Here is a 121,896-nt window from a genome sequence, read left to right on the forward strand (position 1 = left end):
ATCAAATGACTTTGGAATTCAATTCCCTCTTGAATGTTTCTCTTTTCTCATTTTCATCATCTCCCGTCTTTTTAATACTCATTGTTGAGTTCCCGTTTGCAGTGGTTGATTGAATTGAGGCTCTGGGGACTTGCGACAGTCACTTTAGACACTTAGAGTTCCAATCACGCTGTTCCATGCTCCCCCCGCCTTTAGCACCCAAAAAACCATCTCTTATGAGAGCCGAGAATATCTTTACAGCCCAGAACGCCACACTCTAAAACACAGACAGTAAAAGTCAGAATTCTCCGTGACTAATGTGTGTCCAATTAAAGTATTAAAATGCCCATTTAATGGGAGAAGGCTGATTGAAAAAATCCACGTGCTGGTGAAGTTCTGTGACTGATGTCATATGGGGTCCAAGCCTGGAAAAGACACGGAGCTCATCTGTCCAGGGGCCAAGCTGTCCAATGTCTCCAGTCCCAGGAGATACTCATAGTCCCCCTCCCACAGGGAGTGGCACCCTATGGAGGCAGACAGAGGGAGGCACTCACGTCAGCTGGTCACTTCCTGGGACTTCCCTGGTGGGCCCGTGGTTAAGAACCCACCTTCAAAGGCAGGGGACTCAGGTTCAATCCCTGGTTGAGGAGTTAACATCCCACATGCCTTGGGGTAAATAAGCCCGTGTGCCGCAATTACTGAGCCCAAGTACTCTAGAGCCTGTGCTCCACAACAAGAGAAGCCCTTGTTTGCCATATTAAAGACCCAACACATAGCCAAAAAGCCCCATAAAACACAAACAAAACAAACCACAAAAAACAAACAGGCAAACAAAACGGGCATTTCCTGTGTGCCGGGTCTTGTGCAAGGCACAACCTCATGGACTCCTGAGAACAACTCGGTGAGGTGAGAGTTATTATCACACTCTTGCAAAGGGCACTTCCTGTGGGGTCTCAAAGGTGGAGGTGGAGTTAGCTAGGAGAAGAGGAGGGCCCTGGAAAGGAATTACCCAAAGAGGAAACAGTACGTGCAAAGGCAAGAGGCAGTGTATAAAAAGAAAAGCAGTTTGGTATTGCTGAGGTTTAGAGTGCCAACAGTGAGAGGAAAAGGATGAGGCTAGAGTTGTGGGTGGGAACAGATGACAGAGTTCCATGGACCTGGCTGGATGGGCCAGGGACTGGGAGGCAGGAGCCAGAAGTTGGGAGACTCTGGAGTGGCTATCAGAGTCATCAAGGCAAGAGATGAGGGAGTTAGAGAAACTCACAGAGGCATAGATGGCAGGACTGGGTGGCTGATTGGACTGGATACTCTAGGAGGCTGAGGGGAGGAGAGGACCCAAGGATGATGTCCAGATTTCTGTCTGCAGAGCTGATGGTGGGGTTGCCTGACTCAGGGACCCAAGGCAGACGTGGGGAATAATGCAGCAATGCACTGTGGACATGCTCAGCTCTTGGCAATCAAAAGACAAGAGCCCAGGAGGAGAGGGTCTGGCCTACATGTGGCCTGGGCCCAACTTAGAGGCATAGCTATTGATTGTCAGCTTGGCAATGATCCCTTAAGCCACAGAGCAGCAGGGCTCACCTAGTTCAGTTTGATCTGCACTGTGTTTAAAATATGAGTCCATGTTTAAAAATCAAGGCATGCTCATTTAAAACACAAATATTTGTCTTTTCTTGGAAAATCAGAAGATTTGGCCACATGGGCTAGAACCCCCCGAGGGCAACCATTGCTGAGAAGTAGCTAAGAAGTTGGGCTTCCCTGGTGGCTCAGTGGTAAAGAATCTGCCTGCCAATGCAGGAGACACAGGTTTGATCCCTGGGTTGAGAAGATCTCCCTGAAGAAGGAAATGGCAACCCACTCCAGTATTCTTGCCTGGGAAATCCCATGGACAGAGAAGCATGGTGGGCTATAGTTTGTATGGTCTAAGACAGGATTTAGTGACTACACAACAACAAAGCTAAGAAGCTGGATAACTAACAGGACTTCCTTGGTGTTCCAGTGGCTAAGACTCTGCTCTCCCAATGCAGGGGGCCCGGGTTTGATCCCTGATCGGAGAACTAGATACCACATGTCACAACTAAGTGTTTGCATGCTGCAAGATCCTACATCCTGCAACTGAAATTACCCTGCATGCTGCAACAAAGATCCCATGTGCCACAACTAAAACCTGGTGCAGCCAGATGAATAAAAATAAATATTAAAAGAAAAGGAGTAGCTCAGAACTAAGTGGTTAAGACAGAATATATGCTCTTCCATTCCCCACCCTTCCCTATTGTCTCACAGAATCCGAGGCTAAGTAGTTCTGTTGTCAGTTATTGCACTTGCAATGACTACAACATCCCACACTTTTATTATAAAGGATAGTCTCAGAGAGTTGAAGTTCAGCGTTTCAAGTAAAACAGGAGCACATATATCTTTGCAGACACCAAGACAATTCCTTTGCCTTTAATATGCAGAACGAGTCTGTGTCAAAAGCCTGACCCAAGCCAGACGCTCTTCTCTCATCCACAGGTCTTGCTAGCAATCCGTGGCCTAGAGGGAAAAGAGAAGAGGGACACAGGGAGAGTAATCAGACAGGGAGGGCTACAGGGGGCATCACCAGGAAGCAGACTTTTAAGGAGAAAGTGATCGGCAATATTTAGCGCGATGGAAGTTGAGTTAGACAGGCATGACTCGTGTGTGACGAGTTTGTGCACACAAGGCCACTCGTGCATCCACATGTGAAAATGAGTACACACGCCCATGTGCACACAGGCACATGTGTACACACACATACACAAGAGCAAGCACGCAGGCCATTTACACTCCCAGTATGCCTGCCTCTGCACACACAGAGACACATGTTCAGTTAGTTGCTCAGCTGTATCTGACTCTTTGCGACCCCATGGACTGCAGCACACCAGGCTTCCCTGTCCATCACCAACACACAGAAATTACTCAAACACATGACCATCAAGTCAGTGATGCCATCCAACCATCTCATCCTCTGTTGTCCCCTTCTCCTCCCGCCTTCAATCTTTCCCAGCATCAGGGCCTTTTCAAAAGAGTCAGTTCTTTGATTCAGGTGGCCAGGGTACTGGAGTTTCAGCTTCAGCATCAGTCCTTCCAATGAATATTCAGAACTGATTTCCTTTAGGATGGACTGATTGGATCTCCTTGCAGTCTGAGGGACTCTCAAGTCTTCTCCAACACCACAGTTCAAAAGCATCAATTCTTTGGCGCTTAGCTTTCTTTATAGTCCAACTCTTACATTTATACATGACTACTGGAAAAACCATAGCTTTGATTATTTGGACCTTTGCTGGCAAAGTAATGTCTCTGTTTTTTAATATGCTCTCTAGGTTGGTCATAACTTTTCTCCCAAGGAGCAAGTGTCTTAGTTTAATGGCTGGAGTCACCTCCTGCAATGATTTTGGAGCCCCCCAAAATAAAGTCAGCCACTGTTTTCATTGTTTCCCCATGTATTTGCCATGAAGTGATGGATGATGACTGGATGTCATGATTTTTGTTTTCTGAATGTTTAAGCCAACTTTTTCACTCTCCTCTTTCATTGTCATCAAGAGGCTATTTAGTTCTTCTTTGCTTTCTGCCATAAGGTTGGTGTCATTTGCATATCTGAGGTTATTGATATTTCTCCTGGCAATCTTGATTCCAGCTTGTACTTCATCCAGCCCGGCATTTTGCATGATGTGTTCTACATATAAACAGGGTGACAACATACAGCCTTAACATACTCCTTTCCTGATTTGGAACCAATCTGTTGTTCCATGTCCAGTCCTAACTGTTGCTTCTTGACCTGCATACAGATTTCTCATGAGGCAGGTCAGGTGGTCTGGTATTTCCATCTCTTGAAGAATTTCCCACAGTTTGTTGTGATCCACACAGTCAAAGGTTTTGGCGTAGTCAATAAAGCAGAAGTAGCTGTTTTTCTGGAACTCTCTTGCTTTTTCAATGATCCAGCAGATGTTGGCAATTTGATCTCTGGTTTCTCTGCCTTTTTTAAATCCAGCTTGAACATCCGGAGGTTCTGGGTTCACGTGCTGTTGAAGCCTGGCTTGGAGAATTTTGAGCATGACTTTACTAGCATGTGAGATGAGTGCAATTGTGCGGTAGTTTGAGCATTCTTTGGCATTGCCCTTCTTTGGGATTGGAATGAAAACTGACCTTTTCCAGTCCTGTGGCCACTGCTGAGTTTTCCAAATTTGCTGGCATATTGAGTGCAATGTTTTAACAGCATCATCTTTTGGGATTTGAAATAGCTCAACTGGAATTCCAACACCCACTAGTTTTGTTCATAGTGATGCTTCCTAAGGCCCACTTGACTTTGGACTCCAGGATGTCTGACTCTAGACTGGTGATCACACCATCGTGATTATCTGGGTTGTGAAGATCTGTTTTTGTACAGTTCTTCTGTGTATTCTTGCCACCTCTTCTTAGTGTCTTCTGCTTCTGTTAGGTACATTAATTTCTGTACTTTATTATGACCATCATCGCATGAAATGTTCCCTTGGTATCTCTAATTTTCTTGAAGAGATCTCTAGTCTTTCCCATTCTGTTGTTTTCCTCTATTTCTTTGCATTGATCACTGAGGAAGGCTTTCTTATCTCTCCTTGCTATTCTTTGGAACTCTGCATTTAAATGGGTATATATTTCCTTTTCTCCTTTGCCTTTTGCTTCTCTTCTTTTCTCAGCTATTTGTAAGGCCTCCTCAAACAACCATTTTGCCTTTTTGCATTTGTTTTTCTTGGGGATGGTCTTGATCACTCCCCCCTGTACAATGTCACGAACCTCCGTCCATAGTTCTTCAGACACTCTATCAGATCTAATCCCTGGAATCTATTTGTCACTTCCACTGTATAATCATAAGGGATTTGATTTAGGTCATACCTGAATGGTCTAGTGGATTTCCCTACTTTCTTCAATTTAAGTCTGAATTTGGCAATAAGGGATTCATGATCTGAGCCACAGTCAGCTCCCGGTCTTGTTTTTGCTGACTGTATAGAGCTTCTCCATTGTTGGCTGCAAAGAATATAATCAATTTGATTTCGGTATTGACCATCTGGTGATGTCCATGTGTAGAGTCTTCTCTTGTGTTGTTGGAAGAGGTTATTTGTTATGATCAGTGCGTTCTCTTGACAAAACTCTGTTAGCCTTTGCCCTGCTTCCTTTTGTACTCCAAGGCCAAATTTGCATGTTACTCCAAGTATCTCTTGACTTCCTACTTTTGCATTCCAGTCCCCTATAATAAAAAAGACATCTTTTTTGGGTGTTAGTTCTAGAAGGTCTTGTAGGTCTTCATAGAACAGTTCAACTTCAGCTTCTTAAGCATTACTGGTTGGTGGCATAGACTTGGATTACTGTGATATTGAATGGTTTGCCTTGGAAATGAACAGAGATCATTCTGTCGTTTTTGAGATTGCATCCAAGTACTGCATTTTGGACTCTTTTGTTGACCATGATGGCTACTCCATTTCTTCTAAGGGATTCTTGCCCACAGTAGTAGATATAATGGTCGTCTGAGTTAAATTCACCCATTCCAGTCCATTTTAATTCACTGATTCCTAGAATGTCGACGTTCACTCTTGCCATCTCCTGTTTGACCACTTCCAATTTGCCTTGATTCATGGACCTAACATTCCAGGTTCCTATGCAATATTGCTCTTTACAGCCTCAGACTACTTCCATCACCAGTCACATCCACAACTGGGTGTTGTTTTCTTTTTGGCTCCATCTCTTCATTCTTTCTGGAGTTATTTCTTCACTGATATCCAGTAGCATATTGGGCACCTACCAACCTGGTGAATTCATCTTTCAGTGTCCTATCTTTTTTTTTTTTTCAGTGTCCTTTTTGCCTTTTCATGCTTTCATGGGGTTCTCAAGGCGAGAATACTGAAGTGGTTTGCCATTCCCTTCTCCAGTGGACCAAGTTTTGTCAGAACTCTCCACATGAGCCATCGTCTTGGGTGGCCCTACACGGCATGGCTCACAGTTTCATTGAGTTAGACAAGACTGCGGTCCATGTGATCAGAGTGGTTACTTTTCTGTGATTGTGGTTTTCTTTCTGTCTGCCCTCTGATGGAGAAAGATAAAAGGTTTATGGAAGCTTCCAGGTGGGAGAGACTGACTGAGGGGGAAAATGGGTCTTGTTCTGAAGGGCGGGGCTATGCTCAGTAAATCTTTAATCCAATTTTCTGTTGATGGGCGGGGCTGTGTTCCCTCCTTGTTGTTTGACCTGATGCCAAACTATGGTGGAGGTAATGAAGATAATGGCGACCTCCTTCAAAAGGTCCCATGCACACACCACTACACTCAGTGCCCCTAACCCAGCAGCAGGCCACCGCCGACCCATGCCTCTGTCAGAGACTCCTGGACACTCAATGGCAAGTCTGGGTCAGTCTCTTGTGGAGTCACTGCTCATTTCTCCTGGGTCCTGGTGTACACAAGATTTTGTTTGTGCCCTCCAAGAGTCTGTTTTCCAGTCCTGTGTAAGTTCTGGTGGCTCTATGATGGGGTTAATGGCGACCTCCTCCAAGAGGGCTTATGCCATACCCAGGTCTACTGCACCCCCCAGCCCCTGCCCCTGCAGCAGGCCACTACAGACCCGTACCTCCGCAGGAGACACTCAAACACAGTTCTGGTTCAGTCTCTGTGGGGTCTCTGGGTCCTGTTGCACACAAGGTTTATTTGAGCCCTTTGAGCGTCTCTGGTGGGTATGGGGTTTGACTCTAAATGCAATTTCACCCCCCGCTACCATCATGCTGGGGCTTATCCTTTGCCCTTGGACCTCCAAGATGGTGGAGTAAAAGGACATGCGTTCATCTTCTCCTGCGAGAACTCCAAAATTACAACTTGCTGCCGAACAACCATCAACAGGGGAATGTTGGATCCCACCAAAAAAAGATATCCCACGTCCAAGGGCAAAGAGACACATATGCACACACACAAAGAAGAATATGATGAAGAGGTGTGCACACACAAGTGGGCATGCAAACACACACATACGCCCGTGGACACACCTACTCAAGCACAAAGACATCGTGTCTGCACAGACACAGGCCCACGTACATGCCCACAGCCACCCGACTCTGGGCCCCCTCCTGGGGATCCATGCTCACACCTAATGAAGCCCTGCCAGTTCCAAACCAGCAACTCGTAACTAAATAAATATGATAAACAACTCCCCTCCAGATGGCTCTGCACGCACACCCACTCCTCCCGCTTGGAGGGATGGCACATTCTATGCCAATAAATCCTCCTGTTTGAAAACATTTGCCTTCTTAATTGGCCCGTTTATGGGTAAAATATGTTTCTGGGTAGTGCTCTGCCAGAACGGGGTGCAGAGATGCCCCACCCTGCCGGGGCTCAGCCGGGAGACAGGCCTCGGAGCTGCGGGGGCACCTCTGCCCCAGCCCAGGAGGACAAGCTTGACCCCTGCTGAGACAAGGCTGAAGGGAAAGGCTCTCCTCATGGCTTTTTTCCTCCCTGTGTCTCAAGTTTTCTTTGGTTCACATTTACTGAGCTTGCTGCAGGCAGCACTGCCATCAGAGACACCCTCTTCTCACCACTTTTGTGTCTCTGGCCAGGCGCCTGTGAGGTCTGCTGACTGTGACGACCCCCATAGTGGGGTGAAGGGTAATTCCCCCAAAGGTATCTATTCAGTTCAGTTCAGTCGCTCAGTCGTGTCCGACTCTTTGCAACCCCATGAATCGCAGCACGCCAGGCCTCCCTGTCCATCACCAACTCCCGGAGTTCACTCAAACTCATGTCCATCGAGTCGGTGATGTCATCCAGCCATCTTATTCTCTGTCGTCCCCTTCTCCTTCCGCCCCCAATCCCTCCCAGCATCAGAGTCTTTTCCAGTGAGTCAACTCGTCCCATGAGGTGGCCAAAGTATTGCAGTTTCAGCTTTAGCTTAGCTTTAGTCCTTCCACATCCAAATGCCCAGAACCTGTGAATGTGATCCTCTTTGGGCAAAGGGTCTTCGCTGGTGTAATTAAATGAAGGACCTTAAGATGATATCCTAGATTACCCAAGTGGGCCCTAAATCCAGTGTCTCATAAGAGACCACAGATGACACATGTGCATGCGGAGAGGAAGGTGATAAAGGGCTGGTCTGAGGCTCAGCAGCCCGGGTCAGAGTGGGTAGACTGTTTGATTCACTCACTGTGCGACCTTGGCCAAGTCACTCCCTATCTCTGAGACTCCATCTTCTCATCTGTGAAAAGGGGGACACAATAACAGCCACTCCTAGGGTTATTGAGAGGACTGATGGAAGTAAAAAACCCCAAAACCACTCCAATAAATAATATAAAATAAAACAAAATGAATAATGGTTGAAAATGAATGAATAATGGTTGAAAAACCTCACAAAGCCCTAAGCAGCACACTGAGTATTCAGAAAGTGCTGGCTGGTGTCAGGGTGAGCTTAGAGGCCAGTGAGAGGGAGCACATAGCCTCTGGCCGCGGAAGGTCACTTTATGGCCAGGATGACAGCATAGTGGGCCAAGGCAGGCTGGTCCCCTGACAGATGGGGCTGTGGCTGTGAGCCTGTGCTCACCATGAGCATCCTCCCCAGAGGACACCCAGTCCTCTGCTCATGACAGCCCAGCCGCTGTGCTGAGAGCTGAGAGGTGGCCAAGGAGGGTCTGCATGGCCAGGGACAGGGAGAAGGCAGGCTCCCCCCACTGACACCAGCCCGTCTTTCCTGGCAGTGTGCAGTAGGCGCTCAGAAGAGGCAGCCTCAGTGACTTCTTCTCCCGCTTCATGGGAACATCACCTAGATTTATAACCAATGTGACAGCTAAGAGTTCAGAGTCTGGCCAATATAAACAAACCTTAATGTTAACCATGAGGGGTTGGCTAAGGTTAAATGCAGGAAGAAAAGGGAAGTGATAACATTATCACCAAACCAGATCCATTGAATTATCATTGTTCTGCAGAGACTTGATCATGTAGGGTCCAAGGTCAGGGCTCTGGTCCTCCCTGCAGGCTGTTTTGATGAAGGCAAATGTTCACGGATAATTTGATGAAATTATCCTTTTCCTCAAATAATTATTCAGCTAGCAAGTACTGAACACCTACTGAGTGCAGGCACACAGGGGTGCTGAGCACAGGAATACAGTAGTCTCTGCTGTCATGGAATTTAGGGCCGGGAGAAAGAAACAGACATCCGACAAGGAAATAGAGATCCTCTAAGGTAATGAGAATGAGATGGGGCTGTGCATGGAGCTATGAGAATATGGAGCTGGGGAGTCAGGGATGGGAGAGCAAGCCAGGCAGAAGGGCCTCTCTGCAGTTAAGGATAAAAGGCAGGCAGGGGAGCTGCAACACCTGGCCTAGATATTAAGAGGTACCCCTGGCAGTTGAGTGGAGAATGGTTTATAAGGGATCAGGGAGACAGGGAAACCAGTGAGGAGGCCATGACAAGCAAAGAGAAAGGCCTGAACAGAGCCAAGGCAAGTTCATGGGTGTGCAACCACACAGGACCTTCATCCAGAAGGGCCCCCCACTTGGTTTAATACTTGTCACTGTCTTGAAATTGCTAATAATTTTTGAAAAAGGGGCCCTGTGTTTTCATGTTGCCCCAGCCCCTGCAAATTACATAGAGGGCAGACGAAAGCAGAGAAAGGATCTTTCTTAAACACTCAAAGTCATAAACATTTTTGCACCTGTGCGCTGTAATAGGGTTTGTACCATCTCTGACAGCCAACTTTGAGGAATTTTGTTGTCTTGTTGGTAGCCTGAAATTGGCCTTGGTGGGAGTACTTACACCATGGAAATCAGCAAACAGTTCAAGTCAGTCTTATTTTTTCAAAGACATTTATTCATTAGCATTTCCCAGAGTGTGTCCAAGGCCACACTTGGGTAGTGTGCTAAAAATATAGTTTCTCGGTGATGCCAGAGCCCCCTGAGGCTGCAGGGCCAGCGCAGGAAGGCTGGGACCCACCACAGTGCGTCCACAGGCTTCATAGGAGGGAAGGATAGAGAAAACCGGATTTGTGGAGTAGGAGTGTGGGGGCGTCCTTCTTGGGGTCAAAAACTGAAGTTCTGGGCTTGGGACCCAACCCCACCCTCCCACGTGGAGGCTGAGCCCACAGGGGAGACATCATCCACAAGGCTGCCCACTTTGCGGGACTCCTGGGGCGAAGACGGGACCAATACAGAGCCCTCTTAGACCACGAGGGAGCAGCGCACACCAGCCCCCTCTCCTCACCCGCCGGGACCCCGGCGCTCAGTAGATAATGACTATTATATTACGAATGTTGTGGCTATAATGGCCCCACCTCCTGGCTGGCTTCCCTCCCTTCTGTTACAGCCTCACCTCTCATCCCGACTCTGGCAGGACCCAGGACCTCCACACAGACATCAGTCTCATCCCGCCCCGAACCCCCTGTCCCCGCCCCCGCGTCTGTCTCATCAGACCCCAGAAAGCAGGCAAGTTGGGATGGCTGGGGGTGGGGATTCTAAGCCCATTCCTATCCCATCTTCACCACCCTCTCGCCCTTCCCTCCAGGAGCGCAGACCCTCCTGAAGAGCCACCCCCCGCCCCAGCCCCGAGGTGCCAGCGCAGCGCGGGGGCCTCACTTCCGGGGAAATGGCGCCACCTGCAGGCACCCGGGCGCGCTGCGGCGTCGGCTCCTCTCACCCGGGGCCTGGGCTCCCGCCCTGGTCCACAGCGTCACCCCGCCTGCTGGATGGAGCAGTGGACTGCGTTTCCCATCAAGTGTCCGGTGGAACCTACACACGCTGATGAGAAGCTTGGAAAACACCCCCTGGAGATTCTTCGTGGACATTTGCCCTAAAGTCCGACTTGAGTTAACCCTTCAGTTTCCAGAACATGAATGCTGAGGCCTGGAAAAGTCATTCTTTCTAGGCCTCAGTTTCCTCATCTGCGGCATGGGCGTAGGGCTTAGAAGAGATTATCTCAAAGGCTTGGTGGAATTCTCAAACTTTTCATGAAAAGAGAATCATTTGGAGGCATGTTTAAAATGCAAAATCCAGAATTCCAAGAAATTCTGATCCACGCAGGAGCCTGCATGTTCAGTCAGAATCAGAGATTTTGATGCAGATATTCTGCCTACCCCAGCGTGGGAAACACTGCCGAAAGAATGAGCCTCCAGGAAGCTGGAAAAGCCGGCAGCGGCCTGCCCGAGCACACCTTGGATGTGGACGCTGTGACTGTACGGAAGGCAGTGGAAGCCACGTGTGTGTGCTCGGTTGCTTCAGTGGCGTCCCAGTCTTTGCGACCCCATGGACCGTATGTGGACAGCCAGGCTCCTCTGTCCATGGAATTTTCTGGGCAAGAATACTGGAGTGGGTTGCCATTTCCCCCTCTAGGGTGTCTTCCCAACCCAGGGATCGAACCCATGTCTTCTGCATCTCCTGCCTCACAGGCAAATTCTTTACCGCTGAGTCGGCCCCGGCCCAGGCGGCGCAGACGCGACGCGAGAGACGCCGGCCCCGGCGGCGCAGACCACGCAAAGAGGTGCGGCCGTGAGGAGCTACCCCACGCCTGAGGCCAGGGCCAGCGGCCGAGAGGAGCTACCCCACGTCCAACAGGCGGTGGCTGCGCGGGCGCAGAAGGGCCGAGAGGAGCTACTCCGCGTTCAAGGTCAGGAGGGGCGGCCTTGAGGAGATACCCCTCGTCCAAGGTAAGGTACAGCGGCTGCATTTTGCTGGAGCGGCTGTGAAGAGATTTTCCAAGACCAAGGTAAGAGAAACCCAAATAAGACGGTAGGTATTGCTAGGGGGCATCAGAGGGCAGACACACTGAAATCATAATCACAGGAAACTAGCCAATCTGATCACATGGACCACAGCCGAATGTGGTCCACTGGAGAAGGGAATGGCAAACCACTTCAGTATACTTGCCTTGAGAACCCGATGAACAGTAACAAAGGGCAAAATGTTAGGATACTGAATGAGGAATTCCCCAGGTCGGTAGGTGCCCAGTATGCTACTGGAGATCAGTGGAGATATAACTATAGAAGGAATAAAGGGATGGAGCAAAAGCAAAACCAATACCCAGATGTGGATGTGACCGGTGATAGAACAAGGTCCGGTGCTGTAAAGAGCAATATTGCATAGGAACCTGGAATGTTAGGTCCATGAATCAAGGCAAATTGGAAGTGGTCAAACAGGAGATGGCAAGAGTGAACATAGACATTCTAGGAATCTGAATTAAAATGGACTGGAATGGGTGAATTTAACTCGGATGACCATTATATCTGCTACTGTGGGCAAGAATCCCTTAGAAGAAATGGAGTAGCCATCATGGTCAACAGAAGAGTCCGAAATGCAGTACTTGGATGCAATCTTAAAAATGACAGAATGATTTCTGTTCGTTTCCAAGGCAAACCATTCAATATTACAGTAATCCAGGCCTATGCCCCAACCAGTAATGCTGAAGAAGCCGAAGTTAATCGGTTCTATGAAGACCTACAAGACATTTTAGAACTAACACCCAAAAAAGATGTCCTTTTCATTATAGGGGACTGGAATGCAAAAGTAGGAAGTCAAGAAACACCTGGAGTAACTGGCAAATTTGGCCTTGGAGCACGGAATGAAGCAGGGCAAAGGCTAATAGAGTTTTGTCAAGAGAATGCACTGGTCATAGCAAACACCCTCTTCCAACAACACAAGAGAACTCTACACATGGACATCACCAGATGGTCAACACTGAAATCAGATTGATTATATTCTTTGCAACCAAAGATGGAGAAGCTGTATACAGTTAGCGAAAAGAAGACCAGGAGCTGACTGTGGCTCAGATCATGAACTCCTTATTGCGAAATTCAGACTTAAATTGAAGAAAGTAGGGAAAACCACTAGACCATTCAGATATGACCTCAATCAAATCCCTTGTGATTATACAGTGGAAGTGAGAAATAGATTTAAGGGACTAGATCTGCTAGATAGAGTGCCTGATGAACTCTGGACGGAGGTTCGTGACATTATACAGGAGACAGGGACCAAGACCATCCCCATGGAAAAGAAATGCAAAAGAGCGAAATGGCTGTCTGAGGAGGCCTTACAAATAGCTGTGAAAAGAAGAGAGGCGAAAAGCAAAGGAGAAAAGGAAAGATATAAGCATCTGAATGCAGAGTTCCAAAAAATAGCAAGGAGAGATAAGAAAGACTTCCTCAGTGATCAATGCAAAGAAATAGAGAAAAACCACAGAATAGGAAAAACAAGAGACCTCTTCAAGAAAATTAGAGATTCCAAGGGAACATTTCATGCAAAGATGGGCTCGATAAAGGACAGAAATGGTATGGACCTAACAGAAGCAGAAGATATTAAGAAGAGGTGGCAGGAATACACAGAAGAACTGTACAAAAAAGATCTTCACGACCAAGATAGTCACGATAACATGATCACTGACCTAGAGCCAGACATCCTGGAATGTGAAGTCAAGTGGGCCTTAGAAAGCATCACTACTAACAAAGCTAGTGGAGGTGATGGAATTCCAGTTGAGCTATTTCAAGTCTTGAAAGATGATGCTGTGAAAGTGCTGCACTCAATATGCCAGCAGATTTGGAAAACTCAGTGGCCACAGGACTGGAAGAGGTCAGTCTTCATTCCAATCCCAAAGAAAGGCAATGCCAAAGAATGCTCAAACTACCGCACAATTGCACTCATCTCACACGCTAGTAAAGTCATGCTCAAAATTCTCCAAGCCAGGCTTCAGCAGTATGTAAACCGTGAACTCCCAGATGTTCAAGCAGGTTTTAGAAAAGGCAGAGGCACCAGAGATCAAATTGCCAACATCCGCTGGGTCATGGAGAAAGCAAGAGAGTTTCAGAAAAACATCTATTTCTGCTTTATTGACTATGCCAAAGCCTTTGACTGTGTCGATCACAATAAACTGTGGAACATTCTGAAAGAGATGGGAATCCCAGACCACCTGACCTGCCTCTTGAGAAAGCTGTATGCAGGTCAGGAAGCAACAGTTAGAACTGGACATGGAACAACAGACTGGTTCCAAATAGGAAAAGGTGTACGTCAAGGTTGTTTATTGTCACCTTGCTTATTTAACTTAAATGCAGAGTACATCATGAGGAACGCTGGGCTGGAAGAAGCACAAGCTGGAATCAAGATTGCTGGGAGAAATATCAATAACCTCAGATATGCAGATGACACTACCCTTATGGCAGAAAGTGAAGAGGAACTCAAAAGCCTCTTGATGAAAGTGAAAGAGGAGAGTGAAAGAGGAGAGTGAAAAGGTTGGCTTGAAGCTCAACATTCAGAAAACAAAGATCATGGCATCTGGTCCCATCACTTCATGGGAAATAGATGGAAAAACAGTGGAAACAGTGTCAGACTTTATTTTTTGGGGCTCCAAAATCACTGCAGACGCTGATTGCAGCCATGAAATTAAAAGACGCTTGCTCCTTGGAAGGAAAGTTATGACCAACCTTGATAGTATATTAAAAAGCAGAGACATTACTTTGCCAACAAAAGTCCGTCTAGTCAAGGCAATGGTTTTTCCCGTGGTCATGTATGGATGTGAGAGTTGGACTGTGAAGAAAGCTGATCACCGAAGAATCGATGCTTTTGAACTGTGGTGTTGGAGAAGACTCTTGAGAGTCCCTTATACTGCAAGGAGATCCAACCAGTCCATTCTAAAGGAGATCAATCCTGGATGTTCATTGGAGGGACTGATGCTAAAGCTGAAACTGCAATACTTTGGCCACCTCATGCGACGAGTTGACTCACTGGAAAAGACTCTGATGCTGGGAAAGGTTGGGGGCGGGAGGAGAAGGGGAACGACGGAGAATGAGATGGCTGGATGGCATCACCGACTCTGTGGACATGAGTTTGAGTGTACTCCGGGAGTTGGTGATGGACAGGGAGGCCTGGCGTGCTGTGATTCATAGGGTCGCGAAGAGTCGGACACAACTGAGCGACTGAACTGAACTGAGTCACCTGGGAAGCCAAATGGAAGCCATGGGAGCTATTATAAGCCATGGGAGCTTGCTGTATTCCATGACGCAAGGCATGGAAGAGTGACAGCTTTTTAGAATGATCACACTGGCTCTGGCTACTATGAAGAGAGGGTTGATAAGGGGCCATCATGGTGGCGGCAACAACCTCAGAGAGGTAACTGCTGAAGTTGCCCAGATGAGATTCAGTGGTGTCCTGGACTAAGTGGAGGGGAGGAAAAGGGGACAGATTTCAGAGGTAAATCTTTTGCCTCCTTTCGAACACAAGAAGAATAGATTAGAATTGCTGATTATATTCTTATCCCAGCGTTTTAAAACTCCAAGGGGTTGTGTATGTATTATGTACACAGTATACCACTCCGTGTGAGTGTGTGTATATAGATGTACAGATGGTAGAGATACAGATTCAGATATCGATGTGGCATGGATTCAAAAAATTTCTCTGGATGGTGTATCAGAGACCGGATGAGTTAATTCAATACCTGGCACATGCTAAGCATTCTGTGTCCGCTCTCACGGCAGATTGTGCCTCCCAAATATGGCCCAAATGATATCACCTGTCCCCCACGCTCTTTTTTCTTTTCTTTTTAAAAAATTTTTTATTGGAATACAGTTGATTTGCAGTGTTGTGTTAGTTTCAGGTATATGGCAAAGTGAATCAGTTATACATACAGATATATCCACTCTTTTTAGGTTCTTTTTCCATATAGGTCATTATGGAGTATTGAGTAGAGTTCCCTGTGCTATACAGTAGGTCCTTGTTATCTATTTTGTATAGTAATGTGCATATGTCTACTTTATATCTATGAGTGAGTGTTAGTCGCTCAGTCATATCCAGCTCTTTGAGACTTCATGGACTGTAGCCCGCCAAGCTCCTCTGTCCATAGGATTTTCCAAGCAAGATTCCTGGAGTGGATTGCCATGTCCTCCTCCAGGGGATATTCCCGACACAGGGATCAAACCCATGTCTCCTGTGTCTCCTGCCTTGCGGGTGGATTCCTTACATGCTTAACCAATGGTGAAGCCCACTAAATGTCTATAGTAGTGTGTATATGTCAGTCCCAATCTCCCAATTTATCCTTCCCCACATCCCATGCTCTTTTAGAACTAACCCTGCCCTCATCAGGAGGTGGAGTCTAATTCCCCTCCCCTCGAACCTGGATGGATCAATCTGCAACTCATATAACAGCAGTGTGACTTCGCATGACTTCCAAGGCTAGGTCATAAAAATGATAGATACACCATCAACAATACTGGCTGGAACCATCAATTTTAGAGCCCTGACCTTGGACAACACCAAGGCCTGCATGCTGTGAGGAGGCTCGAGCCACATGGAGAAGCCACATGTTCTTGCTGAGCCCCCAGGGGAGGTCCCAACCCACAACCAGCACCCATAGCCACATTTACCATGCAACTGAAGAGGTCATGTTCCAACTGATGACATCACCAGCCTTCTAGGGCTTGGCAGGGGAGGCCCTAATTACCATGGAACAGAGATAAGTCATACCCTCTGGGTCCTTTCTGAGTTTCTGAACACAGAATCTGTGAGCACAAGGAAATAGCTGCATTTCACAACTAAGTTTCAGGGTGGTTTATTGTGAAGCAATAGGTAAGCGGAACTGCCGTAGTGTATACCATAGTGTCTTTGTCCATGCTTTCCACGAGGGAACCAAGTGCCCCCATGTAGCTGCCCAAGCAGAGGAGGGAGAGAAGGAAACAGAGGTAGTACCAGTGAGATGGTTTGGGGGGAAAATGGTCGGGCCTTTGGGTGGGAAGGGGAAACCAGCCCCAAAGGAGTCCCATCTTCAAAGCCTCTGTGGGAACCTACTTTGTAGCTCAGTGCTCTCTGGTGACCTACGTGGGAAGGAAAGCCACTCAAAAAAGAGGGGATATGTGTATTCGTATGGCTGATTCACTTTCCTGGGCAGTAGAAACTAATACAACATTGTAAAGCAACTATACGCCAATAAAAATTAATTTAAAAAAAGCCCATTGGGGAAGGAGTGAGGAGCCCAACTCCACTGTATGACTCTGACCCACAGCTCCATTCCAGGTCAGCTGGATGATTCCAGATCCTGTTGCCTGTGGCCTTTCTACTCTCAGCAGGATTTCCAAGAGAGTTGGCCTCCTCCTTGGGCCTCAGCACTTGGTCACATTCAGAGGTGGAAGCTTCTAAGGGAGACAGGAGTCTGTGAACCTAGCCCTCCCTGCCGCCACAGTAGGGCAGGGCTTGGGGCTGGATTCTTGTGGCTCTGCTGCTCACCAGCCCAGTGACCTGGGCCCCCAGTCACTTTATCCCTCTGAACCTGTTTTCTCAGCTATAAAATAGGGCAGTGAGTGGTCCACCCCTGAAACAGTTCTTGTGTGGATTAAATGAGATGAGATGAAGGCAGATTAAGCGCCTGGTCTTAGTAAATGCTCCCTTAACGTTTGCCGTTCTTTTGAGACTGTTCTTGTTGAAAACCAAAAAGGCCAGGCAAGTAACATCACTGTGAGCAAGAGTACACACCTCTGCTTTCTCCTGCTGTGACCTACATTGCCCTGTGGGAATCTGGGCCCAGGTTAGCCAGAGCCTTACAGAAATCTAGCCTGGCCTTGGTGCAGAGCCTGGGCTTGGTGCAGAGCCTGCGCTGCAGGACCGAAAGGTTTATGCGTCTCTCCCAGCTTCTCTGTTTACTGGGTAAGGTCAGAATGCAGCTTAGCAGGAAGGAGGGAAGCTCTTTCTGCAAGGTACCCAGGGCAGACAGGAAGAGATCTGTTTGGGGAGGCAGGGACTCGAGCTTGACGTACCTTGGCACCTCAGTTTCCTCACCTGTCATGCATTGAATAAATACTTATGCAAGTTCTATTGATTGTGTAATTGTCCCGCTCAGACCCACAAGCAAGCCCAAGATGGCCTCCAGGCCTTTGCACATGCTGTTGAAAGGTATCCTCCTAGTTCCATGTCTTTCACAACTTCTCCCTTGCTGAGTCCTTAGCAACCCTCAATCTTGGTTGAGAGAGCACTTCTTCCCACAAGCCCTCCTCGGTCAGATGCCTCCCTTTTTAAAAATTCTGACCACACCCCAAGGTACATGGGACCTTAGTTCCCTGACCAGGGATTGAACCCATGCCCCCTACATTGGAAGGTGGTGTCTTAACCATTGGACCGCCAAAGTCCTGTCTCCTTCTTAACTGGTTTCACTGCATTGATTACCCAGCCTGTGGTGGCAATGATGATGATAAGAAGGATGGCAATGGCCTAATTTCCTCACCAAGAGCCTTGTGAGAGCTGGCACAAAGCTGCCCAAAAAACAGATGTTGGATAAATGGCCTTCATAGGACAAGAAACTCATTAACTGCTTCTGTCGCTTATTAGCGTGGAACCAGAAGCTTCTCTATGCCATAGTTTTCACCTCTAGCAAATGGGGCTCATAATAACCTGTTTTTCCCACCTCTACCCACCTCACAGAGCTGCCAAAGCCCTGATGGGTGCTTTGCAGGCCTTGACCTCACAGCTGTGTGAGGCACCATCGTGCACTGAATAGTGTCCCCCAAACTAATGTCCACCTGGAACCCTACAATGTCACTTTGCTTGGAAATGGGGGTCATTGCAGATGTAATTAAGGATCAAGAAGAGATCACACTGAATTAGGGACCCTAACATAATGAGAGGCGTCTTTATAAGTGACAGAAAAGGACACACAGAAACAGGGGAGAAGGTCATGTGAAGATGGAGGCAGAGACCGAAGTGATGGAGCTACAAGCCAAGGAATGCTGGGAGCTCCCTGAAGATAGCACAGGCAAGGAAGGGTCCTCCCTACTAGGCCTCTGGACTGTGGCCCTGCTGATTCCTCAGTTTTGTACTTATGACCTCTTGAACTGTAAGAGAATAAATTTCTATAGTTTTAAGGTACCTGTGCACTCAATAAATATTTGTTGAGTAAGTTTTGAATGGTTAAGTCAATGTCTTTACTGTTTGTACCAGTTGAAATCTTCTGTAGCTTATAGACAAGGAATCCTGACACGGTCACTTCTCTCTCCATCCTGAGAACCTCCAGAGAGCAGGAAGGGGACTGGGCATTACTGAACACAGCATCCCACAGGCTTGGCACAAAGCCCATATCAAGTAGGAATAAGCGGCTGTTTCTCACAGGGGCCCCAGACACTGCCCAGGAATTAGCTTCAGGCCTGCCGGAGCTGGATGCTTGAGTCTGCCAGCTCCCTTCTCCTACTCCCAGGGTGAGATGCCCCTGAAGCAGCTGAGAAAAGTGTAATGTCCACTGTGCATTTCCCACACCAAATGATGCCTGCAGAACAGCAACTGCAGGCTGAGAAGGGGGAATCTGGCAGCAAATACCGCCATTAGATTCTTCTTAAGGTGGAAAGAACTTCTGAGAACACCACAGGCAACATCCACTCGAGCCATAAATCTTCAAGCCATTGTGGTGAAATCCCAATTCTAAGTGGGTGGAGGAGCAGTGAAGGGTGAGGAGCAGGGCAGGAATATCTTCGCAGTCGGGACATCTGAAATGATCTTGTCCAGCCTGGCTATTTCATAGGTGGTAAAATGACATTCAGGTCAGGCAGGTGGGCAGCTTGCCACAGGGCACCCAGTGAGCAATGGCATGTTTAATTGTGAACTCAGGTTGGGTTTTTGTATGACTTTTTAAAATTTTTTAATTGAAGTACAGTTGATTTACAATGTTGTATAAATTTCTGCTATGCAGTAAAGTGATTCATTCACACACATATACACATTTTTTAATATTTTTTTCCATTATTGTTTACCACAGGATACTGTGCTATCCAGTATATCCTATACATATATACAGCATATGCTATGCAGATATCCCTGTGCTATACGTAGGACCTTGTTTATCAGGTTCTTTTTTTTTTGACTGATTTTTGGCTGGGCTGGGTCTTCATTGCTGCATGGGCTTTTCTCTAGTTGGGGCGAGTGGGGGGCTACTCTCTAGTTGCGGTGTGCAGACTTCTCACTGCGGTGGCTTCCCTCGTTGCGGAGCGCGGGCGCTAGAGCACAGACTCGATAGTTGTGGTTGCTCCGCAGCATGTGGGATCTTCCTGGACTAAGGATCGAACCTGTGCTACCCGCACTGGCAGGTGGATTCTTTACCACTGAGCTATCAGGGAAGCCCTTCATCAGATTCTTAAGACAGTGTAAGACTACAGAAAACCAGAAACAGTGGAAGAGGCCGGGTCAAAATCACAGGACAAGTCACAGCAGACCTGAGGCTGGCATTTGTGTCCTCAATTCTCGGTTGCTGCCCTACACCTTCCACCCCACAGGAAAGGCTATTTTCTTCAATACACAGATGGGCCTCGTCAGTGGGCACACCAATGCTTCCAACAGGTAGAGGGTCTGTGATCCTGCGGGCACTGCCCATGGACGCTGACAGAGAAGAACTAGAGAAGATCCTGGAGCCCCACAAGCACCAACTACTCCTGAACTGTGCTCAGGGGTTCCGCAAACAAGGTGAGGGCTTCGGGAACCTAAACATGTTTCCAGTAAGACACACTCTGCTCTTGGTTCAAATCGTTGATACACATCATGCTTGGGTCTTCCATGTTTCCAGACTCCCCTGGACACCACACTGGCCTGGAAAGGGTCACCTCCCAAAGCCAATGATCGATTGATTAAACACAACGGCAAAGTATGAAAATTAATTGAGATATTTAATAGACAGTGCAAACCATAATTTCATCTGAATATAAATGTATGCACATGTTTCCAATGGGTTATCTATCAGTTATCACAAACAGCAACCAGGACCTTAGAGCTATGTTAGAAAAATGTATAGCTGGAGTTTAACTCAAACAACCTCACACACGCTCAAGAGAACACCATCCATTTCAAATCAGTGTCACAAACTTCAGAAAGACCAGGGGAGTGGGAGTGAGCCAGATTGGGGAACACAGGGGCCAGTACACAGGTGATAGACAGAAATACAGCTCTCGAGGTAAACCAAAATAGATGCATTATTACAGCTAAGGACAAGGAAAAGCCTATGGCTTTTAAAAAACGACTCTTCTGCCAGTACCATACACGTCTTACAAAGAGATGTGCGACAAGTCAGCTGACTTAAAAGGACAGAGGCTACATTTTCAGGTCATTTTGACTGCAAACGATCGACCCTTGCCATTGAGGTTCAGCAGTGGAGTTAGCGTAGTCCAGAAGCTCAATGTTGGATTTGCAAATACAGTTTATTTTACAGAAATTCAACATTATAAACAGCAGGCACCTCCCACCCTTCCCACCCCACCCCCTCCCCCCCTGCCTGTCTCGCTGGGTGCAGACCATGCTATGCAGAGTGAGCAGTGATGCGGCCCTACTGCTTTGGAGGGAGATTCGAGAGCGATGGAACCTGCCTGCACCACGTCTGGCCTGCCCCGCACACACACGCGCCTGCCCACCGCACAGGCCACCAGAGTCTGTCTGGGCCCAGTCCGCACTGGACCAGTTAAATGGTTCCAGCCCAGGTCTCCAATTCCTTCATGTCGTCGTCTTCCTCTTCCTTCTTCTTGGCTGTGTGAAGACAGAAAGGCTGTTTAGGAAGGCTGGTCACTGTGTTCGCCACACAGTCTGGCTGGATGCCAGGGCTGCGCTACCCCGTGTCTACAAAACAGCCCTGCCCGTGCAGCCTGCCACGTCTCCAGGCTATCAGCAGACTGCCTCTCTGTGCCTAAAAGCTGCAACGCAGAACTCCAGATAACTAGGCACAGCTTCCCCAGCACCTCCCCTCCCCAACACCAGAGCCAGACAAAACGGGGAGGATTCAACACCGAGAGTCCATCAGGATCCACGTGTGACCTCCGGCCAGAGCATCCAACGTGGGGGAGAGTGGGAAGAACCCAGAAGAGCTCTAATCTAAGCCATTCCTCTCCACCTCAAGGGCCTAAGCCACCTCTCTACCACAGGCAGTTGGCCGGACAGCTTTCAGACCCCCTTCAGTTTTCAGACCCGAACCCCACCCCAGGCCACTGACTCAACCAGAGGGGCCACTTCCCCTTGACCTATGGGAGGATGAGAGGACACAGCCTGGTCACACCCTGCTCCCTGGGTTCTCTGTGCCAAATCAAGCTGCTTCACCTTTTCTAGAAGTTCTGGGTGTAATACTTCTACCCAAAGGTGAAATAATGGGGGAGGAGGGGGTTCAAAGAAGGAAATGAAGACCTTATAGAACAAAGGTCTCTAAAAATCCCAAAGCTGTTTCCTTCCTGTGGGGGCTACCTATGAGCCCCAGCTGTGCACTACACAAGATACCAGACGGGGAGAAAGAGCTGTCCTGGACGTAAACTCTCACCTTGTTTGGTGACACAGGGAAAGCAGTTCTAGAATAGCAGTTCTCAACTGGATGAGATTTCTCCCCTCCCCCACCCCCACAGCCCCAAGACATCTTGCAAAATCCGGTGACACGTTTGGTTGTCAAAACGTGGGGAGGGGGATGCCACTGGCATCTAGAGGGCAGAGGCCACAGGTGCTGCTCACCACCCACAGGGCACAGTACAGGCCCCCTCCCAGTCACCACTAAAGAATGGTTTGGCCGTGTCAACAGCACCAAGGTTAAGAGGCGAGGAAAGAGCAGATGACACTGTCTTCAGGGCTGTCACAACAGATGCTATCTGGTTCTCAACTCTGGGTAACTCAGGACCCAAACTGAAGCCAACCAGCCACAGGATTACCTACCCCATGGGTTGTGGGTGTGTCATGACTGTGGATAAGAAGTACTCACCGGGTTTTGATGGTAGGGATATAGAGGGAACATTCGGTAGAGGGACTGTTTCTGGTCCACTGATTTCCAGCAAATTCTTGTCTAGTTCCTCCTGTTCTAGTTCTTCTAATTCTGCCATGAGCTCATCCTGGGAAAAGCAAACACAAAAATGAGAGCGACACCCCGGGGAACCCCAGCCCCTCCTGTGGTGCTTCTTACCCTACGGCTCAGGGGACACACATCCCTTCTGAGAAGGTCAGGGCAGATGGACCCCAAGGGAACACTCTATGACTCATCCTAAACACACTTCTACTGGTGAACGCAGAGCATACTCTCGAGCAATCACTGACGTCTACGTGGGGTCCCTGCACCAGGCTGGGAGCATCTTGAGAAAAGGGATCGTATGTTTTCATTTCTATCTCTATCTCAGAACTGGGTGCACTGAGTGAATGTTCAGGAATGTCTGCTGAATTGAAATGAACTTGACTAGTGGGAGCCAAGGGTAAGAGCTACAGGCTGCTTTCTCAGCTATACAGCGGCAATCAGCACAAAGAATTAGTTTCGGTGGAGAGGCCCTGAACTTCAGTGGACTCAAATCTAAGGAAGAATGAGGTACAGAGCCTGTAACTATATTCTAAAAACCTAAGAGCTTCAAGGTTCCAATTGCTACGGCAGAAATTGGTAGGTGGCCAAGTTCCAGATGAATCCTTCAGGGATCAGATGCAAATGTTCCTTCCCCGGTTTCACCTTTATCTCCCAGCAGAGCTGTCTGAGGGCGAACCCTGTAAATTCCTCAGGGCACGGTGACTTCAGTTGCCCTTGCTCTGAGCCCAGAGGCCCACCACGGAAGGGTGCAGGGTCACTGCTTGCTGAAACCAGTATTGACCTGAAGTCCGCTGAGATGTCCCGACAAAGGTCCCTTTACTCCACCTTAGCTCCCCCAAATACTGAAAGCATCCCTCAAAACCCAGAATTTGGGAGGGTGGATGCCACACCTTGTGTCTTTATTCAGGTTTCTGGTGGGAGGAGACCTGGTGATTTGCAGACCACATACTCCCTGCCGGAGAGGCCTCAACTGCACATCAGAGGCAGCCCGGGCATCAGCTGAGAAGCTGGTGTGATCGGCACGAAACCACTCACCTCGTCAAACTCTTCTCCAAACCCTACGGGTTTTGAAATAGCTGTTGAAATCTCTTCTGCAAGTTCCTGCTGGTCAGCAATGTCCTGCATTAACTCATCAACTTTATCGATGTCCCTTTAAATGAAACGAGCGTTGTGTTAGTCTATGTACAGAGGGTCTGTGAGGCAGAAACAAGGATCTGCTGCCCAGCCCCAGCCCCACAATCACTCCCTCTGAGGAATTCCTTTTTTTTTTGCTGTGCTGAGTGGCATGTGGAATCTTAGTTCCCCGACCAGGTATCGAACCCAAGCCCCCTGCCTGGGGGAAGCACGGAGTCTTAACCATTGGACCACCAGGGAAGTCTCGTGGGATTCCTTTTTTGTCTTTGTCTTCTTTCCCTTCTTTTAAACTACAGAATCTCAGAATCAAGAGGACAAAAGCATCCTCGGACGTCACCCAGTCTAACCCCCTGAGGAAATAAAGCTGGCAAAGTTAGATGCCATCATGAGAGCCTCGCATGCAAGCTGGTAAACACAATACATGAGACCGTGGGACTTGGGAACTCCTGGATCAATAGCTTTTCAAGTTCAAGGGCAACTCTGCACAGCGACAGGTGAAATCACAAATGCTACAACAGAACCATGCAACGTGACCAGCCCCTCCCATCTACACAAATCCTCTATGGCTCCTCTACAAGGCCCCAAAGGAAAAGCAAACAACGCAGATTATTTCCTATGCACTGTCACTAATGTCAATAAACTTAGTCAATATCATACATAATGTGTATTTCCAAGCACAGTATTCACTGAGAGGTGCTGCGCTGTGGAGAACATGGACGTGAAGCGGACGCGCAGCTCACTCAGGAAGCTCGGTCTGACGAACGCCCCTCAGACAGCAGCTCAGTTATCTGAAGGCTACTTTTCCCGCAATCCCACACTTCTAGGGCAGGGATCAGCAAGCTTTTCCCATAAAGGGCCAAACAGTAATAAATGTTTTAGAGAATCTGTGGGCCACACGATCTCTGTTGCAAAAATTCAAGCCTGCTGTGTGCCACAAAAGCAGCCATAGACAGAATGTATTAAGGGACACAACTGTGTTTCAATAACATTTTATTTACAGAAATTGGCAGCAGGGGACTTGCCTGGGGCCCACAGGCCACATTCTGCCAACCCCTGTTTTAGAGCACGGCTGAGGACCCAAAAGGAAGCAAAAAGGGGCTCCCAGCACTCCCAAATATATGATGCCAAGTTCAAGCACTAAAACAAATGCAGAATTCTGTTCTACTTGGGAGAAGTCCTCACTTGGGGCTTAACGTTAACCTGGTCTTTAATTACAAATGTAACAGCTCAGTTATCTGCTTTCTTTGGCCACAGAATGTGAGAAGTAGCCACATAAAGGAAGGAATAAAGAGGTCAAGAACACTTGTCAATATGAGAGCCAAAGACCAAGAGTGACAGGGAGGGAAAATTCCATCAAAAACAGACCCAGGAAGAGAAAGAGCTAAAGCTCTCAAACGTACCACACCTGTCAGGGCCCCTGACAGCTTCAGGAAAAAGTCATGGGAACTGATTCTAATCCCAGTTCTATCCAAGTTCCCCCATAAGCCAGGGCAAGTCACCTCCCTCCCTGGGACAAACTTCCCCACCTAGATGATCAGAGGCCTGGGTAAGAGAACCTTCTAAGAAGCCAAAGCTTTCCAGCTTAAAACTCTACATTCATTCCAATAACCCTGAATTACTCAGAAAACAGTTTCATTCCATGAGATCTGCTTCTGGGGGTATCACGGCACCATAACCCATTTCAGAAGAGTTCCAGAAAAGATGAAAATTAGAACAAACTTTGGTGCCTGAATGGATAAGTCAAGGGGTCTGGGACTGAGGCCTTGCTCGGCCAGCACTGGCCTTCCGCGAGTGCGCCCCCCTCCACCAGCGGGCCCCGCGTACATGTTGTCGTGGGCAGCCTTCATGGCCTTGGCGGCATAGCCCATGTTCTTGAGCACCTCGGTGTTGGTGTTGGCATTCTCCAGGGCCTCTCGCTGGAACTCGATTGTTGACAGCGTGCCATCGATCTGCGCCAGCTGCTTTTCATACCTCTTCTTGCGCTTCAGGGCCTGCAGTGCCGCTGCATGGGGGGAAGAAAACAGGGTTTGAGAGCCCGGACACACGGCAGCCCTAGAGTTCACTGAGTCGTCTTCCTAATTGGGATGGATACACTTCAGTTTCTGCTTTCACTACAACAGAGGGCTAATACTCTCTTCTCCACAAACAGCATATTCAATATTCTGAGAAAACTATACAAAATTCACATTCTTCAAAATGCAGCCAGGCACTAAGCCAAAGTCCACACTCTCTGGTAACCACAGGCATAAATCAAAGCATGGAAGGCACCCCAAACAGAAGAGTGCTTTGAAGTCAAACTGCCTTAGGTTGAAACCCCAGCTCTCAGCCTCAGTGAGCTGCTGAGCCTCCCTGATAGGTTGATGTGAATGAGATAACATATATGCAAACACTTAGCACAACATTTAACATAGTGGACACCCCCAAAACCCCTCTAATTATTATAAAGCAGCTTTAAAGTATCATTTTATGTCAATTAAATTACAAAATAATAAATAACGACTATAGCAAATACTGGATCATTTGGGGTTAAAAGGCTATCTCACACACAGCCCACAACTGTAAACTATTATAATGCTTCTGAAAAGTAACATGGCAACACATAGCAACAGCCATAATGTTGTTCCTGCCCTCTGACCCACTAATTTCCTTCTGGAAATGTATTCAACAAGAACAAAGGCCCCATGCCTAAAGACGGTAACTACAGCATTCTCTATCATAGAAAGGACTGAGCAACTGAAATAAGGACAGAATTCCCTGTCAGGGCCTCATCTAGAGTCTGACCATTGGGTCAAATCAATGCCGTAACCTCTCTTGGCCTCCCAGGGCGTTAAGGCTGTAGTGATCACCTTGTTTTAAGATCCAGTCAGGGCAAGCACTTTGATCAAGGTGAACTGGTAGCAGAGCAAGGGTCAAACCACATCTCCCTTCTCAAAGACCAGGTTTCCCTCTCCTGACTATTTTAGTTCCCCTCTTTACACTGGAAAGTATCTTCCGTTCCGTTCCGTCGCTCAGTGTCCGATTCTTTGCGACCCCGTGGACTGTAGCCTACCAGGCTTCTCCATTCACGGGATTCTCCAGGCAAGAATACTGGAGTGGGTTACCGTTTCCTTCTCCAGGGGATCTTCCCGACCCAGGGATTGAACCCGGGTCTCCCGCATTGGAGGCAGACGCTTTAACCTCTGAGCCACCAGGGAAGCCCGAAAAGTATCTTAGCTGAGCATAAAGCTCAGGAAGGAGGCTCTGCACAGACTCAAGCAGAAGGAATGACAGGGGCAGGGAAGCTGCTTGGCGCCTGCCTTGGCCTGGACAGCACTAGCCTCACATATATATGTAGACACATACACACCCGTGCACTTGTGCCCACTGGGTCCCCGAGCTCTGCACCAGAACCACCCCCTGCAGGCTGTTGGCCACAGCCAATCACCTCCCCAACAGGGCTGTGGTTTCTCCACATGTCACCTGAATTGGTTCCATACTCCTTCCACTGAAGTGCCCTATGAGCCAAGGACTGCCCCCTGGAAACCATCTGCCAAAGGAAAAGGGCCTTGGCTTACATGTAAGCAATCCTTAAGTCCACAGTTCCTCCAAAAGCAGCAGACAAAACCGCCAGGAAAATTCCACCAGCCAAAAGATAAAGCAGGCTAAAGAAACACTGCAAAAAATCCGAAGAATATGAAACGTGCCTCATTAAAAGCTGAAAAGCCATTCCACTTGTTACTTCTCTGATCCTGGTACGAATGGTCAAAATGGCCTATGATGTCAAGAAATTCAACCTGCAGTCACATCGAGGCGTCCCCAAGACCCTTTACTGAACACCTGCACCTTCTACTGGTACTAAGCCATATCTGTCAAGTCACACCTCACAACAGCAACCCTTTAAAGTAGAAATGACCACGCTTTATCAGAGGAGGAAACAGGTTCAGAGAGGTAATTCAGGTTACCAGGTGGTAGTTGGCAGAGAGCAGACTAAGCCAGGTATGGAACTCCACGGTCAGGGGCTGCCACGCTAACTGCTATGCCCCCCAGTGAACAAACCAGGCAGGACCTTGCCACGGAGGCACAGTCCAGTCTAGTAGGGAGTGTCAAGGGAACTGGAGGGTCATAGAAGAGGAAATACAAATCCAATCATGTCATTCCTTTGCTTAAGAATCCTCAACTGCTCCCTCTGCCCTCAGGATAAAGCCTCTGAGTGGTTTAACGAGGCCGGCAATGGACTTGGATTCTCGCCTTGAACCAGGTTCTGGAAGCCCCAGCCCCAAGTTCGGATCCCTTTGCCACTGACCATCGAGGTACAGGGACAATACCCTGGGAGAGTCCTGCTGTACAAGTGGTCAGAGCCTGGCGTTGTTTCCTCCTGACTCCCTGGTGCTGAAACTGACTCAGACACACCCCAATCAACAAGTGATTCTCAAACCTTCCCAGGTCCTCCTCAGCTGCCCTCACCACCTCACCACCAGCCTAGTCAGTTGAGATTCAACAGGTGTTCTGAGCATCTGCTGCGTAGTACCATCCGCCTCCTCACTTAACCCTCCCACAAAGTCCTGGGGCACAGATCAGACAGATCAGAAAGGTAGAGTGGCTCAACCAAGTCAGCTGGCTGGTATGAGAGGAGCAGAGGGCTCAACCACTGGCCTGTGTGAACCCCCAGGCCCCTGCTTCCCACACAGGCTCTGGACGATGGTAAGTGACACGGGGACAGTTCTTAAGAACAGCGAGATGACATCTGCCCTGCTTCTCAGTGTCCTGAGTATAATAGGAGCTGTGATTTTACAGTCAACTGTGTTCTGACTTTTAAAACCAAATTTATTCTTTCCCTGTTAACATCACAGCATATTTAGAACTGCTTTAGCTTTTTCTCTAATACATTTTCAATTGGCAGGGACTCCTTGTAAGCCAGTCTTCCACTTCTCTGATCTGCACCCCACTGCTAAAATCCCCCAGGCAATAAATTATCTGGAAGCAAATACCCAAACATATCAGGGGGGTAAACCAGAGACGCCCATGAATGAAATAATGTTTGTATTATGCATCTTTATAAGCCATCATCCAGCACAATACCTGGTACACAGTATCCTTAATTATATTAAACTGAATCTCCAATTTCATCTGTTTTAAGTTTTTCATATATTCTCCGCAGGGTTCCTCATGTGGGGTACGCCCATATTTTATCTCCTGTGTACCTCTGATTCAACAGAGAAAAGATAACATCTCATTGAAACAGTGTCTAAAACAGTCATCTGGCAGGACTCTTTCCCTGCATTTGTCCTGACCCATGAAACAGGAACTTTGGCAAGTGCTTGCCCTTCCCCAGAGGTGTGCCCTGAAAGGAGGAAAAGGTTCTGAGCTAGGAGCCTCTAGGGCTCCCCCTCCAACCTGGAGGGTTCACATCGTCTCTTCGCCTCTTTGCACAGAAATCTCCAGAATGGTTTCTGGCAGAGACAGGCCATGTGTTTACCCCAATCTAACTCCTGTTCTATTTCTCAACTAGTTGAGAACCCTAAAAAGAAAGGGTATGTGATTAATTTCCCCCTCCATACGTGGTTCACCAGTAACCTTGAAATGAGACCTGGGGCCAGCCTCTGGGCTGCAAGAATGGGTGTAAACATAAATATTCACAGCACTTGACCCAGCCCTCCTTCACCATCTGCCCCATGTCTAAACGCGTGGCACGGTGGTGAAGTATAACTCAGGGCAAAATAAACGAGTAACATGCCACTCTTCCTGCACACCGCTCCACTTCAAGTAAACATTCTCCATTCCAAGCTTACTGCTGACCACAAAAGTTTGCTTCTATATAGCCAAAGCCTAAAGGCTGAGACTCAATGTTTTACATATGTCTTGCCTTACTTATACTTCTCCAAATTCCTGAGTTAAAAAAACAAGTACTGAGTTCTCATTACGAGGTTTTAAAAAATGTAATCACGTGAGGTGATGCACACTAAGTGTATTTTGATAATTATGTCACAATATACACATACATTAAATCATTAGGTTGTGCACCTAAAAATAACATAACGTTATATGTCAATTATATCTCAATAAAACTGGGGTAAAAGGGGAAAAAAAGATAAAAACAAGTACGGGGAGTTAACAAGGTTAACATCCAAACCAAATATTCAAAGAAGAGGTGTCCAAATAGACCCCTTTTCTGCCAAAGAACCCCCGCCCCGTGTCATTCATAAACACGATGCTTTAACGACTGAAATATAACCCAGGCCAACAGAAGTTTAAAAGCCTGCTTTTAGCTGGAAAAAAATAGTCCTTGGAATCTCCATATTTAATTATGCCTTTGCTGGTTCCAAGAGAGTAATTACAGCAGCAATTACAGAATCTAATAACCAGCTTTATTGGCTCTGAAAGCTGAAGCAAAAACAACTCCAACCATGTTGAAATAAACATTGGTCTCCAGACAGTTGCTTCATTAGACACTCTAAAGACAGCTATTTGAAGAAAAAATACAGAAGAGATACCCAAAGAAGCAGAGATCAGTGGAAAAGACATTCACCCAGGACTAGAAACTCCTTCTGCAAGGTATCTGTTAGTGACGAGACAGAAACCATTTTCAAAGAACACATCAGTTCAATACAACTATCAGGTGGGATGCTCCTTTCTCCTTGGCAAAGGCAGACATGACTTCTCTTTGAAGAGTTGCCGAGGAGGGAAAGTTTGCCTGCCCTGATCTGGGGGCATTCAGAACAGGGGCCATTAGCCCAGGGTATCTCAACAGATGCTAAGATATCATAACTGTATATTAATGACTGAGATTAGTACACGAGATTCAGGCATTGGGGAGAAGGAGGGTACGGTGATATCCTCTCACTGAATGAATGATGACGTTTAGAGTCCTTTCAAAGACTCAAGATTCTACAACTGAATTCATGCAGCAGAAGGTCCAAGAGCTGGGAGAGGAGGAGAGGGCTGGTCCTTTCCCACTCTCAGCATGAACTACATAGAAAACACAAACACAAAACATTAGCCACACACGTAACGCTAAGTGAGAATTCTGAAGAACCCTCAGCAGCTAGGTCATGGCAGGGCTACTGGTGGGCAGGGAGCTGCTGAAGCTGCAGAAGCCCTGCTTTGCCCACCTCCAGCAATTAGTCAGATGCTCGCTCCCCGCTCTTTTTGCCCATGAGTAAACCTCACATGTTCAAGGGACCCTCAGCCAAGAGAAGCACACCCGGCCCTCAAGTCACTAGTTGCTTTGCTGGGATTGCCTGTCATCTGCCCTGTGTATGTGGGCAAGAAAAGACCCAAGTCAAACTACAAGTTCACCGATGTCAAAGAAACCATCCTCCCGGAGGGACGGCTATTTGCACGCATCCTTGCACCACATGGCACTGGGTGTCCCACCAAATCCTGACCAAGTAAGAGTTACAATCTTGGCATCAAAGGCTGAGGAGGCCTGACGGACTCTCAGAGACCCTAAAGTCTAAGCTATTTCATTAGAAACTGAGAAAAGGTGACACAGCCTGCCAGGATCCCACAGTGAGTTAGAGGAAGAATCAGGACTAGAACCCAGGTCTGTAGCCCAGGGCTCCATCCACCACCTCAACTCTGTTATCGCCAAAGTCAGTCATGATAAATAAACCAGCAGTTCACTTGCCATTAGGAAAACGGTCTCCTAATGCTCTTTCAGTCAATCTCAAACTCTGCCTTTTGCCATTAAAAGCTAATGCTAATGCATAAAAGAACCAGGAAGCTAACCAATATACTTTCCTAAGTCCCCAGATGGAAGAAAAAGAAAAATGAATGGAAAAGAGCTGTTGGTCTGCCTTGTTCCAGAGGACATTCCCTAGAACAGATGCCCACAGCTTCGGAAGGCAGGGGTGGGCTGGGCTCTCAGTTCTCTACTCTGTATAAAGGTGGCAGGAACCTACAGAAAGGGCTTCCAAACCAAAATGCACCTTTAAGCCCAGACGGCTGGTCTTGTGCTCACCGTTACTCAGTGTCCCAGGCTCACCTGCAGAAGAGAGATCCTCATCCCGCCACAGCCTTGGAACGCGGTCCCTGATGTGCTGTGTTTACCCCCTACAGCTGCAGCGTTCAGGCTGGAGGTGCAGACAGCATTTTTCAGAGCAGCCTCCTTCTCTGTGATCTATCTCCCAGTTCCCCTAATTTGCTCTCCGTGGCCTGGAGCTAATGCACTCCATTTAGTGATGGTAAAATAAGTACTTGTGTATGACCAGGAAAGCAGAGTCTGAAACCCTGCTGGCTTCATCAGCAAACAGGCAGGGAGGGAAAATGCTAGAGATAAAGAAAAAAAGCCCCTTATCTGTTAACACGGACAAAGCTCAAAGAAATAAGCTCCCACTCAATTAACAATCTAACTGAATGACAAACTGCTCCAAAATCATTTGAACAACACACAGGATGTATGTTCTGTAAAAGCAAGGTGAAGGCAAGATAAGACAAGTTCATATAAGTCCAGGAAATGCAAGGTCACATCAAATTACAATGGTCACTAAGGGAGTCCCAGTTGTCCAGCTGTGAGTTTCAGCTCCACTATCAAGTAAACCCGAAGCAAATCACTTAACCTCATGAATCCTCAGATAATAATAAACTCACCTCACAGTTACTGTGAGGATAAAAATGAGACACGTATGTGACGCTCCTAGCACTGGGCCAGACATGTGTACATGTTTAGTCCATGTTGGTCGCTGGTATTACTAACTGCAGGACTTCTCAGAGCCTATCTTAGTAGAAAAAGAATCAATACCATTATGACTCCCTGCCCTCCACCCCAAAAACAGCTTGGGAAAAAAGCAGTTTCAAGCCACCTTGATGATGTAGCCAACACAAACATCAACAACCTTGGTTGACTCGTACCAGCACCGAGGCACAGAGGAAAGAGCACGGGGCTTGGTGTCAGAACCCTGGCCATGGGTAAGTTATTTCACCTCTTTATCAAACATTGGTAAACAGGAGCCATATGGCTACCCCACGGACAAGTAAGAAAGATAAATCCCTTTGAAACTACTCGAGGGACTTCCCTGGTGGTCCAGTGGCTAAGACTCCTCGCTCCCCACACAGGGGTCTGGATTCAATCCCTGGTCAGGGAACTAGATCCCACATGCAACAACTGAGAGTTTGTGTGGTGCAAGGAAGATCGAAGATCCCCCGTGCTGCAACTAAGACCTGGTGCAAATAAATAAAGATTTAAAATAAAAAGAAAAGGAAATGCTTGACAAATGTGAGCATTCTCTCCATCTTGCCTGTTTTTCCCTCACCGGCCCCCCTCTCTCCTTGCCTGTGTCCTGAATTCTCTCTGAGAAGCTCTGTATCTTCTTGTCCTTCCCCCAGCCCAGCATGTTTCTTCGAGAAAGATTATACAGCTGTGGCCCAGTGGAGAGAGATACATAACAGCAGCTAACACTTATGAGAGGTTTCTTGGCTGCCAGGCACCATGGCTTGTGCTTTACGTGTTCACTGCCCCCCACCCCCAAAACCCTATGGTATGTGGTAGGTACAGTAGTGTCCCATCTCAGGATCAGGAAATTGAGGCTCAAAGAGTTTATCATGTGCTGGAGTCATAGTTAAGCAGAGGCAAGCATGGGATCAGTGCCAGGCAGCCTATCTGCAGAGGGCATGTTTTCACTCCACGGAGGAAACTCTACCCTGCTCCAGCTGGCCTGCTCCTGCCTGAGTCTGGGGGTCTGAGCGCCTCTGTGCCTCCTCAACCAACTGAGGCTCCAAGCCAACAGTCTGGCACCAAGGGGCAGCTCAGTCTGCCCAGAAACTCTCAACTAATTGGTAATCCATGCAAGCAGGCAGTAAAAGCCTCTGACTAAAAAAAAAAAAAAAAAATTTCTAGTGGATTTTAAATTGGCTAGATGTACACGTGATAAAACCCAACCATTTAATCGGCCCCTCTGCACTTAGGATGACAGTTCTACATAGTTAGGGAGTTTGTAGTTAAAGAATAAATGCCTTCTTTCCTTGTGTCTGCCCTATCTCTTCGCTGGACCACAAGGTTCTCAAGGGTGGAATCTGCATCTCTGAGGCCCTAACAGCACTAAGGGGAGCAGGGAGCACTCCAAAATGCCCAGTCATTTCTTCTGAGGCCAGTGGGCTGAGTCCTCTGTCTTCTCACTCTGTAATGGCCTCCAGATCTTTTCCAAGACCTAAAATGACCTTCCCTCTTTTTCTAGAAGACCCAGAGGCCACAGCTACAAGAACTTAGGAAGGCTTCTCAAATTCCTGTCACTTGCCCACTGTTTTGTCCATGTTAACTAATCCCCATTGGAATGCCTAGAACTTTAAAATCAAAGGGTGCAGGACTTGTCTGGCAGTCATTAAGACTCTGTGCTTCCACCGTAATCCCTGGTTGGGGAACTGAGATCCCACATGCCACGTGGCATGGCTGAAAACACACACACACACATACACGCAAACCCCAAAGGGCCTGGGACTTGTTTAAGGGACAGTGAGCCTAGGACCTCCCTGTGACTATATAAGGAAGTGACCAAGAACAAGAGTAAACAGCATATTATTCCAGAGTGGGCCAGTCTGAATGGCCAGGGCCATAGGAGGAAAAGGAAATGGCTAAGGGGACTCAGGCTCACCCAGGGGAATAGTGCAAAGGCCTGTGTGGCTCTGTCCTCTTGTTCCCGAAAAGGCAGATGATGGCTTCCCCTGGCTCTGCTTAAGCTGGGTTCAACTCAGGAAGGAAGAAGAGATGTTTCACTTCCCACAAACAGCAGGCATCCAGGAATTACCTCTTTGTGATAAGGGAACTCAAGGCCAGGCTGGGGCACTAGGATCCCAGGAAGAAAAGTGATCTGCCCTTGGTTACTGAGGGCCTCAGTCAGATAATCTATGTTCTGGGATTTAAGGCAAGACTCTCTGCTGTATGGCACCAGGTCACAGAACTTCCTTTAAACAACTATCAGAGGCTAAAACTGCATATACATACAGCCCACAGATTTGTCTTAGTGTGTTCTTGCCTGGAGAATCCCAGGGATGGGGGAGCCTGGTGGGCTGCCATTTATGGGGTCGCACAGAGTCGGACACGACTGAAGCGACTTAGCAGCAGCAGCAGCAGCAGTACCATGTCTTAATGTGTAAATCTGATCTGAATGCACATTTCACACAAAAATCCCGATTTCTAGCTTCCTTTTGAAAATGCAGGTTATCTGGCAACACTGAGCCCACACTGCTGTCTGGCAGCAACCAACTGGAGCCAAGTAGCAGCTGTCCTTTCAGAAGGGGCACATACTGACCTCAGAACCCACCATGGCCCACCACCTTACACCTGACCACCCCATAACATCTTAGTTCTGGAGGACAATCTGTTGCCTTCGGCCAGGTGGCACTAGGGGTAAAGAATCCACTTGCCAGTGCAGGAGATACAGGAGACGTGGATTTAATCCCCGAGTCAGGAAGATCCCCTGGAGGAGGGCAACCCACTCCAGTATTCTTGCCTGGAGAATCCCATGGACAGAGGAGGCTGGAGGGCTTCAGTTCAAGGGATCAGAGTCGGACATAACTGAGGGACTGACCATGCCAAATTTTGAAGACAGACAATGGAAATTGCAAAGGTTCAAAACCGCTCAAGGTCACGTGGTTAGAGGTAACAGGAAAGGAAGAACCCAAGCCAGGTGCTCTACCCCTGGACCATGCCCCTTCGACTTCTCCTAAGGAGACTCCTAACTAGGCAGAACTGCAACCTGGGTCCTGTGATCTAACTCTGCCAAGACCAAGTTATGTCACTTAGTAAGGACCTTCCTTTTTTAGGGCCTCAGACTCCTCATCAAGGATATGAGAAGAATGGATCGGTTCCCTCCTAAGGTCTTCCTACAGCTCTAACAATATATGAGTCTAAATAGTCCTAAGATTTCTGGTAACTGGTAGAAACAAATCCAGGTTTTTTTCTGATTGACCCTATGCAATCTTGAAAATGTCAGTCAGTTCAGTCACTCAGTCGTGTCCAACTCTATACGATCCCATGGACTGCAGCACACCAGGCTCCCCTGTCCAACATCAACTCATGAAGCTTGCTCAAACTCATGTCCATCAAGTTGGTGATGCCATCTAATCATCTCATCCTCTGTCATTCCCTTCTCCTCCTGCCTTCAATCTTTCCCAGCATCAGGGTCTTTGCAAATCAGTCAGCTCTTCGAATCAGGTGGCCAAAGTACTGGAGTTTCAGCTTCAGCATAAGTCCTTCCAATGAATATTCAGGATTAATTTCCTTCAAGAGATGGGAATACCAGACCACCTTACCTGCCTCCTGAGAAAATTGTATGCAGGTCAAGAAGCAACAGTTAGAACTGGTTGGATCTCCCTGCAGTCCCAGGGACCCTCAAGAGTCTTCTCCAACACCACAGTTCAAAAGCATCAGTTCTTTGGTGCTCAGCTTTCTTTATAGTCCAACTTTCACATCCATACATGACTACTGGAAAAACCAGAGCTTTGACTAGATGGACCTTTGTCGGCAAAGTAATGTCTATGCTTTTTCATACGCTGCTAGGTAGGTCATAGCTTTTCTTTCAAGGAGTTAAGTGTCTTTTAATTTCATGGCTGCAGTCACCATCTGCAGTGATTCTGGAGCCCAAGAAAATAAAGTCTGTCACTGTTTCCATGTTTTCCCATCTATTTGCCATGAATGATGGGACCGGTTACAATGATCTTAGTTTTTCAAATGTTGAGTTTTAAGCCAGCCTTTTCACTCTCCTTTTTCATTTTCAAGAGGCTCTAGTTCCTCTTTGCTTTCTGCCATAAGGGTGGTGTCATCTGCATATCTGAGGTTATAGATATTTCTCCCAGCAATCTTTTTTTTTTTAATCAAATCTGTTTATTTTTTAATTGAAGGATAAATGCTTTACAGAATTTTGTTGTTTTCTGTCAAACATCAACATGAATCAGCCATAGGTGTACGTATGTCCCCTCCGTCTTGAACCTCTCTCCCATCTCCCTCTCCATCACCCAGCAATCTTGATTGCAGCTTGGGATTCATCCAGCTCGTCACATTATGTACTCTGCATATAAGTTAAATAAGCAGGGATACAATATACAGCCTTGATGTACTTCCTTTCCCAATCTTGAACCAGTTTGTTGTTCTATGTCCAGTTCTAACTGTTGCTTCTTGACCTGCATACAAGTTTCTCAGGAGGCAGGTAAGGTGGTCTAGTATTTCCGTCTCTTGAAGAGTTTTCCACAGTTTGTTGTAATCCTCACAGTCTAAGGCTTTAGCATAGTCAATGAAGCAGAAATAGATGCTTTTCTGGAACTCTCTTGCTTTTTCTACGATCATATGGATGTTGGCAATTTGATCTCTGGTTCCTCTGCCTTTTCTAAATCCACCTTGTACATCTGGAAGTTCTCAGTTCATGTACTGTTGAAGCCTAGCTTAAAGAACTTTAAGCATAACCTTGCTAGCATATGAAATGAGTGCAATTATACGGTGGTTTGAACAGTCTTTTGGCACTGCCTTTCTTTGGGACTGGAAACTAAATAACTATTGCTAAATAACCCATGGGTCAAAAAAGAAATAAAACAAGAAATTACAAAGTATTTTGAACTGAATGAAAATGAAAACACAACATATCCAGATTCATGGGATGCCATGAAAGCAGTACTTAGGGGAAATTTTATAGCACTAAATGCCTATGTTAGAAAAGAAGAAAGACCTCAAATCAGCTACCTCAGCTTCAACCTTAAGAAATCAGAAACCAAAGAACAAGTGAAAATCCAAAGAAAGTAGAAAAAAGAGAATGAGAATCAAAGTGAAAATCACTAAAATAGAAGATAGATCTTATCTAGACTAGTATTTGCTGCATACTGTGCTAAGTCGCTCAGTCATGTCGGACTCTTTGCGACCCTACAGACTGTAGCCCACCAGGCTCCTCTGTCCATGGGTTTCTCCAGGCAAGAATGCTGGAGTGGGTTATCATGACCTCCTCCAGGGGATTTTCCCAACTCAGGGATCAAACCCATCTCCCTTAGGTCTCCTGCACTGGCAGGCACTACCCTGGCACCACCCTGGGAAGGGTACTGGCAGGCACTACCACTAGCACCACCCTGGGAAGACTTGGTATAGTGATTATTTATTGGGTCACCACTTATTATGGTGATTATATATACACACCAATCAGTACGCTGTACACCTAAAACTAATGCAATGTTATATGCCAATTACATCTCAATTAAAAGTTAAATAAATAAAACAGAAACACTAGATATCAATGAAAAAAACCAAACTTGGCTCTTTGAGATGAATAAAACTGAACTTCTAGCCAGACTGACTAGGGAAAAAAAAAGTTTCCAACATCAGAAGTGACAGGTGTAACAACACTATAGATTCCACAGATATTAAAAGGAAAGGAAGGGAATATGAACAAATTCATGCCAATAATTTTGACAGCTCAGAATGACAAATACCTTTTACAATCCAAATCTACGCTCCTTCTACTATGCCAGGAATTGCACTTTGTAAATGACGCTTTACTCTGAAAGCAGGGACAAAAATGATACAGCCCCAAGGCTGAGGGCGCTCACAAACCAACAGACAGATGGACAATGTGATATGATAAGAAATAAGCACTGTGGGAGCCCCACGGAGGAGAACCCAACCTTTGGAGTTATTGCATTCTAAAGAATGATAAGAGATAGCCAAGAGGGACACATCCCAGCCAGGCAAGAGGAAGGGAGGGCCGGAGAGAATGAGGGAGGAAGAGAAACGCACAAGAGAGAAACTCAAGAAGAACAGGCTTTATGTCTTATTAAGGAACTGCTGGACTTTATCCCAGAGTTAGAGGAAAGCCATTGAAAGATTCAAAGCAGACCAGGAACGTGATCAGATTTGCATTTCAGAGAGACCAGCCCTGGCTGCTGGGGGAAAAAGGACTAGCAACCCACTATAATAATGTAGAAGGTCTGGATTTCAGGGCCTGAACTAAGGCCACAGCTGAGGGACTGACTAGGAGAGGATGAACTTGAGAGATGACAGGAGGGAAGACTCCATGGGCCTCTATCACTTGTTTGAATGTACAGGGGAAGGGCTTGGAGAAGGAGTCAGGAACGACTTTCAGGCTCCTGGCAGGGGCAACCAGGCGACTCAGATACCACTTCTCAGGGAATCTAGTGACTCAGGGAAGAGAAGATGAGTCTGGAAGGGAAGGATCATTCTCAGTAAGCCTTTCGGTGGAGATATGAACTTAAATTCCAATTAGCACCTGAAATTTGAATAACGTTCTCTAAATCCTTATGATGAGAAAAAAGTTCAGGGACTCTTGGGTGGGTCAAATCTAAGTCATTTCTTACAAAATTGTAAAGAGCACAGGATTCCAAGGTAACCTGAATTGCTACCATTTGTACGTATGTGTCAGAAAAATTATAAATATAGGTATATGCTTGTAATTTGCCCAGACTATTTCTGGGCTTTTTTTTAATCAATTGCCTCATGGAGGGGCACTGCATGGCTGGGGCAGAGGATGCACTTTAAAAACTATGTACCATTTACATGACTATCTAATCAAAATAAACAAAAAGAAGTAACTTAAATAAAATGGCCAGTTTCCTCCTCACCCGCAGATGTGGAAGGCAGTCATATTTAAAATAGTAGATGCTTACTAAGAACAACTTCATGATGCCCAGCACTGCCACTGTGGTCTAGTGGAGTGAACACTCACCGTGGAGCTCCTGCCAGTATCTACCAGGTCCAGGTGGGCTTACTCAGGTGAACCAGGTTCTTGGCTGGGACAGAGGGGAAGCAGAGCCTGCCCTTGGTTTCCTTTCCCAGGCTGGAATGAAATGTTTCTTTTCCAGTTGGCTTTTCTTTCTCTGCTTCCAGCTGAACCCATGCCAACAAGAGCCCCTTCTGCTGGAGCAAGCATGATGGCACCCTGGCAACTGAGATGACAACAGAGGGCTGGGGGCTTTAGTGGGGAAGTGAGGGGGCTGTGTAGGAAGGGAGGGAAGGCCAACAGAAAACCACTTTTCAGGGTTTCTCCCAAGCAAGAGAGAACACCAAACCAGCTTTTTCTCCTTTTAGAATCAGAGGCATGTGAGAGGGTTATAAAGACAAACCACCTTTCTTACCCAAATGGCAGCAAGGGACAGAGGGCAAGGGGGGAGCCATAGGAAGCTGATGCCTTTCTGGAAAAAGACAATCTCAGGGGCACAGAACCTCAGAGTCCTGGAACCCTATGAAAATATCTCCATTTTTATGCTCACTGTAAATTTTTTTTTTTGGGGGGGGAGCTGCGTTGGGTCTTCATTGTGGCATGCAGGCTATTCCTTGTGACATGCGGGCTTTCTCGAGCTGTAGCACACAGGCTTAGTTGCCCTGAGGCCTGTGGGATCTTAGTTCTCCAAGCAGGGATCAAGCCCAAGTCCCCTGCATTGGAGGGGGATTCTCAACCTCTGAACCACCAAGGAAGTCCCTCATACTCCCTGTTATTCAACTAGAATGTGACCTCCTGGGAGGAGGGACTGTCTCACTCAGTGAGGGCTTGATGGCTGGACAAACACATTCTTGGGGAATAAATACAACCTTATTTGCACAGAGGAGGAAACTAAGGCCAAGGGATATTTAGGCACAGAGTAAGTGCTTAGTAACCCCTACTGAACCCAAGCCTGGTGCAGGGGTGGGCCAAGGACCAGAACCCAGGTCTTCAGTCCTCCACAAGTCCTACTGGGGCTTGGGAAAAAACGGATGAGGACCAGCAGTGAGCTCTACCAGGGATGGCGAAAAAAGTGCACGTGCAGTTATTTTCCTAAAGACCAACCCCCTCAAACTCCCAGCCTTTGCAAACAGACCCTGCCTCCCTGGCCATAGGTGTGGAGTAGGTTTGTGATGCAAGCTGGGCTGCAGAACAGTCCCCACCTCCAAAACAGAGATTGATCTAGTCATGAGCACATGACCCAAGCAGCCAATCAGATTCCTTCTCCAAAAATCTGCTAAGAGATTCCACAGAAGATAAACAAGGGTAGAATGCGGGTAGAGATTCTTTTACACCCAGGATCCAAAGAGATAAGCCAGAGCAGCCTTCGGCCAAGGCCCAGATTCACAGAAAATCAGTCAGTAAATCAATTATCAGCAGATGGAGACCAGCTCCATCCTGCCCTTCCTCACAGTCATGACTCAACAAGTTCCCCTTCACCAGCAACTAAAAACAGACTGGCCCATTCAAGAAATGAAGTAAAACAAAAAAAGCAAGGGGAGAAAAGCTGGAGCAGGGTTTCTCAACCTGGATTCCAGAATCTCTAACACAACATGCAAAATTTCCCATGTATATTGTATGCGCAGTTTTCTGAGGCACTTACTAGATTTTTGAAAGAACCCATGACTCCCAAAGAGTTAAATATGAGGGAGCTAGAGCAAAAAGAGACAGATATTCCCAAAGCAGAACCCCTGGTCCACCAAGTTCTGTAGGTCAACTTCCTTACGCTTTCATCTCCCAGCCCTGATGCCCCGAATTTCCTCCATGCCTTTTCCACTGCAATAGCCTCTGCAGAGATCTTATTGCCTCCATAAAGATAACAAAACTGACATTTTCTTCTAGCTCTCCTCTGCCCTCAGGAACATGTGTGTGTGTGTGACAGAGAGAGAGAGAGAGAGAGAACTAGGTTATCATAAGTTTCTGGCTTTCCTGGGACAGTCCCAGTTTATATTTGTTGTACCAGAGTAAATATTAATGGCATCCCCTTCCACTCTCGTAAGTGTTCTGTTTGGATGATATAAGGTCACCTCCTTTCCAGGATGAGAACCTCCCTCTTCTCTTTTCTTTCAATCACAGATCCTGTCCTATGGTGGGGAGAGGCATACAGTGAAGATTCTGAGGCTCTCAGGGCAAAAGGGAAGTGGAGTTGAAGTGCATCTCAGGAAGACAGGGTCAGTTCTTCCCCTGCATGCACCCTGCCAGCCACCTGGACCACAGGAATATGGCTGGAGTTTGACTGAAGACCTGTCTCCTGCCTCTTATTTCTACACTCTCTTTCCCTAACTAAGAAGCTAGTTGGTCAGCAATCCCCACCTCCTCTCCCATAGTCACTTGCCACCACTCCCAATTCTGGCCAACCTGAATCAAGGCCAGAACACAGAAGGCAACTTCAGCTTCTCCCTCCTTAGGGGCTCAGAAAGCCCCTTTGCCCACACAAAGATCATCGGCCTAAGCCGCAGCTCCTAGCTCCTCAGCACTCCGAGGGAAGGCCCTCACCCCCACCCCCGTCCCCAGCAGCTGGAGCAATGAAGACCCGAGAGCAAGAGTACTGTGTCCAGGGCAGGACCCTGTGGGATTAGGGGTTGCCATGCCGTGCCCCGCCACTGGTCCCTTCATCTCTTGTCACCAGTGGTCTTTCCAAACACAGACTTTAACGTTTCACTCCCCTGCCAAGAAAACATGATACTGACTTTCATTCTCTGCAGCCTCCCTAGGCTTCCAGTTCTCCCCAGATGCTCTTCTCATGCATCATCTGGCTATCCCCCACTGGTCTTACAGGACTGTCCAGGCAGCAGCTTCTTCTCCTTTTTTTAAAAATTAATTTATTTATTTATTTTGGGCTGCACTGGGTCTTCATTGCTCTGTGGGCTTTCCTTTGGTTGCAGTGAGCAGGAGCTACTCTCTAGTTGCGGCATGCAGGCTTCTCATTGCAGTGGCTTCTCTTGTTGCAGAGTGTGGGCTTTAGGGCGCATGGGCTCCAGTAGTTGTGGCCCCTGGGCTTTAGAGCACAGGCTCAATAGTTGTGGTACATGGGCTTAGCTGCTCTGCAGCATGTGGGATCTTCCCAGACCAGGGATCAAACCCATGTCTCCTGCATTGGCAGGTGGATTCTTTACCACTGAGCCCCCAGGGAAGCCCCCAGGCAGAAGCTTCTTTATCACCATTGCCCCTGTGCCCTAGCTCCAGCCAGGCTAGGACCCTTCCCCCGCATGCTCCTGAAAAGACTCTTGCTGAAGGCTGCTCAAAAGCCCTAACACTGTGCTATAGCTGACATGGCCCGAGACAGCCCAGTGAACCTCCTGGGCACAGTCCCTGGCATAGGTGAGGTATTCAAGCCCATGTGTCATTTGAATGAATGACAAGGAAGCAATGCCTACAGTCTGGGCAATTACTCTGCCTCCATCAGTGGTTTTCTAGGACCCCTGAGCTTAAGGAAAATGTTTTAGAAGCTTGTCAAACAACCAAACATTTTCTACCAAGCCAAGATTTGAACTGCCCAAGGACCTGCCATCATTGCTTCTCCATAAGAGTTTATTTGAATGATGTCCAGTTGCTAAAAAAAAAACTGAGAACTACCTCAAAGGACTAAGTGAAGTGAAGTGAAAGTCGCTGTCGTGTCTGACTCACTGTGACCTCATGGACTATAGAGTCCATAGAATTCTCCAGCCCAGAATACTGGAGTGGGTAACCTTTCCCTTCTCCAGGGAATCTGCCCAACCCAGGGATCAAACCCAAGTCTCCTGCATTGCAGGTGGATTCTTTACCTGTTGAGTCACAAGGGAAGCCCTAAAACCCCCAACAACAGCCTGAGATCTTGCAAACTTTGGGCGCAAGCTCTAATAAGAATTTTATCCTTGCCAGACCCCTACAGGTTTACCTACCAAGGTCAGTGAGAGAGGAAAGAAGGAATCTGTCTCTAGTTCCAACCTCCTGAGAATATAAGACAAAGAATGATAGCTTCTCTATTTCTGTTCTTTGCAAAGCTTCTGAACAGACATGCTAACAATGGCTGAGAAGGCCTCTTCCTTATCCCCAGCCCCACTCCAATACCTTTTATTATTTTGTGACTCAAGTCAAATCTCATTGCAATTAACTTCTTGGGACTAGCCAATTTCTAATGCTGGAATGAAATTTACTTTATCAACAACTGCTTGAAACAACTGGGCGACAATCAGGCCATTCTGAGATACAGGCTTCATTACTTTCTCTCTCGCTTTTTTTTTTTTTTTAAGACATATTTATTTATTTTTGGCTGGGCCTAGTCTTCATTGCTGTGCGGGCTTTTCAGAGAGTGGGGAGCTATTCTCTACTTGCAGTACTCGAGCTTTTCATTGTAGTGGCTTCTCTTGTAGAGCACAAGCTCTAGGGTTAATAGACTTCAGTAGATGCGGCCCGTGGGCTCGTAGTAGGAGTAAGGCATGGCTCTATCATTTACAGTCTGGGGACCCTGGGTGAGCCTTAATTTCCTCATTTATAAAATGGTAATAAGACAATAAAATAATCCTGGCATGAACCAACCATGCCTATCACCTGAGAGAGACTCAGCAAAAATGAACTGAATCAGAATCTGTATAAGGAAAAAAAAATCCCATTTCAGAAAGCACCATGACAGTCATCTCTAAAAGGCTCTTCCTAAGACTGATTAAGCAGGTGACCTTGGGCAAGTCACTTAACCTCTCTGAGGTTCACAGTCCGTATGTGTCAAATGAGAATAATAACATCTGCATCTCACTGGGCACCAAGGCAGCACATACAAGATACTTGTGAAGCATGATACTTTATTGTGGATGTTCAGTTTCTTCCTTCCTTTCCCCTTCAAAATGGACAGAGTGGAAACAAGAGACTCGGAAAGCTAAGTAACTTCCCCAAGACTGCAATTAGAAAGTAATGGAACCTGAGGGCTTCCTTGGTGGTCCAAGAGTTGAGTCCACCTGCCAAAGCAGGGGACACAGACTCGATCCCTGTTCCAGGAGGATCCCACATGCCACAGAGCAACTGGGCCCCTGCATCACAACTACGAGCCCACAGGCTGCATCTATTGAAGTCTATGCGCCTTAGAGCCCGTGTTCTACAACAAGAGAAGCCACCGCAATGAAAAGCCCGAGAACAGCAAGTAGAGAGTAGCCCCCACTCTCTGGAAATAGAGAAAAGCCTGCACAGCAATGAAGACCCAGCACAGCCAAAAATAAACAAATAAATGTTTTTTTTTTTAAAGAAAAGACAGTAATGAAGCCTGAATTGAAACCCAGTTTGTCTGACTCCAAAGTTCTTATTACTATCATTACTCTTTCCATTTTACAGATAAGGACACAGACACACAGAGAGCTTCTCTTAATGGCAGACATCAAATTTTAGCAACTTTCTGCTGAATGGTTAATCCTGGCCCGCCAAAATTTGAAAAGTAAAAACAGACCTGCTGCAACAAAGTAAATGTACTTAATGCCACAAATCAGTACACTTGAAAATGGTCTACATGGTAAATTTTATGTTATGTATAATTTACCACCAAAAAAAAAAATCCCAGATAGGTTCATGGGTTTGATATCTGGTCTTCTCTCTTGAACACTGTAGCTTGTAACCATACATGTGACTGAGGATAATAAAACTGGAGGATCTACTCTAAAGTGCACAGAATTAGCAGAACCTGAAGATCATCTCTATTCCCTGAAAAATATACAACAGTTCTAGATTATAGTCTGATTATTTAGAAAAGAATGTAAAGAAAGGAATGTCAAAAAGCAAGCTTCCTGTCAAGGAAAGCAATATGTACCTCAAGTGTCCCCAAGTAGTCGATCAGAAAACAGAAAGATAAGAAGGATAAACACTAAAGATTCTCCAGCCAATTAATATCCTTAATCACGACCACCATAGCCCCAAGTCCCCTTGCTGTGGGGCTCCTGGGCCCTCCCCCGAGATGACTGGCTGCCTCCCCTGCCTCTCCACTCTTACCTCCCATCTGCCTCGGCACTTTGGTTCTCTGATTCCAAATGTGGGGAACCACCCAACGCTCCTGCCACTCTGTTCACTGCATCACCGCCAACCTCTTTCAGCCAAGCTTTCTTTCAAGTCCTGCTGAACACTCACTCCTTGAGAACATCTTCATATGCCACCAGATATGAAACCTGGCTCTGGTTCCAGCTCTGGTCAAATCAAAGTTTTAGTTTCTCCATCTTTAAAATGAGAGTGCGGAAAAGACACAGATGATCTAAGTCAAAGGTTCCTAACCTTTTTGGCACCAGGAACTGGTTTCATGGAAGGCAATTTTTCCATGGACAATAGGGTGGGGTGGTTTTGGGATGATTCATGTACAGTAGGGTTTGTGCTTCGATGAGAATCTAATGCCCACGACACTGATCTGACCAGAAGCAGAGCTTAGGTGGTAATGCAAGCAATGGGCAGTGGCTGTATATACAGATGGAGCTTCGTTTGCTTGCTCTCCTCCTGCTGTGCGGCCTAGTTCCTAACAGACCTTGGACTGGTAGCAGGTCCATGGCCTGGGGACCCCTGATCCAAGTCTCTTATATTTCCAAGACACGGTAATTCATCAGAACCTGAACAAGTTTCAGCCAGACTAAGGCTTCTGCCCCTCCTTCTTCCCTAGCTACTGTTTGCACATGGAATAAGATATAGCCCCGTCACATCCAGATGTCCTAATGTGTTATCTCGTCATGATGACCGGGTCTCAGGTGCTGGTCTTCACCGCTTCAGGAACTCTTTAAAGAAAAGAATCACCTTGTGTCTACTTTGGAATGACCTTCTGCCCTCCTGTCAACCAGAGCCATACATCTTTATTAATAATTAGAACAAAAACTTGTTGCTCACACATGAAAAAAGATCAGAAAAGTCTGTTAATGTCTATGTTTCAACTATTCAACCAAAGTGGGCAGAGAAATTCAGGTCAAAATCAACATTAACTCACGGAAGACTTGTGGCCTTATGAGTCTTAAAACCGAAGAGAGAAGGGCAGTCAGCTCCTAAACAGCCTAGGGCCAAAGAAGTCAGGGGTGGGGGTGGGGGGCAGGGGTGAGGGTCCCTCTTGGCTTTGCTTTCTTCCACAGTGCTGAACTCTCCCCTGCTTCTCAGCAGAGAAGGTAAAGCTGAGCAAACCCCACAGATGGGGACTTTCAGCCGGGTCTGCACCTCTCCGAGTTCCCAGCATGACCTGAGGATGCAAACGACTGGCTGAGAAGAGACTGCAAGGCTATAATCTGGCCCCTTTCCTGTATTTCTAGATAGTAAGGGAAGGGGGTAAAAATCCGCGTCTGCAGAATACACACATCCTCTCCCCTCCCAGCAAGCGTCAGCCTCCCTCCACGCTGTCTCTCACAGCCTTTCTCTTTGTCCCTTGGATTCTATAATCCCTGATGGGTAGTGAGCCGAGACAGGACAACACTAACTGCTTTCTGTACTCCCAGCACAGAACCCTGCACTACTAGGTACTTAGGAAAACAGACGCTGAGGGAGCAACAGAAGGAAAATAGAATGGCCTCCGAGATTCCTGAAAGTAAACAAACACCATTCTCTTCTCAGGTTCCAAGAGCCTATGAAAGCAAGACTGCTGCAGTGCTGAAGTATTCAATATCTTGATCCGGGTGGTGGTTACATGGGTACATACATTTGTAAAAATTCACTAAGCAGTCCACTACAGACCTGTCACTTCACCATAAATAAATTATACCTCAATAAAAAGAAAAAAAAATCAAGAAGCACCAAAAATTGCTATTTATATGCCAACTCTTTCTTAGGTCTCTTTATAGACTTCCTAGTCCTCCAGAGTCCTGCAAAATGAGACAGAGGTAGGGATTGTTTAGACCCCTTGCACAGAAGGATCCTGAGAGGCAGGGAAAGACAGCTGGGTTACACAGAGTGTTAGGAATGTAGCAACAAGACCCTGAGGTCTGGATCCTCCAGGCAGCCCACAAAACCACCAACAGCCAGTTATAACTCAAAAGAAAACAACCCTTCAAAATAGTAGGTGTCTGCTCCACCTCGCCTGTTCACTGGCTTTCTTGCATGGCAACTTTATTTTCAAGATCATTCTGGCAGGGCTGGGAACATGCCACCACAGCATTTGTTGAGAAGCAGTGAGGCAAAACTCACTGAAACGGGGAGACAGGAGCTGTGGATTCCAGTCCCAGGTTGGCTTTCATGAGCAATGTCACTTTCAATTGGTCACCAAACTCTCTGGGCCTGGGATGCCCCTCTGTATACAAGACAGAAGAGCTCTAAGGTTGTGTGACCCTCCAGAGCTGTTTAGGAGACAGGAATGTAGTGTGGAAGTTAATAAAAGGGAGAGAACTGTTTTAATGGGCACTAGTAGAGACTTGAGGTTTTAAAGGCCTTAATTTAGAACCAGGTAAGTAAATGTCTTCCGTATTCCTAAGAGGCACAGCTGCTTGTGGAAGCAGATTTACACTAAGCACAGAACGCCTTTGCAGAGAAGACCATGGCTCTTTCCAAGACCCCCAGAATCATCTACAACTGCAATCCTCAAAAGCAGATTTAATTTAAGTGAGTCAAGTCAGGCCAGTCTTGGTAGCTGGTTCTTTTCTCCACTCCCCTCACACAGGAGACAAGTCCCCTACATTCCATGCCCTCAAAGCTGGGTCAGTGAGGAAGTCAAGTCCTACTGCAAGGGAGCACTCTCAATATGCTTAACTGGCCAGCGCCGAGTTTTTGTCCAGCCGAGCTTGAACCTGCTCAAGCCCTAGCAGAAACCTGTGGCTCTGATTTGCCAAAAAGCTGGCAGTCTAGTCAGAGGCAGGTTACTGATTCAAACAAGGAGAGATGCCCTCCGGCATCTGTGCTGTTGCCTGGACGGAGCCTCAGGGGAGCAGCTAAATGCCATTATGCAGCTCTGGCCTCTGAACCAGAGAACTGAAATGGAAAATGACCTTTTACAAAATAGTCTATAGCTTCCCCAACTTTTACAATGAGCAGGGAGGAACGCATGCTGTTAACACATGAAACAAATGCTGAGCTACTCCATCTTTTTACACAGCAAAACTGCTTGGAGCAACACCTGGTTCTCTGGAGGACTGCTGTAATATGGCACTTGTTGACTCAGAGAATGTTAGAACAGGAAGGAACCTTAGCACTCATTTAATCTGTCCTTCTTATTTTATTATTGAGAAAACAAAGGCCCAGAGTTGGGAAGGCACTCGCCCAAAGAAAGCAGCTGACAGAGTCAAAACTAGAACCAGGCTGCTTTAAGTCCTAGGGCTTGGTTCCACCATCCTGCATGGAGGCAGCACCCAGGGAACAGGAAAACTAACAGGAGTCCAGAAGCTCAGCAAACAAAAGGGGGGAAAAAAAGAGTTATTTCTCAGATTTTTATGACGAGGCGAGAAGAGTCCAGGCCGAACTTGAAGTATATGGCCTCATAAACAGAGGCCCTTGTCATCAGCCAAGGGAGTCACCAGCTCTCTTTTGGCTCAAAGATAAATATAAAGAGAAGATTAAATAATAGCAAAGATCACAACTAACTGAGTGAGCCAGCCAGGCAGCTGGGGTGAAATGCAGCAAACGACCTGATTAAATAAAGGAGGCTGGGTTGAGCTAGTTTAGGCAGGAAATATTTATGTGCCTGCTTACCTTCGGCATGTAACCTGAGATTCACTCAGAGTGGGAGAAAAAGTTGCTCTTCTGCCTCTATCCAGCTGCCCAGGGTGTGCTGGGCTTCAGAAAAAGCAGAAGGGGAAGCAGGAAGAAGTAACGGAGAAAAAGGGCTGTGAGCCATGTGTCCCCTGTTGTAAGGCCACAGCCCCTCTACCCGCCTCCTTCTCTCAAGTAATAATGGGTAGAAAGTCTACCAGTGGGAAGCCTCACCAGGTGCTGGAGAAACATGGCCGCTCAGTTCTCAGTTCAGTTGCTCAGTCGTGTCCGACTCTTTGCAAACCTGTGGACTGCTAGGCCCCACCAAACTGCTCTCCAGATAGAATGTTTCTCTCGGGTATGTGCCCCACTAAAATCAATAGCACAGATTGTCAGCTTGGCATCCAGGGCCTCCTCAGGGAAGCCACAGCTTACCTTTCCAACTCTTACTCCACCCGGGGCAACCCCCACCCCCCACCCATACCCCATAATCCTCCCACCCCTCCCATGTACACATGGCATAGGCTGATCTCAGGACCTTGGCTCCCACAATCCCCTCTGCCTGGAATGACCTAACCCCTTCCCTGTCCCAAATCCCTTCACCTGTGCCCCATTCAGCTGGGTCCTGTACAGTCCCTTCACATGGAGTCTTTCACAGAACACTCAAAATGTTGGCCAAATTGGGTGGAACTTAATCTAACCACCCTTTTCCATCATCATCTGACAGAAACAAACAGCTCCATCCTGGGATGCCAACGAGAGTGCGAGCTCCTAAACCTGGGAGTAGGGACCATTTGTGTGGCCTGGCCTCTCTGCCTCTTATCTCTGAAATAAGAGCAATAGTTCTTGTCTGAGTGCCTGAGATGAGAGGCTTTGGAAACACATTCTCAAGTACAAGGCCATTATTTTAAACTCCCCTTAGGCCCACGCCCCATTGACCAACTAATGCTAAGAACTTAAAGCTTGTTTCCAGCCAAATGCCTCTTCTTCTATCACAAACGCCCCAGTGTAGAGCTGCTGAGAGGGCTGCACTGAGGACACTGGGTAGCCTGCTCGCTTTTTATTTCCACAGAGTGTAGAGATTTCCATCTCGAGTGTGGCTATCAATTCATGGTTTCAAGAAGAGCCTGGAGTTTGAGGCCTGCTGTTCTCTCAAATCTCATAGTATAATGCGTCAACTGGTTCCCGGTCTACGGGTGTGGGCCCATGGGGTTCACAGTTACCACTCCACTGCCCTGTGAATGCATCAACCCAGCACTCTCTGCACACTGCATGATGGACGTATTGCACAATAACTAAAACAACTGCCACCTGACCACCAACTACTACTCATCTCAGACACAGTCCTAGGATACAGACACAAAACAGTCGGTATTCAGTAAATACTGGCTGAAGGGAATAACGTACCTTCTCAATTAATGGGTACGAAAAGCACAACTATTATCATACGACCGTACCAAATATTTTTTGGAACTAGATAAGGGTCCTCCAATCTGAAAAGACTAAGGGTCTCTGGGGTAATGAAAGAGTCCTGGTGGGGAAGGATTCAGGTCCAGATCCTGATACTAACTACACTCCCAGAAAGCAGAGCCAGGAGACCCTGAGCTATCTCCAAACCTTGGTTTCCTCAGCAGAACAAAAAAGATAATCTAACAGGAAAGGCAAATGAAAACTACAATGAGGTACTACCTCACACTGGTCAGAATGACCATCATTAAAAAATCTACATACACACACACAAATCTACAAATAACAAATGCTGGAGAGAATGTGGAGAAAAGGAAACCCTCCTACACTGTTGGTGGGAATGTAAATTGGTGCAGCCACTAATGCAAACAGTTCGGTTGTTTCTCAAAAAACTAAAAATAGAGGGGGCATACGATCCAGGAATCCCACTTCTGGGTATATATCCAGACAAAACTATAATCCAAAAAGATACATGCACCCCTGTGTTCACAGCAGCACTATTTACAATAGCTAAGACAAGGATGCAACCTAAAGGTCTGTCAACAGATGAATGGATAAAGAAGATGTGGTGTATATATATATATACACAACAACACGGATAGACCTAGAGATTATCATACTAAATGAAGTAGGACAAATACCACACAACATCACTTATATGTGGGATCTAAAACATGACACAAATGAACTTATCTATGAAACAAAAAAAGACTTACAGGCCTAGAGAACAGACTTATGGTTGCCAAAACAGTGCGGGGCAGGGGAGGGAAGGGAAGGACTGGGAGTTTGGAATTAGTGGATGCAAACTGTTGTATACAGGATGTATAAACAAGATCCTACTGTATAGCACAGGAAACTATATTCAGTACCCTGCGATAAGACATAATGGAAAAGAACATAAAAAAGAATGTATGTATAACTGTATCAATCACTTTTCTGTACAGCAGAAACTAATAAACACTGTAAATCAACTATCACAAACCAACTCTTTGTGACCCCATGAACTATAGCCCACCAGGCTCCTCCATCCATGGGATTTTCTAGGCAAGAATCCTGGAGTGGGTTGGCATTTCCTTCTCCAGGGGATGTTCCCGACCAGGGATTGAACCCGTGTCTCCTTCATTGTAGGCAGATTCTTTACCCACTGAGACACCTGAGAAGCCCTCCCTTCATTCAATACCCTGTGATAAAGCATAATGGAAAAGAATATGAAAAATAATGTATATAGGTATCAATCACTTTGCTGTACAGCAGAAACTAATAAATACTGTAAATCAACTATATTTCAATAAAATAAATTTAAAAATTAAAAAACACTCTAACAGGTGTTCCCAGCTCTGCTCTTTAAGATCCCTCCCCCTTAGGCCAACCTCTGAAGCTTTAGAGCTGTACCTGTGTGGCTTCAGCAGTCCTAGAATAGTGATCCTCAACTCTAGGAGCTTTTGTCTCCTAGGACATTCAGCAGTGTTTGCAGACATTTTTGGTGGCCACAATTTGGGGTGGGGGGTGTGCTATGGACATCTAGTGAGCAGAAGCCAAGGGTGCTGCTAACCAGCCTGCAAAGCACAGGACCACTCCCCATCCAGCCCAAAATGCCAACAGTGCTGAGGCAGGGAAACACTGCTCTAGAGACCACTGAGAGAAGTAGCTCACTGCTGCAGAAGAAATGGAAACCAGGCTGGGAAGTGCACAACGCTGATGCTGTAGCAGACTGGGAATGAATGAATGCAGTGAATAAAAAAAGCTTTCAAACCATTCCGGATACGTAAGAACAATCTCCTGTCCATCTTCTCTCTGGCACTAGTCCCACTGTGTTAAGATGATTCAGTCACTCTCAGAGCCTACAGCCTTGTTCCTCCTCAACCTGACCCATGCCCATTACTGACACACAGCCTTTCGGGATTGAGCATAAATGAGAGGGAATCAGGATGGCGCAGGATGTGGCAGAAAAGCATGAGACTTGGGGCCTCGTGAAGGCTAGCCTTGACTCAAGCCCTAGGGAAACCACTTAATTGCTCTGAGCTTTTAGTTTCTCTCTGCAAAATGGGTTAAAATCACTTTGTCCCATCTGACTTATAGAACTTTTTCTGGGTTTCAAAATAAGATCATGGTTGCGGAAAGGGTTTGGAAGCCACAGACCCAGCACAAATGTGAAACACTCTCTTGCAGAGTAACAGGTGCTCATACTCTAGAGGGTATATTGTAAAAATTAATTTCCAATGACAAGACTTTATCCACTGGTAAGTTATAAGCACTCAAGGTTACAGAGTCCTGGTCCTATGGAACACCAAAGACACTAGAGCCCACCATGATGCAGCCCATCTCAGGATGCCCAAGGTTCCTGGGTCAGCCCAGTGATTCAAGTAATCTGAACCTTGGCTTTCTCATCTCTAAAAGTGGGAAGGTAATACCACTTCATATACAAGGTTGTTGAAAAGGTCAAACGTGATCAAGTTTGTAGAGTCCATGCCATTTCCCAAAGATGGGGGGAATATTTTCACTTTCTGAAGATTTTTCCCTTGAAAAAATAATTTTTTGCTTCAAAAAAACTTTTTTAGAACGATGAAAATAACTTAAGGTGTTTTTATAGTGTTATTTGTCCTTTACACCTCTGAAATTACCTCTAAAATCTAAGCATAAGAAGAGTGGTCAGGGACTTCCCTGGTGGTCCAGTGGTTAAAACGCCACGCTTCCACTGCAGTGGGCATGGTCTGGATCCCTGGTTGAGAACTAAGACCCCGAATGCCGATGATGGGGTGGGATGGGGGGGGTTGTCGCAGCCGCAAGCCCTGCAGCCCTGACTCCTAAGAGCAACAAGCTGAATGCCAGGTTGATACCAACTCCCTCCTGGGACATGGCCACATAGGGCTATCAGCACCCATTACAACTCAACACCTAAATCTTTTAACTCCAGACCTCCCAAGCAATCTACAACCACTGACTGCCCTTGTGCAAGATTCTAAAAGGAGAAAATGTTCTGGAGAGGCAGAAGAAACTGATCCAGCTAACGGAAAATTAAGGAACTAGTCTCATGAACTCTGGGGACACTGAGCTAATCAAACTCCTCACCCAAATGGGAGCCTTTCAGATGGCTTCATCTGAGTGGCAACTCCTCTGCAAGCCTCTGCAGAGAACAGCAGCCGGCTACTCATGTGTCCAAGTCATGTTTGCTTTTACAACTATCAAATCTACACATATTACAGGTCTTACACAGATTACAAAGAACTTACAGTTCCTGCTTTAGCAGACAGTAAAGAAGCCATTCCTCAGGTCTATTAGTTACTATTTCCTTTTATAGGAAGTAAGAATAAGCTACACTTCAATATTCTAAAGCTAATTATTTTTATCACCCAACTAAGTTAAACATTTATCCATTCTTATGTCCCAGCCAAAGGGGCTTCTGATTCAAATAAGGTACTTTTTTCAAAGTACTACATATATTACCATAGGGCTTCCCTGATGGCTCAGTGGGTAAAGAATCCGCCTGCAATGCAGGAGTCACGGGAGATACGGGTTCAGTCCCTGGGTCAGAAAGACCTGGAGGAGGAAATGGCAACCCACTCCAGTGTTCTTGCCTGGAAAATCCCATTTTCCAGGAGGAAAATTTTCCATGAGGAGATTAGTGGGCTACAGTCCATGGGGGTCACTGAGAGCCAGACATGACTGAGCACATGACATATTATTATATATTACCATGCTCCTGGTATTCCTTTCTCAAAATTTTTCCTATTAATTCAAAGTTTCAAGCACTCATACGTTTTGAGTTCCCTACTGCTTTAACATTCTACTACTTTCCAAAATAACTATTTAATAAAACACAGATTCAAGTAACACACACAGAGCTGTTTTGACTCCCTCCACCACATATCCTGTACTGTGAAATCTAAATATGCTTCTAGAACAGATCACACTGTACCTTGATTACATCTGTTTACTTGTCTGTCACTCTGGCTAGACTGTGAGCACCTCATTGGCAATGACCTGACTCCATCTGCACTTACCCAGTAAACTAGGACAGTATCTGGCACACAGCTCAAGTTCATATATATTTATCAAATGGGTACATGAATGAAACAAAAGTTTCTAGAAACCTTCTTTCATAATGGACTATCTCAGGACTTCCCTGGCAGTCCAGTTAAGACTCCCCACTGCCAATGCAAGGGATACAGGTTTGATCCCTGGTCAGGGAACTAAGATCCACATGCTGCCATGTGGTACAATCAGTAAATAAATAAATTTAAAAAAATAAAATGGACCGTCTGAAAGGAAAAACAAAATGCAAATGTCTTACCTATGCAGAATGAAGACTGAATAAGATTTGGGATCTCAACAGCAGAGTTCCGAAACAGTGCACAACCTCTAAATTCATTTCAAAACCCCTTTCCTCAAACATACTCTCCTCAAAAAGCCAGATGAAAGCAAAAGTTCTCCCCGTTGTAACTAGAGCTGAGGTAGTGTCATATACCAAACATGAAAGGCTTACACCCAACCCCCACCTCACCCTGCCCCACCTCGCAGCTACCTACTCCTTTACAGCGCAAGTTGCTTGGTCATGTCCAACTCTTTGCGACCCCATTGACTATACAGTAAATGGAATTCTCTAGCCCAGAATACTGGAGTGGGTAGCCGTTCCCTTCTCCAGGGGATCTGCCCAACCCAGGGATCGAATCCAGGTCTCCCACATTGCAGGAGGATTCTATACCATCTGAGTCACCAGCCTAATGCAAAAGATCAACATTGCCATCCCCAATCCTAAACTGGGGTCAATCTCCCAAACTCAAATCTCCACCGAGCTACATTTAGGGTGTTCTCGTGGTGGCACCCATGGCCAATTTTGGACTTTAATTACTGCTGTCCGGGGTTTATCCCTTCACCAGGAGTTGGGCCTCCCGGGAGCAGGACTATAAGGCAAGGCTCCACATTTCAGCAGGAAACCCTGATTGGGTGAAGGCCTGAACTCCTGCTTTGGGACCATAGAGCCTCCTGGCTCTGAGCAAACTCAACTGCCCTGATCGTTCAATGGGAGAAAACTTACCTCAGCAGGTTGTGCCAAGCTTCACGCCAAGACTCCTAAGCAACCTGATGCTTGACGCTGGGGCTTCTTGTTTTGTTGTATTTTTTAGTATGTTGTTGTTGTTGTTTTATTTTTAAGGTGAAAAAGAGATGACAAAGCTTTTTGCTGGATTTTAAACCCAATCAGGAATCAGGAATCCCTGCTCAAAAACTCACTATTGCCTTAAAATCCAGAAAAGATGTCATTTTACAGAATCAAATAGGGCAAGTTTAGTGCTGGAATTCCCTGTTTCATCATCCCACCTCACTCCCTCTCACCTCGCTGAGAAACTGCTTGCATTTTTCTAGCTTTACTTTATCCAAAAACTCCTGAAAGAGACACTTTACCTAAGGATGGTTCTAAGACTCCAGTCAGAAAACTTATGTGCTACTTAGTTGTGATAACTTCTTTCTCTGAGAAAGCCACAGATCTGTCCAATGGTAGGATCCACTGGGCCAGGCTGTGTCTTTTTCACTGCCTGGAAACCCACACGGCATCTCAGATGGCTCCCAACACAGAACAGGCACTTGGAGAACATCTGTTCCTCCTGATGCACAAAACTGGTGGACCAGAACGGTATCAGTGCCAGATGAACAGAACAGGAAACAGTCATAAAGCCACTGAACCAAGAAATCAGAACTCACTGAAAAAAGATTTCTGGTGGAAAAAAAATATGACTTTAAAAAAACTCACTTCCTAGCCTACTCCAGGTGGAGTTATCTCTGCATCTGGGGTCCTTCTGGAGCTCTTCACAAGTTCACTGGGCAAAAGAAAGTTCTTTCTTTGCCCCCTGGTCCTCCAACCAGGGAGTGATGCTCACTGAGGAAGGGAAACACCTTTAACGTATCAGCAACTACTGCTAACTTATGAGCAACACCAGCCGGGGTTGCTGGCACCTGCCAGTCAGTGGGTCCTCATGACCGACAGCTTTACTGAATGCATGTCAGTTATCTAGATGGCAGGCTTCTTTCACGAAGAAGGCTGCTACCCCATCAGCAGGACATGTGTTCTAGTTCTTTTTCAAGGGAAGGAAGGCAGACTTTCACTGAAATCTCCAACCATTCTGTGGCCTCATCAGAGGACTGAAGGTAGCTGGGAGTAGGCTGAGCTGGATAAGAGGTTCAATCGTTAAGCCGCAGAATGAGTGAGCAAATTAGCCAGGTATGCAGAATTCCTGAGTGTCCAGGAAAAGAAAGAATACTGGCATGGACATGTGAAAAATGCCCAACATTCTCACGCAATCCCTACAACGTAAGGAAGAGGGAGGAGGGAAAGCTATGTAACTATAGAGAGGCGTCTCTTTAACGTGCACGCAAACCACCTGACGATCTCATAAAAGTACAGGTTCAGCTTCACTGGATGGGGCTTTAGCGTCCGCACGTCTAACAACTTCACAGTGCTCCCACAGACCACACTTCGAGTAGCAAAGTTCTGTTGTTACTGCTGTTGTTTTCAACTTTTTAAAAACTGAAGTATAGTCAATTTACAACACTGGTGGGTTGTTGTTTTTTTTTTTAATTGAAGTATAATTGACCTACAGCACTAAGTTAGTTCCAGGTGCCCACAAAGAGATTCAACATTTCTATACAGAACAAGCACCGGAAGCCGAGCTATCATCGGTCACTACACAAAGTTATTACAATATTACTGCCTATATTCCCCATGCTGTGCACATTTCCTCTGACTTTTTTTTTTATTATTGTTTTATTTGGGGCTGCGTTGGGTCTTTGTTGCTGTGCTCGGGCTTTCTCTAGTTGTGCTGTGCAGGCTTCTCATGGCGGTGGCTTCTCTTGTTGTGGAGCACGGGCTCTAGGAGTGCAGGCTTCAGCAGTTGCGGCGTGTGGGCTCAGTAGCGGTAGCACAGGTTTGGCTGTCCTGTGGCATGTGGAACGTTCCCAGGCCAGGGATCAAACCCATGTCCCCTGCATTGGCAGGTGGGTTCCTAATTCTGGACCACCAGGGACGTCTAACTCATTTATTTTTATAACTAAAAGTCTGTACCTCTTAATCTCCCTCACCTATGTCATTCACATCTCCACACTCCCAGTCCTGCCCTCCTCCAGTAACCACCTGTTTATCCTCTGCATGAGAAGCAAAGTTGTATAGTAAATATTGTATCCTGTGTTTGCAGCTGAAGAAGCTTATGGTCAGCGATAGGAGGAGACTTTTACCAGCAAGCAGAGGTGGAATGTGAATTCAGGTCACCTGATCCTAAACTTAAAGAGCTTTTTTTACCAGACCATATCACTATCCTCCTGAGCTAAACATCCAGGACCATGAAGACATATAGCTTTCCTGCATCCCTCAAGTTAGCCCTCCCGCCAGCTCTGCCATGTAACGTAGTGGGAGGAAGGAAAGCTAGAAATAGAAGCTATGGGAAAATCAAGCCAGCCAGATGCTCATGTTAAGAACTTAAATCTTTCAATCCCTCAGCTAAGGCTCCTTAAGAAGGATCAAACAAACTCTGTGTGTGTGTGTGTCTCATGCTCAGTTGTGTCCTACTCTTTGCGAACCCATGGACCAAAGCCCACCAGGCTCCTCTCTCCATGGAACTTCCCTGGCAGTTCAGGGGCTAAGATTCTGTACTCCTAACACAGGTGGCCCTGGTTCGATCCCTGGTGGGGAAACTGATCCCATATGCTGCAACTAAGAGTTCACATGCCACAACTAAAGATCCTGAATGCTGCAATGAACATGGAAGATTCCGATGCCACAACTAAGACTCAGTGCAGCCAAATAAATAAAAATAATAAATATATTATAAAAAAGAAAAAGCATACTGGAGTGGGTTCCAATTCCTTCTCCAGCGGATCTTTCTGGCCCAGGGATCAAACCAGTGTCTCTTGGGATTCTTTACCACTGTGCCACCTGGAACAAATTTTAGGGGCTCCGAGATGCTTGCTCCTTCACTAATGAAAGGCCACAGGAAAGTGTAATCATTAAAAAACAAAACAAGAAGAATTCTCAGTGATATGGAAATTATCAGGGCCATACAGCACACATAACTAAATTAATTCCTAACAAACAGCCAGTCCTGCGTCTTCCGGGCTGCAGTGCTCAGACCTCAGCTGGCATATTTATAGAGTGGTCAGCTCTGCCCACTTCACACCTTAAGAGCGGCACTGATGAACAGGAGCTCACCTAGAGGAGGGTAACAAGGAAAGAACAAAAACACCAGGCCAGGAACAGTCAATGGAACACAGAAGACCTGTCCAAGAGAGGTGCGGGTTGAGACGTAAGCCCCATTTGCCTTGATCTATTTTCCCAAAGGGGGATTAGACCTGTTTTCTGAGGCAGACTTAACCACCTGTTTTTCCAGCTGAAGCAAACAGTTCACCATTGTCTAGTGTCAGGGGTGGCATTTGCCTCTAAACCTTCTAACTCCAGATCCCATATTCTTTCCACCAGCCCAAGCTGCTTCCCTGCGGAGCCACCACCCCAGCCTGTACTGGAGGTCGGCACTACAGGAAGACGGATCTCAGTTTCAAATAAGAAAGGTGGTTTTATAGTCAGAACCGTCCAAAGGCAGACTATGCAGTAGCATGAGAGGATAGAGCACCTAATACAAATCCTGTCGGCAGAGAGGTTCAATCAGAGGTTAATCGCTCAGCAGGAACACTGCGAAGTGAATCTGGGTACTGGATGGGTGGCTGTGTGAGATGAACCTGCCAACCCTTAGAAATGAATTCATCTCTTCCTGCTGGATTTTTCTCTAACTCTTCATTTGTACATGGTTTGCCTTTTATCAATTACTTGTACGTGTGTATCATCTTCACTGAACTGTGTGCCCTTGTAGCGTCTCATCCAACGTTCTGCCTCTCAGTGTGCCTGAGACTATACCTGGGAAACCAAGGAAACGTACGTGCCTCCTCTGTGCTGGGCGCTCTGCTAGGTACTTTACATGAGTCACTTTACAGCCTCACAAGAACCCTAAGAAGTATTGCTCTCACCCTGTGTTTACGGATGGGGAAACAGACTCAGAGAGGATAACTGCCAAGGTACTGCTGGTGAGCGGCGAACTTTCACTCAGTTTGGAAATCTTCTACCTATGCCATCCTGCTGCTGCTGCTGCTCAGTCGCTTCAGTCGTGTCCGACTCTGCGCGACCCCACAAACGGCAGCCCACCAGGCTCCCCCGTCCCTGGGCTTCTCCAGGCAAGAACACTGGAGTGGGTTGCCATTTCCTTCTCCAGTGCATGAAAGGGAAAAGGGAAAGTGAAGTCGCTCAGTCGTGTCCGACTCTTAGCGACCCCATGGACTGCAGCCTACCAGGCTCCTCCATCCACGGGATTTTCCAGGCAAGAGTACTGGAGTGGGGTGCCATTGCCTTCTTCAACGCCATCATGCTACCTTCCTCCTAAAAGGAACTCAACAAATGTCTGCTGACGAGCCAGACACCTTAAAAACAGGCCAGTACTATATCCAGCTAGGTCTCTTGTTGTTTCCTGTTCCTATGCTCAAATTTTCCTTCTAATTATAACCATTCATCCTCAAAGGAGGAAAGGAAATGGCAACCCACTCCAGTATTCTTGCCTGGAAAATCTCAATCCATGGGGTTGCAGAAGAGTCAGACACGATTTGGGTGACTAAGCAACAAATCCTCAAAGTGACCAATATAAACTTGTCAATTTTTGGATATCCTTTCTCACTTTTTTTAAAGACAGTGGCAGAGCACAACTCTGGGTAAGAGGATCAAGTTTTCACAAACCTTTCCTATGCAGAGGAATCTCTCAAGGTCCCAAGAACTCCACTATCTCCTCCCAGCAGGCCCAAGCTTCATCTCAGGATTCTGGACCACTGTAAACATCAGGCCCTGGCTTTCTGCCCCAGAAGTATATGGCTCGAACACATCTTCACAGGTTCTTCTCTAGAACCTAGCTCTCTACACTCAAACCCAACTCAGAACTTCCCTGAACAAAACACTCCAGCTCAAAGGTCCTCACATTGAGCTAAACTTCCAAACAAAATCTATCTTGAATTACAAATCACACTAGAAATCCATGGCAGGCACTTTAAAAATATTTAATCTTCCCGCCCAATAGGGAAAAATATTTTTTTTTTTGTAATTTGAATCAAAGGCGCCAGCATGTTTGGAGAGCCAACGCATAAGGCCTCTCTGACACTCCATCTGTCTTAAGAAATAAACCAAAGCCAATCTGGCCAACCATCTCTTTAAACAAGAAACTTAAGCAGCACCAGGGGAAATCCCCATTGCTCAGTTCCCTGGGTGGGTTTCAGGTTTTCCATCCCTGGGATAGGCGCTCCTGCTGGCACATGTACCATTAAGACGCTGTGCTTTTCAACCTGACATCTTGAATACAGAGGACCAAAAAGCCACGATCACTATAAATTTAACTCATGAAGATGTCTTCCCACGTGATAACATTTTACAGCAACTTTATTAAACATGAGAGAGCCACCTTGGCTCCAGCAATGAACAGGACTTAATGAAGATGTATTTCCCACGAGCGTCTGGCCTATCTGCTTCCTTCAGACATTTTCAACTGAACCTAAATGAACCTATAAATGAACTGATTTGCATCCATAAATCCAAGAGAAATATACCAGTGTAGGGGGAGATATCCAACCTCCATTTCCCAATCTCATATAAGTCTCTTGTTAAACTAAAAATATGATCCTTTCAACAATCAGGTTTCATCTTTATTAAAATGGGAAAACAGAGAAATCTGAGCCACCTAGGGTAGCTTATTTCATAACTAGTTACAATGCCTTAAGAAGAAAACAATGTTTGCTACATGATCATCTTTCACTTTTCACTTTCACACATTGGAGAAGGAAATGGCAACCTACTCCAGTGTTCTTGCCTGGAGAATCCCAGGGACGGCAGAGCCTGGTCGGCTGCCGTCTATGGGGTCGCACAGAGTCGGACACGACTGAAGTGACTTAGCAGCAGCAGCAGCAGCATCTTTCTCAAGGAGAAAACCAACCAGGCACTGTTTAGAAAGATACCAAAAAAGACCTAAGCTGGGGAGATTTTTGTCAGTTCACCTACACCGCAATTCTGGTTCCCATCCAGTTCTCAGTGAAAGAACTTTTCCACTTGACAACTGAACCCAAGAAGTTTGATCAAGGGGTTGGATGGGATGGGAGATGGGAGGGAGGTTCAAGGAGAGGACATGTGTATACCTATGGCTGATTCATGTTGATGTATGGCAGAAACCAACACAACACTGTAAAGCAATTATCCTCCAATTAAAAATAATTTTTTTTAAAGTCTGATCAATAACAACTTTATCAGAAAAGGATAGTTTACTTACTCAATATTTACAATGTGCCACACTCTTTCTTATATTATCTTACCTAATCCACACCATAGTCATGTAAGATGAATACTATTTCCACTTGAGAGAAAAGGAAAAATGACAATATTTAAGTGCCGTGGATGTATCTGTTTCCTCTATAATCCCAGTACTAAGCTCCCCGTGTTGAGCATAGGACCTAGGACACAGTTTAAGAGCCTGCCACATGCCTAAGAATGAATACATAATGAAAGAAAACGAAAAGAAATTTGGAAAAAAATATGTAATCCAAACTTTGCCCTAGGCCCCTACCTAAAACCACTTATTGGAACATACTTGCCTGATGCAAATAATTGACTTGAACTGCAGAGGTTTGTTTCAAAGAACTGTTTGTCATCTTTCTAATATGTACGTCACAAAAATAACATCCACGTTTGGGTATACACTTCACAGGGCAGGGCCTAGTCCTATCTCACTCCTTTTTCCCTGATTCAGCACCACACCTTGCACAGGTGGGTGTTTAATGAGCTAAGCTATGACAAAAGGTCATGATGAGGCCTGCAGCCAGCATGGGAGTAAATAGAACACAAGATGCCCATGGCTACTGGAAGACCTGGTCTCTGAATCGAGTTACATCCTCTCTCCAGCCTCAGTTTCCTCTGAACATACCCCCAAGACTGTTTGCATTCATTTAACAAACACTTACTGAGCATAAATACTACACGCAAGCACCGTGCAAAGTCCAGTGGACACAGTAATGAACATGACTATCACGTCCTGTCTCATGGAGCTCAGTCTCAAGGAAATAGCATGAGACTCATGAGAAAAAAGGAGTTTTACAAACGTTAAAGGACTCACAGTTATGAAGTACTGCCCCTCCTCTGTGTTTCCAAACTTGATTAATGGCATCACTACCCACCCACTGTCTGAACTGTAAACTTAGGAATCACCTTCAACTCCTCCCTCTCCTTCATCGTGCCCACAGTTGTGATCAACCACCAGCCTTCTGATTCTCCTTCAGAAAAGTCTCTGATGTTTATTACTTCCTGTCAGGTCTTCCATGCTTCTCTAGGCCCTTTGTTCCCACGGGGAGTCTCCTTGTAATAATGATAATGGCCACCATTTATTGGTCACTGTATGGCAGGCATTCTACTAAGAGCTTTACGTGCATATCATAAGTTAATCCGATAAGGTAGATACGAGTACCCCTACTGATAGAGGAGGAATCTGAGGTACGGAGTGACCTGCCCAAGACACGGTTCATGACGAAGCTAGCTCAAATGCGCGGTCCATGAGATTCCACCCTGACCCTTTACTGGATTCCTGCCCCCGGTCCCTTCCTGGTCAGTGGACACTCCTTCCTTTATTGATACTGCTGCAGTGCTCTTTCAGAAATCCAAGCTGACCGATCTCTTCTGCTTTAAGAAGGCCAATGCTCCTCACCATCTCCAGGTCAAAGTCTCAAGGCTATAGGTCACTCCCTAGGGTTACCCATCTGCTCTCCTGCCCCACAGATCCCACCAAGGGATGCTCTCACTCGGGGCTCCCCAGTTCCCTTGCTGACCACTTCACATCTCCCTCCTCAGCCAAGCTGCTTTTGCCCTTTGCCCTCCAACCAAGAGTCTTCTCCTCGGCAGCCTGAGCCCCATGTACACACACACTCACATCTCAGCACTGACCGGTGTTCTTTCCTCCTTCCTTTCCCACTCTTCCTCCTCATCCTCTCTCTCACACACAAACTAAAAAAAAAAAAAACACACAACACACAACACCACACACACACTCCCAAAAGGAGGGCAGGCACAGTGTATTTTCATCTTTTCCAAGTCCCAGCACAGTTCGAGTCAATCAGTGACTAAATGAATGATAAGTTGTGGTGTTAACACCTCATAGCACTGTCCCTATAAGCAAATACAACCTTTCCCCCGGAGGACACTAAAAAGAAGGGGCGGTAGCTCCTGTCCGCTCAGGTAAACTCAAGAAAACAGACTGCTTTCCAAGATGTTCTCACAGCTAGCTGAGACTGGTAGTCTCACAGTTGGCTGGCAATCTCTCTCCAAGCCTCCTGCAAGCCAATTCAATCACCTCTAGAACTGTAGAAACAAAACTAGCTCCAGACCAAGAGACCACAGGAGACCTGCCTTCTCAGATGGGAGATGATGTAAACTGATGCCCTCCTCGGCCTGGCAAAGGGCAAAGCCCTCCCCAAATGCAGACTGGTCAAAACACCGACTCTCACTACCTCTGTCAACAACAGAGGATCCTGACTGAGGGAGAGTCATGAAAGAAAAATGCTAAAGACAGCAAAATCTAACCCTGCTTTCCATCTCCGCAACTACAACTGGAGTTCCAAGCCGCAAATGCCCAGCTGCCTCTGTCCTCACCCGTCTACCCTCTCGCATTCTCAACCCCCATTCCCATTCTCAACCCCACAGGTCTATTTTCCAAAGAGAGGCCCGATGGTGTTTTTAAAAACGATGTGAATGATTAGGACAGCCATAATTACCCTCCAGCAGTTTTCCATCCACTTGGAATAAAATCTGAATTCTTCACCAGGAAGTTCAAAGTCCACTCCACACCCACTTGCTTTATACCATTCTCCTCTTCAGTCACTATATTCCATAAACAGTCTTCTGTTTCTTAAGAGGCCAAACTCTGGGCCTTTTCCACTGCTGTCTGCTTGCCTGGAAGGCTTCTCCCCTGGACTTCTACAGAACTAGTAACTTCTCAAGATTCAGTTCAAACTTGACCTTTTCCAAGAGGACTTCCCTGACCACCTTATCTAAAGTGGCACCCCTTCCTACCCCATCACTCCCAATCCATTTTGGGTTTTTTTTTGGCACTTTCCACCACTAGACAATATTTTCTTCATCTATATTCCTGTCTTCTCCCTCATGAGGGTGGAAGCTGTGTTCTGTTCACCCTCTGAATACCATGCACATAATAAGCCCCCCAAAAGAATTTCCAGAGTATCTGTTGACTATCATCAGCAAAGGAGCATCCTCAGGATGGGTTATTCTGCTCCTCTGTGAAAATGATGAAAACATCTAATTAACCCCTACTATATGCTGGGCACTGTAAATCCACGATCTTCCTTTCAGAGGTAAATTCACTAGCTCAACGTCACACAGCTAGTGACTTGCAGATTTCTCAGTTAAATACTTGTTTGTAAAGCTCCTAAACCCCTCTCACCTTTCCCGCTTCTCAGGGGAAGGGTTGTCATGAATGGTTCACCCTCCTATTGCCATAACAACAAGAAAAACCAAATATTTCCAAATTGCTCTATAGTTATTAAAGCATTTTTACATTCACCTGACTTAAGAGGAATACAAACCACTTGCCCAGAAAGCCACACAACAGTAAGTAAAGTGCCTCAGAGTTCAACAGCCCCGCCCAGAACCACAGTAGTGAGGACTGGGGGAGGAGTCAGGGCCAATGGAGGAAAGGAATCCTTATTTCTGGTAACAGGGATAGAGAAGCGGTGAGTCACCGGGTGAAGGATTGCGCTACGTGAAACTCTGATAAAGCAACAAGAAGTGAATCACAAGAGCTGGAAGGCACTTTAGGCACACAGAGGACAAATCCTGGCTGATGGATGGGGGAAATGAGGCTCTAGAAGAAAAGTAACTTGCTCAAGTTCACTCAGCAAGTGAACAGAGCCGGAACCACGGAGTCTCCTCTCCCCCAGTTCCCTTTCCTCTCCATCTAGGCTTCTAAAGGAGAATTCTGAGTCAGGAGATGAGGAGAGGCCAGGGACAGCTCATGGACTCCACAGAGGAATCGGGAGAGGGCAGGGGTGGGACCAGGAAGGACACAAGTGTTGGGATGGAGGGCTGAAATGAGCCAAGGAGGTGACGGCAGTATCTGCGAAGGGGGACTGGGGGGTGAGGGCAGGCAAGAGGGAGGAGGAAAAGGCGGAAGAGAAATAAACAAAGTGAAGAGGAGGAAGAAGAGGAAGAAGTGCTGTGAAATTAGGGTCTGAAGGGGCCTGGCAGAGTGGGGAGAGCCTGAGACGAGATGGATGGAATGACAGTATGATGATGGAGGAGTCCAGGGCTTCGGGAGACACTGAAGGCAGTCAGACGGGGAAGGGTCCCAGACCCAGAAAGGCAAAGAAGGGAGTCTGACAAGATAAGAGTTCCAGGATCCGAGTAAACACTGGAGCAAGTCTGAAGAAGGTGGAGTCCGGCCAAGGGAGTCTGAGGGGGCCCGGCCGACTCACCGCGCTTGTTTTTAGTGCCGTGCTTCTTGGCAGCCGTCAGCTCCTGCTCAATCTTCTTCTCCAGGAATTCCTGCTTCTTACTTAGCATCTCCTCCGTGTCCCGAAGCCTCTGGATGGCCTCCTGGGGGGTCGGGCCGCCCTTGCCGGCCTTACCCCCTCCAGCCCCGAACAGCTTCCCGAACACCGACATGGTTGCTGCTAGCCGCGCCGGCCTGCGCCGTCCGCTCCGGCTCGGCTCGGCTCCGGCGACCGCTCCTTTCCCCCCGCTCCCTGCCGCCGCAGGCCTCTCCGCCACCTCCGCCCCGCAGCTGGGCCCGGCCGCGCCACCTCCCACAGGCCCCCACGCCCGGCCCGGCAGGCGTCAGGGAAACACGTCGCTGACTACAACTCCCGGTGGTCAACGCGCCGGCCGTGCTTCAGAGCTAATGGAGGGAGGCGCGCTGCATGCCGGGAGGCTATAGTCTTCCGGCTGAAGGCACTCGGCGGCGCGTCTTTTTGGTCTAGCTAGGATCAAGGGGCAGCGTGGCATGCTGGGAAATGTAGTCTCCTTGGAACTAGTTTTGTGGGGGAGGGGTAGAAAAACAGGAAGAGAAGTAAGAATATTTTATAAAACAGTAATTAACGTTATGCACTTTCTATAATCCAAGCATTGTGAAAAGTGTTTTACTTGCATTATCACATTTAATTATCACAAGCTTGTGAGAGATAATACTCTTACTATTTTCAGTTCAGTTCAGTCTCTGAGTCGTGTCTGACTCTTTGCGACCCAATGAACCGCAGCACGCCAGGCCTCCCTGTCCATCACCAACTCGCGGAGTCCACCCAAACCCATGTCCATTGTGTCGGTAATGCCATCCAACCATCTCATCCTCTGTCGTCCCCTTCTCCTCCTGCCCTCAATCTTTCCTCCTGCCCTCAATCTTTCCCTGCATCAGGGTCTTTTCAAATGAATCAGCTCTCTGCATCAGGTGGCCAAAACAAAGTATTGTTTCAGCTTCAACATCAGTCCCTCCAATGAACACCCAGGACTGATCTCCTTTAGGATAGACTTACTATTTTGTAGGTGAGTAACAAGACTCAGGTTTCCCTGGTGGCTCAGTAGTAAAGAATTCACCTGCTAAACAAGAGACACAGGCCAATCACTGGTTAGAGAAGATCCCCTGGAGAAGGAAATGGCAACCTACTCCAGCATTCTTACCTGGAGAATCCCATGGACAGAAGATTCTGGTGGGCTACGGTCCAAGGGGTTCACAAAAATTTGGGTACAACTTAGCAACTGAACAGCAACACCCAAGACTCAGAAATTGAGTGGCTGACTAGCTTAATTTACTGGCCATGTCTTCACATATTATGCTGTTCCTCTACCTGCAATGCCTTTCTATGCTTTACTCACCTAACTGATTCTTTGAAACCTAGTAGAGGCTAACAAGGCAATGGCAACCCACTCCAGTAGTCTTGCCTGGAAAATCCCATGGATGGAGGAGCCTGGTAGGCTGCGGTTCATGGGGTCGCTCACAGTCAGACGCGACTGAGCGACTTCATTTTCACTTTTCACTTTCATGTATTGGAGAAGGAAATGGCAACCCACTCCAGTATTCTTGCCTGGAGAATCCCAGGGATGGGGGAGCCTGGTGGGCTGCCGTCTATGGGGTCGCAGAGAGTCAGACACGACTGAAGTGACTTAGCAGCAGCAGCAGCAGAGGCTAACAGCAAAGCTAGACTGCAAGGGTTCAGAACCCTCGCTGAATACTTACTTGGACACATTACTTCCCTTCCTTTGTGTGCGTCCCTTTCCAAAACTGTTAACTACAGATAACAACAGGACCACCTCTGAGCTTGTGTGAGATAGGGAGTGTTAGATGCTTACTTAGCATCGGCCTAGCACAGTAGGTGCTCAGAAATGTGTATTTTATTCTAGGTCATCATTATGCACAAGAGCAATTAAACCAGGAGAAGACTCAAAACTTTCAAAAGTAGCAAAAGTATTGAAGAAGGAATTCATAGGGCTTGGACTCCATCTTAGGCCTGTTCATGCTGACCATGCTCAGCCACCTTTCCAATGGACTCTGAACTCTGTGTTTAGTGCCTATGAAAGTGACAACAGAAGGATAAGACCCCCTCCAGACAGGGGAACCTTGAAGATCATATCTAGGTTACTCATCACCTAAGAGAAAACATACACTAATCACCCCTTCTTCCAGACAGGCCGTAAATTTTTCTGTCTCTATCGGAGTGTAACCTCGGGCTTATTGATTATTGGCTAACAGTTTGACTCTCTGAGCACATGAGCACATAGCACATGAATGATGGGGTTACTGGGGTTGTGTTTTCCTTGGTTTATGTAAGTCTTAAGGAATTTGGAGTGGTGGGTTCAGACACGTACACATGGGGTATAAAAGATTTTCACAAATGTTGGTCAGGGTCCTTGGCTAAGAGGACCCTGACCTCGCGTGGCTACAACATTATTGAAGGTTGTTTTTTATTTTATTTTTTTGCCCGTTCATTACAAAGGCCAACTGGTTATGGGTTCACATATCATTGTTTTCCTTTGTCTTTTGCTGTCAAGAATCACTTCTCTGTCTATTAGCAGTGAGTCTAGTAGCCAATATTTCCCTCAAGCCCACCAATCTAATTTGCTGCTTCCAGTCTTTTGCATTAGTAAACCAGTTCTGAGTAAACCTGTTCACAATGAGAGTTGAAGTGCTTCCCTATGAAGAAAAACTTAACTTCTTTTTTTTAAAAAAAAAAATCACTTCCTGGACTCTGTTGCCTAGGAATGGAGTTCCAGATAAATGAGAGCTTAATGGAAATTCTCCTCTATTATTTCACATATATGAGTCTTGTCTCCTCCCCAGACTATTATCTACATATAGACAAAAACAAGCTTTGAATGTGGTCCTTGATGTTTTGTTGCTGTAATCTGCCACAACCCCAGCCTCCACCTATAGGTAATTATTTCCAGAGGATGAGAGAGTCCATCTCACCCAACTTTCCAGGTTGGAAACACTCTTTCAAATGTAAGTAACATGCTAGAATTGTCAAGAATTCTCAGCAACATCAATTGTGAAACATAAGCCAGACTTGAGTTTCTTTTGTAATTGAGACATTGCAGTATTTTAATGAGCTTTGCCAGTGGCTCTGCAGTAAAGAATCCGCCAGTAATGCAGGTGACTTGGGTTTGATCCCTAGGTCTGGAAGATCCCCTGTAGAAGGAAATGGCAACGCACTCGAGTATTCTTGCCTGGGAAATCCCAGGGACAGAGGAGCCTCGTGGGCTACAGTCTTTCAGGTCACAAAAGAGTCAGACACTATTGAGCGACTAAACAACAACGACAATATTTTTATCAAAATAAAAAACAGAAACAGGGAGGTTTCCATCAAGTCATCTGATGGGTAGAGCAACCCCTCCATATCTAAGCAATCAGCCTCTCCCTTCTTATCTAAGTCATGCTGCAACCAGACACACAGGTAGCAAACACTTGCTGGATTTGAGCCATGACCCAAAGAGTATATGAACGAGCAGACTCTGTAGACCTCACCACCACCAATCTCATATTGCTGTGGGGAAAACCATGGATGCTATCAGAGCCCCTCATGTCATAACTCTGGGAGCCCAGAAAAACATCTTGGGGATATGATCAGTTCAGTTCAGTCGCTCAGTCGTATCCGACTCTTCGAGACCCCATGAATCACAGCACGCCAGGCCTCCCTGTCCATCACCAACTCCCGGAGTTCACTCAAACTCATGTCCATCGAGTCGGTGATGCCATCCAGCCATCTCATTCTCTGTCGTCCCCTTCTCCTCCCGCCCCCAATCCTTCCCAGAATCAGAGTCTTTTCCAGTGAGTCAATTCGTTGCATGAGGTGGCCAAAGTATTGCAGTTTCAGCTTTAGCATCAGTCCTCCCAGTGAACACCCAGGATTGATCTCCTTTAGAATGGACTGGTTGGATCTCCTTGCAGTCCAAGGGACTCTCAAGAGTCTTCTCCAGCACCACAGTTCAAAAACATCAATTCTTTGGCAATCAGCTTTCTTCACAGTCCAACTCTCACATCCATACATGACCACGGGAAAAACCATAGCCTTGACTAGATGGACCTTGGTTGGTAAAGTAATGTCTCTGCTTTTTAATATGCTATCTAGGTTGGTCATAACTTTCCTTCCAAGGAGTAAGCGTCTTTTAATTTCATGGCTGCAATCAGCATCTGCACTGATTTTGGAGCCCCAAAAAATAAAATCTGACACTGCTTCCACTGTTTCCCCATCTATTTCCCATGAAGTGATGGGACCAGATGCCATGATCTTTGTTTTCTGAATGTTGAGCTTCAAGCCAACCTTTTCACTCTCCTCTTTCACTTTCCTCAAGAGGCTTTTGAGTTCCTCTTCACTTTCTGCCATAAGGGTGGTGTCATCTGCATATCTGAGGTTATTGATATTTCTGCCAGCAGTCTTGATTCCAGCTTGTGTTTCTTCCAGCCCAATGTTCCTCATGATGTACTCTGCAGGATATGATAGCAGAACACTTAATCTTTAATACCAACCACAATCAATTGGTGTCGGTCACTCAGGTTATTGGGTTGAGAAGAAGTCTGAGTCTGCATCAGGACATTTTGTGAAAATATGCTGAGATCAATTCATGATGTCTGCCTAGTGTGTGTGAGATGGGAGGTGGTGACATATGGACAAAGGTAGCTGCCATCATGGCTGAGGATTCAGCTGCCTTGGTAGAGATTCTCAGGGCAATACTGGGCTTCCCTAGTCTTCATTTTTTCTGGTCTCTGGTCTCTTGGGCAAATGCATAGCTTTTTCAAACTGAGGCCGACTGCTATTGATCTCAGAGGGAGAGCAGTGAGCAGTCCTGAAGAGAGATCTTAGTTCCCTGCCCAGAAATTGAACTGGGTAACCTGGATGAAAACCCAGGAAACCTATCCATTAGACCACCAGAGGCTAGAGGCTAGAAGCAAAGGGCTCTGACTCTTTACCAAGTTTGAAAGCAAGACTATTTCAAGGAGGCAAAAAACTGTGAAAATAGGAAAGTTTATTATTAGAGGCATAGCATAAAATGTGGGAGAGTGCACAGAGAAACAGTTTGTTTAAGACAGAAGCAAGGCAGAAATACATACCCAGAGAGAAAGGGTATGGGCCTCCTCTCCAAAGAGGAGGAGCGCAGTAAGTCAGAAGCTAGGCAGGTACACACACCCAGTGAGGAGTATGGGTGTCCAGAACGAGGAGCACAGTAAAAAGGTCATTTAAATCACTCATATAGGGAAGGTCCCTGGTGGTCCAGTGGCTAAGCCTCTGCTCCCAATGCAGGGAGCATAGACTGGACCCCTGATCAGGGAACTAGATCCCACATTGCCGCAACTAATAGTACGCGTGCCGCAACCAAAGAGCATGGCATGCCAAAATGAAGACCCAGCACAGCCAAATAAATAAATATTCAAGTCACTTATATAAGAGAGTGCTTCAAGGTCTTTGTTTACATTTGGCCAATTATCTTGTTTCTTTCTTCACACCTAACTGGTCGCCATACCCTCCCCAAGATGCATACGCAAATTTTCTCTAAGATGGATCCTACCTCAAAACACTTTGGGCACATGCCCACGTTTATTACGGGTGGGACTGCCTCCCTTTTCAACCCCCCAAAAGCCTTCCTGTGCATGTGCAGATGGGGAAGCCTTCTTTGACCTCAGGAGTGGGCACTCTATCTCTACTTTAGCAAAACTCAGCTTCTGACACTAGCTTTGTCCTTGGAGTGTCTGGGTGAGAACAAACTTTGAATTTAACTCTGCTTAACAAACACCAACTGTCCAGCCCAGGGGCCCACATACCTCCTACCTCAGTATTAGCTCGTTAAAACCTATGTGAAAAGAATGGGCTACCATGACTTGCAATAACTTGAATAACTTGCATATATTATGCTAACTGAAAGAAATTAGACACAAAAGCCTGTGTGATTCCATTTACACAAAGTAGAAAAACAGGCAAAGCATGCATAGTTTATGGTGAGAGAAGTCAGAATAGTAGTTACTTCTTGGGATAGTATACACCAGGCAAAATTACCATTGTGGGCATGCTGACAGGTTCTATAACAAGATCCAGTGGTGTTCACATGGGTGTTTATAAATTATAAATAAAAAATATATTTTTATACTTAAGATCAGGGTCCTTTGCATACTTTATACACTTAACTAAACATGTTACATTGCAGTTTAAAAAAATGTCCCTGGTAAAAACAACAATAGAAGCATACAAAGTTTTGATTTGTTTACCGAATATCTTGCACTCAAAAATCTCATCTTATCTCTATCCACCAAAGCCCCATGAAAGAAGCATTACTATACCATCTCCATGTTACAGTTGAGAAAACTGAGAACCACAAAAGTAGAAACTACCCAAGGTCATGTGGTTAAAGACACCCTGCCATATATTTGGTACCTGAAGTGACTTAGCAGCAGCAGCAGCAGGCATCATTCTGATGGGGGACACAGACCTTTGGTTTTGCTTCAAAACCTGCACTTGGCCTTTTCAAGATGGCCACCAGAGATAGGGCCATCCTCCTTCCATGCCTCTCTCTGGGCTCCTTTGTTGGAACCTCTGACCTACTGTGACATTGTGTGTCTGGTGCATAATCACCTGGATCTCACAGACCAGAGGGACACACATTCCCATGCCTCGTGCTGGTGACACTGTCTTCCTGAGGGCTCTGCGTTCAGCCTGGGAGCCCACCTTTTAGTCCATGTTCTGGATGCCTGTTCACAAGGGAGACCTGTGCTGGCCCTCAATGCTCCTGAAGCTCCCAAACGTCCCATGAACAGTAGCAGCTCTCGGGTCATTAATATTCACCCTGAACGACGCCCTGGCAGCCACTCTGCCAAGCAGGGTGCCCTGTGGCTCTCCTTCCCAAAGAGAATCTGTTTTAAAGTTCAAGTGTACATTCCTAAATTCAGAGTGGGAGTCAAGCGACCTCTACAGTGAGCCACCAGCATGGTTTCAGGTGGTTCAGGGGGACTAGGGCCCATGAATTGGAGAAGGAAATGGCAACCCACTCCAGTGTTCTTGCCTGGAGAATCCCAGGGACGGGGGAGCCTGGTGGGCTTCCGTCTATGGGGTCACACAGAGTCGGACACGACTGAAGTGACTTAGCAGCAGCAGCAGCAGGGCCCATGAATAACAATGTGAGGGAGTCAGATTTAGGTCAGGGTTTTGTTTTTTCTTTTTGGTAGGGGGAGGGGATCTGGAATTGCTCTTTAAAAATATCTTCAGCACAAGAAAAAAAACAATTTGTAACTACGTATGGTGACATATACTGCAGATGGTGACTACACCCATGAAATTAAAAGATTATTGCTCCTTAGAAGAAAAGCTATGACAAACCTAGACAGCGTATTAAAAAGCAGAGACATCACTTTGCCGACAAAGATCCGCCTAGTCAAAGTTATGTTTTTTCCAGTAGTCATGTATGGATGTGAGAGTTGGACCATAAAGAAGATGGAGCACCAAAGACTTGATGCCTTTGAATTGTGGTGTTGAGGAAGACTCTTGAGAGTCCCTTGGACTGCAAGGAGTTCAAACCAGTCAATCCTAAAGGAAATCAGTCCTGAATATTCATTGGAAGGACCCGTGCTGAAGCTGAAGCTCCAATACTTTGGCCACCTGCTGTGAAGAGCCAACTCATTAGAAAAGACCCTGATGCTGGGAAAGACTGAAGGCAGGATGAGAAGGAGGCGACAGAGGACGAGATGGTTGGATGGCATCACCAACCATGAACGTCAGGGAAGTCGACCCCCAAACTCCTCCTTCCCCAGTGAATATTCCACCCTTTTACTCGTAGGCCCCTCATAACCAGATTGCCAAAGAGGCCTAGGGCAGCAGTTCTTCACCTGTCTGCCCCCTCTGCCTCTGAGAGTATATCTTTGCTTAAATAAACTTTCACTTTACTTTCTTAACTTCTCTGCTTGTCTCCAAATTCTTTCCCAACAAAGTACCTCAGGCTCGCTGGAGTCACTGTGATCTGAACTCAGTGAGCCTGAGGAGACCCTTCCCCTTTCTGGGCTTCAGTTTGCTCTCTGTGATTCGACACAGTGAAGTCGGGCCTTGACCTCCTGTCTCAGCTTCTGTGACGAACCGTACGCCAGCCACCCTTGGCCAGTAGAAGGGGTCACCCCCAACCCTGATGTAGAATTGCTAGACTCCCTGACACCAACCCGCTCCAGGTCCTGAGAACCTTCAGGGCACTTGCTAGCAACCTTGGGGGCTGGGAGCATCTGCAACTGCTACTGTCACTCCCTCCTCCCCAGGGGTGATAAAATTGGTCCAACCGGTTCTCCTGGGCCAGGCAGGATACCTGCTCTGTCAACTGAGACTTCCAAGCCACCGCCTTTTCATTTGTCCCAGATATTCTCAGCTCCCTTTTAAGACAAAGGCAAGAGCCCTCATATCAGGTATTACCTCCCAGCTCTCTCAGCCTACATGGACGATTCTTACTGGGGAAACTTGGCCTCTGTGAGGTGGGAGGAGGGGATTGTGGAGGGGATCTTGTTTTCTCAGAGGATCTCAACCAATATTGATCAAGCAATTCCAGGGAGGTTCTGAGCACTGTAGATACGTTGCAGGAAAGGGGACCCCTTCCAGGGACCGAAACTAGGCTCTTGTCTAACGCTCGGAAGAGACTTGTCCGAGGAGACACATGCTGACAAAGCAAGAGACTTTATTGGGAAGGGCACCCGGGTGGAGAGCAGTAGGGTAGGGGAACCCAGGAGAAGAGCTCTGCTGCGTGGCTCGCAGTCTCGGGTTTTATGGTGATGGGATGTTTCCGGGTGGTCTTTGGCCAATCATTCTAATTCAGAGTCTTTCCTGGTGGTGCACGCATCGCTCAGCCAAGATGGATGCTAGAGAGAGGGATTCTGGGAAGTGGACGGACACCTGGTATCTCCTTTCCACCTTTCCCAAACTCTTCCGGTTGGTGGTGGCTTATTAGTTCTGTATTCCTTATCAGGATCTCCTGTCATAAAAAAACTCATGCAAATTGTTACTATGGTGCCTGGCCCGGTTGGGTGGTTTCAATCAGTGTGCTTCCCCTAACACGACCACCTCCCAGAATCCTCTCTGGCATCCATCTTGGCTGAACAAGGCATGCACCACCAGGAAGGACTCTGAGTCAGAATGATTGGCTAAGGACAACCCAGAAACTAATCCCATCACCATAAAACCCCAGACTGCGAGCCACACGGCAAAGCTGTTCTCCTGGGTTCCCTTACCCTTCCACCCGGGGGGGCCGTTTCCCAGTAAAAGCTCTTGCTTTGTCAGCACATGTGTCTCCTCGGACAATTCATTTCCGAGTGTTAGACAAGCGCCCAGTTTTGGGCCCTGGAAGGGGTCCCCCTTCCTGCAACAAAGCTAGTTTATATGAGAGAGGAACAGCTAGAGGGCAGCTGTGCTGGCGGTGGAGTGAAACAAGAGGAGTGGTAGGAGACAAGGTCTGCATCATGTAGAACCTGGAAATCTACAGGGAAAACCTGTTCATTCTGGGTGGGATTGGAAGCCATTTGAGGGTTTTCAACAGGAAAGCGCCATAATCTGATCAAGCTCTAGAAAGATCACTTGGGCTCTTGTGGTCAAAGTGGTGGGGATCGTGGTGGGGAAAGAGAGAAAGCAGATGATGCCAGAGAGAAGGCTGATGATATAGTCATCCATGCAGGAGAGGCTGGTGGCCTGGAGAGGATAGTGTGGCCGAGCTCTGATAGGAGCCTCAGAGAAGTGGTTCTAAAAATAATCATCTCATCAGAGCTGGCAAGACCTTTGGAAATCCTCTGACTAGGCAGGAGCTCTGGAGTCTATCAGTCCTGGACTGGTGGCCCAGCTCTACACATTCCAGCAGTGAGTCCTTGGGCAAGCTGCTATACCCCTCTGAGCCTTGGTTTCCCCACCTGTAAAATGGATATGACAGGAGAGTTTGCTTTCAAGGGGTGTCTTAAGGACTCCAGTAACATGTAATTAATGTACAGAGCACAGGGTGTGCTGACAGTAATCAGTCAGTAAAGCCAGGACTGAACTCCCCACGTTTATCGATAGAGAAACTGAGGGTAGCTCTGGCTTAGAGGCAGAAAACTGGAAGAAAGATTTACAGGGTTCCTCAAAGTCATATGTGTGTGTGCTTAGTCGCTTAGTCGTGTCTGCCTCTTTGCGACCCCATGGACTGTAGCCCGCCAGGCCCCTCTGTCCATGGAATTCTCCAGGCAAGAATACTGCAGTCAGTTGCCATTCCCTTCTCCAGGGGATCTTTCCAACCCAGGGATCAAACCTAGGTCTCCCGCATTGTAGGCAGATTCTTTACATCTGAGCCACCAGGGAAGTTCAAAGTCATATACCCAGAGTCTATAAATAAGATGAATGAGTAAAGGGGGCCAGGAACATGAAAAATCACATGGCCCTGCCTGGCCATCCTGCTTTTCCACTTTTGAGACACATAAAACATAAGTGCTCACCTGAAAAGGCAGGCTAGCCCAGCGCCATCTGACTGCCGCCCCCTAGTGCCAGATACCCCATTTTTCTTTTTTTTGGCTGTGCCGTGCGGCTTGAGGCATCTTAGTTCCCAACCAGGGATTGAACCCACACCCTCAGCAGTGAAAGTGTGGAGTCCTAACCAGTGGGTTTCAGGGGAATTCCCTCCCATTTTTCAAAAGAAGTCAGAAACTCGGATTTTTATGTGAAATCTCCCAACTTTACATTTTCTAATCACTTCTGGAGTACAGGAATGCAGTAAATTTTTATATATTTGTCTTGCTGTTATATAGGCATCCTTACTATTATTTTCTCCTTTCTAACCTAACACCATTTACTTTTCTTGCCTTGTTCCTTTGGCTAGGCCTCCTACATAATGTTGAAGTCATGACGGCAGGCACCATGGTCTTGTTCCTGACACAGAGGGAATGAATGCCTCTTACTTTTCATGATTGTAGGTCTCAAATTTCGAAACTTTTAAAGGCTGGCTCATTTTTTCTAAACACTGTGAAAGTCAAAGTCTATCAACCTGTAGGCTGCCAATTTGTGATCTCTGTTTTACCTCAATTTTCTGAGTTGCAACAACAATCTCATTGGATAGGTGCTATTAATATCATTCTTCCCATTTGACATATAAGAACCCCAAGGTTCAGAGAGGTGAAGCAACTTGCCAGTTACACAGCTGGGAAGAGGCAGCGCCAGGATTCAAAGCCAGATCTGCCTGATGCCACAATCTGGATTTGACAACCCTGGATTCCCAGGTTAGTTCCTCTTTCTACTACACCCTGTCCTACAGAAGCTCTGTTATCAACTTTGAGTGACCCTTGACTGTGGGCCTTCCCCTCTCTGGGCCCCAGTCTCCCATATGCCAACCTATGATGCTTTAATGCCACCCATGATGCTTTCATTATAGAGAATAGAGAATATACTCATTGTAGAGAATAACATTCCTTAAGCCAACATCCAAGCTCTCTCTGATTTGACATTGTCCCATATTTCAGTAGAGCAGAGTGGCTAAGCGTACATGGAAGCAGGTCCCCCAGCTTGAATCCCAACTCTGACTTCCTGTGTGTGTTTGGGCAAGAAGTTCTACCTCTCTGGGCCTCTGTTTCCTCATCTGAGAAATAAGGAAAGTGACAGTTCTCACCTGAGAGGGCTGAACTGATGTGACACAGAAGGGTTACAACACAGCTTCCATCACATGGAGGTTTGAAGCAATTAGTGATTATTGTGATTGACCCACTTCCCCCAAATCTGTCACCCTGGACCACACATGAGCCCCAGGCCTCAATCACTGTCACACCTCAAGGTCTTTGCTCATGCCCTGCTCTGCCTGACATGCCTTCTTCTCTCTACCCATACATCAAACACTGTCAAAGGCTACTTCCCTCTCTGAGACTTCCTGTCCCCACCAGTCCCTCCCCTGGCCCTTCTGAGGGCTGGGCCAGGTACACTTACTGCCCTTACCTCCTCTGCTGTGCAAGGCTGCTTCACTCATCCCTCCCACCTCATCACACCCTTTCCTGAGAATGTGGGGAAGTCAGCCTTGCTCTGAGCTCCAGCTGCAGGGCCAAACACAGATGTCTCAGAGATGTTCTCTTCAGGGAAACTCCGAGATCAGATTGCGCCCAACAGACCTCTCGAATCCCATCCTGTCCCATCTCGAGCCTCAGAGGCCTCTCCTGCAGCTGAGGCAATGTGACCCAGCAAGGTGGTGGTGAAGATAAATAAGAAAGCACTGGTCAAGGCCCCTTTTCTCCTCCCTACCTCCCAGGAGCCTGGTGTGCTTTCCCCCTGGACTAGCTGGAGATGGGGAAGGGAATGCTGGATGCGAGGGTATCTATGGCCATTTAGGATGGTCCTCTGGCTTTGGTTAGAGTTGCTGATCACAGAGGGTTTTAGGCTAAGATCCAGGATTCTGCATTTTCAAAAGTGAGTTATAAACCCCTTCCTCAGGGGGGTTCCATGGGTCATGATCTAAAATAACTTGTTTTGGATGCATCAAACCTCTCTGTGGCTACTGGGGCAGGACAGTTGTGAGTGAGGAGCCAAGGGACCCCTCAGCTCCCACGTGCTTTGGAGGGGGCACTGCTGCCACCAAGGGGCTAAGAAAGAAACTGCCAAAGGCAGGGCCTGAGCCATTTTTGATAAAAAAAAAAAAACTTTATTGAGCACTTGTTCAGTGCTGAGCACTGTGCCGAATTCTTTGCACACTTCATCATACTGGATCCTGATGACAGCCCTATGAGGTAGTACTGTCATAAGCCCCATTGTACAGATATGTAATGCGGGGCTCAGAGAGGTGAAGTGACTTACCCAAGGTCACACAGCAAGTAAGTGTCAGTGCTTGGATCTGAAGCCAGATCTGGCTGATAGCTCTACTCTAACCATGACACTGGAGTGCCTCCTACATGCCTACATTACAGAGTCATCTGGGGATGCTGGGAGGAACTGCATGTGAAAAAGTTCAACAGATGAGGACTCCAACCATCTCAGGCCTCAGCAGCTTAGTTAGAGGCTGCCCCTTGGCACCCTAGAGGAAGGGTGGATGGGACGGCCCTGTCTTTCCTCTTAGGCAGCCCGACCACCAGCCTGGACCAGCCAGACCCTGGGCTGCTCAGGCTCAGCTGCCTTGGATCCCAGAGTGGTGCAGGGCTTCCCAGCAGGACAAGGGACACAGCGAGGCGGCCTTGGGCCAGGGTTTACAGATGACGTCCCAGAAGGATTTTGACCAATGGCTCACTTCCACTGGGAAGGCTCTCTGGTCTGCTCCCAAGGGCTCTGGACCTAAAGATGAGCATCAGGCAGGACGCAGGAGCAAACACCATGGGCGCTTCACTCCGAGGCCTGGATGTAGACAGGCACAGCAAGCATGGCACACGAGCCCTCAGCCCCTGCCTGCAGTTCTGCCAGCGCCAGGTTGGAGCCCAGGCCCTCGGCATGCCCAGGCACTACCAGCTCAGGTTCGCCCCCCACCGTGCTCCCCACTACGATGGACAGCACGGCATCTGGCTCTGAGAAGGGCGGCTTGCCTGGGGCGGCCTCGGGCACGGGCCCGGCCCCTGTGTCCTTCAGCTCCTCCAGCCCAAGCGGGTCAGGCAGGGGGGTCACCACCTTGTGCCCACTGCCGCTGCCGCTGCGGGGGGCTGCCCGCCTCCGGGGGGGCCGCCGGGCTTGCAGGTCCTTGTCCTTTTGGGGGCCGAGGCGGCAGCGGTGGTCCTTGAGGTATTTGTGGCGGGAAAAGCCCTTGGCGCAGCCAGCGCAGCGGAACTTGTAGTTGCCTGTGTGGGCACGCTGGTGCTCGGCAAGGTGGGCGCGACGGCTGAAGGACTTGCTGCACAGGGCGCACTTGTGGAGCTTCATGCCTGAGGAGAGAGGTGAAGGCTGTGAGAGGTGCCCAGACCCTTCACCCTACACGGCTGCCTCGGCACTTGGGAGTCAAACCTGGTTTCTCAGCTTGCCCTGTGAACAGGAGTGTGACCTGGGCCTTGCTCCCACTGGTTTCATCTCCCACCTTCCCCCAGCCACTTCTCCTGTGCTAGCCTCCTGCCTCTGGGCCTCTCCATGTGCTATTTCCCTCTGCCTGGAACAGCAAGCTCAGCCCCCACACCGTGGCTAACTTTGCCAAGTCACCATCATCTCTTCCCTCTCTGGCTGGCCTGCCTCACCCTGGCCCCCTCACACTACTCCCCAGAGGGCACCCAGAGAGGTCTTGGTAAAACTCCTCCAGGACACTCCCTGCTCTAGACCCTCCAGCGCTTCCCCAAGTTTCCCACGGAGATGCGTGTAGCTGACCACCCCCTTCTCCTCTCAGCCCCTTCCCCCCGTCTCACTTGCTCTCTCAGCTCCAGGCCCCCTGCCCACCATTCCTCATCTCAAACACTCCCTAGTCTCTTCCCTGCCTCAAGGCTTCACACCTGCTGCTCCCTCACTCTGGAAAAGAGCCATTTCCTGGCTCTTTTCATCTCTCAGACTCAGTTTTTCTGTCACCTCCTCCGAGAAGTCCTCCCTGACACACACTTCTCTTTTATTCTCTGCCCTCTCACTCTGCTTATTTCCATCTTTGAACTCAGCACATTTTAGTGTAATATACTTATTTGTTTGCTGTTCACTTTTTATCTCTGCCACTAAATGCTAAGCTTCCCAGGAGAGTGGGGTGGGGCTCTGCCTGACTCCCTCCTGGCACCCCCGGTGCCTGACACGTGGTAGATTCTCAATCATCACTCACTGGGTGAATCACTGGTGCCTCCACGTCCACTGTGAAGTCAACTCCATCCCACACACAGCTGGTGTCACGGCCCCCTCAGTTTCCCTGGAATGCCGGCTCAGAGGGGGCAGAAACTTGCCTGGGGTCACCCAGCAGGACAGTGGGAATGCCAAGAATCCAACCTAGGCTCTTTGTCTCCAAGTCCTCAATCTACTCTCCCAGATTTCAAACTAGATCCTTTCTGGAAACCAGTGGCTGTTCATCAGGGGTGACTTTACTACCCAGGGATTTCTTGGCTTGTCCCCTGGAGGCAGAAATGTTGCTAAACAATCTATAGTGCCCAGGGCAGATATCCACGACAAAGAATTATCCAAAATATCAACAGTGCTGACACTGAGAAATCGTGTTCCAGACCAAATGGTACATGGATGTGGGAAGCCAGCCAAGCTACTTCAGGGAAGCAGTGATCTCGGGGGGAGTTCCGTGGAGCCCCTTGGAAACAGGAGTGACGTGAAGACCCCTACTCCACATCCCAGCTGCCCTTCTCTGCCAAGGGGACCAAGGAACCCCTCTGGCCTTATCTTGGATCCACTCAGAATTGGATCTCCCTCCCACACGACCCCATCTCTATCACAGTGGGTGCTTCTCTGATATAGACATCTCATGAGTCAGCTTCCTTCTCCAAGAGAGGCTCTGTGTACCCTGAGGACCCAAACGTAGGTGGGGCTCATGGGAGCAAGAGTCTGCTGGCTCGAAGGTGTCAGGCAGGGATACTAAGTCTCATGAGACATGCCCACTCTTTCCAGGGTCCTGCCCAGGGGGCTCGAGCTGAACCAGACTTTCCCGGCAGGTGCAGGAGCAGCTTACCGGAGTGAGAGAGGATATGAGCCTTCAGCTTGTCTGGCCGATTGAACTCCTTACTGCAGCCCGTGTGTGTCCTAGAACCCAAAACACTGGTCAGGGGAGCGCGCTAAGCCCAGGACTCTCTTGTTGGCCACTCTTTTAGCTCTCATCTACCCTGGGGGCTGGGCAGGGAAGGAGGGTGGGAAGTGAGGCAGCCAGGCAGGACCCGGGACAGGACAAAAGGTGAGTGGGCCTTACGCCCTCAGCCCCGGCCCCCTTCCACCCCACAGCTGGTAAACCTGCCCCTCCTACCCAGGGTCATCTCTACTCACGAGAAGGGGCATTTGTATTTCTTGAATGGCTCATGGATCAACATGTGTCTCTTCAGTTTGTCCTTGCGGTTGAATGCGGACTCGCACACTGAGCATTTGTAGGGCTTCTCACCTGCAAGAGGAAACCCCGTTGGGGGGACCCAGGGCGCCCTGAGAGGGAATCTGAATTTGGGGCACAGGGGTCCCCACTAGACGGCAGCAACTCCTTTAGAAAGGTGGCCTGGGGAAGACCTCTCTCTCCTTCCTCAGAACTTTGCTTTGCCAAGGAGACAAGGGGGCTGCTTCAGTTCGGAGCAGCAGGAAAGGCCTCTCGGATGAGGCAACACCTGAGGTGAGCCCTGAGGTGGTGAAGGAGTGAGCCTGGCAGACACCTGGGAGTGAGTCCAGGCAGGAGGAGAGGCAGGGCGCTGGGTGTGTCTGAGGAACAAAGTGGAAGCAGCAGGGGAGGGAACATGAGGCAGAGAAGGAAGTGGGCAAGGCAGCCAGGACTGACAGGGAGGGCCTGGAAAGCCAAGGTTTCTACTCTGAGCCGAATGAGAAGCCGCAGCGGGGCTGAGCGGAGGAGGGCCAGGATCTGACTGCGTGAGGAGAGCAGACTGAGGGCGGTGTGGGCTCAGGCAGGAAGGAGGCTGGAACGAGAAATGGGAAGTGGCCAAGTACTGGTGATGCTGAGAAAGCAGAACCGGCAGCCCTTGCCAATGGACTGGCTGTGGGCAGGAGAGGAAGAGAGTCAAGGATGAGCCTGAGGCGTGGGTGACAAGGTGGATGGTCGTGATGTTTACTGAAATGGGGTCCACCATATGGGAAGGGGGAAAGTGAAAAATGAAAGTGAACGTCGCTCAGTCGTGTCCAACTCTTTGTGACCCCATGGACTATACAGCCCATGGAATTCTCTAGGCCAGAATACTGGAGTGGGTAGCCTTTTCCCTTCTCCAGGGGATCTTCCCAACCCAGAGATTGAACCCAGGTCTCCTGCATTGCAGGTGGATTCTTTACCAGCTGAGTCACAAGGGAAGCCCAAGGGAGGCGGGGATTACATCTTATCTGATTGAATCCTTACCATAAATCATAAGGTAAGTCCTCGAGGAGAAAACTGAGGTTGATGGTGTACATTTAGTGTTTGGGGGAACTAAGATTTCATAGCTCACCAGTATGGCCCGGAGCCCACTTGAGTCACCCCAAATCGTCTGCTGCAGATTCCATGGGTGGGGCTGGTGGGGGTGGGGCATGGAGAGCAGCTCTCGTCTGACAGGGGTCAGGGGTCACAACCTGCCCTTTGGAAAAGGTCTATGATTGGGCTGTTTTATTTCCTGCCATTATTTCCTCTGTGTCCTCCTCTCTAAGATGAATAAGTACTTTTGAAAAATGCCAATTCAATGACTGAGGTAATTCTGATCATTACAATGGAACGGTCTGTAGTCTTAGGTTAAGGTGTGGGAAGGAATTCTGTATCGAGAACAGTGGGCCCAGTCCCAGGGGCTCAGAATAGGGGATGATTCCTAGAGGCAGAGCCAGGAGTACCTCCACCAGTGTCCAGAGGCTCATCTCTACTACAGTGTTGGTGGGAAGCTCTTGTTCCCTTGAGATGGCAGATGGGTGGGGGGCCAGGAAGGAGATGGGGTGGGGGATGAAGAGGAGGGGGGTGGGCAGGAGGCTGCTGAGGAAGAAGGCTGAGGAGCTGGGAAGGAAGGCCAGAGGGGGATGGAAAGGGAAACTGAGAGGGTGTCTAGGGGACGGAGTTGGGGATTGAGCAGAAGTTGCTGGGGGGCAGGTACCCACCTGAGTGGATGTGAGCATGCAGTTTGAGGTAGTGCTCCCGCCGGAAGAACTTCTTACACACCTGGCACTTGAACCTGCCCCCGCTGCCGTGGGTGGGCAGATGACGCCGCAGGTACCGTTCACAAGGAAATACCTGGCAGGACAAAGGAGTCAGCATCAGGTCTGAATCACCACCCTCACCACATTACGAGCTCAAGGGGCCCCTCATTACCAGCTCTTATGGAAACACCATTCTTTCTGTCCACTAGGGGTCAAGGCTCACAGTGCCCAGCTCAGTCATTAGAACCTCATGGCTCCCACTACTCACCCATAAGACCAGTCAAGACAAGCTGGCTCTGAGCTTCTGCCCAGGCTGTTGTTTCTACCAGAGAGACTTTCTCTCTTAGCAGGACAAACTCCTGCTCATCCTTTAAGACTCAACTCAGGTCACTGCTTCCGTCAAGCCCTCTGTGACTTCTCAATGCCACATATTTAATGCCTCGAAAGTCCACCCATACTTTTAAAGTTAGCATCTAACCTATTTGAATAACAGCCCTGTGCTCACACGAGATCTCCCAGAGGGCAGAGAGGAGCTATCATTTCCCAGCACAGGGCCTGAGTTAAAATAACTGACAAACAGGAGAATGAATGAAGAAATGAACACGTAACTGAAGAAATAAATGGAAAGGTAATAAAAAGCCAGAACACACAGAAGCCAAATTCTACTTCCTCCCCAGGCATAGGAAGGGCACTCTTTCATTTTTTCATTCATCTGATACAGATTCGTGGTCAAAGACACAGACCTAACTGTAAGGTCGGACCTCAGTGGCCACTGTTGGACTTCTCCTCCCCCTCTTCCCTTTCCCGCTGGCGGGAAAAAGTCCCACCAGACTCTGACTATTGTGCTCTATTCTCACATTCCCTCCCCCACTACTGGAGTGTCCTTGAGGTGTTGGTTCCTGGTAGAGATCAACCCTCTCCTAAGCTCCCCCTCCTAACCTCCTGTCCAGAAACAGCATTCTGCCCAGAAACAGCAAGAACTATTCCATTGCATCAGCACAACCTTGAGCAGACTGGGCAACCAACCCAGTCTTGCCTCCCAGCTAACTGACCTATGAGAGACCACCATTCCAAACCTTGCCTAAAGTTATGTAAGTTGCCTCTTGCCTTTGTTCCAACCTCGCTCTGTTAGGTCCGGGAATCCCGCCCGGGGGCGCTGTTAGGGTCCGGAGTTGCCCTTCCCTCAAAGGAACAGAGGACACTCACGATAATGCAAGACACACAGCGAGGTTTATTTCCAGCTAGCTGGGGTCCAAGTGTGTGCCCGACGCAGCGGGTTTCAACAAGGACCCCAGCTAGCTGGAAATAAACCTCGCTGTGTGTCTTGCATTATCGTGAGTGTCCTCTGTTCCTTTGAGGGAAGGGCAACTCCGGACCCTAACATTTGGGGGCTCATCCGGGATCTCAAGACCCCTCCTCAAAGAGACAGACAACCTCCGATACCGAGGTTTGCACAAAAGCCGCGGCAGGAGGTTTGGCCACCTCCTAGAGGGGAGGACTGAAACAGGTCTCTGCCCGGTCCCAATTGAGAATTCTCGTGGAAGGGAAGGAGCGGGTTACGACCCTGGAGGCTCCATTACTGGAAGTTGTGGGAGACGTCCCCAGCGAAGGAGTGCCTGAACGACGTCCACAGTGGATGCTGTTTGGAACCCTAGGTAAGAGTCCTTGTTGAAACCCGCTGCGTCAGGCAGACACTTGGACCCCAGCTAGCTGGAAATAAACCTCGCTGTGTCTCTTGCATTATCGTGAGTGTCCTCTGTTCCTTTGAGGGAAGGGCGACTCCGGACCCTAACAGCGCCTAGCCATTAAAGCCTGTTATATTATCTATTTGGCGTCTGGGTTCTTTTATTTAACATCATTGGGCCGTTTCGACCTTACACTAACTACTTACTCACTCCATTATCTCCTAGCTGGATGATCTTTCAGTGCCTTAGTTTCCCTGTCTGTAAAATAGTATGCCAGCCTCCTAGGGTTAAATGAGTCAGTTTCAGATAGAATGCTCAGAACCACATCTGGTACAGGGTTCTTGCTAATTCATGCTACCTTTTATTCGGACCACAAATTCCAAATCCCCAAATTAGCCTATAAAATTAGAAACATCTACAATGAGGCCGAAGTGAAACCAGGACTGCCTGTCCTGGGAAATCTGCCATGTAAGGTGGTTTGAAAATGAAAAGAACAAAGAAATCAGTTAGACACACCAGGGGGTGCAATCAGCAAAATCCAGACTTCAGGAAATTCCACAGGACCAAAGGCCCAGCTTCTTCAACAAACACATTAAAAGGAAAAAAAAAAAAGAGCATTGATGGGGGAATCTGTAGATTAATAGAAACTTTGGTCGGATCAGTCAATAACAATATATGGACCTGATTCAAACAAACTTTACAAAAATTATGTTTTGGGGAAAAGTGAAAAATGGAATCCTGACTGGATTTTTGATGGGTGTGAAGGGCCAGGCTTGAGTGAGAGATTCCAGATCCACTGAAAAAAAGGAACTGGTAATAACCAGGATAATAAGATGTCAGGAAGTTGGAGGCTGCTGTTTGCATGCTGGGCCTGGGTCCAGGACAGTCCTCTCTACAGCCTGGCTGGCCCTCCTAGCCCTAGTAGCAACCCCGGGCCAGCCAGGGTGGACGACCAACTGGTAAGACAGGCCAGGTAGAGCTCTCACTCCTCAAGAAGAAGTGCTGTCTGCAGAGACAACCCCAAGCTTGGCCTGCACGTGCTGAGGCAGGAGAGGAGGGGACAGTGGGGTCTTCGCTCACCCCCTACTTTCGTCTCGCCAGAAAGGGCAGGGGTCCCCACCTTTTGGCAGTGCGGGCAGGGGAAGTTGTGAGTGGCGGTCTGCAGGTGATGCTCCAGCGCCTCAGGTGTGGAGTACTTGTTGACGCATTTGACACACCTAAATGGGGAGGAGCAGACAGGTGAGAGAGCATGCACACGGCTGGAGGTAACCAGCCACACCCCTCCTCCACCATCACTGGTTAACATACCCACAAAACAGAAGTTTCAGGCCACAAGCCACACTAAAGAAAAGACCCCACTGTCTTCCCACCACGAAAACATTGGCCAGCAAATGGGCCCATTTATAATGCAGTACCAATGAGGAAAGCTAGAGGCAGGTGGGCAATTCATGCTAAAAACAGAACTGTGGGCCCTGCCATCTGTCCACCAGGGCCACGGTGGGAAACCCACAGGCAGCCTGCACCTGTGGTGGGCCCAGGGGACTCCCCCTCGGGCCACACACTGAAAACCACAAGCTAAATGCCTACAGATGGCAAGAAAGAAGGAGGGGGTGGGGTGGGAGCCGTGCTACCAGGAGGGCAGAGACTTTGTGAGCTGGTGGGAGAAAGATGGGAATGGCTCAGGTTCTGGTGGCTGGAGGCACAGGTTTGCAGGGGAGGCAGTTTCGCAAGACCATTAAAATGAAAACTCCCTGCCAGAAATGCCACTCTAACTAAGTCATGCAAGGTAACACGCCCAGCAATAGGGCAAATCCATGGCATGTGTCTCCTGATACAATGTGCTGAGAAAGACACAACATCGCTTCGTGATGCTCCTGCCAAAAGTGTTGATCCTGGGACAACCCCGAGGTCAAATCAGACAAATCCAAACTGAGCGCATTTGACAAAATACCTGGCTTCTGCTCCCTCAAAATACTAAGGTCATGAAAGACAAAGACAGAAAGAACTGTTTCAGCAAAAAGGGGACTTGAAGAGACAAGGACAACGGAATGCAACGTGTGATCCTGGACTGGACCCTGGGACCAGAAAGAAGTTTCTTCTTCATCTATAAAAGATGCTATTGGAACAACTGGAAATTTCTGCATAAGGTCTATAGATGGGATAACAGAATTGTCTTGATTTAACTTCCTGATTTTGATAACTACACGATGCTTTTATGGGCGAGGTTATCCTTGTTTTTAGAAAATACACATGAAAGAGAAAAGGTAAAGGAGCATGGTGTCTGCAAATTATTCTCAAAAAGCTCAGCCAGTGTAGTTAGTATTGTAATACCTGGGAAATGTGGGTGAAGGATGTGTATGGGAATTCTTTGTACTATTCGTATAACTTTTTTAGAAGTCTGAGATTATGTCAAAGTAAGTTTTTTAAAAAATATTCTTTATTTGGCTGCAATGGATCTTAGTTGCAGCATGCGGGATCTCTAGTTATGGGATAAATAGGATCTAGTTCCCTGATGAAGGATTGGAGCCCCTGCAGTGGGAGCTTGGACTTTTAGCCACTGGAACACCAGAGAAGTCCCTCAAGGTAAGTTTAAAAGAAACACTTCTTGAAAGCAATTGCCCGTGGGATGCAGAAGTGGGCCTGGATGGACAGGGAATTCCTTTTCATTCTATGCGCTTCTGTAGTTTTAAAATACTGCACTGTATGCATATAAATGTATTTTTTCAGGTAGTAATTAATCTTTTGATCTTTGACCTGCAAAATTACTTCTAGGAACTTATTTACAAATGAGCAAAGATATAGGTCCAAAGTTGCTCCCTGTAATGTTATTTATAATAAAGACAAACTGGAAATAACCGAATTAACCTGTAGTACGGGACATGTTAAATAAACTGCAGCCTATCCATGTATAATGGAATGCTAACATCTCCTCTCTGAGCCTCAGTGTCCTCATCTTTGCAATGGGGAGAACATCACAGCTGTGGGCTGAACTAGGTTCCTCCAAAATCCATATGGTAAAGTCCTGTCCCGCAATGTAATGGTATTTGCAGATGGAGCCTCTGGGAGGTGCTTAGGTCTAGGTGAGACCATGAGTGAGGGAGCCTCCAGATGAGATTAGTGATCTTATAAGAAAAGAGCAGGGATTTCCTTGGTGGTCCAGTGGTTAAGACTCTGCCTTCCAACACGGGGATCGTGGGTTCAATCCCTGGTCAGGGAACTAAGATCCCACATCCTGAGGGGCAACTAAGCCCGTGCACTGCAACTCCTGAGCCCACGTGCTCTGGAGCCCACATGCCACAACTAGAGAGATGCCTACACGGCACAATGAAGAACCCTCAAGCTGCAACAAAAGATTCTGAGTGCCCAACTAGGACCCAATGCAGCTAAAGAAGGAAAGAAAGAAAACGAAAGACCAGAGAGAAAGGGCACCCTCTCTCTGTCATGTGTCTATAATATTTTGTTATAGCCACCTGAACTGACTGATACCACCTACCTCCCAGGAAGGCAGGGCTCAGTGTCCCTAAGTCAGGTCAAAGCACCTTGCAGGTACTCACTTCTTTTTACTTGGCATCTCACTCCAGAGAGCCACACAGCTACAGGGACCCCTAGAAATTCCACAGATTGGAAGGGCAAAAGCAAAAGCTCTCTACAAATGGGAATTACTCATCGTTATCCAGAAATCACCCCTTAGCTGGTCAGAGTTCACTTGGCTTTCCCGCCTCTGGGGCCCCATTTCCCAATCTCCCCCAGGGTCAGATGCCCTCTACCCCATTTCTTGAGTCCCAGTCCCCCTGCCAGCTTCTCAAAGCTCCTGTGATTTCTACAAGATTCTCAGGCCCCACTTTCTCTCCCAGGCCCCATCTAAGCATCTCCTCCCACTTCCATTCTACAGAGCAGTCATTCTAAACCACTTACTATTTTATTTCCTATCTTTACACTTGCTGTTCCTCCTGCTAGGAAGGTACTCCCGGCCATCCACTGTCTACCCGGCAAACTTCTACTCATCCTTCGCAACCCAGTTCAGATATCATTGATCCTGGGATACCATCCCTTACCCTCTCACCGTGGGTATATATGTCTATGACAGCATTTTATCACAGCATATAGTAAGAATACATACGCTCCTGTCTCCCTAAGCAGCTCATGCATTCTAGACTCAAAGTATGTATTTACTCATTTCTGAACCCCAGAAGCCTCACCCTGGAGCTAGAGGTGGGCCCAGGGTTGGGGGGGTGGTGGCGTGCATTAACAGAGGTCATCAGCCAACTCCCTGCAGATATAAGTCTGCAAAACTTATATATAAGTTTTATATATATTTTATATATATATCTCCCTGCAGATATAAGTCTGAGAAGCAAAACCATTCTAACATGAAAATATTCACTAATGGAAACTCCTGTTTTTTTTCCTCTCACTAATACCTATCCCCATGCACTATGTGCTGCTGGGTTTTGTGAAGCAGCTGCTCCCAAATGACATAAGGCTAATGCACAGCGAAATGAATGGAGAGCAACAGTGAGGGATTCCTCCAAGTCATGGAAGTGATGCTGGACAACACCATCAGCAAATGGGATTCTGGAGGAGAGGCCAGAAAGTTCTTGAGGAAGGGAAACTCTACAAGGATGAACACAGGCTCAGTAGCTCCAACAAGAATGACAAGGGCAATTACAAGATCAATGGATCCAAAGAGAATGATCGGAAGTTCTGATTAAAAGCATATGGCAAAACAGAGGGAGCCCTTTGTCATTTCTGCTAAAGGGACCTTCTTTATGACTGAAACAGAAGACTATAGCCATGGAAAGGGTTGTCAGAAAAATTACCCCCAATAAAATACACATTTAATTCATTCCTTGTCCCATGCTAAGAATCAGCATATAGCTCCAACTTTAACCTAAATTTCATAGATTATAAAACATACCAATCTTATTTTTATGATTTTTGCTTTCAAATACACACTTGTGCATTTTTTCATTTAAGAATCGATGTAGGATTCCCCTGATGGTCTTGTGGTTAAGAATCCATCTGCCGATGAATGCAGGGACTCAGGTTCAATTCTTGGTCCGGGAAGATCCCACATGCCGTGGGACAACTAAGCCCATGAGCCACAACTACTGAAGCCCGCACCCCAGAGCCCATACTCTGCAACAAGAAAAACCACCACAATGAGATGCTTGAACAGCACAACTAGAGAGTAGCCCCCGCTTGCCACAGCTAGAGAAAGCCTGTGCTCAGCAACCAAGACCCGGTGCAGCCAAAAAAACAAAAATCAGTGTACCATTCTAAGTGTAATCTAAATTGTGTAGATTATCAGACAAAATACTATTTTCATAATATTTTACTTTAGGGAAAAACAAATCTTTTTTCCACTATGAACAAGGAAAAATCAGCTTCCCTTTTTTAAGATTTTTTTTTTTAGGTTGTATGTCTGCCAAGTTGAATGATACAAGGGGGGCCTACATTTTCTGCCCCCACTCAGAGCCACGGCACACAACCCACTCCCCCAGGCTGGGCCCTGAAGCCTAAGATTCCCCTTTGAGATGTCCCACTGGACCTGAGCAGCTGGAACCACTAACGGAATGGACCCCTGGGATTCCTGCAGGGAGAGGGAAGGGGGATCACGTACTTGTAGATGGCGCTGTCCTTCTTGGGGCTGTGCTGTGGCAGGAGGCTGTGCGAGTACTGATGCACACCCAGGTCATACAGCGAGGGGAAGTCCTTGCCACAGAGGTGGCAGCGGTAGCTCAGCTCCTCCTGGTGGCTCTTGATGTGTTCCAAGAACGTGTCCAGCTTCGGGAAGGTCTGCGCACAGCTCTTGACCACACATTTGTACACCTTGGGGGAAGAGGCAGGGCAGGTGAGGGCAGGCTGGGGAGCCGACTCCACTGTGGTCCCCTGCCCTGTGGTGTCCACCTCCAACACTGCTCATGGAAGACCCAACTGCTGTTCCCCTGTTTCCCTGCTGCGGGAGCCCTGGATTTATTATTATTTTTTCTTCATTCATTTATTTTTAATTGAAGGATAATTACAATATTGTGTTGGCTTAGGCCATACATATTATTTTTTTTTAATTTATTTATTGTTTAACCAGAACATAACTGCTACAATGCTGTGTTCATTTCTGCTGTACAGCAATGTGAATCAGCTATATGTATGTCAGCCACAAATTGGCACTTGCCACAGGCACTTGCCATCTACCTCTACGAGGATTAAATCGCATGCTGCTACAGCTGACCCACCCCCTGAAATGAGTTCAGGGTGGAAAGCAGAAACGAGGCACTCTGTGCTCAAGGAAAAATTAGTAGGACAGGTCTTCAGGTATTTTTAGGAGCTGATTTTATGAGCCTAATTCTTGTATCTCCTTATATCTAGAAAAGCACTAAAATCCTTCATGGTGATGACTGTTCCTCGTGACTAGCAAAAGCTTCACAAGCCTAGCAGAAACGTTCTGGAAAAAATATGTGCTTGATTGCATGTACTCTCTTCACCAAAATCTCATATATACCGACCTTTCCCTCCCTGCCGCTTGGAGCAGTTTCTCAAAGCTGTATGAGGTGCTGCCTCCCGGACTGCCCTCATTTTGCCCCTAATAAAACTTAACTCTCACATTGTGCATGTAAGTCAACATGTATCTATCGATGTTTTCCCTCCCTCTGAAGCCTCCCTCCCACCCCACCGCCATACCATACCCTAGGTCATCACAGAGCACCGGGCTGAGCTCCCTGTGCTGCGCAGCAGCTTCCCACTAGCTAGCTGTTTTACACATGGCAGCGTATACATGTCAGCGCTGCTCTCTCAATTCGTCCTGCCCTCCACTTCCCCTGCTGTGTCTACAAGCCCATTCTCCACGTTTGCGTCTATATTCTGCCCTGCAAATCAGTTCATTTGCACCATTTTTCTAGATTCCAAGAAACACAAAACCATGATGAAGTACCACTTCACATTGGTCAGAATGGCTATCATCAAAAAAGTATACAAACAATAAATTCTGGAAAAGGTGTGGAGAAAAGGGAACTCTCTTGTATTGTATGTACTGGGTATATTTAAGAAAAATTATCCAAAACTTGGAATGATAACATCTTGAAAAGATGTGAAAAGATGGCATCCCATCCTTCCAATGTTAAGGGAGAATGGTGGCTCTCCAACTCGAGCCAGCATCACAGTAATAGACTGGACACTTCCAAGGAATCTGACGCAGCAGGTCTGGGTGGCCTGAACACGTGCATTCCTGCCAAGCACCCAGGTGATGCTGAAGCTACTGGGCTGGGGACCTCACTTTAAGAAGTGCTGTCTGGCAAGCAGTTAGGTGAAGGAGGTTAAGCTGCTAAGGGTCACCTCACTCTCTGGGTGATGTCACTTGTTTTGACTGTTTATTACTGATCAGAACCTAGATTCTCTAAAGTTAAATGTTAACTTGTAGAAAACTGATCCAATGTAAATGATTTTTGTCATGTAGAAAAGATAACTCCAGAGGATTTTTTTTTAACTCCAGAGGTTTTATTGCCCTGAAGGACATAAACCAGATTTGTATCTAACTTAGTGATCTTATTTCAGGATTCCTTTTTTTCACTGACACAGTTACACAGAGACATAGGTATTAGTGTTCCATATCATCTTTTGACCGGCTTTGTCATTTTTCCAGTTCCCCCATTCATGAAGTAAGCAAAACTCTGATTCAAGTTCACTATGTTAGTTGTATGAAAGATAAGCTTTTAACATTTTAAAAGGTATACATTAATAAATAGTACACACACCACCTCACTCCCAGGTGGTACTAGTGGAAAAGAACCTATCCGCCAAAGCAGGAGATGTAAGAGATGCGGGTTTGATCCCTGGGTTGGGAAGATCCGCTTGGAGGAGGGCGTTGCAACCCACTCCAATATTCTTGCCTGGAGAATCCCATGGACAGAGGAGCCTGGCAGGCTACAGTCCACAGGGTCACAAAGAGTTGGACATGACTGAAGTGACTTAGCACATATGCATGCACACACTCTTCCTCATAGGGTTGTGAAACAGTCACAGTTGCATGACACACTCAGGGTTGCCTATACAATTCCCCAACACTTCTTCCTAACAAAGAAGGATGAAGGTTTCTTCTTCCTAACAAAGTGAACCCTGATTTGCTCAGAGTGGCAAGATGCCCAGTTAAAACACTTGATCCCCTGCCTGGCTCCCTTACATCGAGTGTCAGCCATGAGACCATTTCTTGCCAATGGTATGTAGGCAGTAATCTTTGGGGAGGGTATCACTCCCTGGACACAAACGCAAAAGGTTCCTAGGAGAAGTTCCCTCTGTTTTTTGCATTTATCCTAATTGGAATACAGATGTGATGACTGAAGGTATGATAGCCATTCTGCAACCTTGAGGATGAAAGCCACATGGTAAAGATAGCAAAGCAGAAAGCCAAGAGAATCCTACTAGATAAGCCCAATACTACCTACTTATGGACCTCTTATGATCTGAGAGAGAAAAAAAATTCTAACCAGTAAGCCAGTTATCTATTATTTGCAGCCTAACAATGCATTTCTAAATGATAGAGCAGGTGCATGGGCTCTGACCAATGAGAGGGCTACAGAAGGCTTCTGGGCAAGGTTTCCTTGATCCTAAAGAAGATACTATTAATACAACCCCTTTATGTTCATGGATAATACTGTGTCTGGTTTTCTGCCTAGAAAAAGTAACCACCATCACAGGACCACAGGTGAACCACCAGCAGAGGACAGGGCCATGTCCTAAAAGAGTGGAGACAAGAGTTAGAAAGACACAGGGCCCTTGATGCGGAGTTGAGTCAGTCAACTGACTGACTGTCTCAGGCCTGAGTTGCCCCATCTTGGGTTTTCTTATTATGTGAGATAACAAACTTCCTAACTGCTTAAGCAAGTTTGAGTAAAAGTTTTTGGTGATTTCCACCCCCAAGGATAGCCTAACTCCATCAATCTCTCTGCTAAGAGTCTATAATAAGGAAAAAGTCAGAGATGTGGACAAAGATTTGATTACAACAATATTCATCATGATTTTGTTTATAATAGCAAAACTCAGGAAATAACGTAAATGTCCAATAATAAGGGATTTAAAGAATGCAGCCATTGGGACTTCTCTGGTGGTTCAGTGATGGGACTCTACGCTTCCACTGCAAGGGCCATGAGTTTGATCCCTGGTCAGAGAACTAACATCACACAAGCCATGTGGCATAGTCAAAAAAAAGAAGGAAGGAAAGGAAATCTACAAAACGTACTGCATTGAGTGCTGGATTCCTGGGAGGACATACTAAGCTGGTTATGACAAGGGGTTTGGAGTCAAACGAACTGGCTTTGAATCCTGCCTCAGTTACTACTGGCAGTGTGACTCTGGATGGATCACTCATCTCTCTGAGCCTCAGTTTCTTCATCTGGATACACTGAAAATGCCTAGCTCTAAGGTTGCTATGAGAAGAAAGTTAAGTACTGAATGTAAGGAACCTTAGTAGAGCTGTTATTCAGTTCTAAGTTGCGTCTGACTCTGCCACCCCATAGACTGTAGCCCACCAGGCCCCTCTGTCCATGGGCTTTCCCAGGCAAGAAGACTACAGTGGGCTGCCATTTTCTTTTCCAGGGATCTTCCTGACCCAGGAATCCAACCTGCATCTCCTGCAATGCAGGTAGATTCTGTACTATTGAGCCACTAGGGAAGCTCTCTAGCAGGGTACTTAGCATATAAAAAATAGTAAATGTGAATTATATATTTTTCAGATTTTTCAATATTTCCAAATTCTATATTGGGTATATGATACTTTAATAGGGAGAAAAAATAACTAACAAAAATTATTTTAAAAAAATAAACACTGGAATAGAGTTACCATATAACCCAGTAATTCCACTCCTAGGTTTATACCCAAGAGAACTGAAAACACATGTTCATACAAAAACTTGTACACAATGATCACTAAAGTATTATTCATAATAGCTAAAAAGTAGAAAGAACCTAAATGTCTATCAACTGATAAAAGGATATTCAAAATGTGCTATATTCATAATGAAATATTATTCAAAAATAAAAAGGAATAAAGTAGTGATGCATGTTACAAGATGAATGCAAATATTCTTTCAAAAAGCCACATACTGGATGATTCCAATATTAAATGTCCAGAATAGGCAAATCAATAGAGACAGAAAATGGGCTAGTGGTTGCCTGAGTCTGGGAGTAGGGGTGAGTGAACGCTAATGGGTATAAAGTTTCTGGGGTGATAAAAATGTTTTAGAAATAGAGGGGTGATGGCTGTATAACATTATGAATAGATTAAAAACTACTGAAGCATACACTTTAAAACAGGTTAATTTTATGGTATGTAAATCAAACCTCAATTGAAAAAAAAAAATAGGCTGTAGTCTCAAATCCCCATAGGCGTGTTTTTACATTACTAGATCTTCTCAAAGTGGTAAGAATTCTTCCTGTGTCTGATTCCTTCATTATATGACCCTTGAGAGGTGGACTTCCTCCCTCAGGCAAGCACATAATGGCCCAAAAAGCTGGCACCACCCAGGGAGGATAGAGGGGGACGCTTAGCCCATCATGGTCACATGGCAGCTCAGAGCAACCGAGGCCCACTCCTGTCCCTTTCGAGGCCGTGTTCAAGACCCCAGCATCAGCCAAGGCTCATGACTCGGGTGGTTGGGCCCCACCCCTGCTCCCGCCCCCTCACCTACCTGCTCATTCTTGTGCTGGGTCATGTGGGACTTGAGCTGGAAGTAGGTGCTGAACTTGCTGGGGCAGAACTGGCACAGGTAGGAGCTGTCGATGAGGACCACCTGCTTGGCCTCCAGCTTGTCGCCCTCCCCCTCGCCGGCTGCGGGCAAGGCCTGGGGCTGCGGGGCACTCGACAGGGTCTGGCCCAAACCTGTGGAGAAAGCCAGGGAGGAAAGTCACTGAGAAAGGCAGAGGAAGGGTCAGGGCAGAGGGCCACGCCACCCGGGAAGGGCTCCCAGGACACCTCCCCTGTGCTCCACTGCGTTCACCTGCCACCAACCACGAGCTCAGTGTGGGACGTGGCACCGAGGCCCAGAACTCACGCTGAGCTGGTGCGCAGGGACACAGCCATTCCAGGCACCAAACTACTGAACACTTACATTCTGATGGATGAAGAGCCACTGCCTCAAGTCTCCCCTTGCAGGCCTTCCCCTCAGACACTCTAGACCGCTCTGTGGTTGTTAATGACCCTGACTGCCACCCCCAGCTGAACTCACGATGCCTCCCAGCTCCTTGTACAATCATGTGTTTAGCTGTTCCTCCCTCACTCTCCCTGAGGACAGGGGCTTCTGACCTCAAGTTTGTCGGCCCAGTGGCCTGGCACACAGTGGTGGTGGTGGTTTAGTCGCTGAGAGGTATCCGACTCTGCGATCCCACATACTGTAGCCCACCAGGCTGCTCTGTTCATGGGATTTCTCAGGCAAGAATACTGGAGTGGGTTACCATTTCCTTCTGCAGGGGATCTTCCTGACTCAGGGATCGAACCTGAGTGCATTGCTTGGCAGGCAGATTCTTTACCACTGAGCCACCTGGGAAGATCCCTGGCACACAGTAAGCCTCCATAAATGTTTGCTCAATGGTTGAACCTTAGGTGCTAGGCACTACAAGAGTTTTGAAATAAATGGGTTCTTCTCTAGAGCTCACAAGAATTCAGAAAGCATGCACAGAATGGCTCAACACAGTAGGGCCAATTCCCACTGGCAGGCCAGGGAAAGTATGCATATGGTGCTTGCACAGAACACCCCCTCCGTGAGCTGCCTGTGGCTGGCTCTGCTCACCCCCAGGGCTGCACAGGGAGGCTCCGGCCAGATGCTGCCCAGGACAGTGGTCACTTCTACCCACCTGTGTTTTCCTCGTCCTCCTGCCTGCTGGGGTTCAGAGCCATGACCTGTACCGTCACAGAGTTGCGAGAGACGGTGCCGCCACTGCGTCCTGGAGGCCACACCTTGTGTGTTTGCATGTGTTTCTTGACGTTAGACTTCTGGGCAAAGGCGCGGCCACATGCAATGCACTGGAAGGGCTTCTCACCAGTGTGGCTGTGGAAAACAAGGCTTGTCAGCACCTGTGTGTAGGGACTGTGACCTCAGTCCAGGAGCTCAGAGCTGCCAGGAAGGCCCAGGCAGAGCATATGGAGGCTGTGGGCCACCATCCTGAGACCGTGAGGATGAGCCCTTTTACTGAGGCAGGCAAGTACAGAAGCACCCTGGGCTCCTGGTGACAAGACTGAGCAGCTGAATCATCCAGCCCTGGAGTGGACCTTCTCTGTGGCTATCTCAAGCTGTGAGATAAAACAGTTCCAAAGAATTGATGCTTTCGAACTGTGGTGCTAGAGAAGACTCTTGAGAGTCCCTTGGACAGCAAGGAGACCAAACCAGTCAGTCCTAAAGGAAATCAACTCTGAATATTCACTGGAAGGACTGATGCTGAAGCTGAATCTCCCATACTTTGGCCACCTGATGCGAAAAGACCCTGATGATGGGAAAGACTGAAGGCAGGAGGAGAAGGGGACGATAGAAGATGAGATGGTTGGATGGCATCACTGACTCAGTGGACATGAGTTTGAGCAAACTCTGGGAGATGGTGAAGGACAGGGAAGCCTGGCGTTTTGCAGTCCATGGGGTTGCAAAGAACTGGACACAACTGAGTGACTAAACAACAACAATTGTTTAAATGGAGAATTTTCTGTTATTTGAAGGAGAAAACATCCTAACCGTCACAGCACAGTACTTGTACAACTATTTAAAACTTTCCTTCAAATCAATGCACTTTATAAGAACTTAAAATAATTAAAAATGAAGCTTCCTGTTGCTATTATATATGCAAAACCGCTTGTCATAAACACAAGTAACAAAAACCGCAATTATTCATAAAACAATCTTATTAAGATCTATAGATGCCATCCTTATGGCAGACATAAACCACATGGGACTATTTAAATTTAAATTCATTAAAATAAAATCAAGTTAAAAACTCAAGTTTCTCAGGCTGCCCTGGTGGCTCGGTAGTAAAGAATTGACTGCCAGTGCAAGAGACACGGGTTTGATCCCCGATCTAGGAGGATCCCACATGCTGCGGAACAACTAAGCACGGGTGCCGCAGCTATTGAGCCCGTGCTCCAGAGCTCAGGAGCTGCAACGACTGAAGCCCGAGTGCCCTAGAGAGCCCGTGCTCTGCAATAAGAGAAATCACTGCAAGGAGAAGCCAGTGCATCACAACTAGAGAAAAGCCTGCGCAGCAATGGAAACCCAGCATGGCCAAAAGTAAATAAAGAAAGTTACAAAAATTCAGTTTCTCAGTCATACCAGTCACATTTCAAGTACTCAACAGCCATATGTCCACTGCTCTGTGGACAGCACCTACTGGGGTCTCTCCATCTTTGCAGAAAGTTCTACTGACAAGCACTGGTTGTAGACTGGTGGTTTTCAACAAAGGTCGATTTTCCCTCCTGGGACATCTGGAAATGTTTGGAGACGTTTTGGGATGTCACAGCTGATTAGTGAGGAGGGGCTATTGGCATCTAGTGGTCAGAGGTCAGGGATACTGCTGAACATTCTTCTAGGCACAGGGCAGCCCCCACAGAAGGGATGATGTGATCTAAGACATCTCAATAGGCTGGTAGATCCTGGTCTACAGAGAAGCTATTGCCTGCCATGGCTGGAATCTTGGGCACTCTCTCTCCCTCCCTTCCCGCCCACCCCTCCCCGCCCCCCATTAAAAAGATGAGCAAAACCGTGCAAGGTGTTAAAGACAGACCACACCTAACTGAGGCTTTCTCCTCTGACTGAAAGAAATGGAAAAAAATTTTCTCACTATAACTTTCAGAAATTTTCAATACCCATATCTACAAACCACCTAAAATCATCTTGTCCCAGTGTTCCACTCTATGAGAAACATCGAACAAGACCACCCCTCCACTTCACAATGGAAAACCTGAGGCCCAGAGGGGCTCCTTGCTTGTTCTTGGGACAAGGGGTGTCATGGTTAGTACTGAGCAAGCAGAGAACTTGCAGAGGCATGTTCATAGAGCATCGCTAACCCTGAGGTCAGGCCTTTCTACAGAAGTGAGGGCTGAGGCACGCCTCCAACTGACAGAGCCCCTAGCCATTCAAGTCAATTCCACCTCCTCCATTCCCACCTTGGGCCTTCCTCATCACAGCAGGCAGGCTCCACAGATTCTTCCCACTGAGGAAGAAAAGGGCAAAATCATCCTGAGCTGGACGGAAGGCCTGAGAACCATGACAGACCAGTTGGGGCCTTGGTCACCACCGGGTAAAGGGGGTGGAGAAAGGAGCACTGCTTCCACTGTGGATTCCCCATCCCACCTCCCCGCCAGCGCTGCCCAGGGGCCACCTGCCCCACCACGCCTGGTTACCTTCGGATGTGCTGCTGCAGGTCAAAGTTTTTGGTGAATGACTTGTCACAATATGAGCACTTGAGTTTCTGAGCCTTTGGCTTCCCTGCAGCTGATGAAAAATAAAGACACGCACACAGAAAAAGACAAAGAAGGGGATGGTGAGGCTGGCGACACAACTGTAGGCACCAAGGGCAGCTTCCAGCCACTCTATCCCTAGACCCAGGGCCAGACAGCCCAGATCCTAGGAGGTCTACATCCATGGACAGGTTGGGGAAGAAGCACGGGTAAGTCTCACAGGGCCTGGGAGAAGAAATTCCAGGACGTGTTCTGGCTGGAAAAGTAGAGCAAGCCCCTCAAAGACTCCCTTCTGCTGGAGGATAAAATCCACCCTCTCTGTCATGGCCTATGGGGCTCTGCATCCTCTACTTCCTACCAACCCTATTATTCTTTTTTTTTTTTCAACCCTATTATTCTTATGATCTAGTTGCAGTGGACTCTTGGCTAACCTCGAAAGACCTCAAACACGGTCCCACTTCAGGGCCTTTGCACCTGCTGTTCCACCTTGCCTAAAATGCTTGTCCCTCATGCTTGTCCCTGAGACAGTCACAAGACTGTTCCCTTCTCACCCCCAGACAGATTGGGCAGCAGCATTTTCCAGTCTCTCTCCAGTATTCTCAATCACAGTATTCTGTTAATCTCCTTTCTAGAGTGACCCATAAATATTTATTTATTCCCTGTCTCTCCCATTAAACTGTGAGTAATTAAGGGTAAGGAAATCATGACCCAAGATGCTAGATTTCCAGTTCTGACACCAAGCCTGGCACACAGATGCTCAACACATTTGTGAAAAGAAGGAAGGGGCTAGAAGCCCCTGAAAACTCTCAATTCTTCTGCCTTTCCCTACTACCTTTACTTTCTGACATCGTCCCCAACCATATACTTAGCATCTCTAACAGGGTGGCAGACATCGTTGCTTGCCTGCCTAATACCCACTCTTCCCTTTTTCCTTCTTCACAAATCCCCTACAAAATGGGAACATCAATGTTCCTGGCTAAAAGGGACATTTCCCAGCTTCCTTTGGAGATACAGATGGTCATGTGACTTAGTAACCAATGAAATGTAAGCAAAAGCATCATGCTTAGAACTTCTGGGAGCTGGGAGGTGCTTCTTTTACCCTTCTTCCAGATGCTTGGAATATGAAATTTGATGACTGGAGCTTCAGCAGCCATCTTACACAATGAGGCACCTAAGAACAAAAGTCATGTTCTAGGAATGATGGAGCAGAAAGATAGAAGAAATGTGGGTGCCTGGTGATTATATAGGCATACAAACTCCAGACTACCTGTCTCTGTTTTGCACAGAACAACAAAATTCTACCATTTTGGAATCACTTCTATTTTGGATTTTCCACTACATGCAACCAAACTTAATCCTAACAATCACAAAAGGGAAGACTGGAACTAAGCAGCCTGTGGACAGGAACATTCCATGCTGAGGAGAGATGCCATGACAGTCTGTGTGCCCACCTTCTGGGAGTCCACTAGAACCTTTGGTCCGTCGGGTCTTCAGTGATGGTGGGGAGTCAAAGGTGGCCACTGTGCCCCCGGTGGCGCTGGTCATAGGGGCAGCAGGGTTTGGTCCTTTTGGTTTGAATCCTTGCTTGCTGGGACTGTACACCTGGGGTGTGGGGTATACTGGAGCCTCCACACACTGGTTTGGCACCTACAAGGACAGCAGAGTCAGCGAAAGTGCCCTGGGAAGGGAGGGGAAGAGCTGCCCCAGGTAGGGGGACCTTCACTGTGGCCCTGGCTGATCTCAGCCACCCACAGCTATATCACCACCCTAACTCCTCCACCTCACTCAGTCCTCCCAGTCACTCCCAAGACCCCTTTGAATAGAACTCCATGAAGCCAGCAGGCTAGAAGCAACTTTGGATCCAGACTGCTTGGGTTCAAATCCTGATTCTGCCACTTATCATTTAAGTGACCTTGGGCAAGTCTTTTAACTTCTGTTTCAGTTTCTGCATCTGTAAAATGGGGCTAATTATAGCAACCCCCATATGAAGATAGAGCTTAGAAGAGGGCCTGGCAAGTAGAAAGTACCCAATCAACAGCAGCTGTTGTGATGGCCATTGTTATTGTTGTCAGCAGTAGACTTCTTGCACAGGGGAACTAGGAAGTCCGAAGGGTCTATGCCCTCACCAGCAACTCCACTTCTCAAACAACTCTGCCTGATGCCACACCAGCAGGCATCCCTTGACTAGGAATTGACACTGAAGCCACAAGAAATTACCAAAGGAATTCTGAGCCACCCAAACTCAGTGACCACTAAGCTCACATCATGACAACTGGGGTATTGTAAAGAATTCATTTATTCCTTCATCTACCTATCATTCATTGGTCTTCCTGGGCTGCCCTACCCAAAATTCCACTTCCTCTCCTCTGCTTCATTTCCTCCTTATCTAATAAATTATGCATTTTATTTACTCACCTTGTCTATTATCTGCCTAGTTTCATGCAGGCAGGGACTTCTGCTCTGCTTTTGTTTCTTCCTCTATTCCCAGGCCTAGAGCAATGCCTGGCACAGAGTGGGCACTCAATAAATATTTGCTGAATGAATGAATTCATTTATGGCGGTCTCAGGCATCTAATACAGCACCATTCACTTTCACTTTTCACTTTCACACACTGGAGAAGGAAATGGCAACCCACTCCAGTGTTCTTGCCTGGAGAATCCCAGGGACAGGGAAGCCTGGTGGGCTTCCGTCTATGGGGTCACCAGAGTCGGACACGACTGAAGTGACTTAGCAGCAGCAGCAGCAGGTGCTTCTGCCAGGTCTTGCCTGTTGGCCCTTGGCACCTTCCTACACCCGCCCATGCTCTCCCTTGAAATGCAGAGGTGACAAGCTTGAAACCACATTCTCAAGTACCTCTGCCAGCACAGTCCTGAACACAAATTAAGTTCTGCCCATGAGAAGCATCTGCATGAGATTTGAAGGCAGAAGGGAGGTAGAACTCTTCTCCTTGGCAATCATGCTGGGAGACAGGCAGGTTAGCAGTCATGAGTTATGGAGTGGCAAGCTGAACCCTACATTCCCCTCCTGATTACCAGCCCTGAAGATGGCAGGGCAGCTGAAACCTCAGCAACAGCATTCTACAGTTTTCTCACCAAGTACAGTGTCCTAGTTATAAGGGCCAAGCCACAACAGTGACCCTGAAAACGAGTGGTTCTTGCCAACCCTGACTTTTACTCCTCCAGCCCTTGCATCAGCCCTACAGATTTAACTTCCTGTATTAAATCCCTCTGTTAGAAATACCTAGAGTGGTTTCAATTTTCCTGACCAATACAGCACTCAATATTTGTCAGTGAATGAATTCACCCATCATCCAGGTACTCCTGAGCAATGATATGACTGCCACTGGGTTAGTTCTCATTATCCTCACGGCTCTACAAGGGGAGTTCCCATTCCAGAGTCTCTTCTCTGAAACTGAGATCAAAGCACCCTGTTTCAGATACCAACTGTGGGTTTCCCACAGGCCAGGTCTCTATGAGGTGCCAAAGATGCAAAATCAAAGACGATTCAGAGAGCACTATCTTCTGTTTTCAGAGAGCACTCTTTTGTCTGCATGAAAAATAACAGTAGCTATCCCTATTCTGGCCCCTCTGTCTATGAGGCCACCATCATTCTCTCAGCATCTCACTAGCTAAATTATTTTTAAAATTTTAAATAATATTAATTTAAATATTTAAATACAAAATTTACAAGTCATTTTTACTGATCTATTAGTGACTCACTTAGATTCTTAACTTTTTATTTTGTATTGGGGTATAGCTGATCAACAAACAACGTTGTGAGAGTTTCAGGTGAACAGCAAAGGGACTCAGTCATACAAACACATGTATTAATTTTTTAAAAATTCAGCCAAGTCCTTGCTTTATTCTCCCAGGGTAGTGAAAATCCCCCTGCAGGGTCTTATAACATTACACAGCTGGTGGTAGAATTTTCCTCCAGTCTAGTTCTCTTTCCAGAGAGACTACTTAACATAGAATGTCTGTATGGCTGGATGTATGGCTGGATTCTAGAGTGAGTCTGAGATAATGTGACCTCAAGTGCAGGCAGGCTCCTTCTGTCATAACCATTCCCCCTTGCACTTGTGCCTGGCATGGTTCTGAAGTTTCAGTGCCTTGAGAGTACACTGCTTGCAGTTCAAAACTCTTCAGCTGGGAATTAATATAGTACATATGACACAGGCACACCTTGAAGATACTGTGGGTTCAGTTACAGACCACTGCAATAAAGCAAATATCACAATAAAGCAAGTCACACAAGTTTGTTTGTTTTTTATTTTCCAGTGCATATAAAAGTTATGTTTATGAAAAAAAGTTATGTTTACAAAAAAAAGTTATGGTTACTCTATCTTGTAATTTGTTAAGTATGCAATAGCATTGCATCCTAAAAAATGTATGTATCTTAATTTAAAAAATCTTCGACTTTATTGCTAAAAAAATGCCAACCACACCTGAGCCTTCAGCAAGTAATAGTAATAACATCAAAGATCACAGATCATCGTGACAAATACAGTAACAATGAAAAAGGTGGAAACATTGTAAAGATAACCAAAATTTTGACACAGAGACACAAAGGGAACAAATGCTGTTGGAAAAATGGCACTGATAGACTTGCTCGACAAAAAACACAATATCTGCAAAGTGCAATGAAGCAAGGTATGCCTGTACACTGACTGAACGGCCTCGATTCTTTACCTCTTCTGGTACCCAGGCCCTTTCCAGTGTGACTTGCAGTTTTTCCCACCGAGAGGTGGCATCTATTTCCATACTCCTTCAACCTAAGCTGGCCTTGTGACCTGCTTTCACCAGCAGAAGTGACACTGTGTCACTTACAAGCCTAAGCCTCAAGAAGTCTTGAGCGTTTCTGCTTGCATTACTGCACGTCCACCACTGCGGGAGCCTGCTTGAGAAGGAAAGATGTGTGGAGGAGAGCTGGGTCACCCCACCTGATTATTCCACCCTAGGCCACTCTAGAGCAGCAGCCAGTCAGCCAACCTCCAACATGTGGGAGCACCTGGTCAGCAGTTACCAAGCTGACCACCACAGATGTGAGAACAATAAACATCTTTCCCCATATACTGTATTTCTTACACAGCCATAGCTAACTGATACACCTAGCTTGTTAAAACATATGAGACACTCACATATATAATTTTGGAATCCTTTCCCCAAAGGCAGGTATTTTCTTGACTGTCCTGAATACTCCCTGAGGGCAGCTTATATTTCTGCTACAACCCCTGCTTCATTCCACCTTCTCATGGGGTGCATTTTACCTTTATACATATGATAGCTTGAGCTGGTTTTGCCCCCACAGTATCTCTGGCATCAGAAAAGGCTCAGGTTATCCATGACGACCATGACCAGCTTTTCCCCCTTCACCCCAGGCCCCAGCGTCTGCTCACCTCCAGGGGTGGGTAGGGCTGCATTCCCAGTGCTTGGATCTCTACCGTTCCACTCCCAGTGAGGGGTGCCGTGGCGCTGTACACCTCCACCACACCATTCCCGCCAGGGGTGGGACGCCCAGGGGGGCCCAGGCTCTGGGGTGGGGGTGGTGGGGGTTGGGGGGGTGGGGGTGGGGGCAGCGGTGGAGGGGGTGGGGGAGGAGGTGGAGGCTGGCCCAGGTAGTTCGGTGCAGGATGCATATTCAGGTTACTCTGAAATCACAAGAGAAAATTAAACTGTCATAGCCTCTTGAGACCGGCTGCCTGATTTATCAGCAGGGAAGGACACGTGCCTTAGCCAGCCATGTGGGAAGAAGAGAGGAAAAGGCAGAGAGCAGGCATGGAAACCAAATCATGGGAGAATTTCAAGGAGCCACCAGTCTGGTACTACTGTCCTTTTTCTTTATGAAAGTCAGCAAAAATGACCCAGCTTGTGCAGAAATGAGCTCATAGAACGGGCCTAATGTTGCTGTCTTTATAAGGGCTTGCTTGTAGGACTGGCATCTGAGAACCTGCCTTGTAGAAGGTTCCCTGGTTTTTTGTTTGTTTGTTCTGGCTGCACTGTGTGACATGTGGACCAGGGATTAAACCCATGCTCCCTGTTCTTGAAAGTTTGAAATCTTAATCACTGGACCATCAGGTAAGTCCTGCAGGTTCCCTATGTTGATAAGGCTATTTTGCCTAACTGGGGCACTGGCCCTAGTGTACCAACTACCTCGACAGTTTGCACAACAATGCAATTTATGGTGAGCAACTCCTTCCCACCTGGGTATCTGGAATTGTGCGGTGTGGCTGGAAGCCTACATGACCAATCCTCAACAGAAGCCCTGGCCTTAGAGTCAAAGGTGCTCTTTCTTGGCAGAAACTCTGGGCACTCTTGACTGCTGGAGGACACCGTGTGCCCTGAGCAGCCTCTCCCTACTTTCCCGAGGTAAAGAACGCTGGAGACTTGGAAGAACGTTGAATCCTGCAGACTCTAGTTGCTGGGTCTTTCTTCCTTGCTGGTCCTGCTGTGTATCCTTCTACTTTAAACTGGCCAACAGCACAAGCATCCTGAGCCCTGGGAGTCTTTCCAGAGAGTCACGAAATGTGTGGGTGGCTGTGGATCCTTGAAACACAGCCACTGACTTCTAGCAATTGATTCTACCAAAAAATCAACCAGGTAGGCAAAGATAATCATACACAGATGTTACTCGTCATTTTTATAATAGCAAAAACTGGCAATGACTACATGTACTCCCACTGGAAGTTTGGCTAAACAGAGGATGGTTCATCCACCTGGAATGGAACAGAATTCTTTGTGGCTGTTACAATGATGGTGCTGATCAGTATTCAATAAAGGGTGCTTCTCTGAATTGCTGTTCCTTGGGTTCCATGGTCAAATATGTCAGGGGAAAAATCTGGGTTGACACAATCAAAAGTATTTCTGAAGTATTTACTGAAGGAAAAACCCAGGGACAGAGCAAGGGAAGAAATACAATGCTTCCACCTCAGGCTGCTTGGACCAATGATCCTTTTTCTACTGGAAAATCCCAAGGAGCCACTGTTCCAAGGAACACTTCAGTAAATACTGATGTAGGATTGTAGGCATAGATAGAAAAATGATGTTAAACAAAAGGCAAAGTAAGAAAGGGCTTCCCAGGTGGTGCAGTGGTAAAAAAATCCGCCTGCTAAAGCAAGAGACAGAAGAGACTCAGGTTCAATCACTGGGCCAGGCAAGACCCCCTGGAGTAGAAAATGGCAACCAGCTCCAGTATTCTTGCCTGGAAAAATTCCATGGACAGAGGTGCCTGGTGAGCTACAGTCCATGGGATCACAAAGAGTCGGATACAACTGAGCACACAAACAAAGTAAGAAGAGCAAGTTCCAGAACAGTGCATGTAGGATCCATTTATATAGATGTGTAAATTTTAAACATATTTATATAAAAAGCTGTTTCTATCTCTATTTGCATTCGAAGGTCAGGAAATCCAGACACCAAAATTTTGGTAGTGTTTTCTCTCGGTGGAGGGAGTAAGAGTGCTTGTTTTTAGTCTGGAGAATCTCAAACCTACAGAAAAGTTGCAAACAGAATACAGTGAAGGCTCTTTCTACCTCGTTTAATTCACCAGTTGTGTACATATACACACACACATACCTGAGTTTTGTCAAGCCCCTTTAAAGTTAGCTACAAACATCGTGACACTTGACTCCTTAAATCTACTCAGGTGCATCTCCTAAGAACAAGGACATCCTCCTATGTAACAATTTGATGAACACACACAGAAAATTGAACAGATATAATACTACTATCTAAAATATGCAAATTCCTCCATATTCTAATCTCCCTAAGTGTCCCAATAAGGCCTTGAAGGCTTCCCTCACCCCAAACCCCCACACCCTATCTTGAATCCAACCAAGAATTGCAAATTCAGTCGGTCGCCCTGTCTCCTTCGATATTAAGAATAATTAAACTTAAAAAAACAAAACTTCTCTTTTGTGTACTTTCTAGTGTTTTTCTAATGGACATGGAACGCTTCTGCAAAGAATAAAAATAGAAGGCCTTCCCTAGTAGCTCAGTGGTAAAGAATTCACCTGCTAATGCAGGGGACATGGGTTTGATCCCTTATCCAGGGAGATCTTACATACCGCTTAGCAACTAAAACCATGTGCCACAATTATTGAGCCTATGCTCTAGAGCCCAGGAACCTTGACTACTGAGTTCTCGAGCCGTACCTACTGAAACCCGCTCACCCTACAGCCTGTGCTCTGCAGCAAGAGAAGACATTGCAATGAAAAGCCTGTACACCACAAGTAAAGAGTAGCCCCCAATCTCCAAAACTGGAGAAAAGCCTGTGCGCACAGCAATGAAGACCCAACACAGACAAAATTTTTTTAAAAAAAGTAATTTTTTAAAAAAGAATAAAAGTACAAGTCAAAGAACTGGACTATGGCTATGAAACCCCAAAGTCATGCTGTGGGTCCCAGCTGAACACATCAGCTTCCCCATCCACAGGAGGGCTAGCCAAGGGAGAGCTGACAGTCCTCCTTAGCTTGAAGAAGAGCTGGGGTCAAGCCCCCTTCTTTCTTCAAGATTCTGAATCTGCAGGAATCAACTTGCAGACCAAAAATCAAGATCCTGTGAGAAACTGGCCACCTCCTTACCTGCACAGGTGGGGGGCCTTGGGGCATGGGCTGGTCCAGGGACGTGAAGGCTGACATGGCGGACATGAGCACGTCATCGCTTACCAAGATGTTCCCCTGCACCAGGGTCTGGATCAGCGGGGATGGAGGCACAGTGATGTACGTGGAGATCTGGACAGTGAGAGAGAAAGAGACGGAAAGAACATGTCTGACATTCTGGAAGGAAGCAGACGGCATGGTAGGAAAGATCTGGGTTCTGGAGTCCCACAGACCTAGATTCCATCTCCACCTCTGCTACTGCGCCCTGTCACATGACCCTGGGAAAGTCACACCACCTCTCTCAACCTTCATTTCCTCATCTATCAAATGAGGAGAATGAGTTACACCTCCCCGCAACGCCTATAACCTATGATCCAGCAACAATCTTTCCTGACCTCTGTCCTAGAGAAACAGTCACACCTGTCCACAAGGAGTCCACAAAAAAAGAGTACTCTGCACAGCCTTGTTTCTAATAGTGAAAAACTGGAAATAACCTCGATGTCCATCAATAGGAGGCTAGATTTAAAAACATGTAATATAGTCATGGATAGAATACTATAGACAGCAATTAAGAGGTACTGCATGGAAAATTAAATTTTATAATAATATGTACAATATATATTCTCATCTTTAAAAATCCAAACAATACTACTATGTAACTCCTGTGGGTACTTCAGTAAGTATGTGAAAATATAATAATATGCTCTCAGGTTAACAGCAAAGATGAGTGGCAGACCTTACAAGAAGGTGTCAATCATGCAGTGACTTTCCCGTTGTAAATGCAAAGGGTGTTTTGTTTATTTGTTGCCTTTCTTTTCTGGTGTCTTCCTAAGTCACCTGTCTATAGGATCCCTGGGGACAGCAGCAAATGAGCCCCAGATTCCAACAGAAGTCCTTGCCCTCGACTAAGCAAGGACAGCCTGGGCAGGTTAGGGACTTACCCCATGTCACCACCAGGAAAGGCAGTGACACGTATTTTTACAATGTCACATGCATTAGCCTGAGACAAAAAAATGGGAAATCATTTCCACGTCCATCCAGCTCACTTAGGCAGAGGGATCTGGGTTTGCCCCTAACCAACTGATTGTATGCTAAGGTTTTCATCTTGCCCAGGACAGGAAGAATTTCCCTGTCTCCTATTGAAAATAAAAAGGGAGTCAGGAGAGAAGGAACATCTTCTACTAAACGAAACTCATAATCAAGAAGTGAGAAAAACGACTATGTTCTGTGTTAGAAAACGTCTGTGGTAACTTGAAAAGTTTCAGTGCACACTGTCCTAGCGATCTGGGGGTGGACACGATTATCTTGATGGCGGAAATTATCTGTATACAACAACGGGGGAAGATTGACGTTTTAGAGCAGCAGTCCCCAACCTGTTTGGCACTAGGGACCAGTTTCTTGGAAGACTTTTTCCACAGACTAGGTACAGAGCTGGGGGGTGGTTTCGGATGATTCCAGAGCCTTAAATTTATTGTGCACTTTATTTCTATTATTATTACATCAGATCATCAGGCATTAGATCCCGGAAGTTGGAGACCCTTCATTTTAGAGGAAGAAAGAGACAAGAGGAAGTCAAAGGGAAATCTAACCCCATGACCTGGCATCCTGGGACAAGCCCAGACCCCTTTATGGGGATTCTTTAATCCCTCTGAGCTCCCATCCATGGTGTCTTTGCTCTAGAACTGTGTTCCTGACTGAGGACTCTGGAAGTTTCTCCAGATACCCCTAGCGTGGGGTATCCCCTGACCTCTAGACTTGTCTATCTGTCTGCATTTTCATCGCCTCTACTTAAAGGTCCAGTGGGCATCTCAAATTCAACATGAGCAGCTGAACTCCAAATCTCCTCAGTGTTCTCTCCCCACTTCCGTTAATGGCAACTCCAACTCTGGGCACACTTGTCTCCTCTTAATCTCATACCCCACAGCCAATCCAGCCACTACCTCGGCCAGTTCCACTTTCAAAATATTTCTAAAGCCTCATCCCTTCTCTCCACTCCCCTGCTACTATCCTGATCAAGCCACCCACCAACGCCCACCGCTGGATTTGTACAGTAGTCTCCTCATGGGTCTCTGGACTTTTCTCTTGACTCTCATCAAAATCTGTTGGGGTAAGGGTTGGGGAAAGGACAGTTAAGGAGTTTGGGATTGACATGTACACACAGTTATATTTAAAACGGATAACCAATAAGGACCTATAGCACAGGGAACTCTGCTCAGTATTATGTAACAAGCTAAATGGAAAAAGAATTTGAAAAAGAATAGGTAAATGTATATGTAAAACTGAATCACTTTGCTGTATTGAAAGTAACACAATGTTGTTAATCAACTGCACTCCAATATAAAATAAAAAGTTATTTCCTGAACAAAAAAAAAATCTGTTCTCTACAGCAGCTGCAGTGATCTAATTAAAGTATTTGTTGCTGTTAGTCACTCAGTCATATCTGATTCTTTGTGACCCCATGGACTGTAGTCCACCAGGTTCCTCTGTCCATGGGATTCTCCAGGCAAGAATACTGGAGTGGGTTGCCATTTCCTTCTCCATAAATCAGACTAAATAGCCCTCTCCTGCTCAAAACCCTCCCATGGCTCCCATCTCACGCAGAGTAAAAGCCACACAATTTGCCAGGGTCTCCCTATTGCCTCTCTGACCTTATCACTTCTTACCCTCCTCCTCACTCACTCAGCTCCAGCCACTCTCACCTCCTTGCTGTTCCTGGAATAAACCCAGCACACTCCTGCCTCAGGGCCTTTGCACTTGCTGATCTGCTCCCAGAATACTCTTTCCCCAAGAAGCTGCGTGACTATTTCTCAGCTCCCAAGGTCTCTGCACAAATGTCACCTTTACTCAGAGCTCATCCCATTGAGCATCACATACAAAAGGGCAAAACCTCCCAGCCGTGTCCTGGTATCCCCTCTCTGCACTTGTCCTGGGAGAAGTCCATCTCAACATGTCTTTTGGGTGGTGTCTATCTTAACTTTTGCCACGACAGCAGTGACCTGGTCTGTTTATCCACTCCTGTATCCCTGATGCCCACACAGCGTGACACAGAGTGGGTGCTCCAAAAAGACTTGAATAACTGAATGAACTAAACGAACGAATGAATACCTGGCGATTGGGAGGAGGCGGGGCCTGCTGGATGGCTGAGGGTGCTGCCGAAGGTGTGTAGATGCTGTTGGTGGCCAGTGAGACGGTGGCCAGGGGTGGGGCACTCCCTTGGCACTGTTCCCTCTTGTGGGTCATAAACGCTGGAAGTGAGTTGAACTGCTTCTTACACTTCCCGCAGAGAAAGACATCCTCATCATCTAAAGGGTCACACCCGCAGAGTAGCAGAAGCAAGAAAAAAGGAGAGGGCATCACAGTGAGAAATGGGAGGCCATGGCCGGACCATGAGAAAGGCAAACTAATGGTATTCCATCACTCAGTGCTTGAGGGTCAAGCATCAACTCTGTGCTTCCCATGAGCTTTCAAATCACATCAGCACCTTCGGGAAATATCTAGCCAGGTTCACACAGGTATCAAAAAAATAAAAAATCAGGAAATAGTAAGGTGGCTTCGCTTCAAGGTTGAGACAGTCAGAATCTTTATCCTGCCTGAATTTATTTATTCACCAGTCCCCAAATGGGCTTCATGATCACACTCCTGAGTGCCTCTGCATCCCCTGCTCCCCCTGCCAAGCTGCCTCTCCCAGAATGACTCATTCTGCAAGGCTCAGCCTAGATATCACCTCCTCCAGGAAGCCCTCCTAAAGCAATGTTCACAGTTCCTTCCTGTGAGCAAGCCTCTCATCACATTTTCCTCATCACCACCATATTTTGTAAGGGAAGGAAGTATGTCTTATTTATCACCATAACTACAATATTTTCTGGGCACATAGGAGGCCTTCAGTGCATGTCTGCTGAATGCATGCAAAACTAAATGAAAGATTAGCTACAGTTAACACCACACATAACTGAAGGCCCACTACAGTCTATGTACTGTGCCAAAGTTTTCAATATTCACTCTTCTTTCTTAATCAATATAAATTTTAGTGAGAAACATGGCCATCTAGTTAAAGAACATATTTCCTAGACTTCTTTGCAGCTAGACATGCCATGTGACTAAATTCTCACCAATAGGATAAGAGAAGACATATTCTGTGGATACAATTTTCTCTTAAAAGGAAGGGGTATGACTTCCACTTCCTTCTTTCTTCCCTTCCTATTGGCTGGAGTGTGGAAATGAAAGTGGGAAGTTGGAGCAGCCATCTTGGATCCCATGCTGAGAGCAGCAGAGCCATACAAAAGAAGGCATCTGAGTCATTGGGACTTCATACCACAGAGAAAGTTTAATCTTGTACAAATTACAAGAAACTCACATTTCAAAAAAAAAAAAAAAAGAAACTCACATTTCTTATTTACAACAGCTAAAACCAAATCCCAAGTACCCTCACAAGATTACTATGAGGTGGACTATCCTCCTCCTTGTACATACGTGGAAACTGAAGCACAGAGAGGTTAACTCATTTGCCCAAGGTCACAGAGCCAAACTTCAGGAGCAAGGATTCAAACTAGGTGCATATCTCTCTGTCCCCAGCATGGTTCCCAAGTACTCAAAAATCTTTGTAGCATGAATAGATGAACACACAGACTCACGCAGGGCTCTAAAGAAAGCCCTCTTCTGTCTCAAGAGCCTGAGTTGTAAATTGGAGAGACTCATGTTTAGTCTCATAGAGAGGAGGCTGAGGAACTACTTTGGGTCAAAGGCACAAACATCAGGGCTCCTAGTCATTCCCTGTCATGATCCCCACACTTACTAAGGGATTGAGGACCAGTGGCCTCAGAGCTAAGCAGAGAAAGGTCTGAGCCTGAAGATCCAGGCTGGGAAGAAGGGGAGAGGGTTCAGACACCATAGGACAACCTGGGGACCACAGTGGGCAGTTCACCCCCACAGCCCCTCATCAGCCCCACCTGTTTTTCACAGGAAGCCCCTTACCCTTCCCACTGATGAACCTGAGCAGATACTCACCCAGTGGCTGGATAGCAGGGGGTGCATTGACACTCTGGCCTGTTGGATCGGGAACTGCTCCTTGGCCATCCAACAATGACTGGACGGCCAAGACAGTCTGATTGTCCATTCCTGAAGAAAGAAAAGCAGTCTTTTTGGAAGGTGAACCCAGCATCCTGCTGTGACTTCACCCTTAAAAGCCAGACCCGCTGCAAGACCCCAATGGTAAAAGTGGTTGGCCATGCCCTGATATACATTCTCTCCTGCTTCTACTATAACAGAACCTGAGATTTGGGGCTAGAAACATGGCCCCAGAAGAAAGATTACATTCCCCAGCCACTCTTGCAGCTAGAGAATGTGTAAGTTCTGACCAATAGGAGTTTTGGGGAAGTTTTCTTAAAAACTACCCAGTATGTGACCCCCTTCTTTGTCCGATCCTCCATTCTGCTTCCTAGAACAAGAAGATGATGGTGGGAAGTCCAGCCGCCATCCCAGACCATGAGGAAGGGCCAGGCCCTAGGCACTGCAGGGCAAAAAACTGGCTAGATCCTGGGCCTCTGGGGACCTGGTAGAACATGGCCACTGTCACAGCTGTAGGGTACCTTTTTCTGGACTCCCACACGAGAGAAATATACTTCTAGCCTGTTTAAGCCACTGCTAGGTTGGGCTTCTCTCCTACTCGTGGACGAATCTAATCCAAAGGGCAATAACCCCTCTGGAAATCATGGTACTGAGTCTTTCCCAACCACACCCCACAAATGCCACAAACCTGTTTGTACTTGGGCTTCTCCTGTTTTCCAACATGTGCTTATTTTTTCAGATCCTCAATAAACAGCGCAATCTGGATTTGGGTCAGGGGTTGGGGGCAGTTCTTGAGACTACATTTACGTTTTCCAATCAGCTGTCACTGTTGCAGTTCTCCATAGTACACTGTCCAGCTGTGTCACCAGCTGAAGGACAGACCCCCTCACACCTAACTGGCCCCCAAGGCACACACCCTCCCTCCCAAATAACCCAGAGGGCTGCCCCTTTCTCTCCGTCCTCACAGTCAACCTCTCAGCTCTGACCTGGACATCTACCCCAGCCCCTAATTGAAAACCATTCGATCCTGCGGTCAGAATGAATCCATCCTTTTCCCTGTGACGGTATGGGCTGTGCACCTCCTGAGGCCAGCTTTCTCTCCATCCTCTCCGGCTCCTTCAGAAGCCACTCTCCACCAACCGGCCCCTCTCACACTGCCCACAACCTCACCTTCTCATCAGTGGCTGCACACATTCAGGTCTCTCTAGATAGCCTGCATTGAACCCACGTTCTCATCTCTCTTCCCTTCAACATCAAGCATCCAGTGAGAGTTGTCTACACCCTCCATCTCCTCCGGCCACTTTGCAATCCTTCTCCACTGACTCCAGGGGGGTAAGCCCCTATCATTCCACCAGAATCACCAAAGCGCACCCGGAAGCACTGGACGTTCCTTCTTGAAACACCCCCTTCTAAGGCTCCAGGGCGCCAGCTTCCTGGGTCTTCTCCCATCTTTCCACTTGCTACTTCCCTGCCGCCTTCACTTTCTTCTCCTGTCTGTCTCCTAAATATTTCTGTTTTGAAGGGTTCCTTCTGTCTGGCTCTCTCTCGCCTCTCACTCTTCCACTCTCCCTGAGAATCCTCACTCACCCTCATCTAGTTCTCCCTATTATCTTGAGTGTCAAATCATTCTGGGGTCCATCCTCCCCAGAACGAGGTTCAGTAAATCTTCTATTATGATACAAAATTGCACATCAGCATTCGTGTGCAAACCTGTACCTGAACCTTTACAGCGGTTTTATTCATAACAGTAAAAAAAACTGGAAACAAGTCAGATGTCCTTCAGTGGGTGAATAGTTAAACAAACTGCAGTTCATCCACACCACAGAGCACCGCTCAGTAATAAAAGGGGGCAAACTATTGACATAAGCAACAACTTGGATGAATCCCAGGGAATTACAATGTGTGAAAAAAGCCATTCTCAGAGGTTATATACTTTATGATTTTAATTATATGACATTCTTGAAATGATAGTATTTTAGAAACGGAGATATATGCATAATCATGGCTGATCTGTGTTGTCACACGGCAGAAACCAACACAACATTGTAAAGCAATTTTCCCCCAATTTAAGAAAGAAAGAAATGGAGACCAGAGAACAACAGACATGGGGGATGGGGAGCAGGGGAAGAGGTGGATGTGGCTATTTTTATAGCAACGTCTTGCAGTGAAAGGATGGTTCTATAGAGCCAGATTGTAACATTATAGGATAGCTTTACAGGATGTTACATGGGGAAACTAGGTAAAGGAGTATTATTTCTACATCTGCAGGTGAAGCTACAGAAACAAAAGGATTTCAAAACAAAAAGTGTAATTTAAAGAAACACTGCCTGGGGCTTCTCTGGTGGACCAGAGGTTAAGAATCTGCCTTCCAATGCAGGGGATGTGGGTTCAATCCCTGGTTGGGGAACTAACATCCCACAGGCCGCAACTAGAGAAGCCCACACATTGCAATGAAGATCTGTGTAGCCAAAATTAAATAAATGAAATGAAAAATACTGCCTGTCAAAACTGTGGAGACAATAAAAAGATCAGTGGTTGCCAGGGGTTGGGGGTGCGGGGGACAGATGAACAGGCAGAACACAGAGAATTTTTAGTGCAGTGAAAATATTCTGTATGCTAATATAATAATGGTGGATATATGTCATTATACAGTTGGGCAGTAGAATGTACAACATGAAGAGTGAAACTTAAGATAAATGATGGGGACTTCCCTGGTGGTCCAGTGGATAAGAATCTGCTTGCCAAGGTAGAGGACACGGGTTCAATCCCTGGTGCGGGAAGATCCCACACGCCAAGGGGAAACTAAGCCTGTGGGCCACAACTACTGAGCCGGAGCTCTAGAGGCCACGAGCCACAGCTACTGAAGCCTGAGCGCCTAGAGCCTGTGCTGGCAACAAGAGAAGCCAACACGATAAGAAGCCTGTGCACCGCAACAAAGAGTTGCCCCCACTCGCCGCAACCAGAGAGAGCCCACGAGCAGCAATGAAGACCCAGCAGAACCATAAAGAAATAATTTTTTTAAAAAAAGATAAATGATGGACTTTGAGTGCTTATGATGCATCAGTGCAGGTTCACTCTTGGTAACAACTGTACCACTCTGGTGAGTCATGTTGATTAAAGGGGAGGTTATGAATGTGTAAGATCAAAGGAAGTCTCTGCATCTTCCTCTCAACTGTGTAAACCTAAAAGTGCCCTAAAAAAAAAATAAATAAAGTGCTTGATAAAAAGGCTGCCTATCTATACCTCTATAACTCATGCTTTCGAACTACGGTGCTGGAGAAGACTCTTGAGAGTCCCTTGGACCGCAAGGAGATCAAATGAGTCAATCCTAAAGGAAATCAACTCTGAATATTCACTGAAAGGACTGATGCTGAAGCTGAAGCTCCAATACTATGGCCACTTGATGCAAAGAGCCGACTCATTAGAAAAGACCCTGATGCTGGGAAAGATTGAGGGCAGGAGGAGAAGGGGGCAAGAGGATGAGCTGGTTGGATGGCATCACCGACTTAATGGACATGAGTTTAAACAAACTTCAGAAGATACGGAAGGAAACGGAAGCCTGGGATGCTGCAGTCCATGGGGTTGCAAAGAGTCGGACACAACTTAGCAACTGAAGAACAACAAATCTAAAACTCAAACTAAATGTGTGGTTTCTCACCCCTAAGTCTGTTCCTCTCCTAGCAATCCTCATCAGTAAGAACAGGGCACCACTGCCCACCCTGTCAAAGCCCCTGGGACAACCCCTGATTCTTTCCTTAACCTATCTCCCTTCCCACCTTGATTTCTAGCCCTTCAGGAAGTCTAGCCTGATCTGTCTCCCTAAGATCTCTCAGATCCACTTTCTCTCCATCCCCACAGCTGTCCTCGGAGCCCAGGCCACCATTAGTTCTCAGCAGGACGGCCGCAGTGGTCTCAGCTCCCTGCTGCCACTCTGGCCCCTCCTGTCTGTTCTCAGGGCAGTCAGGGTGAACTTTATAAAACATACATCAGCTTGTGCAGGCCCCCTGCTGAAAACTCCTTCTTAGCTCCACACTGATGCCAAGATAAAGTGCAGAAGCATCATCTCTAGCTGCTCACATGAACTTCTGTGAACCCCAGACCTCTCTTACCCCAAGGCTTTTTGGAAATGCAGTTCCCACTGCCAGGGTCACCTCTGGATCCCCAGTTCTGCTGCCCTTCTCCAACCCCAGCATAATCACACAGTCCGAGGAACTGATTTTTCCCTTTACTTTCTTCATTACTCAGTACACAGACACAAACAGGACTTCCCTGGTGGTCCAGTGGTTAAGAATCCACCTGCCAACGCAGGGGACACAGGTTCAACCCCTGGTCTGGGAAGATTCCATATGCTCTGGAGCAGCTAGGTTGGTAAGACACAGCTACTGAGCCCTAGAGCTGCAACTCCTGAAGCCTGAACACCCTAGACTGTGCTCTGCAACAAGAGAAGCCACGGCAATGAGAAGCATTTGCACCGCAACTAGAGTAGCCCCTGCTTGCTGCAAACGGGAGAAAGCCTGTGCAGCCACAAAGACCCAGCGCAAAAATCAATAAATAACAAAGGAAAAAGCACAATTATTTTAAAACACACACACACAAAATGCACACATTCTTGTAGTGAAAATTCAAACACTGAGGGAGTCCCTGAACCTAGAGAGGAAGCAGACTTCACCTCATCCTACTGGCCTCTCATCCACTGACTTGGCCCTCCCATCATGGCACTGAAGGCCAGCTGAGGTTGTCCTCTTTTACCGATTACCTTTTCTATAATTATATAATTTCTGGGTCCCTCACCAATGAGTATTCCTAAAATTTAACCTTTAGGGAGGTTTCTGGGAAAGAATTCTAATCCTCCAAAAGTTAAGACAAGTGATAGACTTCCTGAGTTGTAGGACTCAAAGCCTCAGCCACACACCATGAGTCCAGCCTACTTTGTTTGCACTCTGATTATGGGTGTGCCCATCTCGTTCCTCTAAGAGCATTCTTGGGTCTGAATCACCCCTGCATCAACTCTGTGTCCCAGCTCTGAGTTCTCCAAGGCTTCCTTTCCAGCTCCCAGCAAGTGCACATGGAGGTCCTTTACCTTTGTGCTGTGTGGAATCGCTCAGTCGTGTCTGATTCTTTGCGACCCCACGGACTGTAGCCCGCCAGGCTCCTCTGTCCATGGGGAGTCTCCAAGCAAGAATAGCAGAGTGCGTTGCCATGTCTTCCTCCAAGGGATCTTCCCAGCCTAGGGATTGAACCCAGGTCTCCCGCATTGCAAGTGGATTCTTTACCGTCTGAGACCTCTGCCTTTGCCTGGCTCCAAAGCTCACAATTCCCAGAGCCTGAGGGTCATTCACGTACTAGGATCTGACAGAGCACAGGATAACCAGCAGGTGCCCAGTGTTCGCTGGTTTGGATCTGGGAACTCGGTAGCCTGGCCAACCACACCGCTGGCACCCATCCTTTCTTGATCTGGGTTTTTAAGACCCAGCACCCCAGAAAGGTACACAAAGTAGGCAACCAGTGTTTGCTGGGTTTGGGTGGCATCAATCCTTTCCTGGTCCGAGTTAGAGACACTATGTCAAAGCACACAGTTGGTGCTCCACGCAAGTTTTTCAGGGGCTTCCCCAATGGCTCAGTTGGTAAAGAATCTGCCCACAATGTGGGCGACTCAGATTAGATCCCTGGGTGGGGAAGATCCCCTGGAGAAGGGTATTAGCAACGCACTCCAGTATTCTTGCCTGGAAAATCCCCACCATGTTCCCACTGGGTGCAGCCCTTCCCAAGCCTTGCATCCGCGGGGCAGCCTAGCTCACCCCGCAGTTCCAGGCCTGGTTGCACCCCACCCCCGGCTGTTCCCTCCAGGACATAGCTCCCCGCGCCCAGCCCGCGCGCCGGCCCGGGGCCCTGGCGGCTGCAGCTGTTCCGGTCCGGGACGCCCCTCCCCGCAGCGCCAGCCCTCCCCGGCTGTTCCGGTCTCGGTGCTCCCCCCCGGGGACCTTCCCTCTCCCGCTGTTCTTGTCCCGTGGCCCCCCACCCCGCCGGGCCTCAGCTCCCGCGGCTGTTCCATTCCCGAGACGCCCCACCACCACCACTGAGCCTCAACTCCGCGGCTGTTCGGGCCCCTCGGTCCCCCACCCCCGCCGGGTCTCGGCTCCCGCGGCTGTTCCCGCCCGTGCCCCTCCCGCTCCGCGGCTGTTCCGGTCCCGGTGCCCTCCGCCCCGCGGCCGCCACGCGCCCTGGGCCCGGCGCGGCGGGTTCGCGGCGGGAGGGGGCACAATGCGGAACAGCCGGCTCCCCCGGCCCCGCCGCCGCTCACCCTCCAGGGCCTCGAAGATAGTCTGCGCCATTTTGGAGCCGCCGCTGCTGCTGAAGCCCGAAGCCGGGCTACGCAAGCATTGTGGGAGCGGCGGCGGCGGCGGGATCGGATCCGCCAGGGGGCGCCCGGGAGCCGCCGCCGAGCCCCCTCACCATCCCGGAAAGCCGGGAATGACCCGTGGGACCCCCAGGATACCAGGACTCTCCCCGCCCCGCCTTAATGACCCTGTCAGCGGCACATATGGACTTCTATACCGGCCTCACTTGATCCCCGCAATCCCATCTCTGCCGCAGAGAGGCACCACCAAAGCTTGTTTTTTGGACCCCCTGTCTCCCCCACCGGACTGACTCCCAGCTCTCGTGACACAGACCTCTGTCCCACTGCGTGCCACCTCACAATTCTGCAACATGGACCGAACACTTCCATAGTATACACGGTATCCCCACCTTTGCAACACCAACCCCTATTCCTATCCCATCTGGATCACCCAACCTGGTTGCAAGGACCCCCATCTCCACCTAATGCAGGACTACTGCCCAGTTGTGCAACATGGAGTCCCGTCCCTTGTCATGGACTTCTCATTCCCCCTCCCACACTAACCACTGTCTCTACGTATTGGGAGCCATTGGCCTCTCCCCACATGAATCTCCTCTTTGCCTGGTTTTAATCCCCCATCATCTCAGAGATTCCTCTTGGCTGATACATAACCCCGCCCCCCGCTTCCACTTTTTGGGAACCTCCATTTCCTCTTCACATGGGCCTCCATCCCTGCCTCTGGAGGACCCCATTTCTGTTATATAAACCCCCAATACCTACCTCAGCAACCCTCCCAGCCCAACCTCACAGGAAACCCATCCTGGTCTCCCAGGGATCCTCCTGCCTCCTTTGGATCCCCCATCACACACAGACCTCTCTCTCTTCTTACTTTATGTTCCATCAGCCCCTCCTTGGGGACTTACTATGTACCAAGTTCTCCAGTACTTTGACCACCGATGCTAAGAACTGACTCACTGGAAAAGACCCTGATTCTGGGAGATTGAAGGCGGAAGAAGAAGGGGACGACAGAGGATGAGATGGTTGGATGCCATCACCAACTCAATGGACATAGTTTGAGTAAACTCCCGGAGTTGGTGATGGACAGGGAGGCCTGGCGTGCTGCAGTCCATGGGGTGGCAAGGAGTCAAACATGACTGAGCAACTGAACTGAACTGAAGTTCTATAATAGCTCTGGGAATACAGTGGTCCTTTCCCTTGAAGTTGGTGGAGGGGGTACAAACAGACATTAAATCTTTTAAAAGATTAATTACAAGGTGTGATGTAGTTTCAAAGAAGTATACTTGGGTCACAAGGAAAAGCTGGGGTGTGCTTGGGAGGGAGAGGGGAACCATGGAGGTGGCCAAGAATCATGATCTCTCTCCAGTGGGATTTCCCTGGTGGTCTAGAGGTTAAGCATCCACCTGCCAATGAGAGGAACACAGGTTCAATCCCTGGTTTAGGAAGATTCGACATGCCAAGGAGCAGCTAAGACCGTGCGCCACAACTGCGGAGCCTGTGCTCTGGAGCCTGTGAGCCACAGCTACTGAGCCCCCTCGCCCTAGAGCCTGTGCTGTGCAACAAGACACCACAATGAGAAGCCCTCGCGGGACAAGTAGAGAGTAATCCCTGCTGCCCGCAACTGCAGAAAGTCCGCACATAGCAACGAAGCCCCAGAGCAGCCAGAAATTAATTTAAAAAGCGATCTGTCCCGTGAACATAGTCGTGTTCCTACAGGTGGACTACCATAGATTTGACTCTAAACATTCTCCTTGTTTTTTCTTAAATACCTATGTTAGCCTCATCCAAAGCAATTATCACAAAAATCACAGTTTTCATTTTCTTTTTTTTTTTTTCATTTTCTTATATTCACTAAATATTGTTGTTCAGTTGCTAAGTCATGTCTGATTCTTTGCAACCCTGTGGACTGCAGCATGCCAGACTTCCCTGTCC

General features: G+C 47.4%; 2 protein-coding genes across 9 annotated transcripts; both read right to left on the reverse strand.

Annotated features, from left to right (window-relative positions):
* Positions 1 to 20,578: 20,578 nt before the first annotated feature.
* Positions 20,579 to 66,494, reverse strand: CHMP4B (charged multivesicular body protein 4B). Its single transcript, XM_055435780.2, has 5 exons — positions 66,133 to 66,494; positions 25,697 to 25,874; positions 23,774 to 23,888; positions 22,655 to 22,781; positions 20,579 to 21,447 (listed from the first exon to the last, which is right to left on the reverse strand). Exons 1-5 carry the CDS (start codon positions 66,320 to 66,322, stop codon positions 21,383 to 21,385), a joined length of 675 nt encoding a protein of 224 aa, XP_055291755.1. The 5' UTR covers positions 66,323 to 66,494; the 3' UTR covers positions 20,579 to 21,382.
* A 2,026-nt stretch (positions 66,495 to 68,520) lies between these two features.
* On the reverse strand, positions 68,521 to 119,992 carry ZNF341 (zinc finger protein 341). Of its 8 annotated transcripts, none has more exons than XM_055435711.2 (15): positions 119,911 to 119,992; positions 113,550 to 113,660; positions 111,651 to 111,847; positions 108,528 to 108,677; positions 105,345 to 105,596; positions 101,400 to 101,595; positions 99,892 to 99,982; positions 97,362 to 97,555; positions 96,200 to 96,390; positions 91,144 to 91,352; positions 86,641 to 86,737; positions 83,797 to 83,929; positions 82,018 to 82,129; positions 81,710 to 81,780; positions 68,524 to 80,000 (listed from the first exon to the last, which is right to left on the reverse strand). In XM_055435711.2, the coding sequence occupies exons 1-15, from the start codon at positions 119,939 to 119,941 to the stop codon at positions 79,471 to 79,473; spliced, it is 2,565 nt and encodes an 854-aa protein (XP_055291686.1). In that variant the 5' UTR covers positions 119,942 to 119,992; the 3' UTR covers positions 68,524 to 79,470. The 8 variants fall into 8 exon arrangements, with proteins under 8 accessions (XP_055291723.1, XP_055291715.1, XP_088699968.1 ...); XM_055435701.2 differs by lacking the exon at positions 119,911 to 119,992 and adding an exon at positions 118,690 to 119,437; XM_055435721.2 differs by lacking the exon at positions 119,911 to 119,992 and adding an exon at positions 114,298 to 114,526.
* Between the last annotated feature and the right edge of the window lie 1,904 nt (positions 119,993 to 121,896).

The sequence above is a fragment of the Moschus berezovskii genome, chromosome 15, assembly GCF_049115385.1.
Source record: "Moschus berezovskii isolate FMDL1 chromosome 15, NW_MosBer_1.0, whole genome shotgun sequence".
Lineage (NCBI taxonomy): Eukaryota > Metazoa > Chordata > Mammalia > Artiodactyla > Moschidae > Moschus > Moschus berezovskii.

Bases quoted from the DNA above. Each gene is read 5' to 3' on its own strand.
- ZNF341 (XM_055435701.2), bottom strand. From the start codon at position 118,864: ATGCGGGAGACCTGGGTTCAATCCCTAGGCTGGGAAGATCCCTTGGAG. The intron at 113,661-118,689 runs GTAAAGGACCTC...TTCTTTCTTCAG, and splicing joins CGATTCCACACAGCACAAAG to GAATGGACAATCAGACTGTC. The intron at 80,001-81,709 runs GTAAGCTGCTCC...CTCTCTCCTCAG, and splicing joins TCATATCCTCTCTCACTCCG to GCATGAAGCTCCACAAGTGC.
- CHMP4B (XM_055435780.2), bottom strand. From the start codon at position 66,322: ATGTCGGTGTTCGGGAAGCTGTTCGGGGCTGGAGGGGGTAAGGCCGGC. The intron at 25,875-66,132 runs GTGAGTCGGCCG...CCCCCCATGCAG, and splicing joins CGGCACTAAAAACAAGCGCG to CGGCACTGCAGGCCCTGAAG. The intron at 23,889-25,696 runs GTACGCGGGGCC...TTTCATTTAAAG, and splicing joins AAGGCTGCCCACGACAACAT to GGACATCGATAAAGTTGATG.